This window comes from Triticum urartu, chromosome 6 (genome assembly GCF_003073215.2).
Source record: "Triticum urartu cultivar G1812 chromosome 6, Tu2.1, whole genome shotgun sequence".
Lineage (NCBI taxonomy): Eukaryota > Viridiplantae > Streptophyta > Magnoliopsida > Poales > Poaceae > Triticum > Triticum urartu.
In genome coordinates, this window is record NC_053027.1 from 136,808,798 (window position 1) to 136,952,976 (window position 144,179).

The 144,179-nt window shown below is 44.0% G+C and overlaps 1 protein-coding gene and 1 long non-coding RNA gene across 3 annotated transcripts; both read left to right on the forward strand.

Moving 5' to 3' along the window:
- The first annotated feature begins 23,599 nt into the window (after positions 1-23,599).
- LOC125515823 lies at positions 23,600-25,819 on the forward strand. Its single transcript, XR_007287137.1, has 3 exons — positions 23,600-24,203; positions 24,318-24,843; positions 24,929-25,819. It is a non-coding gene; the product is annotated as an uncharacterized LOC125515823 (long non-coding RNA).
- A 2,254-nt stretch (positions 25,820-28,073) lies between these two features.
- On the forward strand, positions 28,074-45,021 carry LOC125517286 (calcium-transporting ATPase 5, plasma membrane-type-like). 2 transcript variants are annotated; one of them, XM_048682468.1, is made up of 35 exons: positions 28,074-28,214; positions 31,014-31,265; positions 33,160-33,276; positions 33,364-33,421; positions 33,619-33,710; positions 33,796-33,927; positions 34,029-34,118; positions 34,297-34,366; positions 34,809-34,879; positions 34,968-35,051; positions 35,145-35,222; positions 35,298-35,369; positions 35,602-35,685; positions 35,802-35,884; positions 36,174-36,282; positions 36,361-36,416; positions 36,488-36,530; positions 36,601-36,684; positions 36,779-36,916; positions 37,881-37,946; positions 38,025-38,123; positions 39,063-39,173; positions 39,240-39,407; positions 39,538-39,597; positions 39,849-40,010; positions 40,875-40,991; positions 41,137-41,235; positions 41,317-41,454; positions 42,041-42,141; positions 42,981-43,026; positions 43,121-43,255; positions 43,686-43,793; positions 43,883-43,974; positions 44,157-44,251; positions 44,454-45,021. In XM_048682468.1, exons 2-35 carry the CDS (start codon positions 31,071-31,073, stop codon positions 44,483-44,485), a joined length of 3,285 nt encoding a protein of 1,094 aa, XP_048538425.1. In that variant the 5' UTR covers positions 28,074-28,214; positions 31,014-31,070; the 3' UTR covers positions 44,486-45,021. The 2 variants fall into 2 exon arrangements, with proteins under 2 accessions (XP_048538425.1, XP_048538424.1); XM_048682467.1 differs by lacking the exon at positions 28,074-28,214 and adding an exon at positions 30,569-30,882.
- The last annotated feature ends 99,158 nt before the right edge of the window (positions 45,022-144,179 follow it).

Genomic DNA, 144,179 nt, shown 5'->3' on the forward strand with positions numbered 1-144,179 from the left:
AACGAAGGAAACGGCCTTGTGTTCGACCGGCCACGGTCGAAACGGGAACCTGTTCATTGGGAGGGGTCTGGCGTACCGCAAAATGGAGGAAACGGACTTGTGTTGGAGCGCTACGGTCGAAAAGAGGGTCATGTTCATCGGGAGGGGTGTGGCATATGATGTCTACTACACAACCTTCTTCTTGTAGACGTTGTTGGGCCTCCAAGTGCAGAGGTTTGTAGGACAGTAGCAAATTTCCCTCAAGTGGATGACCTAAGGTTTATCAATCCGTAGGAGGCGTAGGATGAAGATGGTCTCTCTCAAGCAACCCTGCAACCAAATAACAAAGAGTCTCTTGTGTCCCCAACACACCCAATACAATGGTAAATTGTATAGGTGCACTAGTTCGGCGAAGAGATGGTGATACAAGTGCAATATGGATAGTAGATAATAGTATTTGTAATCTGAAATTATAAAAACAGCAAGGTAACTAATGATAAAAGTGAGCGTAAACGGTATTGCAATGCGTGGAAATAAGGCCTAGGGTTCATACTTTCGCTAGTGTAAGTTCCCTCAACAATGATAACATAATTGGATCACATAACTATCCCTCAACATGCAACAAAGAGTCACTCCAAAGTCGCTAATAGCGGAGAACGAACGAAGAGATTATGGTAGGGTACGAAACCACCTCAAAGTTATTCTTTCCAATCAATCCATTGGGCTATTCCTGTAAGTGTCACAAACAGCCCTAGAGTTCGTACTAGGATAACACCTTAAGACACAAATCAACCAAAATCCTAATGTCACCTAGATACTCCATTGTCACCTCAAGTATCCGTGGGTATGATTATACGATATGCATCACACAATCTCAGATTCATCTATTCAACGAACACAAAGGTCCTCAAAGAGTGCCCCAAAGTTCCTACCAGAGAATCACGACGAAAACGTGTGCCAACCCCTATGCATAGGTTCATGGGCGGAACCCGCAAGTTGGTCACCAAAACATACATCAAGTGGCACGTGGTATCCCATTGTCACCACAGATACCCACGGCAAGACATACATCAAGTGTTCTCAAATCTTTAAAGACTCAATCCGATAAGATTACTTCAAAAAGGTAAACTCAATTCATTACAAGAGAGAAGAGGGGGATGAGAAACACAAGATCCAACTATAATAGCAAAGCTCGCGATACATCAAGATCGTGCCAAATCAAGAACACGAGAGAGAGAGAGAGATCAAACACATAGCTACTGGTACATACCCTTAGCCCCGAGGGAGAACTACTCCCTCCTCGTCATGGAGAGCGCCGGGATGATAAAGATGGACACCGGTGAGGGTTCCCCCCTCCGGCAGGGTGCCAAAACAGGGTCCCGATTGACTTTTGGTGGCTAAGGAGGCTTCTGGCGGCGGAACTCCCGATCTATTCTGCGTTCTGGAAGTTTTAGCGTACGTGGAGTTATATAGGCGGAAGAAGTACGTCAGGGGAGCCACGAGGGCCCCACGAGACAGGGGGCGCGCCCTAGGGGGGGTGCGCCCCCCCACCCTCGTGAGAACCTCGTTCCTTCCTTGACGTGGGGTCCAAGTCCATCAGTTGTGTTTCCTTCCAAAAATAACTTCTCCAGTTGATTTCGTTTCGTTTCGACTCCGTCTGATATTCCTTTTCTTCAAAACACTGAAATAGGCATAAAACAGCAAATCTAGGCTGGGCCTCCAGTTAATAGGTTAGTCCCAAAAGTAATATAAAAGTGGAAAATAAAGCCCAATATTTCCCAAAACAGTAGATAATATAGCATGGAGCAATAAAAAATTATAGATACGTTGGAGACGTATCAAGCATCCCCAAGCTTAATTCCTGCTCGTCCTCGAGTAGGTAAATGATAAAAAGATAATTTTTGATGTGGAATGCTAGTTGGCATAATTTCAATATAATTCTTATTAATTGTGGTATGAATATTCAGATCCATAAGATTCAAGACAAAAGTTTAATATTGACATAAAAATAATAATACTTCAAGCATACTAACAAAGCAATCATGTCTTCTCAAAATAACATGGCCAAAGAAAGCTATCCCTACAAAATCATATAGTCTGGCTATGCTCCATCTTCACCACACAAAATATTTAAATCATGCACAACCCCGATGACAAGCCAAGCAATTGTTTCATACTTTTGATGTTCTCAAACTTTTTCAATCTTCACGCAATACATGAGCGTGAGCCATGGACATAGCACTATAGGTGGAATAGAATGGTGGTTGTGGAGAAGACAAAAAGGAGAAGATAGTCTCACATCAACTAGGCGTATCAACGGGCTATGGAGATGCACATCAATAGATATCAATGTGAGTGAGTAGGGATTGCCATGCAATGGATGCACTAGAGCTATAAATGTATGAAAGCTCAACAAAAGAAACTAGTGGGTGTGCATCCAACTTGCTTGCTCATGAAGACCTAGGGCATTTTGAGGAAGCCCATCATTGGAATATACAAGCCAAGTTCTATAATGAAAGATTCCCACTAGTATATGAAAGTGATAACATGAGAGACTCTCTACTATGAAGATCATGGTGCTACTTTGAAGCACAAGTGTGGTAAAAGGATAGTAGCATTGTCACTTTTTATTTATTTTCTTTTTTTGGCCTTTTTTGGCCTATATTTTTTTTATTTTGGGACAATGCTCTATTAATGATGATCATCACACTTTTATTTACTTACAACTCAAGAATTACAACTCGATTCTTAGAACAAAATATGACTCTATATGAATGCCTCCGGCGGTGTACCGGGATGTGCAATGATGCATGAGTGACATGTATGAAAGAATTATGAACGGTGGCTTTGCCACAAATACTATGTCAACTACATGATCATGCTAAGCAATATGACAATGATGGAGTGTGTCATAATAAGCGGAATGGTGGAAAGTTGCATGGCAATATATCTTGGAATGGCTATGGAAATGCCATAATAGGTAGGTATGGTGGCTGTTTTGAGGAAGGTAAATGGTGGGTTTATGGTACCGGCGAAAGTTGCGCGGTACTAGAGAGGCTAGCAATGGTGGAAGGGTGAGAGTGCGTATAATCCATGGACTCAACATTAGTCATAAAGAACTCACATACTTATTGCAAAAATCTATTAGTTATCAAAACAAAGTACTACGTGCATGCTCCTAGGGGGATAGATTGGTAGGAAAAGACCATCGCTCGTCCCCGACCGCCACTCATAAGGAAGACAATCAATAAATAAATCATGCTCCGACTTCGTCACATAACGGTTCACCATACGTGCATGCTACGGGAATCACAAACTTCAACACAAGTATTTCTCAAATTCACAACTACTCAACTAGCATGAGTCTAATATCACCATCTCCATATCTCAAAACAATTATCAAGTATCAAACTTCTCATAGTATTCAACACACTCATAAGAGAATTTTATTATTCTTGAATACCTAGCATATTAGGACTTTAAACCATTACCATGCTATTTAATACTCTCAAAATAATATAAGTGAAGCATGAGAGTTCATATATTTCTTCAAAATAAAACTACCACCATGCTCTAAAAGGATATAAGTGAAGCACTAGAGCAAATGACAAACTACTCCGAAAGATATAAGTGAAGATCAATGAGTAGTCGTATAATTATGCAACTATGTGAAGACTCTCTAACATTTAATAATTTCAGATCTTGGTATTCTATTCAAACAGCAAGCAAAGAAAAATAAAATGACATTCTAATAATGGCAAACATCATGTGAACAAGCAAAAACTTAGGATCAACCGATACTAACCGATAGTTGTTGAAGAAGAAAGGTGGGATGCCAACCGGGGCATCCCCAAGCTTAGATGCTTGAGACTTCTTGAAATATTATATTGGGGTGCCTTGGGAATCCCCAAGCTTGAGCTTTTGTGTCTCCTTAATTCCTCTCATATCAAGGTCTCCCTAAATCTCAAAAGCTTCATCCACACAAAACTCAACAAAGACTCGTGAGATAAGTTAGTATAAACCATTGCCAAAACCTTATCATACTCTACTGTAGAAAATCACTAAAATTATTATTCAACATTGCATACTAAATGCCTATGCATATTTAATAGTCCTATCCTCAAATAGAATCATTAAAGAAGCAAACATATGCAAACAATGCAAACATAACAGCAATCTGCCTAAACAGGATAGTCTGTAAAGAATGCTGAAACATCCATACTTCCCTAGCTCCAAAAATTATGAAAGAAAATTCCCACTGTAGTAAATTTATCAGAGCTTAATATGCAAAAGGTTTCAACATTTATCAGATTCTGACTTTTCTAGGGAATTATTGCAACAGCATTAAACTTTCTGTTTTCAAACAGCAACATGTATACTTGTAACATAGGCATAGTAAAGGCTATCAATGCCACTTTTATTGAAATAAAAGATGCAAAACATTGTTCTAAATAACAGCAAGAAAATTCTAACAAAATAAATTGACGCTCCAAGCAAAACACATATCATGTGGCGAATAAAAATATAGCTCCAAGTAAAGTTACCGATGAACGAAGACGAAGGAGGGGATGCCTTCCGGGGCATCCCCAAGCTTAGGCTCTTGGTTGTCCTTGAATATTACCTTGGGGTTCCTTGGGCATCCCCAAGCTTAGGCTATTTCCACTCCTTATTCCATAGTCCATCGAATCCTTACCCAAAACTTGAAAACTTCACAACACAAAACTTAACAGAAAACTCGTAAGCTTCGTTAGTATAAGAAAACAAAAGACCACTTCAAGGTACTGTAATGAACTTATTCTTTATTTATATTGGTGTTAAACCTACTGTATTACAACTTCTCTATGGTTTATAAACTATTTTACTAGCCATAGATTCATCAAAATAAGCAAACAACACATCGAAAACAGAATCTGTCAAAAACAGAACAGTCTGTAGTAATCTGAATCAAACGTATATTTCTGGAACTCATAAAATTCTCAGATAAATTTCTGGACCTGAGGAATTTATCTATTAATCATCTGCAAAATTAATTAACTAAATATCACTCTCCAAATAAAAATTGCAGCAATTCTCGTGAGCGCTAAAGTTTCTGTTTTTTACAGCATGATCAACAAGACTTTCCCAAAGTCTTCCCAAAGGTTCTACTTGGCACAAACACTAATTAAAAGCATATAACCACATCTAAACAGAGGCTAGATGAATTATTTATTACTAAACAGGAACAAAAAGCAAGGAACAAAAATAAATTTGGGTTGCCTCCCAACAAGCGCTATCGTTTAACGCCCCTAGCTAGGCATGATGATTTCAATGATGCTCACATAAAGGATAAGAATTGTAACATAAAGAGAGCATCATGAAGAATATGACTAGCACATTTAAGTATAACATACTTCCTATGCATGGGGATTTTGTGAGAAAAAAACTTATGGGAACAAGAATCAACTTGCATAGGAAAGGAAAACATGCATAACTTCAAAACTTTAAGCACATAGAGAGGAAACTTGATATTATTGCAATTCCTACAAGCATATATTCCTCCCTCATAATAATTTTCAGTGGCATCATGAATGAATTCAACAATATAACCAGCACCTAAAGCATTCTTTTCATGATCTACTTGCATAGAAATTTTATTACTCTCCACATAAGCAAAATTCTTCTCATTCGGGATAGTGGGAGTATCATAAGAGACTTGGATACTATAAATTGTTTCCACATTAAAAGAGTAATGTTCAGAAAAGGGGTAACCATAATCATGACAAGTTTTATAAATATAATCCTCACTACTTTTTATAGCATATGTATCATCACAATAATCATCATAAGTAGGAGGCATGTTATCATCATTATAACTTTGCATATCAAAACTTGGGAGACTAAAAATATCATCTTCATTAAACGTAGCATCCCCAAGCTTGGGACAAACATTAATTGCAGCAAATATATTCTCAAAAACATCATCTTCATCAAACATAGCATCCCCAAGCTTGGGCCTTTTCATATCATAAGTATAATCACTCTCATCATTAATAGTATAGATAGCACCAATAGTATAGCAGTTATCATATTCTTCCAAGCAACTGCCAAAAAGATTTTCAAGATCATAAGAAGTATCATTATCTTCCCAATCATAATCATCACAACAAGCAATAGGCATAACGAGATCATCATAAAGTGTATCATCTTCATTTTCATGAGGCACAACAATAATAGGAGCAATTTTATTTGGGAGAGATACCGTTTTACCTCTCTTCCTTTTTCTTTTCTTCCTCTTCACCACATCATGTGGGGGTTCAATCCTCTTTTTGGAGCTCCTTATTAATGAGATTGGTTGAGTAGAAGGCTCCTCCTTGTTACCTGATTCATCATAAGAAATAATAGGAGGATATTGGGAAGTCTCTTCCCTTTCATTAGTATTCTCTTCATCTTCTATTTGTTTTCTTTTCTTTATGTAATTGGCAATATAAGGATTTTCAATGCAATTCACCGCACAATACATATAAATCTCTTCCAGATCAATATCGAGGAATTTCTTGAGGTTATATTCTGGAATATGCTTAGTTTGACGCTTCAATTCTTCATAACCCAAAAGCAAACTTAGTTCATTATAATGTTCAAGGGAAATCAAGTCATCACAATTTTTGGACACTATTCGGTCATGAAACAATTTGCATTTGATATTTAAATGACCATGTTCATTGCAAAGTTCACAAGTACGGTAAAGATATTTTAAATTTTCAGCACTCACATCAAGACTTTCTTGCAACAATTTAGTTTCTAAATACTTATGCCTCTCGCAATATCTATCTTCCCTATTTGGTGTGTACTTGCAAACCCAATGCACTCCACAAAAATTGACATGTTTATAGGAGGCATTTTCATCATAACTAGTGCAATCATCATTAGCATCATGGATATTCAAAGAATTCGTACTAACAACATTGCAATCATGCTCATCATTCACATATTTAGTGCCAAACAATTTAATGCATTCTTCTTCTAACACTTTGGCACACTTTTCCTTTCCATCATACTCACGAAAGATATTAAAAAGATGAAGCGTATGAGACAAACTCAATTCCATTTTTTATAGTTTTCTTTTATAAAATAAACTAGTGATAAAACAAGAAACTAGAAGACTCGATTGCAAGATCTAAAGATATACCTTCAAGCACTCACCTCCCCGGCAACGGCGCCAGAAAAGAGCTTGATGTCTACTACACAACCTTCTTCTTGTAGACGTTGTTGGGCCTCCAAGTGCAGAGGTTTGTAGGACAGTAGCAAATTTCCCTCAAGTGGATGACTTTATCAATCCGTACGAGGCGTAGGATGAAGATGGTCTCTCTCAAGCAACCCTGCAACCAAATAACAAAGAGTCTCTTGTGTCCCCAACACACCCAATACAATGGTAAATTGTATAGGTGCACTAGTTCGGCGAAGAGATGGTGATACAAGTGCAATATGGATAGTAGATAATAGTATTTGTAATCTGAAATTATAAAAATAGCAAGGTAAATAATGATAAAAGTGAGCGTAAACGGTATTGCAATGCGTGGAAATAAGGCCTAGGGTTCATACTTTCGCTAGTGTAAGTTCCCTCAACAATGATAACATAATTGAATCACATAACTATCCCTCAACATGCAACAAAGAGTCACTCCAAAGTCGCTAATAGCGGAGAACGAACGAAGAGATTATGGTAGGGTACGAAACCACCTCAAAGTTATTCTTTCCAATCAATCCGTTGGGCTATTCCTATAAGTGTCACAAACAGCCCTAGAGTTCGTACTAGAATAACATCTTAAGACACAAATCAACCAAAACCCTAATGTCACCTAGATACTCCATTGTCACCTCAAGTATCCGTGGGTATGATTATACGATATGCATCACACAATCTCAGATTCATCTATTCAACCAACACAAAGGTCCTTAAAGAGTGCCCCAAAGTTCCTACCGGAGAATCACGACGAAAACGTGTGTCAACCCCTATGCATAGGTTCATGGGCGGAACCCGCAAGTTGGTCACCAAAACATACATCAAGTGGCACATGGTATCCCATTGTCACCACAAATATCCACGGCAAGACATACATCAAGTGTTCTCAAATCTTTAAAGACTCAATCCGATAAGATTACTTCAAAAAGGGAAACTCAATTCATTACAAGAGAGAAGAGGGTGAGGAGAAACATAAGATCCAACTATAATAGCAAAGCTCACGATACATCAAGATCGTGCCAAATCAAGAACACGAGAGAGAGAGAGATCAAACACATAGCTATTGGTACATACCCTCAGCCCCGAGGGAGAACTACTCCCTCCTCGTCATGGAGAGCGCCGGGATGATGAAGATGGCCACCGGTGAGGGTTCCCCCCTCCGACAGGGTGCCGGAACAGGGTTCTAATTGACTTTTGGTGGCTACGGACGCTTCTGGCGGTGGAACTCCCGATCTATTCTGCGTTCTGGAAGTTTTAGGGTACGTGGAGTTATATAGGCGGATGAAGTACATCAGGGGAGCCACGAGGGCCCCACGAGACAGGGGGGCGCGCCCCCCACCCTCATGAGCACCTCGTTCCTTCCTTGACATGTGGTCCAAGTCCATCAGGTGTGTTTCCTTCCAAAAATAACTTCTCCAGTTGATTTCGTTCCGTTTCGACTCCGTCTGATATTCCTTTTCTTCAAAACACTGAAATAAGCATAAAACAGCAAATCTGGGCTGGGCCTCCAGTTAATAGGTTAGTCCCAAAAGTAATATAAAAGTGGAAAATAAAGCCCAATATTGCCCAAAACAGTAGATAATATAGCATGGAGCAATCAAAAATTATAGATACGTTGGAGACGTATTAGCGTACCGCAAAACGGTACTCCACGGGATACCGTTCATCTCCACCATCGACCCCCTCCAGCCTCCACGGGCTACTGTTCATCCACCGTCGACCTCCTCCACCCTCCACCTGCGACTATTCATCCATGGGCTCCTGTTCATCTAGCCTCCACCGTGCGCTACTCCATCGGCTACTGTTCAACCAGCCCTCTCCACGAGCTACTGTTCATCCAGCCCTCCACCGTCTACTGTTCATCCAGCCCTCCACGGTGTGGTCCTGTTCATCCAGCCCTCCACGGGGTCCTGTTCATCCAACCCCAACCGGCTCGATCGATCGGGGTCCTGTTCTTCCAGAGGCAACACCACGGGGTCCTGTTCATCCACCCCCCCCAGCAACGCTCACTGTTCATCCAGAAGCAGCATCGATCGGCTTCAGTTAGAAGCATTAGCGAAAGAATCGCTTGACCGGGTTCAGTTAACAGCCATCGGTCGATCGCTCGGGTTCAGTAACGCGTAGCCTGCAATGCAATCGCTCGGGTTCAGTAACGCGTAGCCTGCAGTGCAATCGCTTGGGTTCAGTTAGAACCCCAACGCATCGCACCCATGCGCGTGCGTGTACGAGAGAAACACGCAAACCTCCGTGCATCGCTCGGTCCCGAACACCCACCGTAACCGGGAACACCCCGATATTTTCCTCGCCCTCGCTTCTACCACGGTTTTTTCCGTCATGCACGGCCCAAAGAATGTGATGCAGCTGCGTCTCCGGCCTGCCCAGGACAAAAGGCCCATTTTCTGTCATGATTTTTTGTCATAGAAGTAGGAGCCCACCACATCTATGATGATACCGGGTTTTGTCACAATTATCGTCATAGAAGTGTCATAAGTATGACAAAAAAATTTGTTCGGCCCAAAATGTCACGGATGTGTCTTTTTTGGTAGTGTCTACCTTACAATGTGCTTCATACTGTGCCTTCTCACATTGAATCATCTTCCGGTTTCCATCCCATGTGAAACCACTTTTGGATAACATTACTTCAAGAGCACCAAATTTTGTCCTAAAGTGCCTCACTCTTGACTCAATGTGCGGAATTGCAGAGATACCACAACCAGGGCACTTTTCAGCAAGGTGCTTCTCCAATATCACCAGCTATCCATTTTCGAAGCTACCATCTGCCTTCCACCTTGGGTCCAAAGACAGCTCATACAAGGCTTTAATAAGTTCATCATCCTCATCTGAAGTCCAGTTCCTTTTATTCTTGCCTCTTCCACGAGACGTACTTGAGGTGTCCACATCCATATTTGTACAAAGCAACAACAAATATATATGAAATGGGACAAATGCAAATGAGATGCAATTGAAGCTTATTTAAACAAAAAGAAAGCTAGCAACAAAGTGAACAAATAGAAACGGTTTATACCTCAATGACCCCTAGCAGCCCTATGTCTATTATACATGTCCTGCGCAAGAACATTCCAGAAATTTGTCCACTCGTTCCAAGTTGAGATAGAAGTAATGAATTCTGGTTGGCCTAATTCTCCCTCCATGCCTTCCAATGTTTCTTGCATTATTGGCTCGTCATTATCAAGTGGGTCAAGTGGCATATTTTGCAAGATCAAATTGTGCAAGAGTGCACATGCCATGATGATTCGACATTGGGTCTTCATAGGAAAAAAGGACGGGGACCTCAAAATCGCCCACTGACCCTTGAGTGTTCCGAAAGACCTTTCTACAATATTTTGGGCTCTAGCGTGCCGCATGTTTTAATACTCCTCTGCACTACGAGGTGGGTTATGTGGTGTCCAACCACCCAAGTGATACCTTTGACCATGGTATGGAGCTAAAAATCCTCTCGCATTTGTGTAACCAACATCAACAAGATAATATTGATCTTCAGGGACACGGAGCCCATTTGGCCTCGAGATGGCATCTCTAAGAACACGACCATCATGTGCAGAACCCTCCCAACCAGGTAGTATTTAAATGAACTGCATGTCAGGTGCACACACACCTAACACATTTGTATCTATATCACCCAACCTTGATCGGTATCTTCCTTTAATAGTAGCCGGGACGGTTACCCCTATGTGTGTGCCATCTAACGCTCCAAGACAATTCTACAACATAAACAACAAGGTGCAAACATTAGCATCTTTACCACTATTGAGTTCATCTAGTAATTTTTCTTTCTTAGTAGCTATTTACCTTGAAATATTTCCATTTAGCATCTGTGCAGTCCTCGGGTATAGGTTCTGGCTTCTTAAGTAGCAATGGATGAAGCTTCAAAACAGCTAGAAGACAAGCATTGAAGTTCCTACTAACTGGCTCCGGGCTTCGGTAAAAGAATTTCCCTATTGTCCTATTTTTGAAATGGTGAGCTAATACATAAAGGAATGATGCCACTATCTCCTCCAATGATGTATTCCTTGTATTAGGCCACCAACATCTCTCACCATCTCACATAATATATGAAATGTTCTCCTATCCATACGAAGTTGACTTATAAACGTTGTGTCACTCTCACCAATTAGTTTATGCAAAATCTCTCCTCTTAGCTCTCTAATTCTAAGCCTCCTTTCTATTTGCCAACACTTTCTTCTATAAACTAATCCAAAGATTAACCACACATAATAGTATACGAGCATAATGGCACTCATCAGACTAATAAATGCTACATTTCTTCTTCGACGTCTCACGCTTAAGGGAAGACGGGCCATAACTGAAAAGATATACAAAATATAGGGTAATTCCAGGAGATGTGTGGTTGCTTGCTAAAAGAAATTAATGTCTACTCAAGTGTATGGGTGAAGTAAATATATGATAGCATGCATTCTTATCATTGCTTGTTGTTGCATTGGAAAGATTCATACCACTATAAGAAGAAAATATTGTTAAGAACATATCAACATTAGGGGAAGAACTCACCAACCGATCGGGGGAGAGGAATTAGCAGGACAACCGATGAACCGCTGTTGGGAAAAAGAATGTTAAAGTGAAAATACGGTACACTTCAGATCCTGCACACGAAAACAAAACAAAATATTAGAAATTGCTATCATTTACAAGCCAGCAAAATAGTATACAAACAAAATAATAGTTTTCCTAAAGAGAACAGATCAAAGAGTGTAAATAAGTGGCACCGTCGTCATCATAGTGTGCACACGGTCACATATTATTAGCGTCTAGAGATCATAAGACTAAATTAGAAACAAAATTCTCAGGTTGAAATCTCAAGGCAGCAACATATATAAACAGGACACAAAGAAAATCTAGATACCACTATAAATAAGAACACATCAAAATGTTCAGTTAACTCAATCTGGTTCACAGCAATATGTTCAGTTAAGTCATCCTTGCAATTGTAGGATGACCGTCATCTTGAGTGACGCTCGGGCTTAATCTCCATAGAATTTGTTTCTCACCATGGCTATCTTTATAGATCCCATTTTCAGGTCATGATTAATCACATGTAGTTTACTTCTATCTACAATCCACAAGTGCTTGAACCAAATAGTACAGGAAAAGATGATCAAGAACAGATCAATATTTTTCTAGTGTCTCATCGAATCAAGAAGAAATCAAGAAAAAAATTTAAATGATGTTTACCCCTAACCTAATCCGGTAGCATGGCCGGTGCTGCTTCTCGACGGCAAGAACGAGGACGACTAGATGGCTCTGGCACTGAACAGTGAGGCGCTGGATCTGACACACACACGTCCTCTTTGAACCATCACGCATGCCAACATGATGTGGACGTCCAGGCTCGAGATCTTGCGCAAGGACCTGGGAAACTGAAAGGAGGAGAGATGTCCGGTGAAAAACCACAAGATCTGGTCGATTCGCCGGCGTACGCGTGGGGAAGAAGGAGCGGACGGTCAAGTGACCTACCTACAACCCTGAAGCTTGAGGTGTCGGGGAAGGAGCAGGCGGGCTTCTTCTTGACGCCGGGTGAGGGAGTCCTGGATTAGGGGGTGTTCGGATAGCCGGACTATACCATCAGCCGGACTCCTGGACTATGAAGATACAAGATTGAAGACTTCGTCCCATGTCCGGAAGGGACTTTCCTTGGCGTGGAAGGCAAGCTTGGCGATACGGATATGCAGATCTCCTACCATTGTAACCGAATTTGTGTAACCCTAACCCTCTCCGGTATCTATATAAACCGGAGGGTTTTAGTCCGTAGGACAAAACACAACAACAATCATACCATAGGCTAGCTTCTAGGGTTTAGCCTCTACGATCTCATGGTAGATCTACTCTTGTACTACCCATATCATCAATATTAATCAAGCAGGACGTAGGGTTTTACCTCCATCGAGAGGGCCCGAACCTGGGTAAAACTTCGTGTCCCTTGCCTCCTGTTACCATCCGGCCTAGACGCACAGTTCAGGACCCCCTACCCGAGATCCGCCGGTTTTGACACCGACATTGGTGCTCTCGTTGAGAGTTCCTCTGTGTCGTCGCCGTCAGGCTTGATGGCTCCTATGATCATCGATAGTGATGCGGTCCAGGGTGAAACTTGTCTCCCCGGATAGATCTCTGTCTTCAGCGGCTTTGCACTGCGGGCCAATTCACTTGGCCATCTGGAGCAGATCGAAGGCTATGCCCCTGGCCGTCAGGTCAGATTTGGAAGTTTAAACTACACGGCTAACATCCGCGGGGACTTGATCTTCGACGGATTCGAGCCACTGCCGAGCACGCCGCACTGCCACGACGAGCATGATCTAGCTCTGCCGCCTAACAGTGCCCTGAAGGCCGCACCCGCATCGGCTTCGACCCTTAATTCGGAGCCAACCGCGCCGACCAAGGATGGGTGGTTGGACGCCGCCTCGGGGGCTGCGATCCTAATGGCGATCGAGCCGAACACCAGCCCCGCACTCCGCAAGACTCATGATCCCAAGGAGCCGGACTCCTCTCCGGACTCCGAACCATTCGCGCCTCTGCCGATCGAATCCGATTGGGCGCCGATCATGGAGTTTACTGCCGCGGACATCTTTCAGCACTCGCCCTTTAGCGAGATTATAAAATTACTAAAGTCTCTCTCTTTATCAGGAGAGCCCTGGCCGGACTACGGTCAGCGAGATTGGGATGCGGATGATGAAGAAACTCAAAGCCCACCCACCACCCACTTTGTAGCCACTGTCGACGATTTAACCGACATGCTCGACCTCGACTCTGAAGACATCGACGGTATGGACGCTGATGAAGGAGACAATGAAGAACCAGCGCCTATTGGGCCCTGGAACGCCACCTCGTCATATGACGTATACATGGTGGACACACCAAAAGATGACGACGAGGAGCGGAAGGACGCATTGAAGGCTTGTTCCCTCGAAAAGTAGTCAAAGCGGCGACGCAAGCGCCGCCCCAAATCCCGCCTCGACAGAAATAGCGATCACACAGACCCAGCGTTGGAGCAGGGCAAACCGCTGCCAGACAACAGCAATCTGGATAATCAAACTGAACAAGCAAATCCTATCAAGGATAATGGTCCGGACGACATAACGCCGGACAGACACCCGGAGCAGCAGACTGCCCGTAAAAGGCTTGTTGCCACCGCGAGGCGTTTGAAAAAGCAGAAGCAAAGGCTCAAGGCCGTGCAAGACACACTCCAAATCAGATGGAGTAAAATACTCAACACTGCAGCAAGGTACGGCGACAATCGCCCCTCCAAGAGCTACCCAAAGCGGAAGCTGCTACCCAAATTCGATGAGGAGGCCTCAGAACCCCCACAACCAAATATCAAAGCAGCCACCTGGTCGGATAGACGACCCCTCTACCAACACAGAGCAGCATACAACGCCGCTCACAATACAATACGCGACCCATGCGAGGGCTCGCACCCAAAGGACGATGCAACAAGATCCATCTATGGACCACGCAAGCGCGCCCCAGCATACAATGCAACACAACAAACATCCGAACAACGCGGTACACCCAGCTATAGGGGTGCCGCACACCCCCTATGTTTCACCGATGAGGTGCTGGACCACGAATTTCTAGAGGGATTCAAGCCCGTAAACATAGAGGCATACCACGGAACAACAGACCCTAGGGTCTGGATTGAGGACTACATCCTTCATATCCATACGGCTCGAGGAGATGATCTCCACGCCATCAAGTACCTACCCCTCAAGCTCAAAGGGCCAGCTCGTCACTGGCTCAAAGGCCTCCCCGAAAGCTCCATTGGAAGTTGGGAAGAGCTCGAAGACGCCTTTCGGGCAAATTTTCAAGGGACTTATGTCCGACCTCCGGATGCGGACAATTTGAGTCATATAACTCAACAGCCCGGAGAGTCAGCCCGAAAGCTTTGGAACATGTTTCTTACTAAAAAGAACCAGATTGTCGACTGTCCGGACGCCGAAGCCTTGGCAGCTTTCAAGCATAGCGTCCGTGACGAATGGCTCGCCAGACACCTCGGCCAAAATAAGCCGAGAACGATGGCCGCATTAACAAACCTCATGACTCGCTTTTGCGCGGGTGAGGACAGTTGGCTAGCCAGATGCAGCACTAGCGACCCTAGTACATCTGAAGTTAGAGATGGAAACGGGAAATCACGGCGCAACAGCAATAACAAACGCCGGAATAAAGAAGACATCACGAAGGGCACGGCAGTAAATGCCGGATTCAAAAGCTCTCGGCCAGGTCAAAAGCCGCCCCCTAAAGGCACTAGGGATGAATTGTCCAGCCTCAACAAAATTCTGGACCAAGTATGTCAGATTCATAGTACCCCTGGTAAACCTGCTAATCATACCCACAGAGAATGTTGGGTCTTCAAGCAGTCCGGCAAGCTCAACGCCGTACACAAGGGGGAGGATACACCAAGTGAAGACGAGGACGAGCCCCCCAAGCAAGACACGGGGGAACAAAAGAAATTTCCACCAGAAGTCAAAACAGTAAACGTGTTACACGTAATCAAGGGAAAAAACAACGCGGCACTCCCAGGAAAATATACCCAAGTGCCTGTCACCACGAAGTCCTGCCACTGGTCATCTCAACCAATCACTTTCGACCATCGCGATTACTCAACAAGTATCTGACACGCAGGATGGACTGCACTGGTATTAGACCCAGTAATTGGTGGATATCACTTCACAAGAGTCTTGATGGACGGCGGCAGTAGCCTAAACCTAATATATCAGGATACAATCCACGGGATGGGGTTAGACCCAACACAAATTCGCCATAGCAATACTACCTTTAAAGGAGTAACGCCAGGCCCAGGGGCTCGTTGTACGGGCTCCCTCCTACTACAAGTTATATTTGGCTCCCCCGATAACTTCCGTCGCGAGCATTTAACTTTCCACATCGCTCTGTTTCAAAGTGGCTATCAAGCACTGCTCGGACGCGAAGCTTTCGCTCGCTTTAATGCAATACCACACTACGCCTCCCTCACACTCAAGATGCCCGGTCCACGTGGCATCATTACAGTGCACGGAAATATCAAGTGATCTCTGCGCGCCGAAGAGAGTGAGGCTGCCTTGGCAACCGCACACTAAAGGCGCCTGGACAAGCGAAAGCATCCAATAGGTCGTCAAGACCTCAGATACAACTAATCGAGTCCGGCACCGCTACTTATACCGAATAAATGGTCACACCCCTATTTGTCAATACAAGGGGCTCAACACGCGCAGACGAGTGGCAATTTCTTCTCATCTTGAATTATACACGGTTTCTTTAACAAACTATCTTTCTGCATGACAACTTTTTCACCTAAATTCCTCTCTTTTACAGACGATCATCATGCCACACCCGTCCAGGATACGGCACAACAGAGACACAGGTGCAGACGTGCAGCAGGGACCCGCTCCAAGGATTCTTTTTAGATTAAGACCCTGTGTAAACCTTTCTTACTATCTCTTGTTGATACATATCCACCGTTGAGAAGGATGCTGACGTCTTGGCATGTGGCCACGCCAGAACAATGCACGTACCTGGACACAAGGGGCTTCTTACAAAGGTCAGTATTTAGGCCCGATTTATACCACAAAGACCGAATACCTTAGGGAGTGTTCGGCGTCGCGAGTTTGGCCCTATATGCATCAGCTCCGAATCATTGTCTTTGGTCAAATGTTGGGTTTGCCCGGCTCCTGTGTTTTGGTGCCTTACGTTCCGCTTTACCGGCTAAGGTAGCACCAGGAGAACTACTACGATTGTGCCCTGGTTCATCCGGACGAGCACCTCAGTAGAGAAAGCCGAAAACTGACTGTCATGATATAGCGTGAGACTGGTCAACCACTCTATGACCTATTGGAATGTCAGAATTCCTCCGCCTTAACGAAGGGCCGTTTTCCGGCCAGGCATGTACGCACCCCGGGATCGGGAAAGTGCGGAGCCACTAGGGGCTATTTAGTAGCCCCACTGTCAAACTCCTATGACTAAGTGAAAGTGCTAAAGCATTATAGTTCGGTTGCCTCGCTCGCTCCGCTATCACCTCCTTAATAGGACCAAGATGTTGGGTTAAGTGTGAACGCGTGTTTTTGCGAGCACCTCCGCATTATATGTGTGAGGGTTGAAGCCGACGGCTGCAATCTTTCAGGTTATACACATGTATACATAAACGGCCGCCCAGGAGGCATCATATTACTTTCAGGCAAAAGTATAAAAATAGCCTGATAAAAATTTATAAAAGCATTTCGCTTACAATGAGATTACATATCACTCAAACATAATATTTTTTTGAGCACTGGTTCTCTATCAAACGAGCACCCTCAAGAACTTCTTCAAAGTAGTGCTCAGCAGCCCTTCGACCTATGGCCGAATCTCGCGCTGCAACAGTGGTAGCATCCATCTCCGCCCAGTATGCTTTAACACGGGCAAAGGCCATCCGTGCGCCCTCTATGCACGTCGACCTCTTCATCGCATTAATGCGCGGCACCATGTCAAGGAACTGCTGCACCAAGCTGAAATAGCTGTTCGGTTTTGACCTTTCCGGCCATAGCTGATCTACAACAGACCTCATGAAGAGTCCGGATAACCTATTTAGTTCGGCCCATTCGGCTAATTGGTCAGTCAATGAAAGCGGACACTCGGGAGAATGGAATTGTCTCCAAAACAGCTGGTCTACTTCACGATCCGTCTGACCCTGGAAATACTTGGCCGCATCGGCAGTGCTCGCCGCCAAATCCATATATACATCCTCCGAACTCCACAGTCGATCCAGAGGGGCATACTGTGGATCTCCGAACTTCCTCCGCAACATAAAGGATTTCCCAGCTACAATATCCCCGGCTTCCCGCAGCTCCTCCTTCTTTGCCCTCATAGCAGAGCGGAGGTCCTTTTTCGTCGCAGCAGCCTTCTCAAGGTCCGATGCCTTCGCTTGGTTTTCCTTTTCAAGAACCCGGCAACGGTCGGCGGCGGCTTTTAATTCTATGGCCATCGTGGCCATCTTGTCTTGGCTCTCGCCATGCGCGGCCTTCTCGGCTTGCAACTCTTCGGCCGCTTTCAAAGCAGCCGCATTACCCAACCTCGCTTGTTCCTTGGCTCGGGCAAGTTCTGCCCGCAAGGCTTCAACAGTGGCAGCTCCATCTGCAGTCACAACATATTAAAGATACTGGCATCATGCTGCTCTTCCTATGTGGCGTTTACCAGATAATGACACTTACCATGTGCCTCGTCAAGCCTTTTGTTAACAAGCTCGATGTCGGCGTCTGCCGCATCCAACTGCTGTTCTAAATTGGGCAAACTCGCTAGTCCGGCTAGCCACCGGAGCTTCCATCACCTGCACATAGAGGCAGTATGGTTATTACCTGGGAATATGATCCTCTGTTCGTCATCGTTTCCGACAACAACCAGAGTCTCAGGGGCTACTATCTACACAGGGCACACCTAGCATGTGCAGGACTATCATACATTCTTTTACGTACCTCAAAGCCTGTCAGTAGACTCATAAAAGCTTCATGCAATCTGCTTTCGGCGGATGATATTCTCTCCATCACCGTATTCATCAGCACACGGTGTTCATCTGAGATGGCCGCTCGCCCCACCAACTCCCTCAGAACATCCGATTGCACACTAGACGGTGCCGGACTCTTTTGTCTACTCTCTTCGGGAGCCGGACACTGGGAGCTTCAGGGGTCAATGGGATTATCTTCTGGACTCACCGGACTCGGAGAGGCCCTCGGCGACAACACTTCAGGGTCGCCCGCTTCCGGAGCGGAGGAGTCCGAAGGAGGCGTTTCGCTCTCCATCATCTCTAGAAGAAGATCCCCCGAAGACGAGCTCATTTGAGAGGGGCTAAGGCCCGAACTGCAAAGACATATGCAGTGGTTATTTTCTCAGAAGAAAAAGATGCCATATTTGTACTATTAAAGTATTTCGGGTCACTTACGACTCGCGGGAGAATTGATCCCCCCGCGGACTTTGTGCGGCAACAGCGCCCCCCAAGGTAGGACCCTCTATGGGAGACTTCTTCTCCCGTTTGGAAGCTTCAGCTTCCGAATCCCCGGGTACAGTCCTTTTCCTCTTCTGGTCGTCTTCCTTCATGGAGACGCTCGCTCCCTCGGTTAGAATGGGCAGCGTTGGGGGCCCGCGTCCGCCCGTATTATCCTCCACAGTATCTTCCTCCAAGGGCTCCAGGCAAGGTGCGGTCTGGAGCATCTTTTCCAATACCGGATTTTCCAAACCCTCAGGGAGGGGGGCCGAACACCGAATCAACTTCGCCTTTGTTAGCCAGTCCTGGTCAAAAAGCGAACCCTCAGAAATAACTTCGTAACAAAGGAGAGATAGTATCTTCGGCCGAAAGATGCCTTACCTGTTCGGCGGCGCGGTTACTACTCAGGCCCACGTCCTCGGTGATTTTCGGACACTCCACCTGAGGTCCGAAGAATGACTTGTACATCTCCTCGTATGTCAGGCCGAGAAAATTTTGAATGACACGCGGTCCCTCGGGATTGAACTCCCACAGGCGAAGAGGTCGGCGTTTGCAAGGCTGGACTTGACGAACCAGCATAACTTGTATTACCGCAACCAAACTGAAATCTCCATTAAAGAGATCTCGAATGCGGCTTTGCAGTATAGGCACGTCCTTGGCTGGACCCCAGCTCAGACCTCTACTGATCCATGACATCAGTTGTGGTGGAGGGCCCGAGCGGAAAACAGGGGCGGCCGCCCACTTGGCACTTCTAGGAGCCGTGATGTAGAACCACTCCTGTTGCCACAATTCAGACACCTCTAGGATGGAACCTTTGGGCCACGGAGCTCCCGTCAGCTTGCGTATTGAGGCACCTCCACACGCTGCATGTTGCCCCTCGATCATCTTCGGCTTTACTTCAAAGGTCTTGAGCCATAGGCCAAAGTGAGGGGTAACCCGGAGGAAGGCCTCGCACACGACAATGAATGTCGTGATATGAAGAAAGGAGTCCGGAGCTAGATCATGGAAGTCTAGCCCGTAATAAAACATCAAACCCCTGACGAAAGGATCCAGAGCAAGGCCTAGACCTCGGAGGAAGTGGGAAACGAACACGACGTTTTTGTTGGGTTCGGGGGTGGGGACGGCCTGCCCTCGGGGAGGCAGCCGATGCAAGATCTCGGCGGTCAGATATCTGGCCTCCCTCAACATTTTGATGTCTTCCTCCGTGACGGAGGAAGGCACCCATCGGCCTTGAAGGCTAGATCCGGACATGACTGAAGGTTCGGAGCACCTGACCTGAACTTTGGGCGTTTGAGCTTGAGGTGGGGGAAGGATTCGATTGAGCACGGGAGGGAAAAATAAAAGCCTTGTCCCTTTATAAAGAGGGTGAATATCAAGCGTCCTCTCCGTGTCTGTTTGGACTTGCCTATAATTAGGAGTCCTAGAAGCGGTTGGGTTACCCATGCCCGTATTGATGAGAATCCCGGAATAAGGGGACACGATCTCTGCTTTAACAAGACGTGCCAAGGAAACCGCCTCGCATGACGCGCTGAGGTGGGATAATGAAACGACTCGGATAAAGGCTTGGTTGTGGTGTGTCACACTACGGAATACGTCAGCAGATTAGATTTGTGTAAATATTATTCTCTCTATGGCAATATGTGGAAACTTATTTTGCAGAGCCGGACACTATCTTTGTGTTCAAAATCTTCTATGAAGTACTTGGAGGAGGAACCCGCCTTGCAATGCTGAAGACAATCTGCGCGCCGGACTCGTCGTCATTGAAGCCTGGTTCAGGGGCTACTGAGGGAGTCCTGGATTAGAGGGTGTTCGGATAGCCGGACTATACCATCAGCCGGACTCCTGGACTATGAAGATACAAGTTTGAAGACTTTGTCCCGTGTCCGGAAGGGACTTTCCTTGGCGTGGAAGGCAAGCTTGGCGATACGGATATGCAGATCTCCTGCCATTGTAACCGACTTTGTGTAACCCTAACCTGTTGGGGAACGTAGCAGAAATTCAAAAATTTCCTACGTGTCACCAAGATCTATCTATGGAGAGACCAGCAACGAGGGGAAGGAGAGTGCATCTACATACCCTTGTAGATCGCTAAGCGGAAGCGTTCAAGAGAACGGGGTTGATGGAGTCGTACTCGTCGTGATCCAAATCACCGGAGATCCTAGTGCCGAACGGACGGCACCTCCGCGTTCAACACACGTACAGCCCGACGATGTCTCCCACACCTTGATCCAGCAAGGAGAGAGGGAGAGGTTGAGGAAGACTCCATCCAGCAGCAGCACAACGGCGTGGTGGTAATGGAGGAGCGTGGCAATCCTGCAGGGCTTCGCCAAGCACCGCGAGATATGAGGAGAAAGAGAGGGAGGGCTGCACCAATAGGCAGAGATCAGATCGCGTGTTATGGGCAGCCCTAGGCCTCACTATATATAGGGGAGAGGGAGGAGGGTGCGCCCCCTCTAGGGTTCCCACCCCTAGAGGGGCGGCAGCCCTAGATGGGTCTTGGGGTGGCAGCCAAGGGAGGATTCCCTCCCCCCCAAGGCACCTAGGAGGTGCCTTCCCCTCCTAGGACTCTTCCTTTAGGGTTTCCCCCACCCTAGGCGCATGGGCCCTAGGGGGAAGTGGCGCCCCAACCCACTTTGGGCTGGATCCCTTCCCACTTCAGCCCATGGGGCCCTCCGGGATAGGTGGCCCCACCCGGTGGACCCCCGGGACCCTTCCGGTGGTCCCGGTACAATACCGATGACTCCGAAACTTGTCCCGATGGCCGAAATAGGACTTCCTATATATAAATCTTTACCTCCGGACCATTCCGGAACTCCTCGTGACGTCCGGGATCTCATCCGGGACTCCGAACAACATTCGGTAACCACATACAAACTTCCTTTATAACCCTAGCGTCATCGAACCTTAAGTGTGTAGACCCTACGGGTTCGGGAGACATGCAGACATGACCGAGACATTCTTCGGTCAATAACCAACAGCGGGATCTGGATACCCATGTTGGCTCCCACATGTTCCACGATGATCTCATCGGATGAACCACGATGTCAAGGACTTAATCAATCTCGTATACAATTCCCTTTGTCTATCGGTACAATACTTGACCGAGATTCGATTGTCGGTATCCCGATACCTTGTTCAATCTCGTTACCGGCAAGTCTCTTTACTCGTTCTGTAACACATCATCCCGTGATCAACTCCTTGATCACATTGTGCACATTATGATGATGTCCTACCGAGTGGGCCCAGAGATACCTCTCCGTCACACGGAGTGACAAATCCCAGTCTCGATTCGTGCCAACCCAACAGACACTTTCGGAGATACCTGTAGTGTACCTTTATAGCCACCCAGTTACGTTGTGACGTTTGGCACACCCAAAGCACTCCTACGGTATCCGGGAGTTGCACAATCTCATGGTCTAAGGAAATGATACTTGACATTAGAAAAGCTTTAGCATACGAACTACACGATCTTGTGCTATGCTTAGGATTGGGTCTTGTCCATCACATCATTCTCCTAATGATGTGATCCCGTTATCAATGACATCCAATGTCCATGGTCAGGAAACCGTAACCATCTATTGATCAACGAGCTAGTCAACTAGAGGCTTACTAGGGACATGGTGTTGTCTATGTATCCACACATGTATCTGAGTTTCCTATCAATATAATTCTAGCATGGATAATAAACGATTATCATGAACAAGGAAATATAATAATAATCAATTTATTATTGCCTCTAGGGCATATTTCCAACATAACCCTCTCCGGTGTCTATATAAACCGGAGGGTTTTAGTCCGTAGGACAACACACAACAACAATCATACCATAGGCTAGCTTCTAGGGTTTAGCCTCTCCGATCTCGTGGTAGATCTACTCTTGTACTACCCATATCATCAATATTAATCAAGCAGGACGTAGGGTTTTACCTCCATCGAGAGGGCCCGAACCTGGATAAAACTTCGTGTCCCTTGCCTCCTGTTACCATCCGGCCTAGACGCACAGTTCGGGACCCCCTACCCGAGATCCGCCGGTTTTGACACCGACACCGGGGTAGTCGGCCTCGACGCCTCCGACGCCGACGGGGGTGGCCAGAGAAGGAGATCAGCGAAGGCCAGTAGAGGGTTGGAGGCGGAGGAGGGGAAGGGTTGGAGGCTCGCGGACTCGAGGAAGGGATCTGTTTGCGGTTAGGTTCGGGCGTAATCGGACCGAGACTTGGGTGGGATCTGTTTACACCATAACCAATAACAGAGCTACCTAAACAAACAACTATTAACGCAATCTGTTACCATCATTATCAGGTTGCGTTACAATTCGCCGAACCAAACAGCTCCTAAGTCTTCTTAGAGATTCCAATATTGACTATATACACACATATATATATAGACTTTTAAAAAAAATGTAGGTTCACTCATGTTAATTTAGATCACGGGCCCAATGTTCAATCTAGCTTAAAATTCCCCTTCTGAGAGCATCTACAGCCGGGCGCCCTCCCCCGCCTCAAACGCCCGGGCGAATGGCCCGGTCACAAAAATCCCACCTAGATGGGCTGCTTAAACGGGCCTCAAACGCTCGGCCTGACCAGCACCCCTCATATCCAACCCAAATATGGGACGGGTATGGGGGCGCCCACCACGTCGAACCCGACAACCCTACCTCACCAAAAATTGCACAAAATGCACTAAATTCTTCCTCCTCCTGCCGCCGCCTCCTACATTTCCCACGCCTGAGCCCTCGCCGTCCGCCACCCTTGCTTCCCATCCTCACCACCAGTCCCGATCTGCCGTCCTAGATGTCGTTCAACCCATCCCCGACCGCCACGACGGAGACTGCGTCTACCTCGTCCATCGGCGTCCCTTCCGAGGATCCGACGGCTGGTTGGGCCATTTTGGAGAGCCTTCCGCCCATGCAAATGTCGGTGGTGGACATATGTCACTCACCGCAACTCGTTCGGGGCGCGGATGAGCACGGGCACCGACGGCGCCAGGGCTGCCCATGACCTGTTCGACAGAATGGCACAATAAGAATAGGTATGCTTTTGTTGCTCATGTCCGATCAAAGTTTCATATGGCATGTTCAGTGTTTTGCATAGACCGCTAGTTCATTTCAGACATGATGAATTCTTGCAAACCATGATCATCTAGGAGGCGTTCATGTCGAGCATGATCAATGACAATGAAGGTTTGACCCAAATGGAGTACAAATTTGGGGGCACGCATTTGAAGTATTCCCCTGTCTTCATCGTATGTCCTCAAAATTTGAACATGATCATGATCATCTAGAAGATAGGGGAATACGATGAAGGCAAATTGGATCAACATATGTCCTCAAAATTCCCAATCCGAGCAAGAAGAAAAAGACAGGGGAATACGATGAAGGCAAAAGGTCCACATTCTCAACTTTTGAGGACATCTTGTTGGTCAAAAATTGGTTGGCCACAACAATTGATCCAATTTGCGGCATCGAAAAGGGGAACAAGTATTGGAGGCGATTTGAAAGAAGTATCACAGACAAAAGGGATATGTGGAGCCGCATCATATCATGACCAACCACAATGTGGCATCTCTCTGACATTGATGGGGGATTATTCAAGGGGAAGTGAACAAGTACGTCATCTACTACTCACAAGTGACCAAACACCCTCAAAGTGGAATGGGAGTGGCAACTCACGTAAGCTCAATTGCTTCATCTTGTCATCATTTGCATATGCTTCTTGTGTTTGCATTCTCGTGCTCATACATATGTTGTTTGCTAGATGGCGATGGCGGCCACTTTGTATCACGAGACGGGGAAGAAGCTGTATGCTTTTAGACACTGTTGGATCATATTAAATGGAGTGCCAAAGTGGACACAACATGTGGCCCATCTCAAGGCCGACAAGAAGAGGAATGGTGGCTCGAGCTCCCACCAATCAACTGGGTTGGACGATGAAGAGAACGACATTGTTGTCGAGAATGGAAGAGCCGCCGTGTCAAAGGATAACCAATAAGTCATGGAAAAACAAGTAGGAGAAGGCAAGGGCCTCCCATGACGCCGCAAAATTGTCTTCCACATGGACGGGCATTTTTTCGGCAAGGGAGAACAAGAAAGTGGAGAGGTACAAACTCATGTTGGATGTGCAAAAGAACATGATGGATGAGACTGGAAGAGGGCGAAGGAGAAACTGGAAATTGAGAGGGAGAAGATTGAGTTGGATAAGCAAGGGGCGGCTATCAAATGGGAACTCGAGAAGGCCAAGACATTTGGAGAATGAACTTGAGAAGGAGCGGTTACAACTCGCACGGGTTGCAGAGGATCCAAAGATCATGTTGGCCGACGAAACCCTCTTGAATGAGCATGCAAAGAAGTGGCTTGTGAATAAAAAGAAGGGGATCAACGAGCGTAGTGAGTACGAGGCGGTGAGGACAGCTGCGACGGAGCAGGATGCAAACATGGCCTCATGGCCTCGGAGCAGGTGGCATGGATGGCGAGCGGCTAGTGATCCGGCAAGCAAGCGAGAGGCATCCGTACGCTCGGACATGGATTTCATTTTGGCATGTCTGGTTCTGTTGAACTATAATTTCCTTTGCTTTGTTTTGAACTGTTGAATTCGAACAATTTGTATTATATGATCGACGTGCATGGATTGTATGAATTTGAGAATCCGTATTTGAGGTTTGTGACTATGCGGCACTAGAAATAAGGGGTCAGAGCAACTCCAAAGGGGCGACCCATTTCGTTCGCCTGCGTCCGTTTGGGTCGGCGCGGACAAAAGTGGCGGCCCAATGCGCCAACCCAAACCCAAATCACGTCCGCTTCGCGTCTGTGCCGACGCATTTGCGGTCCGAATTTGCGCCCCAAATGCGTCGGTGCGGACGCCACGCGCACCTTCTCGGCGTCCGCCGCGTCCTCACCTGGCGGCCGTCCAACGACCCGCTGCCCACGCGATCAGCTTAATTTATGACCACGGGCCCACGCGTCAGCGACGGTGGTCGTTCTTTTTTAAGCCGACCGTGCGGCGTGGCCGTTCTCATCCAAACTCGCTGTCCACATCTAGCCAGCTCTGCTACCCAGTCATCGGCAAACCCTAGCCACCACCACCACAGCGAGATGGCGCTCTTCTCCGGCGCCGGCAGCAGCAAGGCCCCCGCCATCCCTTTCCCATCGGAGCTCCTCCCGCCTCCGCCAGCACCGGCAGAGACAGCGCGTGAACATGCCAGTGCACCAAGCGGAGTGGCACTGGCACCACTGCGTGCCTCTGCCGTACCCTCGTAGTTTAGGTTGTTTTTATTTTTCTTAAATGTTAATGTGGACGCGTGGACTCTCGCCGGCCTTCATGGCCGGTTGTAATGTTTAATTAATGTTGTTTTTTTAAATATGCATGTGTTTTTTTCTAGCGCCGTCAAAATGGATCGAGTCAGCGTTGGGCGCACGCGCCGACCCAAATGCGGAAGCGGACGTCCGTTTTCGCCTGGCCGACCCAAACAGATAAAAAGCGGACAAAATCGCCGTCCGTTTGGGTCGACCCGTTGGAATTGCTCTCAGCGGGCGCTGTTCGTGGACACGCCCGGACGTGGCTGTAAATGCTCTGAATACATGATAATCTCTGTCTCTGCTTGCCTCACAATGGTTTACGCGAGATTTAGGGGGTGTTTGTTTCCAGGGACTTTTTTGTGTAGGGACTAGAAAAAGTCCCTCTTAGAGACTTTTTTATCAAACGAGAGGGACTTTTTAGGTACTAAACTAGGAGTCTTTTTGGGACTTTTTGAGACTTTTCCAACAATGCCCCTTCATACATTCATTGGCCCGCCACCCCATGGTGTTGTTTGATTGTTATTTTTCTATATACTAGGGACAACATAATCATTTAATAACCTTTATGAAGGGACTAGAGACTTTTTAGTCTCTAAAAACAAATATGGAGGGACTTTTTAGGGACTATGGACTTTTTAGTTGGGATTAGAAAAAGTCCTAGGACTAGAGAATCAAACACCACCTTACTTTCGCTCCTTGGGTTCCGTGACGACGATTCATGCAGTTGCATGGCAATTCCTCAATGCCATACCGTCTGGTAGTGCATCAGCGTCACACGGACACAACCCATGAGTGATGCTTGATTCGTCGTCGTCGCCAAGTCGTGATGCAGGCATGAGCATTTATCCGCGCCCACAAGCGCGAAGAAACGCGGAAATTTCCTGCCCAAAACGACTCCAACTCAGGCTGCGTGTCAGTAGTACCTTCAATTCAGGCTGTGCCCCGGCACCAGTGTTTCAGAGGTAAACTATATTGCCAGTAGCGTAAACCAACCGTAAAGCGATCGTGTTTGCCTCAGTTTTCATCAAAAATAAAAATAAAGCACGATCACGCAAATCGGCCACCGTCCCCAGTGTTGAAACGTCGTGTCGCTCTCTCACGATGATCTTATCGGCGCGCGTCATCCTGCCGACGCTTCGATCCATGCCGGGCAAAACAGGGAAAACCGGTCGCCGCCGACGCAGATTGGCACGCACGCGCGACTGATGATATGAACTCCTTGCTAGCCCTAGCTAGTTGCTTGACTTGCTGTTGCACATACGCCACACGGCGCGTGTGATTGGCGTGTCAGTGTGATTTACCGTGCCAATAAGCGCCTCCGATTATCCTGAATAAAAAAAGAAGAGAGGAAGCACCTCGGATGCACATCTCACGGTCTATAAAAAGGAGACGAGCCCAGCCGGCCAGCGCCGCACAAGTCTAAAGCCAAAAAGCACACTGAACGCCTCGCTTCCTTGCTCACTGCCGGACGCAAAGGTGCGGCCAGCTTCCCGGCCAAGCCCGCACGTACGGAGTACATATGCTGCCCCGTGTCTGTGTGTCAGACGCGCTTGCTCCCTGCACCAACTGGCTACCTACAAGCTAGCTAGCTAGGCTCCATCGGAAGCAATAGCCAGCCAGCCAGCCTGCATTCACCCAAGGTACTCATTCCGCGCGCCACCTTTCTTCCCTCGGAGCCCGGCCGGCGCCGTCTCCCTCCCTCCGCCCTGCCCCGTCGCCGTCGATCTCCGCCGGAGAAGCTGCCCGAGGTACGTGCGTACCGGCCGTCGGCCGAGCGGATCCGGCTTGCAGTCAAGCGTGTTCGATTCCCTTCGCGTGGGTTCTCGACCGGTAGCGCGGCTTCATTTTCTTTTCCTCTCTCACGTCAACAATGTCAGGAACCTGACCTTGGGCAACGCCAGTGACTTTAGTCCCATCTCGGATATGGAAGGAGGCTAGGAGCTCCTTATAAAGGAGAGTGCCACACTCCCTTCAGGTCGGTCTTTTGGTATGTTGTGAGCTTTCTGCTTATAGTGGAGTGTTCGATGCGCACCGGAAACGGCCGAGCATATATCGATGGACCGGGAGCTGGACCTGGGTTACTAACAAACAAGCGTCGTCATCACCGACACGTACCGTTTTCCTATTGCCATAAACACACCGGCTCCCATACAAGGCCATAAATTATCGTACGTATATACTCCTTCCAAACAACTTTCGGCCGGCGTGTCTTGTCGGATCATGTGTCACGGGACGATTAAACTCCCAAGAAATTAACACCGACTTTCGACATAGACAGCGCTCTCTCTGTGTCCTGTGGTCTTCATCTGCTTTTCGTTTAGCGTGTGTGAGGTTAACTGCGTACACGTTTATTTAGCCGTAGTCGTACGTTTGTTCCACACGAGAGGGTTAATTAGATTGGTCTTCATCTGCTTTTCGTTTAGCGTGTGTGAGGTTAACTGCGTACACGTTTATTTAGCCGTACTCGTACGTTTGTTCCACACGAGAGGGTTAATTAGATTGGAAAATGAGCACAAGGCGAAGAGAAAAAGGAGGGTAACCGCGTCCGTACGTGCGCGCTGAGGGAACCCATGCAACTCCTGTGACGGCCGGGCACCCCACTGGAGACGCACGGGATGGTGATCCCCACGGCACGCACCAAAGCACACGACGGGAGTAGATCAAGGGAGCAGCCGTCTCGGTGCGAGTCGGTACACCGGAGTCGGGTCGGTCATACGGAGCTCGGAGCAGGTGCGGGCGTGAGGTCACCCACGACGGGTCGACGGCGACTCGACTACATGTCTCAAACTATAGTCAGTCCCACCGACCCACCCCGACGCAGTTGTTTTAGACCCCTTAAATGCCGTCCATGGGTCGTTTTTAAGAAAATATGCCGTCCATGTGCCATGTTATCTATAGAACTTTCATGAAAAATAAAATACTCACTCCCTTCGTCTCATAATACAAGAATGTAGTGTTAAAAACATTCTTTTATTATGACATGGAGGGTAGTGTTAAAAACGCTCTTGTATTATGAAACAGAATGTAATGTCAAAAACGCTTTTGTATTATGAGACGGAGGGAATAATAAATTGGCTATGAAGCATTAATGCTTGCATATGTGAAGCATGTGATTGAAAATGAGTTACATGCATATCATTTTTTTCCTTTTCGAAAAAAATGCATATCATTTTTGTTGGTCCATATGCTATACTATACGTGGGCTGTAGATGGAGATGCCACTTCACTCTCTTCACCCCTCACTCCTCCGTGAACAATTTTGCTGACACAAAGGACTTATTATACTTGCTCTTAGCCCGAGCGACCCTGAATCCATGATCCTACTTTAATATGTTTATTAATTGCTTCCATAATCGGAAAAAAATTTCAATATTGATAGCCCTAATTCCTTAGTAACATATTTGTTAGGAATTAGCCTCGTTTTCTAAAAGCACAATCAACACCAAGTCTGGTAGTGAGATGGTTTGTTCCCGCCTGACGGTGCATACCGATGTTAACATACGGAGTTGGGAGAGCACCGTTCGATGCCAGGCGTATCAAAGTTGCGGAGTGAAGCCACCAACGATGTGCCATTTGCGGTGACAACATTGGAACCGGACCTCTTCGGACTTGGGTATTGTTTGGGTCGTGATGTGAAGCGACTTACAATGCGTTGTGAGGTTTAGATGGAAGGTCTGCTTCGACGATGATGCCAATTTGACCGGGATGTGGTGGCGGCTCGAGAGAAATATCCGGAGAAAGAAGATGAGTTACAGCGCGTTTGTTTGGGGCAAGTTGGAGGTGGGGATTGGGAGTTGGAGGCCCGTGGGACTTAACTTCCCTTGATGTATTAGATCTACGGGCTTGCACAAACCAGTTGTATTTTCTTAATGAAAAAACTCTTAAATAATTTCTTTGTCTGAAAATACTTGTCGGAAATGGACACCGTGCTATGGAAAAAGAGACAATAATATACTGTATCACGATGTGCCTTTTGTGTTGCACATATACACCGGATAGATGCAAAGAGCTGGCTTTCCTATCACAAGAGACAATCCTGTTCGCTCAACTTTAGCTATAGACGACGCGTTTTCTGTTGAAGTTCGGATCCGCCCATCAATCCGTTGCCCTCAGCCCACGCAACAGAAAGCGAAAAGGAAGGAAGGAAGGAAGGAAGAAGGCGGAAGAAATCCAAGTGCGTGAAGCGGGAAAAAGGCACGGAGGAAGGAAGCAACGCGGAAGCAGCAGACAAACGAAACCAGGCCAAGCCCCCGAATTCGGCCGCCGCACACTCGCTCGCTTCGTTTCCTCCGCCGCACGCCTCATCCGCTAGCCCCCATCCCCACCCCCCCCCCTCGCCTCGCCGCCGCGACGACGGCCCGCTCCGCCTCCGCCGCCGTCTGGGTCTCTCCGGCGTGCGGCGGCGCCCGCCTCGAGGTGGTGGCCGCACTGCCGGATACGTTCGCTTGGTTTTTTTGGGGGGCTTAGGGCTTGGAATTGGATTTGCGCTCCGTTTTCGGGTTTTTTGGTCTCTACTGACGCGGTGCTGCTGCTGAATGTGCGCGCAGATCGGGGGCGCGGCGGCCGCGTTCGTGCGGTGTCATCTCTCCTGAGGAAGCGGCGCGATGCCGGCCGGGGGCGTCGGCGTGCAGGCGCCCGAGGCGTCGCCGGGGCGCTACGTGCGGCGGGTCGACGAGGTGCCGCCCGACGACGACGGCTGCGACGGCGTCTTCGGGGTCGACGTGCGGGGCCCCGGGGACGGCGACCCCTTCGACATCCCCGCCAAGCGCGCGCCCGTCGAGCGGCTACGCCGGTGGAGGGTGAGTCGCCATTCCTTACTCAACTTGCTGCATTGGGCTCGACTTGCTGGGGGTTTCAGGCAGTGTGCTTTGGTTGGCGGCCATGCTTGGCACCGCAATGCGGTTTCGTTTCGTGTAGATTGTCCCCTTTTAGACGGGTTTAGAGTGTCTCCTTTGTTTTTGGTTGGTATTGCCACCCAAATGTGTTGGTGCCTGGTCTGGTGGAGCATGTGTTGTCGAACTTATTCGTTGCAACCAACTAGTTCCATTTTATTTATGCACTTGTAGACAACTTGAGTAGTCCCCAAAACTGCGGTGTGAAAAGCTCCAGAATGGTTGGAGGAAGAATCGTGGACCTCACTTTAGGAAAAATGCGAGAGACATGGTCATATCCCCCAAAATTGATGAGGCTTTGATGTTTTTCTATCACAATGGGTTGCTGCATCCACAACCTAGAGGTTGGTGAGATGATTAGATGAATTAGTTATTTTAAGCTTAAAATGTCTGGTGTTCTTTGGGTAGATATGGGCTCATACATGATCACTGGCTGCAACTGAGTTTTGAGCGAGACAATGAATTGCACTGAACCTAGCCATGGACATCTACGTCTGTTATCATGCCATCATCTCTTGGTTGATGAGTTGGAATAATCTCATAGGGGCAATAAGAGCTCAGGATTTTATGTTACTTGGCCATGCATTTGAGTGTGCTGAGCGGTACACATAATATGAGGTAACATTACAATTTATTAAAGCATGGATAGTTGGACAGAATGAAGGGATCAGGTTTAGCGGAGAGTGATGGTGGACTTGCTTAGTTCTTGGCTTGCCCTTGAAAGCAGAAATAATTTGGGATCATTATTGCAGGAAATCTTTTTATTTAGTTGATTGGTTTACTCTGTTGGATGGATTTAACAAGTGGAGTAGACACTTCATACTTGGGTGTTGACATCAAAGATGAGTGTTTAGATTGGATACATGCTGGGACAGAGAAGATAGAGTAGTTGGCAGAGAAAATTCTCCTTAGTGAACCTTTTACTACTTGGCCGTCTAAGTCACGTCGCTAGCAGCAAGATATACACATTTTGGTCGTCTAAGGCGAGCTGTTTTGTCTAGGATATATTTCTCCAAGTAGTTGCAAGACTTAATTCACAACATGGTGATTCCACTTTCTGATATGTATCCTTATCCAAACTCAAACCTAACACTCGATTTCATCTGTATCCGAGCCTCTTAACTGGAACGTACTCAAACTAAACAAGTTATTTCCTGCCTCGCCGAATATTCTAATCTTGTGCTGTAGCAGGAGTGTGGACTCCTTTCCTCTGATGTCCGCAAGCCTTATTGAGTCTGAAACACATTCTCCCCGTCTCCTTCCAAACCCTCACACGTCCTACTCTTGTCATGCAATTCTACAGCATTGCTGGAAACATATTATGGCTGGACTGCATACTAAAAGTTGCATTGAAACAGCCCAAAAGTAATAGTTGTTTTCTTTTGTGGGCTGCAGTTATCTTCCATGATTTACATTTAGTTCCACCCCTATAGCAGGGCTCAGTAAGTTAACATTATTTGTTCTTTCCTGTGTAGAGCTTTTGTTGTGGATGAAGCATATGATTGACATAGTATTAGAAAAGATGGATTGCTCTGAATTCTACTCCTCCAATTCTACTTTGTTGTTGTATTGCGTATTTTTTTGTTCATGCATGTTTGCATGCACATGCGCTCGCATTGGAAGTAAAATTCTTTATATGTTCATGCATCATTTAAATATTTCTTAGGGCATGTTGGAGCTGTATGCTCACACCAAATTTGCACTATTACTTTTACTAGCGCTACGGCACATTCAATCATAACTTTTTTGTAATCAGTTTATTAACTCTACACATTACTATTATGGTTTGTTTTATTTGCAGCAAGCTGCACTTGTGCTCAATGCATCTCGGCGATTCAGATATACACTCGACTTGAAAAAGGAGGAAGAAAAAGAACAAATAAGGAGGAAGATTAGGGCTCATGCTCAAGTCATACGGGTATGCATTCAAGCTTTTGTTTCTGCAGTATATATGTTTTATTATCACACTTTTCCTCTTTGATGCTTTAGTTTTGAATTCAATCAGGCTGCACTACTGTTCAAGGAAGCAGGAGAAAAGCAGAATGGTGATACGGAATTACCAGGTAACTGCCATGGGCTCATTTTGTTGTTGTACACATAAGATGCTGTCAGCGTCTTGATTATGTTCTCTGTTATTTTGCCCTGTGAGGATTGTGTCAAGAAATAATCGTGTACTCAGTGGAGGACGATCCTGCACCTTGTTAATAGTAGTTCAAACTGTTAATTCTTTTTTAATTACTTTGATGTTTCTTGCATGCAGAAATTCTCCCACGGGGGTTTGGAATTGGAGAGGATCAACTTACATCGATGACAAGGGATCATAACTATTCTGCTCTGCAAGAATATGGAGGGGTATGCACCATTCCTACATGCAAATTAGCTGGAATTTTCAGCTTCCGGATCATTAGTTAATGTGGTATCCTTCTTTGGCCATTAGGTTAAAGGGCTCACAAATTTACTGAAAACAAACCCAGAGAAGGGGATCCATGGTGATGAAGCAGATCTGTCATGTAGGGCGAATGCTTTTGGGGCTAACAGATATCCTCGCAAGAAAGGAAAAGGCTTCTGGGTAAGTTTCTTCAATTTTTAAAGGTATTGCAGTACCAGTGATTAATCCTTCTTACTGTGTTCTGTGTTGTGACAACACTGTGTTCTGTGTTGTGACAACAGGTTTTTCTCTGGGAGGCCTGCCAGGACTTGACATTGGTTATCCTTATTGTAGCTGCAGCCATTTCTCTTGTATTGGGCATCGCAACAGAGGTGGACTCCTTGTCCACCTAACCTTTTCCTATTTCTTTTGTTTTATATTTTGTCTAAGTGTCTTAATGGTTGTGTACATTTTCTCCCTTGTGAGTTATAGTTCTGGAGCATTTCCTTATGGATCAACCCTTTGAACATTATGTTTTTATTTTGGTTCTAACTTTAACAATTTCGTTAGGGCATCAAGGAAGGATGGTATGATGGTGCAAGTATAGCATTTGCTGTCTTTCTTGTGATACTTGTTACTGGTATGCTGTTTTCTTTCACACATCCAACACCTAAGTAATTCAATATTTTCTGATATTAAAGATGGATACAATAGTATCATTATTGTACTTTAGCAAGATGGACATAATGGTTTTTGAACTTGAACTTTTCTTAACTTGGGATTCTGCTGTAAATTTGGAAGACAAACACTAGACCTTATTTTCTTGGGTTTATTCTTCAGTAGTATGCTTGGGTCCATAATACATTGTACCTGGAAGATAGAGCAATGTTATTTTGGTTTTGTGCCTCAACTAATATCAAACATGCGCTTTAAGTATATGTTTCCATCGTTTTCTCATGCACTTCATTTGTTTTAACTTCACTTTCTCTCCTTCTGCTCACTACGCCCATGAAAGGGTGTCCAGTTTGAACAATCCAGTTGTACCTTTCTAAAGACTCCTTTTTTTTGTCTTATTGTCTTAGCTGTCAGTGATTACAAACAGTCCCTTCAGTTCCAACACCTCAATGAGGAGAAACAAAACATTCAAGTCGAGGTTGTGAGCTAAACCTAACATAAGATTTGACCATTTACTTGCTACTTTTGGTCCTCTGATGGCATTGTAATTGTGGTGTGGTGACCAGGTTATTAGGGGTGGTAGAAGGATTCAAGTGTCAATCTTTGATATTGTGGTCGGTGATGTAGTAGCTTTAAAAATTGGTGATCAGGTAAGATGCAGCAAACAAATATGGTCTGCGTGGCTTATGTTTGCGTTGTTTACATTTCTAATATATCATAACAAAACCAAAACCACCTTTTAGGTTCCAGCAGATGGCATTTTAATCAGTGGCCATTCTCTTGCCATTGATGAATCCAGTATGACCGGCGAAAGCAAAATTGTAAGTTATCCCTTGTTTTTAGACTCCTACGTAGAATCAATTTGCTAATGAGTAGTAAATGGGGTCCTTGATTAGGTTTTGAAGGATCAGAAGTCACCTTTTCTAATGGGAGGATGCAAAGTAGCTGATGGTTATGGTACCATGTTGGTGAGTGATCATATCTTGTTATCTCCTCGTTCTTTTTTGCTTTCTGTTTTGAGAATCACATGTCTACGAACAAAAAGAGGCAATTGGGGCTCATTTACTTATTCGTCCCTTGGACTTGAGTATTCCTTACCTGCCAGCTAGATTAATCAAAGAGGGGAGTGGAATTGACCTTTTAATGTTAATATTAATGATTTGATATGATTCCACTTGCAATTGTGCTACTCAAATGCAGGTAACTGCGGTTGGTCTAAACACTGAATGGGGTCTATTAATGGCCAGCATTTCAGAAGATAATAATGAAGAGACTCCGTTGCAGGTTTTTTTTTTCTGTTTATCCTTTTGCTGATGGTCTGAATGGAATTTTTTTGAACAATCTGTGTGCAATGTGAGTTCTGATATGGTTTATTCACGGCCTTCTCTTTTCTGTTTAAGGTGCGGTTGAATGGAGTAGCAACATTCATAGGCATTGTGGGGCTTGTTGTTGCAGCAATGGTCCTTGTAGTTCTCTTTGCAAGGTAAGACTCGTTCATGTAATTACCCCATTATTTGAACATTGTACCTTCAGCATGATGTATGGTTCGTACAAGGGAAATAAAGTCACAAACGTATAAACCTGTAACTCTTATGCCTATCCTATGTTCATAAGGGCAGTGATCTGTTGCTTTTGTATCCATAATATATGTACATACTTGAACTTTTCCTTTGCTCCCAGATATTTTCAGCTTTTAGGACATGCTTAGGAACTTTTTTTTTGTTTCCGTGTATCTTACAGAACATACTAATAGTTTTTTCCCTTACTCACAGATATTTTACAGGACATACTACAAACCCAGATGGTACTGTTCAGTTTGTTAAGGGGCACACAGGTGTGAAATCTACAATATTTGGAGTAATAAAGATACTAACTGTCGCGGTATGTAATGATTTAATATTTGGTGTACCTGAAGCATCTTTTTCTTTTCTAATTCTTACATTGCTAAATGCAATTTAGGTGACTATTGTCGTCGTTGCTGTACCTGAGGGACTACCGCTGGCTGTGACACTAACGTGAGTCAATATAAGCGAAAATTTTCCTTCATCATTTTGAATTTTAGTTTTCTGACCTATATTTTTTTCAGCCTGGCTTATTCAATGCGGAAAATGATGGCAGATAAAGCTCTGGTACATATTTTTGCTATCTGTTTATTTTGTATTCTGTCTGTCATCACATAAATCTACATGTCAATTTCAGGTGAGGAGGCTTTCAGCTTGTGAAACGATGGGTTCTGCTACAACAATTTGTAGTGACAAGACTGGTACATTAACGCTCAATCAGGTTAGTTATTTTTAGCATCATAATGGATCTTCACTTCATTCTATACTATCCTTTATATGACCATTTAACTATGTGTGACTTTTTGTTGCTTAAGATGACTGTGGTGCGATCAATAGTTGGGGCGATAGAGCTGCAACCTCAGGCTACTATTGAGAAGTTGTCACCTACAGTGACCTCTCTTGTACTTGAAGCAATTGCACAGAATACTTCAGGCAGTGTGTTTGAGCCAGAGGTGATGCCACATGTATCCACTACTCAATGCCTTTTACTGCTGCATTTAAACCGCATACTGATAACACGGACGCTGGTCGCAATCATCTTTGTATTTTTCTGAAAACCTATTTTCCTGCTATAAGTTTGTCTATTGAAGTAGTACTAGGATTTCGAGGTTGGGATTATTTTCCGAGACGTTCCTCTCTGCTATTCTCAAAAGAGATCAACCTTAATTGCACATTAAATGCACTTTTTTTGTATGTGTAGAGGAGTCTGTGTCTATGCTGAAATGTCATCTATTTCATAAAATACGGGGCATTTTCTGCTTTTGGCAATGAGTATCAACCACTTGACACTTTTTACTGCTGCACTTAAACAACATACATGATAAAATGAATGCTGGTCACTATCATCTTTGTAATATTTTTCTTAAACACATTTTGGCGCTCTGAATTTGGCTGTTGAAGTAGTGTTAGAATTTCAGGTTGGGATTATTCTCTGAGACGTTCTTCTATGTTATTCCCAGAAGAGAACAGCCTTAATCGAACACTAAATGCATTTTCATAGATGTTGCAGTGGAGGCTGTGCCTATGCCAAAATGACACATACTCCCTCCGTTCCTAAATATAAGTCTTTTTATAGGTTTCAATAAGGACTCCACACGGATGTATATAGACATATTTTAGAGTGTAGCTTCACTCATTTTGTTCCGTATGTAGTCCGCATTGGAATCTCTAGAAAGACTTATGTTTAGGAACAGAGGGAGTATTTCATAAAATACGGGGTATCTTCTGCTTTTGGCAATGAGTATTAGCCGTTAACAGTCAATACTGTCATCATTACAATGCCGTTTCTTTAGGGTCCCTGCTATTCTTTGGCCAAAAAAGGCCCCCTTCTATCAATACTGCTAGTTACAGTTGTCCATTTTTCATTTGATGTAATTGGTATCCTGTCCTACATCGCCCTGATTCTTGACTCATCAGGATGGTAGCACTGTCGAGGTAACAGGCTCACCAACTGAAAAGGCAATTCTTTCTTGGGGTCTTGAGGTAAGATTTCCTGAGCATTAAAACTTTCTTCTGCTTTGGGTGGCTATATTCTTGCTTATCCAGTTGCTGCCTTTTTAGCTTCATATGAAATTTGCCTTGGAGAGATCAAAATCCGCTATCATTCATGTTTCTCCATTCAACTCAGAAAAAAAACGCGGAGGCGTTGCAGTGATTGGGGTAATTTCTTATTTCACTTTCAGCTGTATCTATAATATTCTAAAATACTACTCCATCCCAAAATAAGTGTCTCAACTTTGTACTAACTTCAGTACAAAGTTGTACTAGAGTTGAGACACTTATTTTGGGACGGAGGGAGTAGTTTATTACTACTTTGTTATAGCACATTTTTCATTGAATGATCATATTTGCCCAAAAACGAGTTTTCACTAGATGTGTCTAGCGCCTGGTTTGCAAAGATGTACTATATTATGGGACGGAGGGAGTACTTTGATAAAGAGGAACTGGTCTTAGGGCTTGACCCTTATATTGCTCCATGGGGCTTAAAGATGATTATGGGCTTAAATGATTTATTTAGGAGTGCTTGACGTCCAAATTTCCTTTTTTTTTCTATACATATCTGATATATCAGTTGAGTTCAGTAGTTCACCATGTCAATCTAGGATGCATGGTGTCATTCATATCTTCAGATCATTTGCCTTTTCTAAGCCATCCTCCTTGCCTATTCTCTGTCGGTCCTTAACCTATTGCTATGATTTTGGGACAGCAGAACAAAATAATGACCACCAGACTCGCAAAATTCTTTGCTCAACACATATCTTTAATTCTAACATATATCCAAGAATAATTTAGAAGTTCTGTTATGTGCTAATATTCTGCTATGCCTTGCAAGTCACGAAAGTGGCTCCTGCGGTCTTCATGGTCTAATTTAACTTGGTTTGTGGCATACATATACTTCATCTGATGCTTGGGAGACTTCAATTAATAACAGTCTGTCACGTGTTCATCATTGTGTTGAATTTGTTATGATTGTGTTGTTAATTTGGTTTAGCTAGAGTGCCATTCTTTTGCATGATTGCCAAGTGTTGTTTACTGTTGTGCAGTACATACCTCTACATACCTCAACCATATACTGAACTCAGTCATGTGTTTATTCAGAGAGATTCAAATGTTCATGTGCATTGGAAAGGAGCTGCGGAAATAGTTCTCGCGTTATGTACAAATTGGCTTGATGTAGACGGCTCAACTCATGAAATGACACCTGATAAGGTAAATGACTTACACACCTTTTTCGGATTTAATTTCATAATTCCCTGTCTCAATCTGGTCTTTCAGGCTAATCACTTCAGGAAATACATAGAAGATATGGCGGAGCAAAGTCTTCGTTGTGTTGCTTTTGCTTATAGAAATCTTGATCCGAAGGACATTCCATATGAGGAACAAAGAATTAATTGGGAGTTGCCTGATAATGACCTGACTCTTATTGGAATTGTGGGGATGAAGGTACATGGACAAGACATGCAAATCCTGAATTACAATATTGCATATAAGGATGCGCTTCCTTACCTCTATTTTTGTCATAACTTTTGATAGCCTTTTGGTTTGTAGCTGAGTCATCCATGTTCTTTTGCAGGATCCTTGCCGTCCTGGAGTGAGAGATGCTGTTGAGCTGTGCACCAATTCTGGTGTTAAGGTTTGTGTTTCTAATTCATGTGTTGCCGAGGGACACTAAGAACTGTTAGAAACAGTACAAGTTATATTTGCCTCCGATGACTGTATTTGTATGTCCTGTGTAATTTATATATTACCGCTGCATGTAATTATCATTGCTACCTTTAAATTTGTCAACTATATTGACACCGTTAAATGTTGGCATAGTAGGAGTGCATTATTGGAGTTCTTGTCATCACTATAAGCTAACTTCTGCAGTTTTTGAATGGATAGGTACGGATGGTAACTGGAGATAATCTGCAGACAGCTAGAGCAATAGCACTTGAGTGTGGAATACTCACTGACCCCCAGGCTTCTGCACCAGTTATAATAGAGGGAAAAGTTTTCCGTGCATACAGTGACGCCGAAAGAGAGGCGGTTGCCGACAAGATATCTGTAAGACCATAACTCGTTTGTGCTTGCCAAAATATTAAATGTGTCCTAAGTTTACCGAGCTAACCTAATGAGAGTATTTTGGGTTGACTTATGCTCTAGAAGGTTATTGTCATGCATCTTGTCTTGTAACGTATTTGGTTTGGCAAGATTGACCATAAACCCAGGCTGATATATTTGAAATCATGTACATTTTATGAGGATCAATCGCTCTTTATGTTATCTGCTGTTCTGTATAATGCTTCTACCTTCCCATCTGATACTTGCTTTACAAGTATTTGAAATTTTGAATGCAGCTAAAATGGCTGGCTTGCAAATTCTAGTCAAATAACTCTTTGCTTTAGGAATATAGGGAAAGAAGCTGGGAATATATATATATATATATATATATATAGAACCTTCTAAACATGGAAATTCCATGCAAGATATAGGGAGCACAGTATTGTACTGTTGTCTGCCTTATTCGGTTCTTGTAATTGGTGATGATTACTTGTCTGGTTTGACATATAATTTCCCTTTCTCAGTTATCAAGGCACAAAAAAGGTCTCTTATGCCACTTTGTGTAGTATATATATCATTATATCTATGTTCAGTGATAGTCGCATGCTTAACTTTTACCTTTGTACAAATACGAAAAATAATGAACAGCTGAATTTGTCTTCCACTAACCTATAGATACGGGAAATATCATGATTACACTTTGAGCTTGGTAGCTAATTTTGTCACGGCATTTCTGGTGCTCTATTTCATGTGATAGGGTAGATATTCCTCCTCCCGTTTGAGTCCATATGTTATCTTGTGCAATACTTGCTCCTGCTGTTAACATCATCATTGCTGGTTAGCCTGATTCTCAAAATCGCATTGCAGGTGATGGGAAGATCCTCTCCGAATGATAAGCTTCTTCTTGTAAAGGCACTGAAGAAGAATGGCCATGTTGTGGCTGTTACTGGAGATGGGACAAACGATGCCCCTGCATTGCATGAGGTACATGCATGAGTTTGTATTTTGAATGGGTAAAAGGACATTGGCTGTTTATTTTTGAATGTATACAAAGAAGGATTATAAATGTATTGAGTTGAATAGTTGATGCTAGTGTTTCTAATTTCAGTCTCTCATCCCTCCTATTCAGGCAGATATTGGTCTTTCTATGGGCATTCAAGGAACAGAAGTAGCTAAAGAGAGCTCAGACATAATTATTCTGGATGATAATTTTGCTTCAGTCGTGAAGGTTAGGCCTGTTTGTAACTTAATGATCTTCTCATCCACAGTTGATTAGTGTCATTAAGTCTGTTCACATTTAATGTTCTAGGTGGTCCGCTGGGGTCGTTCTGTTTATGCAAATATCCAAAAGTTCATTCAATTCCAGCTTACTGTAAATGTTGCGGCTCTTATAATCAATGTGGTTGCTGCTATTTCCTCGGGCAATGTTCCTCTAAATGCTGTTCAGGTTTGTCACAACATTCTTATTTACGTTTCTTAGAATTGTTGCCAGATTAAAATCATTTTCCATATTGATAGTTTCAATGCTAGCCGTGTCTGAATATTCATAGTTAATTGGATCTATATGCCATGCGCTTCTTCCACCACTTAAGAGTCTATTGAATCATTGTGCCAGCTAATATAGTTAATTAGAGACCGCATTAGAGCAGTGTTAGTCTAATTACTCCTTTTTGCTACTATTCTGGACTAAATCCTGCTTGTTGAATGCACAAAATTAACCATATCAACTAAGCGACAGTTTCACATGGAAATCAAAATTTACATCTGATGGGAAAATTCCATAGTAGTTTATCGAAAGAGTATGCACCAGTGATGGGATATCTGTCAGGATGAGTATTTTCTGCTGAGAGTAACATCTTGTGAAAATCATCATATTTGTGTCATAAATTGTTGAAGATCAACTATGAAAATAATCTTGTCATGTTCCGTAAGGAAACTCTGAATGAATAGACATGAATTATCAACTTAAGTACGTATTAAACTTGTATAGATTTGCTACAGCCAGATGTTTACTTGTTCTACTGTTGAGACAGCTTCTCTGGGTTAATCTCATAATGGACACACTCGGCGCACTTGCATTGGCTACTGAACCACCAACGGACCAGCTTATGAAAAGGACACCTGTTGGACGGAGGTTAGTCCTTTTCCTTTTGAAACTGTTATCTAACGTATGTGCATTAAGCTTCTATCTGTATTTCTTGCTGTGCTAACTTTCAGTCTTTTATAAATATTTAAATCATCAACCTATCCTAAGCGCAACTTTGAATCTCATAGTCATAGTTCTCTTCCTCAAATCAAGGTTTTTGAGTACACCCTTTATCTTTTTATTAGGGTCCCACAGATTTGAAGAACAGGGAAGTTTGGCCAACAATTACTCCCATAATATATAGGATTAGTGATGCAAAAATGGTATCATCATATAAGCATATCTAGTAGTATTTATAGAATTTTGTGGTTCCTAAGAATTACTCCAACAATGTATTTATGAGGGCCCACAGATTTGAAAAACTGGAAAGTTTGGCCAACAATTACTCCAATAATATATAGGTAAAAATGGTACCATCATATAAGTGTATTTGAATTTTGTGGTTGCTAATAATATACCGCAAAAGAGACATGAGTCCAGGGACTTCGACAAAGAGAAATAATTTGGTGATTGTGTTTTTTTTGGGGGTATGCTTATGTTTATTGCCGCAAGGGCTTCTTCATAGTTTATTGCTATTTAATCTTAGTTGATTAATTAAGCCTTATCCTAATCTGTTATTTATACTGTGTAAACCTTCTTGATACTGTGTCATTCGAAATATGTTTGCTGGTGAGAACCAAGAAAAAGTGTTACTTATACTCAATGATTCCAAATCGACTTTAAGCATGCAAAAACATCCTGTAACAATATTTCATATAATTCTTGATTGGCATTAGTGTTGTGTGTACACTTAAAACAATTCTAACATTAGTCTGCATATCATGCAGAGAACCTCTTGTGACTAATATTATGTGGAGAAACTTGTTCATTCAGGTATTGGTCTTTTCAGATGTTAACTGTCAACTAATTATTTTACCGGCATATTTTTGAGTCAGTTACTAAGGTCTTAACTCTTGTGCAAGCACAGGCTGTCTATCAAGTGGCTGTTCTTTTGACGCTTAACTTTAGGGGCCGAGATCTTCTGCATTTGACTCAAGATACCCTCGAACACTCCAGTAAATTGAAAAATTCATTTATATTCAACACATTTGTCCTGTGTCAGGTAACTTCCTGCCTTGTTTAAGCACTTTTACTTTATTCGGAAGCATGTTTCCAGCCTTATGGTTGAGTCTGAATATACTACTTTTCTCTCTGGGCCACTATGCGCATCACCCACAGCTTTACAGTAGCATGTTTCTTTATTATACGGTACAGTTACACACGCCTCAGTAGCTCCCACAGCTGGCTTAGAAAGAGTTTAGTAAGATTGGATTTTGATTAGCATCAAGTAATATAGGGATAAGTTCATTTTGTTCAGATTGCCTTCTCCCTATTTGTTCAAGTTTGTTACTGTTCAAACTCTATAAGCAAGTCTTTTTGAAATGTGTAATCCCTGTCTATGGTCTCATCTTTCTCCTAATCCCTTCCATTCAGCATATGCATATACCATCTTGCTGCTTGACAAAGCTCTACTTTTTCATTTTTCCCAATAGGTGTTTAACGAGTTCAATGCACGGAAACCAGAAGAGCTGAACATATTTGAAGGAGTTTCAAGAAACCACCTCTTTTTGGCCGTTGTGAGCGTAACCGTCGTGCTGCAGGTAAAATGAGAGAAAACACAAATGTATGAGCGGAAACAGACAACCTTTGACTATCTAGAATTTCACTTTTGTCCATAATTTATTCTCAGGTGATAATTATTGAGTTCCTTGGGAAATTTACATCAACAGTGAGACTCAGTTGGCAGCTCTGGCTTGTTTCTCTTGCTATTGCTTTTATCAGGTGAGATCCCTGTCCCCGTTATGAACCTACTTGTGTTGTACAGATGAGTAATGCTTTTGAAAATATTTTATTTATCAAAATTGCGTTTCAGTTATTAATTTGCTAATGTAGCAGTTTGAATGAACATATCAGACTTTTGACTGTGGCTTGCTTGCTTGTATACTATTTCTGTGTTCATGTAGCTGGCCGTTGGCTCTTGTTGGAAAGTTCATTCCAGTTCCCCAGACCCCATTGAAGAATTTGATCCTGAAGTGTTGGCCAAAAAAGAAGAAGCAAGGTACCCATGGTGTCTCAGTTTTGAAAAATAGCTGCTGTATTTTTTTATGTGTGAAAATACTTGTTGTATCCTCAACCATTATCCTGTCTGAACCTGTGATCTAGTAACTATGTAGAAGCTACATTTTGTTTCCTTTCTGGCCGTTTTGTTGAAACATCCATTTTTCCCCTTCTCAATATCATCTCGGTGTCTCAATGTACAGGTGACGAAGGAGCAGCTCCTCCACCGGTGTGACACTGAACGTCTCTCCCAAGTGGCAGAAATCATCAGCTGCCAAAATTCCAGTTCTGGTGCATATAGATGCTTGGATAAATTTGAATGCTGATTTCTTCTAACTACGCTAGCTAGCTTTTACCTGACTAAATACTCGGGAGGTTGAAGCCAACACTAATGAGACGCTTCGTCCTCGCTTACTCGTAAGCTGGGGGTCTGAAGCCGACCTGAACTAAAGACCATTTTAGTAGCCTAACAAAGGTCAGGAACTCCGTCGGCTACACACCTGTACAAATGGTGCAGCATGTCTAGAATGTTCTTGCAGTTGGGAAGATCGCTAGTAAACAAATTTCCTTTTGGATACGATTGATGTGTATATCGTTTCGTCTAGGTTCCCTCATTTCCTCTAGGATTTTGTTCTAGTGAACTAGTGAGTCCTGTGGAGAGAACTCTGGGCTTTCTTTTGAGTGGTAATGTTTGTGTGGTCGAATCATGAACTTGCATAATGTGCATTAAATTGGTACTGACTTCAGTAAAGCTACCTTCTGTATGCCAAACCTTGTGAACGTTTATGTTTACCTAAAAATGGTACAAAGCGCACGTGCCTGATTTTGGCTCTCCTTTACCTAAATGCTAGTACAAAGCTCTCTGGCTCCCCGATCGGCCGCACGTGAGACGTGATGCGATGAGCAAAACAGATCGCTAAAAATATCTTGCCTCCGTTTTTCTCTCTTTCCTCGCCTTGATCCTGTCTCATGTCTCTCTTGCGTGTGGCTGTATCAACCACATCCGCCAATGCATTGTGTGGGGACTTGGTATTCTTTTATAGCTCAGAATGCGAGCAATACCAAGGAAGAGGGAGAAGTCTCGACACTTAGGATTCAACTGATCACTGGGCAGTCTGCTGAAAATCTTCAAATGGGTTTGACATTTCAGTTTCCTTGTGGGAGAGAGTGGACTGTTACCCCAAAGGACAACGAGTTCTTGGTACAATTTCCCAATAATGAGAAGTTGGAGATGCCAATAGGAGTGGATGAGTTCAAACTAAAAGGGACCAATTCTTACATTAAAGTTACCAGAGTTGTGTCAGATGAGATACCCGTGGGTAGAATGTGGTCTGTTTGGGCAATTGCAAGAGGAATCCCAAAAGAGATGAGACACTTCAAAGGGATTTGTGAGATTGGGGCCATGATAGGTGCTGTGGATAATGTTAATATGTAGTTATTGAATGACAAGGGGATTGTTAGGTTCTTGGTGGATGTTAGAACTCTTAGACCATTCCCTCTGGCTCTGGAGTACTACATTAAACCCCATCTGTACGGAGTAGTGATATCTATTCAAAGTGTGGTGGAGGCAGGGAATCTACGTGAGCCTGGAGAAGAAGGAGGCAATGCTAAAAGTGGACTTGAGGATTTCTCTCAGAAAGGAAGAGATGAGAGGGAAGGGAATGAAAAAAAAGAAGGCTGATGGACATGGGTGTTGGGAAACGTAGTAGAAAACAAAATTTTCGCACCTATGATCACCCAAGAACAATATGAAGATGCATAACGGGTTGTGATCAATGATCGTTACCGACTCCGAAGTGCAGCGGAAGTAGACGAGTTAGTGTAGATCGTACTTGAAGTCCCTCGAATGATGATGATGATCCCACGAATCGCCCTCGAACGATCCCTCAAATTGAAGACCGAAAGCACGGCCTCTCTACTTGGTTGCAAGCATACAGTCTTCACTATCCGACAACGCTTTGCCGTCCAGAGCTAATCGTCCCCGGAGAATTAGAGAGAGGAGATTAGAACCACACATGGCTTCTAATTATGAGGATTAGAGGTGGCTAGGGCTAGCTCTAATTAGTCAACTAGGACCAACAAGAACTAGAACTAGATCAATTAGAGGAGGCTCCAAAACTTGTCTTGTTCAATTGGGCACCAAACCTCCACTATATATAGGTTAGAGGGGGGAGGGAGGGAAACCCTCCTTGGGGCGCCTGCTACTTCTTTGAGCCTGCGTTGATTTTTCCCTTGAAGAGGAAAGGGTGATGCAGCACAGTAGAGATAAGTATTTCCCTCAGTTAAGAACCAAGGTATCAATCCAGTAGGATAAACGTGCAAGTCCCCAATAGATGCACCTGCACAAACAATCAAACACTTACACCCAACGCGATAAAGGGGTTGTCAATCCCTTCACGGTCACTTGCAAAGGTGAGATCTGATAGAGATACATAAAACTAAACAATTTTTTTTGGTTTTTTGGTTTATAGATCTGAAAATAAAAGATTGCAAAATAGTAGATTGGAAACTAATATGATGGAAAATAGACCCAGGGGCCATATGTTTCACTAGAGGCTTCTCTCTTGAAGGCAAATAATACGGTGGGTGAACAAATTACTGTCGAGCAATTGATAGAAAAACGCAAAGTTATGATGATATCCAAGACAATGATTATGCAATATAGGCATCACGCCCGTGTCAAGTAGACCTTTGGGGTAACAGTCCAGCATGCATCTACTACTATTACTCCACAGAAGTTATGATGATGTCCTCCCTGCATCTACTACTATTACTCCACACATCAATCGTTATCCAGCATGCATCTAGAGTATTAAGTTCATAAAGAACGAAGTAACGCCTTAGGTAAGATGACATGATGTAGAGGAATAAACTCAAGCAATATGATGAAAACCCCATCTTTTTTATCCTCGATGGCAACAATTCAATACGTGTCTCGCTACCCCTACTTTGTCACTGGGTGAAATCACGCAAGATTGAACCCAAAGCTAAGCACCTCTTCCATTGTAAGAAAAACCAATCTAGTTGGCCAAACCAAACCGATAATTTGAAGAGAAATACAAAGATATCAAATCATGCATATAAGAATTCAGAGAAGATTCAAATAATATTCATAGATAAGTTGACCATAAATCCACAATTCATCAGATCTCGACAAACAAACCGCAAAAGAAGATTACATTGGATAGATCTCCAAGAATATCGAGGAGAACATGGTATTGAGAATCAAAGAGAGAGAAGAAGCCATCTAGCTACTAGCTATGGACCCGTAGGTCTGTGGTAAACTACTCACGCTACATCGGAAGGGCAATAGAGTTGATGTAGATGCCCTCTGTGATCGAATCCCCTTCCGCTAGGATGTCGGAAAAGGCCCCAAGATAGGTCTCACGGGAATAGAAGGTTGCGACGGTGGAAAAGTGTCTTTGTGGATGCTTCTGAGGGTTTTGGAATGTATGTGAATATATAGGACGAAGATCTAGGTCAGGGAGTCACCGAGGGGCCCACAAGGTAGGGGGCGTGCCCTCCACCCTTGCCGTCGCCTCGTGGCTCTTCTGACTTTCACTCCAAGTCCCCTGGGTGTCTTCTGGTCCAAGAAAAATCATCGTGAAGTTTTATTCCGTTTGGACTCCTTTAGTATTCCTTTTCTGCGAAGCTCAAAAACAAGGAAAAAACAGAAACCGACATTGGGCTCTAGGTTAACAGGTTAGTCCCAAAAATAATATAAAATAGCATATTAATGCATATAAAACATCCAAAACAGATAATATAATAGCATGGAACAATAAAAAATTATAGATACGTTGGAGACGTATCAGCGCCCAACTAAGGGGAGGAGGAGTAGGACTCCTCTCCTATTCCTATTCGCCCCCCACAAGGAAAGGGGGGCGCCTTCCCCCTTGGGCCCTTGCGGCCCAAGTTTCATTCCACCTCTTGGCCTTATTAGGCCCATTGATATTAAATTAAATATATATTTGTTCTAAACATTTTCAAAGCATTATATATATAATTTAACATCCTCGAAAACATTTTTCATTTATATATATTAATCGGTAATACCCGGTATTACCCGATATTCACCGAAACCCTTCCGATGACCCCGAAACGCTTCTGGAACCTCTCGGAACTATTCCAGATATTAATGAAACAGTTCCACAAATATATTCTCATCACTCTCGTCCTACTAACACTCAGCATATCACGATTATCTTAAGCTTGTGACCCCATAGGTTCGGTAACCATAGATGTGAACGAAACCCCTTCGCAATGACTGATAGCGGAACCGTGGACATCCATATTGGTCCCTATGATTACACGAATGATATTCGTTTGAGCCTTTGATTATCATGTGATGTTCCTTTTTCTTTGCAATACTTTACAAAACCCGGTGTGCATCGGTATCCTCTTGAGTCATCACCATGCTCACTATACCGTTGCTCCCGTTATCGGTTTTGTTCTTCTTTCTCGTTGACGTGTTCTGGCATCCCCGTGACGTAGTCATCTGTGTCTGGCCAGACGATGATGGATGCCTTCTCATAGAGAGGGCCCTAAGAATATCTCTCCATCGTCGGAGAAGCAAATCCCACTCTCGAGCTGTCCGGTCACTTGTCAAACTTTCCGGTGAGCTTGAAAGTTGTCGCTATGATCACCTTGTTACATATGACGTTTGAGCAACCCCAAAGCCCACCGTCTGGTAGGAAGTGACCGAGAAACTCTCATGGTCCAAGGAACTAAAACACATGCTAACAATCCGTGTTATATCAGATGATTTCAGACGATGTGATCACATAGTATAACAGACAAGTATTGGGTCGATTCAATATGATCGTTCTTCTAACGTCATACCCTCAATGTTGTTTTAGGACTATTGTTACACTTAACGACATCCTAAGATCCAGAAAACATGATCACCAACAACACATGAGCTGGTCTTAGAGGCGAGACCGGGAACCTATTGTTTCGTTTATCATTTCACACATGCATATGAATTTTCCACTGAATCGCATATTCCAGGATCATAGCAGTTCTAGCATGAAATATAAACTCTTAGCTATGAATATGGAAATATAATAATACAATATTATTGCCTCTAGGGCATATTTCCAACAAGGGGACCAAGTACTCAAAGAGCTTAGGATAAAAAAGTGCAAGATTCTTCAGGTACCTTTGCAGTAGAGGACAGTGAGGTTAGGAGTGTGGAACAGGGCAATCAAATAGCTGTGAATGTTATATGTACTGCACAAAGGAAGATAAGACAAGTGGGTGCTCTTGAAAACCACCTGCAAAATGAGAAGATGGCGGAACAAAAAGATAAAGGGGGTGTGATTACCGAGGAAGAGAAGAAGGATAAGAACAATGATGTCGAGATATTGGGGGAAGATGATGAAGAGGAAGAGGAGTTATTTGATTATGGTTCTCGGGAGAGAGTGCACTTCTCACAGGAGGGGCAGGTGCTGGAATCTCAAGAATCCTTTGGCTCAAAAATGGAGAAAGCAAAAAAAGGGAAACTCAAGGTTGGAAAGAAAGGGAAAGATAAAACAACTTTAGTTGATATAAGAAGGTGTGGGAGACTTGCAGGGCAGGAAGACATGGACATGACTGAGCTGTCCATGAAGAGGGCAACTGCAAAGAATGATATATCAGGCAAAGCCAGTAAAACCTTGCAAACAACCTTAAATACTAATGATGGAGTGTTAGTTGACATCACTAATAAATTGGGTGTGGTGTGTGATGAGAAGAATAGTTTGAATTTGATAAAAACCATAAAACTTTAGAGTTGTCTAGGAAAAATGTTTTTGAGGCTTGAAAGCAAGATAAGAACTTGGTTCCTCCCATTCAAATTGACGAGGATGAAGACAATGATTATCTTTTGTCTAAGAGCGATGATGAGAGAACCCCTGGGGTATATATTAGCATGAGAAAAGCTAAGCTATTACACTCAGGTGGTAAAATCGTGAAGTTGTGCTTCCCTATTTTAAGGGTTGAGCTAGGTAAGAAGAGGGGTAGACCTCCAATAAATAAGGTTTCCCGATGGAAGGAATTTTTTGCAATTGCAGTGGTCTGCCTCCCTGACCTTGATAAACAAAGGTTCATAAGAGATTCTTTTTTTACTTTGGAGTTTAATTCATTGGTCTGACAAAGACAATGTTGCATGGTTTGAATTTATCCTGGATAAGAAAAATTTCCGGGGAGGGGGGATTTTAGTTGGGCACATCTTGACCCTATAGGCAGATCTGGAGGTATCTTGCTTGGGGTGGATGGTGACTTGCATGAATTGGTTAGTTCTGAGGTTGGAAAGCAATATGTGAGTATGCAGGTCAAGGAAAAAAAACCTTGATGGAATGGTAGCTGACAGTGTTTTATGGGCTAGCTCAGAAGGATGATAAGGACGAATTCCTTGATGAGTTTGTTGATGAATGTACTAGAAGTAAAGGTGCAGTGGTTATGGGTGGTGATTTTAATATCATCAGAAAACTAGTGAGAAGAACAAACCATGTATCTTACCCAGATGGATCCACACTTTCATTTCCATCATAGATATGTATGGTCTTCAGGAAGTGCAGATTAAGGGAGATTATATACATGGGTTAATAATCTGGATCCTCCCACATATGAGAAATTAGACAGGGTGTTGATTGCAGGAAATATGCCCTAGAGGCAATAATAAAGTTATTATTTATTTCCTTATATCATGATAAATGTTTATTATTCATGCTAGAATTGTATTAACTGGAAACATAATACATGTGTGAATACATAGACAAATAGAGTGTCACTAGTATGCCTCTACTTGACTAGCTCGTTGATCAAAGATGGTTATATTTCCTAACCATAGACATGAGTTGTCATTTGATAAACAGGACCACATCATTAGGAGAATGATGTGATTTACTTGACCCATTTCGTCAGCTTAGCACTTGATCGTTTTTAGTTTACTGCTATTGCTTTCTTCATGACTTATACATGTTCCTATGACTATGAGATTATGCAACTCCCGATTACTGGAGGAACACTTTGTGTGCTACCAAACGTCACAACGTAACTGGGTGATTATAAAGGTGCTCTACAGGTGTCTCCGATGGTACTTGTTGAGTTGACATAGATCAAGATTAGGATTTGTCACTCCGATTGTCGGAGAGGTATCTCTGGGCCCACTCGGTAATGCACATCACTATAAGCCTTGCAAGCATTGTATCTAATGAGTTAGTTGCGGTATGATGCATTACAGAACGAGCAAAGAGACTTTCCGGTAACGAGATTGAACTAGGTATTGAGATATCGACGATCGAATCTCGGGCAAGTAACATACCGATGACAAAGGGAACAACGTATGCTGTTATGCGGTTTGACCGATAAAGATCTTCATAGAATATGTGGGAGCCAATATGAACATCCAGGTTCCGTTATTGGTTATTGACCGGAGACGTGTCTCGGTCATGTCTACATAGTTCTCGAACCCGTAGGGTCCGCACGCTTAAAGTTCGTTGACAATCGGTATTATGAGTTTTTGTGTTTTGATGTACCGAAGGTAGTTCGGAGTCCCGAATATGATCACGGACATGACGAGGAGTCTCAAAATGGTCGAGACGTGAAGAAAGATCGATATATTGGATGACTATATTCGGACACCGAAAGTGTTCCGGGTGATTTCAGAGAAAACCGGAGTGACAGAGGGTTACTGGAACCCCGCCGGAAGAAATAATGGGCCTTAGTGGAGAGAGAGGGCTGGCCACGCGCCCCTCCCCTTCGGTCCGAATTGGACTAGGAGAGGGGGAAGGTCCTAGTCGGCGCCTTAAGCACCCGCGAAGCCAACCGCGCTCACAGGAGAACCTTAGTGGGCCGGCCCATAAACACGTACTGCAATACTGTAGCGCGAAAATACCACAAAAAAGGCATCGTGGGGAATCGAACTCAGGCCACGACTATACTCCAACAGACTGGCTACCGCTAAACCACCGAGCTACTAGTGACTGGATGCAGCGCGCACCCTTTAAGAACTACTCTAGCTGCGCTATTTGAATTAGAACAAGTTCACTAATTTGAGGAAAAAACTTCACCAATTGACCGGGCTGACCAGTTGACGATTGAATGTTCAAAAATATGTGTATCTTTTCTGAAAAATCAGGAATTAAAAAAATGTTCACAGGTTAAAAAAAAGCTGAACGAATTGAGAACAAAAAACTCATAAAAATAGAAAAAGTTCATCAATCTTCAAAACTAGTTCATCGATTTTGAAAAAAGTTCACTCGATTTGAAAAAAGTTCATTCGATTTGAAAAAAGTTCATCGATTTTGAAAAAAGTTCACTCGATTTGAAAAAAGTTCATCGATTTTGGAAAAAAGTCCATTCGATTTGAAAAAAGTTCATCGATTTGAGAAAAAAGTTCATCGATTTTGAGAAAAAGTTCGTCGAATTTGAAAAAAAGTTCATCCAATTTGGGAAAAGTCAATGATTTTGAAAAAAGTTCATTAGAATTGGAAAAAAGTTCATCAGATTTGAAAAAAGTTCATAAATTTTCAAAAAAGTTTATAGATTTTCAAAAAAGTTCACCGAATTTTAAAAATAGTCCATTGATTTAGGAAAAAGTTGATAAATGTCAAAAAAGTTCGTCGAATTTCAAAAGAAATCATAAATTTAAAAGAAAACTTTCAGGTATTTGCAAACAATTGGACGAACCAGGAAGAAAAAACAGAAAACAAAAAAGGAAAAAAAGGAAAACGAAAAATGAAAAAGGAAAAAAGAAAAGGGAAACGAGAAACGCGAAACGGGAGAAGATATATTAAAATAAAGAGAAAGTTCCCTTTAAACAGATCCCACCGCGGCGGCGCAGTGGTTGTTCTACCAGAACTTGGTCTTGGGGTCGCGGGTTCGATTCAGCACCAGCGCTCTTTCTTTTTGCAAAATTAAGACAGAGAGAAGAAACCCCTAGATGGGCCGGCCCATTGCGGGAGCGCTGCAGGCGCCCGTTTGCGAAAACACTACTAACGGGCGCCTGCAGTGCCAAATAGGAAATGCCAGGAGAGAGGGGGGGGGCTTTCCTTCTCCCTCTCCCTCTTCCTTTCCCCTCCTAGTAGGAGTAGGAAAGAGGGGAGTCCTACTCCTACTAGGAGGAGGACTTGTCCTCCTGGCGCGCTATAGAGGGCCGGCCGACCTCCCCCTTGCTCCTTTATATACGGGGGTAGGGGGGCACCTCTAGACACACAAGTTGATCATTGATCCCTTAGCCGTGTGCGGTGTCCCCCTCCACCATAATCCACCTCGATCATATCATAGCGGTTCTTAGGCGAAGCCCTGCGTCAGTAGCAACATCATCACCGTCAATATGCCGTCGTGCTGACGGAACTCTCCCGTGAAGCTCTGCTGGATCGGAGTTCGTGGGACGTCATCAAGCTGAACGTGTGCTGAACTTGGAGGTGCCGTGCGTTCGGTACTTGGATCGGTCGGATCGTGAAGACGTTCGACTACATCAACCGCGTTCTCATAACGCTTCCTGTTGGGGATATAGCTACTAGGTATGACCCGCCCAGGAGGGGCTGGGTCAACCCTAATGGCGTGTTACAAAAGAAGCCCAATAAATATTCAAGGTGATAGTTTGTTGACTTATAGAAGGCCTAAGCCCAGAGGTGGCTTAAGGCCCAATACTGTAAACCGCCGTATGTAAGGAAAGACTTGTAAAGAAAGACATATAAAAGAAGTCACCGAGCCAGACACGTTTATGAGCCGGCCGGGACTCTGTAGGCCGACAGGCTTCAACCCATGTATATAAGGGGACGACGCAGCGGCGGCTTAGGACAAGAAACAACAACTCGAAGCCAGGCAAAGCGGATTCGCTCCTTGGTCATTGAAACCTCAGCAATTCCAACACAACTAGACGTAGGCTTTTACCTTCATCGTAAGGGGCCGAACTAGTATAAACCTCTCGTGTCCTTTGTCCCGATTAACCCCTTCAAGCTTCCTAGTTGCGATGGCCCTATTACTAAGTCCTTTTGCTAGGAAATCTGCCGTGACAATTCCACGACAGTTGGCGTCCACCGTGGGGCCAGCGCATGGTGGATTTGAGTTCTTGAAGGGCAACTTCGAAGGGCTCAAGGGATACGCTGTGGGTCAGATGACCAAGAGTCGTCGCGGCAAGCTCTACATCGACGATGAAGGCCGGGGCCCCGAGGCCGGCTCAATTGAGTACGGGTACCGGGTCCCCTTTGGCGGAATCCATGTCTTCATTGTCCGGATCGGCGAGTCAGGCCCTGAGCCGGACGTCTGCACCAACCTCATCGAGACGGCTCAGCGCACGAGATCTGCTCGGGCCCAACCTGCTGTGAAGCATGCCTTCGTGGGTTGCATCCATGGGGGTGAGTTCTCTGTAGGATTAGTGGATGGCGGTGAGATGGCCGTCTGTTCCGATGGTGAATCGTCCTCAGGCGAGACAGATTCTTTGTATCAGCTACAAGATGGCGTGCTTGGGGGCTGTTCCGATGGCAGCAGTATTTCGGACCTCTCTGGGCCGCCGAATCAAGCCAGAGTTTTCATGGCTGGCACTCAACCCGGGTAGAACTCTACGATTGCGGCAACAGTAACCACCGGGTCGACAGCAGCCGGGTCAGGAGACCCCGCCCCCCGGCTCAGATACTAATGGACCTCATGGATAAGTTGACGGCTCTGTTGACTGCTGTGGTGGAGCTGGCGGATAAGGCTCAGCATGACGCAGAGGTGGCGCGGGTACGCGAAGAGATGGCACAAGCCAAGAAAAATTTAGCAGCAGAGGAGGTCAGGATGGCCGCGGAGCGTGCGGCTTTGGATGCTCGTGCTCATCAGCTTCAAGCGGAGACTTTCTGGCTCTCGGTGGATCTGAATGTGTCAAACGAGGTCATGAGGAGAAGGCACCAGAAAACTCAGTCACGTCTGCCTATGACATACGATCCTAGGAACCTTTTCCACACACCCGGGGCTGGTCCAAGTAACCCGCCGGAGGCAAACCAGATCACAACACCCGGGGCCGGGGCGCCGGTTCAGCCGCGGGCCATGGAACCACCTCGTATGAATACCGCTCCGCCTCATTATACATCAGTACCACCGAGTCACTTTTGCAATCCTCTGGAGAATCTCATTGCTGCGTCGGCTCGTTTGGCGGCTCTCCTGATGGAAGCGACTCTCCGACAACAATCAAAACACGAAGGGTGAGAGAACTTCTTCAGACGGCTCTGGCGCAGCAGGATGCGTACTCTTACAGTCGAGACAGAATCCATTCAACCCCTCGCCCAAGCCGGAGCCCGAGCTATAGCAGACATATGGACTCAGCCGCTATGTCGAGCAACGCTCAACGTCGTAACCAACCGCGCATGCATGAGCCGACGCAGGGTGGAGCCCTTAACTTGGCGGATCAGGAGAGGATCCGTCAAGAGGCTGAGCGGGCGGTTCAACTGGCAGCTGAGCAGGCGACTCATCAGGCTTTTCCGGCTTATCCGGCAACCTCTGTTGAGGCAGGAGTAGCCACAAGAACAGGAGGTGTCCCTTGCCTGGTGCTGGCTATACGTAATGAGCACTTGCCAAAAGACTTTAAAGGGCCTCGTAAAGTGCCTAATTACACGGCCGACTTGCAGCCTGGGGCATGGATTGAAAGTTATGAGATGGCGATAGAGCTGTTGGAGGTCAGCGATGCAGCGATGGCTAAGTATTTCACTATGATGTTGGATGGAACGGCTCGCACTTGGTTGAAAGGGTTGCCACCCAATTCCATCGGCTCATGGGCGGAGTTGAAGGCCCGGTTCATTCAGAACTTCAAGGACACATGTAAACAACCTATGTCAATCGTGGACCTGACTAATTGTAAGCAAGAGGAAGGTGAGTCCACGACCCATTGGGTGCCGGGTCAAGGAGATAATACATTCATCTGATAAGATAGATGCCGGCTTAGCGGTCTTATGTTGGAGAAAAATTACCGTTTTGAACCTCTGAAACAGAAGCTGGGGCGGCTCAAGCATGACTATAATGACATGGGCCAGTTGATGGCGGCCCTGGTCAAATATGCTGATTCTGACAGTACCAAGGATCCCGTTTCTGATGAAGAGAAAACAGGGAAGGGAAAGAAGAATGACAATGACAAGGGTCACCAGCATAACCTGGAAAATCAAGGAGGTAATAAATGTAAGGCTGACGAGTTTGTGGCTAAAGCCAATACGCAGGGCAACAACCAACGGCGCAAGGATAGGCCACCTCCTCGGCCAGGCGGGTCAGGTCCCACCCTCGAACAACTATTGAATGAACCTTGTCCAAGACACGGCACCCGGGAGAAGCCAGCTACCCATCTGTGGAAGGACTGTATGATCATGAAGGCATTTAAAATTCCAACATGTTTGATGGTAGTCACGGGCCTGGCGGCGGTTTTCACGACCAGGGCCATCTGGGTAACCAGGGTGGCTATAATCAGCAACCTGGCCAAGGTAATCAGCAACAACAACAGCAACAGTCCGGGTATCAGAGCAACCCAAAACAGTTGAATAGTGGGCAGTACCATGTATTTACCACTAGTTTATGCAAGAGGGACCAACAGCTTCATAAGAGGGCTGTCAATGCCGTTGAGCCGGCGATTCCACGTTATTTGAGGTGGTCAGAACAGCCTATTGTGTGGAGCAAGGAAGATCACCCTCCCCGGGTTGATAATCCGGGTCACTTGGCCTTGGTGGTGGCACCTCAGGTTGGTGGATATAAATTCACTAAGGTGCTCATGGATGGAGGCAGTAGCATCAACATCCTCTATTACGAGACGTTTCGTCGGATGGGGTTGACTGATAAGAGTCTTAAACAATCCAACACTGTTTTTCATGGTGTTGTGCCTGGTAAGTCGGCATACCCAGTTGGTAAGATTAAACTAGAAGTAGCCTTTGGGGATGAATATGATTCCAGGGCTGAGAAGTTAACTTTTGAGGTGGTTAAGATCAAAAGCCCATATCATGCTCTGTTTGGACGGCTGGCTTATGCCAAGTTTATGGCTCGGCCGTGTTATGTATATCTATAGCTCAAGATGCCGGGTTATAAAGGCACCATCACAGTACATGGAAGCCAGAAAATAGCCCTGGAATGTGAAGAAGGGGATGCTGCTTACGCTGAGTCTGTCTGTGCGACAGAGGAGTTAAAGTTTTATAAAGATAATGTTGACCCGGCGGACATGACGTCTTCGAAGAAGCCAACTACGGAGCATGAGCCGGTGTTGAAATTCAAGTCAGCTGATGACACCAAGATAGTTGATTTTGTGCCTGGCGATTCATCCAAACAGTTCATCATCAGTGCCAACTTGGACCCAAAAATAGGAAAGCGCGCTCATTGAGTTCATCCGTGAGAACCGGGACATCTTTGCATGGAAGCCTTCTGACATGCCGGGTGTCCCGAGAGAACTCACTGAGCACACTCTGAACATTGACCCGAAGTTTAAGCTGGTTAGGCAGTTCCTTCGGCGGTTTAACGAGGAAAGACGCAAGGCCATTGGAGAAGAGGTGGCCCGGATCTTAGCGGCCAGGTTCATTATTGAAGTTTTTCACCCAGAATGGTTGGCTAACCCGGTGCTTGTACTCAAGAAGAACGACACCTAGCATATGTGTGTGGATTACACCGATTTGAACAAAGCTTGTCCGGCTGACCCTTTTGCTTTCCCTCGTATTGATCAGATCAAGATGGCAGTTAAGGACCAGGAGAAGACAACTTTCATCACTCCGTTTGGAGCCTTCTGCTATGTGTCTATGCCTTTTGGACTTAAGAGTGCCCAGGTGACTTATCAACGGTGTGTGCAGAATTGCCTTCACAATCAGATTGGGCGTAATGTTCATGCTTATGTGGATGATATAGTGGTGAAGTCCAGAAAAGAGGAAACCTTGGTAACAGATCTGAAGGAGACCTTTGATAACCTCCGGGTCTATAAGATGATGCTTAACCCGGCCAAGTGTGTTTTTGGAGTCCCAGCTGGTAAACTTTTGGGTTTTTTGGTGTCTAATAGAGGTATTGAAGCCAACCCGGAGAAAATTAAAGCAATCACATCTCTGGCCAAACCGGTGTGCATCAATGACGTTCAACGGCTGGCAGGTCACGTCGCTGCCTTAAGCCGGTTCATAAGCCGGTTAGGGGAGAAGGCGATGCCTTTGTATCAAATGATGAAAAAAGCGGATGACTTTGTCTGGAGTGACGCTGCTAACTCTGCTTTTGAGGATCTGAAGAAACAGCTCGCCGAGCCGCCGGTTCTTGCTGCTCCAGTTGAGAAGGAGCCGTTGTTGCTGTACGTGGTTGCTAACTCACGTGCTGTCAGCGCGACCATTGTTGTAGAGTGCAAGGAGGCTGGCAAGGAACATCCGGTTCAACGGCCGGTTTACTACGTCAGTGAGGTGCTCATTGAGTCCAAACAGAGATATCCACATTGGCAAAAACTGGTTTACAGGGTGTTCATGGCAAGCCAGAAGCTCAAGCATTACTTTCAGGGTCACCCAATTACTATGGTTAGCTCTGCCCCTCTAGGAGACATCATACAGAATAGTGAAGCCACCGGACGAGTCGCCAAGTGGGCCATTGAACTTGGATCTCATGGTTTAAAATATGTGCCATGCACCGCGATCAAGTCTCAAGCACTAGTTGATTTCATTAATGACTGGACAGAATTGCAGATATCGGAGGAGAAGCCAGACAACACATATTGGATAATTCATTTTGACGGGTCCAGACAATTGGAAGGCTCGGGGGCTGAAGTTGTTTTAACCTCTCCTCGAGGTAACAAATTTTGTTATGTGTTGCGATTGATGTTTTCGTGCACTAACAACGCAGCTGAATATGAAGCCTTGCTCCATGGTCTTCGGATGGCTAAAGAAATGAGTCTGAGCCGGGTCCGGTGCCTTGGAGATTCAGATTTGGTGGCCCAACAGGTGTCAGGCAAGTGGGATTCTAAAGATCCTCTCATGGCGGCTGATCGCCGTGAAGTTGACGCTGTTGCATGACATTTTAAGGGTTATCAAGTGGAACACATCGACCGTAGGAAGAACGAAGCGGCTGATGCCTTAAGCTGGTTGGGATCTCAGCGTAAGCCGGTGCCACCTAACACCTTTTTAGATGTTTTGCATAACCCGTCTGTTAAGTTACCTACAGAGGAAGATTTGACTATTCCTGACCCGGAGGCACATTTGGTGGCGGCTCCTCACGTCATTCCAGATTGGACAGTACCGTTTTTGGCTTACATGACCCGGGGTGAGTTGCCAGAGGATGAGACCCTGGACCGACAGATAACCCGGTGGTCCAAGTCAATGACGATTTCTGACGGAGAGTTGTACCATCGCAGTGTCACTGGAGCGTTTCAGCGTTGTGTTTCTCCTGAAGAAGGCCAGGAAATACTTCGTGAGATCCATGAAGGGGATTGTGGTCATCACGCTGGGTCAAAGTCTCTTGTGGCTAAAGCTTTTCGTCATGGTTTTTATTGGTTAACGGCTCACGCTGATGCAGAGGATCTGGTCAGTAGGTGTGATGGATGTCAAAAATTTGCACGACGAGCGCATGTGCTGGCTCAAGAGCGCATGTGTCTGGGGGCTTGACATGGTTGGACCTTTCACATCTTTTAGTGGCAGTTGACAAATTCACAAAATGGGTTGAGGCAGAGCCAGTGAGTAAGTGTGATGCAGCCACGGCGGTTCAGTTCATGAAAAAGGTGATTTTTCGCTTTGGTTTTCCACACAACATTATCACTGACAATGGCACTAATTTGTCCCAAGGTGCTATGGAGGAGTTTTGTCAACGAGAGCATATCCGGCTTGATGTTTCTTCAGTAGCTCACCCTCAATCCAATGGTCAAGCTGAGAGAGCAAATCAGGAAATCTTAAAAGGTCTCAAGCCCCGGCTTATGGTTCCTTTACAACGGACGCCGGGTTGTTGGGTAGAGGAATTACCCTCGGTGCTGTGGAGTATCAACACCACTCCTAACAGGTCTACAGGTTATACACCTTTCTTCATGGTTTATGGAGCGAAAGCGGTGCTGCCTAGTGACATCCGTCATGATTCGCCCTGAGTGGCGGCTTACGTTGATGCTAATAATGAACAAGCCCGATAGGATGCACTTGACTTGTTAGACGAGGAGAGAGATTTGGCGGCGGCTTGATCAACAATTTATCAACAGGACCTGTGCCGTTATCACAGCCGCCGGGTTAAGTCCAGGACTTCTCAAGAAGGTGACCTGGTGCTCCGGCTCATTCAGGATCTGTCAGATGCACACAAACTATCCCCGCCTTGGGAAGGACCTTTTGTGGTCAGTAAGAATTTAAACAATGGGTCATATTACCTCATTGACGTTCGAGAGCACAAAGACTCACGTAAGTCGGAGGAGGAGACCCGCCGGCCGTGGAACATTGCTCAACTTCGGCCATACTACACCTGAGCTACCGGCTCTCGTCATGTACATACTTTGACGTTATATATATTATGATAAGTAATAAAGCAGGACCTCTGCCTTTTTCCTCTCCAAAGATCATATATCCTTACTATTTTCATTAATTAAATGACTATTAAGGAGATGATCATATCTGAATCTAGTTTAACCTTTTTGGTCCGGCTTATGATCGTATTCGAATCTAGCTGTAAACCTCATGATCACTTGGGGGCTTCCTGTTCAAACATAGGTCGTATTCGAACCAAAGAGAACATAGCTGTCGTAACCCTCTTGATCGGCTCAAAGCCAAACTCACTAGGGGGCTTCTTGATCATATCCGAATCATAGCTTAACCCCTTTTGGGTCCGACTTGGATCGTATTCGAATCAGGGTCGTTAAAAACCTCTCAAGGTCATTTGGGGGCTTCCTGTTCAAACATAGGTCGTATTCGAACCAAAGAGAACATAGCTGTCGGCACCCTCTTGATCGGCACAACGCCAAAGCCACTGGGGGCTATATGATCGTATTCGAATCTTAGCTTAACCCCTTTGGTCCGGTTTATTGATCGTATTCGAATCAGAAACCCCCAATTTCTAGTTAAATAGTTAATTTATATTGTTTGAAATCTGCTATTTTGTCTTACTGGTCCTTGTTGTCTCAAATTTAATCGATCATCAGTTTTTTTACCGGCTTGACTATTTGACAATAAGCCGCCAATGAATGATAGTCATCAGGCATATAGAAGCGTCGACTTCTCAAAAAAGGCCTGGGTCATCAACCTCATCACCCGGGTCATATAAACCGGTGGTCCAGATACAAAGGATACAGGTATGACTGTTATTTATAGACAGTTATTTCTGTATCTTTTCGTTACTCCAAGGTTGTTTCAACCTTGTTTATTTTCACGTCTGTTTCTGTTTTTTCTACTATGATAAAACCATTGGTCAGGTACCGGGTGTTCTGACCCGTTCGGTGCTAAACCGCCAAGCCAGTTTTTTCCTTTTCTACAGGAACAGAGCTGAAATATTATAGATATAACCATAGATGTGACGCATATATTGACATCAGGAAGCAAAGAGTCACACACAACATCTTATGCACGATGGCATAGGCAAAATATGCAATTTTTAAACTAACCTATTACAAGGCATTAAGAGCCCAAAAGGTTACTGTTTCTCTCTCTTAAGATAGGTCCTAAGCTAAAAGCAGGATTGTTCAGATGGTTACGACTCCCCCCTGGCCGGTTCATCTCCCTCCACTGGTTGAAAGCCGGAATTAGACCAGTCAAAGCCGTTCAGAGCAATGAACTCAGCCTCATCATCAATTAAGCCGTCCGGGTCAATCTCTGGGGCAAATGTATGTTGGCGAACCAGCGGGATAAGATCCGTCACTTTATAAGAGGGAGTCGCCATCTTCTTATTCTCTAAATCAAAACCCGGCTGATATTTATCAACGTTGGTCTCATCTCCAAGAACGGTGGCTTGAAGTCGAACTCCCCTCACGCAGGCAATGAAGTCATCCTGCTCAAATAGAGTCCCGTCTTCCTTCATAGTGGGGTACCCCTTAGCCACATCCGCCGGGTCTAGATCTGGCACCCAGGCTTTGGAGCGGCTCAGGGCAGTCAGGGCTCCAGCTCTGGCACAGGATCGTTTGACCTCCTGAAACTTGGCGGGTAAGATTGACAATTTCTTCAAGACATCGCTCAGCCGATTGGGTCCTTGGTTGGCAGGAGAGATAGCCGCAAGTGCTCGTTGAGCACCAGTATACAACTGCTCCACTAAGGTGTAAACCGCCTTCAGTTTGGTCACACTATCTTGGCTCAGATTTTTGCTTCACGGACCTGCGAATATTTTTTAAACAAGGGGTTAGTAGGCGGTTTATATCCCGGGTCACAAGAAGGCATAAGTGATTAACACAGATGACTTACCAAAGATGGTGGAGACCATTTGAGACACCCGTTTCTTTAAGCCGGTGAGTTCCTTGGTAACCTCCTCAAGAGCCGCTTCAGCCTTTTCAGCATGTTGTATCAGCAGTGTCTTTTCTTCGGCCCAGGATTTCTTTTTGGCAATCAGGCTAGTTTTCAATTTTTCCGTCTCAGAAAGACTCAATTGGAGTTTAGAGTCAGCAACCTTGATTTCGGCCTCCTGATCAGCCAGCGGGGTCTTTGCCTCAGTCAATTGGGAGCTTAATTCAGATAGGGTGTTCTACAAAACTTACACAGGTGTGTCAAGGCTTAAACTAAAAGTTATAAAGATTCAAGTCTCAAGTACTTTGCACTGCAATACCACTTGACACTTGGGGGCTAATGTTTGCCAAAACAATCTTTTATGACTCTTATATGTTTCAAGTCCCAAGTGTTTTACAAAGTAATAACACTTGGCACTTGGGGGCTAATGCATGACATTCAGAAAGTTTATCAAGATTGAACTGGGTTGCAATAGACTAGTAAAGGACAGTTATGAAGTTAAGTAACGGTTCATTTTATGATAAATTGAGCCAGTCCTTAGGGACTATAGGTGAAGTTTATGCTACTTTGTGGGAATTAGAGACAAATTATTAACTTATATCATAAAATCTACAGATCATTTAGGTTCATCATCTGAAGATTTGGGGGCTGGCAGAGTATAAGTGAACCAGAGAACATACCTCATACTTTAGCTGCAATTGCTTGACCATCTCAATTTCTGACTCACGGCTGGAATGAACATGACTGAGATAGCCAGAAAGTATATCACTAGCATTCAGATGAGTGTAGTGAGAGATATCAAAACACACTTTCTGCCTCTCCAAGGCTTCTTGTTTAGCAGTGTGCCGAGCTAACATAGTGGGAGTCCCCGGTTCAACAAAACAGCTACCAGTGATCAGAACATCATGATCAGAAGATGATCACGGGTTAGCTGAACTGGATGGTCTGGCGGTAGAGGGATTAACAATGGTATCATCAGCTGACAGCTCAGGAGGATCCAATTGAGTATCAACAGCCGGGTCTTCTGGCACTTCAGTTCGAGGGGGAGAAGTTGGCATGGCCGGTTCAGGTGCAAGAACTGACGGGTCTTCCGCCGGTTTAATCACCTTGGCCTTCTTGGACTTGGCTTGACCACTAAGAAAGATTTTATGAGACATTTATTACAATGATGGAATTTTAAAGATGCAGAGGAAAGATGATTTTTTCCTTACCCAGGGGCAGTCTTGAAAGCCGGAAATTGAGTCTGCGATGAGTCGCCAGAAGAGTGAGAAACCTCCTGCAAAAGGTAAAATAACGTCAGTAATATAAGAGAATAGACTCATTAATGAAAGCAAAAGATGAAGATAAAAGATACCTCATTCTGGCGTTTTCGAGGAGTTTGTTGTACAATAGAAGGCGGTTCATCGTCGTTCCGAGCCTCGCGGCGGCTCTCATGTTGCTGCTTTTTCAAAATAAAATGAGGGTCCAAATAAGCTAAAGGGTGCGAAAACCTTACTTTCTGGGTTACCATTCGAAGTTTCTGTCTTGGCAAATGGACTGAGTTAGAGGAAATAGTTACCTCTTCTTCTACGGCCTGACTGGCCCTCGTGTCGTCCTGGCAATAGTCAGTGTCAATAAGGTTATTAAAAAACTGGCCAAGGGAGTCAAGGGCTACCTCCGACTCAGAATCATCATCAAGCTTTAATAGGTCCTCATCGGTGCTCCTTTTCTTCTTGGACCTCCGGGTCGTCTTCCTGGTGGCTATGGCGGCGGCTCTAGCCTTCTTGGCAGCTTCATGGTCGTACTTGGCTTTCCAAAAGTCAGATTTGGCCTGTAAACAAATAAACAAGATAAAAGGTCATGCAAGTATTTAAAACTGCTGAGGAAAACACAAAGAGAAAGAGGTCAGGGTTTTTTACCTCTGGCGCCGGGTTAAGTTTGCAGAAGGGGTTTAACCCGACTTTACTGCAGTCTTCATATTTGCCGTTCACCAGGAGAGTTGACATTGAAACAATATCTTCTTCAGTTAGTTGAACGGAGCTGTGACGAAGAGAGTCATTTGGGCCTCCACCATATTCATACATCAATTTGGATCGGCGGCTTAGAGGGATGACCCACCACGAGATCCAGCAACGAGTCAAGTCAACTCTGATTAAGCCATTCCCCAATAAGGCATTAATCCTTTTAATTGATGGAATAAGCTTCTTGCGTTCGGCGGCAGTGAGCTTGTCATGGAGCGCAAACTTGGAACCTAGACGCTCCGCGCGATAACCCGACAGTGGTTTTTCATTGGCTGGTGAAGTGTCTTGGCAATAGAACCAGGTCTGATTCCAGTCTTTGGGATGACTCGGCAAGACTATTAGGGGAAAGACGGCGCCCTGTCGGCGCTGAATTGAGATTCCACCAAGTTCTAGGCTAGGGCCATTGGTACATTCATTCTGGCGGTTCAGATAAAAGTACTCTCTGAAGAGTTCTACAGTTGGCTCTTCTTGAATATACACCTCAGAGAATTTGGAAATTGCAGATATTGGATATGGAATTGGGTCCAAGATCTTGAGGGTGAAGTTTGAAAAAATGAAGAACATCTCTGAAGAACTTTGAGCCAGGTGGTGAAAAACCCCGATTCATGTGGTCAGAGAAGACAATGACTTCACCGTCTTTGGGATTGGGCCGCTCCTCGTCCGGATCAGGTGCATGGTAAGACATAACATTTTTCCCTAGCAACAATCCTATGGTGAAGAATTCTTTCAAGTTATCTTCGGTGACTGTGGAAGGGACCCAGTTGTAAACAGTCGGTGCCTTTGACGGCATGATGATCAGAGGACTAACTGAAAGGATAGATACGTGCCGGTTCAATTCAATGGTGAAATTCAAAGTTAAATGATGGTGGTGCAAATAAGTAATGGAGGCTTAAGTAAGGGCTAATGTCATATAAGGGAAAAGTAAGCCGGCGTCATAAGCCGCCATGACTAAAGACATTTGAAGGAAACCAGAAACATAACTGACTAAGTGTTGAGGCAAACAAGATTCCTAATTTCTTGATATTTTTCTGGATCAAATGGTCGTTCAAAATGGAAAATATTCTAGACCTAAAAGTCTAGCACAGATGAGTTCGTGAGTTCTAATGAGGCCTTTTGTACCATAAGAAGGAATCTACTAGTATCAAGGATGGGCACAAAACAACTACTGCAGGAGTATATGTTCTTTTTGGATCAAGAAGAAGCTGTAGTGGAAGAACTACGAAGAAACTGAGATGAACTGTGAAGAACACGCAGAAAACCTAGAAATCCTAATACGGATATGAGGAACAGGAAGGTGAACACTTACAACCACGGATCTTCTGCGGAGGTTGCCGCCGTTTCTCTGGACCGATTCAGGTTGATGCAGCGGCCAAGGTCGACGAAGATGAGGTGCTTCTGCGACGACGGCGGAGCTCGAGCAGCGGTAGGGTTGCGAGAGGAAGAAGACGAAGAAGGAGAAGAATGAGAAAGACCGGGGTGTGCCTATTTATAAGGGGATAAGCAAGCAGGCAGGCACGAAAATTGAGGAAGGCCCAAATAATGATTATCCAACTAAACGGACGCCTCGATTTTTAGAATACATTAAAAGATAAAGATCCGTTGAGGATGACGTCATAGCAGTTTTTCGTGTTTTCAGAAGATGACATCATGGCGGGTTATAGATTTTCTACGAAGAGAGGAAGATGGATTTCATCTAAGTATTGAAGATAGACAAAGAACAAAGTTCAAGTCAACCTGGGGCCTAATGTTGGGGATATAGCTACTAGGTATGACCCGCCCCGGAGGGTCCGGGTCAACCCTAATGGCGTGTTACAAAAGAAGCCCAGTAAATATTCAAGGTGATAGTTTGTTGAGACTTATAGAAGTCCTAAGCCCAGAGGCGGCTTAAGGCCCAATATTGTAAACCACCGTATGTAAGGAAAGACTTGTAAAGAAAGACATATAAAATAAGTCACTGAGCCGGACACGTTTATGAGCCGGCCGGGACTCTATAGGCCGCCAGGCATCAACCCATGTATATAAGGGGACGACCCGGCGGCGGCTTAGGACAAGAAACAACAACTCGAAGCCAGGCAAAGCGGATTCGCTCCCTGGTCATGGAAACCTCAGCAATTCCAACACAACTAGACGTAGCCTTTTACCTTCGTCGTAAGGGGCCGAACTAGTATAAACCTCTCGTGTCCTTTGTCCCGATTAACCCCTTTAAGCTTCCTAGTTGCGATAGCCCTACGACTAAGTCCTTGTGCTAGGACATCTGCCGTGACAATTCCACGACACTTCCGCTTACGGTCTACGAGGGTATGTGGACGATACTCTTCCCTCTCATTGCTATGCATCACCATGATCTTGCGTGTGCGTAGGAATTTTTTTGAAATTACCACGTTCCCTAACAGTGGCATCCGAGCCAGGTTTATGCGTAGATGTTATATGCATGAGTAGAACAAAAGTGAGTTGTGGGTGATACAAGTCATACTGCTTACCAACATGTCATACTTTGGTTTGGTGGTATTGTTGGATGAAGCGGCCCGGACCGACATTACGCGTACGCTTATGTGAGACTGGTTCTACCGACGTGCTTTGCACACAGGTGGCTGGCGGGTGTCAGTTTCTCCAACTTTAGTTGAACTGAGTGTGGCTACGCCCGGTCCTTCAGAAGGTTAAAACATCACTAACTTGACAAACTATCGTTGTGGTTTTGATGCGTAGGTAAGAACAGTTCTTGCTCAGCCCATAGCAGCCACGTAAAACTTGCAACAACAAAGTAGAGGACGTCTAACTTGTTTTTGCAGGGCATGTTGTGATGTGATATGGTCAAGACATGATGCTATATTTTTTTGTATGAGATGATCATGCTTTGTAACCGAGTTATCGGCAACTGGCAGGAGCCATATGGTTGTCGCTTTATTGTATGCAATGCAATCGCCCTGTAATTGCTTTACTTTGTCACTAAGCGGCAGCGATAGTCATAGAAGCAATAGTTGGCGAGACGACAATGATGCTACGATGGAGATCAAGGTGTCGCGCTGGTGACAATGGTGATCATGACGGTGCTTCGGAGATGGAGATCACAATCACAAGATGATGATGGCCATATCATATCACTTATATTGATTGCATGTGATGTTTATCTTTTATGCATCTTATTTTGCTTAGATCGACGGTACCATTATAAGATGATCTCTCACTAAATTTCAAGGTACAAGTGTTCTCCCTGAGTATGCACCGTTGCGAAAGTTTGTCATGCCGAGACACCACGTGATGATCGGGTGTGATAAGCTCTACGTTCACATACAACGGGTGCAAGCCAGTTTTGCACATGCAGAATACTCGGGTTAAACTTGACGAGCCTAGCATATGCAGATATGGCCTCGGAACACTGGAGACCGAAAGGTCGAGCATGAATCATATAGAAGATATGATCAACATATTGATGTTCACCATTGTAAACTACTCCATCTCATGTGATGACCGGACATGGTTTAGTTGATATGGATCACGTGATCACTTAGATGATTAGAGGGATGTCTATCTAAGTGGGAGTGCTTTAATAATTTGATTAACTAAACCTTAATTTATCATGAACTTAGTACCTGATAGTATTTTGCATGTCTATGTTGTTGTAGATAGATGGACCGTGCTGTTGTTCTGTTGAATTTTAATGCGTTCCTTGAGAAAGCAAAGTTGAAAGATGATGGTAGCAATTACACGGACTGGGTCCATAACTTGAGGATTATCCTCATTGCCGCACAGAAGAATTACGTCCTGGAAGCACCGCTAAGTGCCAAACCTGCTGTAGGAGCAACACCAGATGTTATGAACGTTTGGCAGAGCAAAGCTGATGACTACTCAATAGTTCAGTGTGCCATGCTTTACGACTTAGAACCGAGACTTCAACGATGTTTTGAACGTCATGGAGCATATGAGATGTTCCAGGAGTTGAAGTTAATATTTCAAGCAAATGCCCGAATTGAGAGATATGAAGTCTCCAATAAGTTCTACAACTACAAGATGGTGGAGAATAGTTCTGTCAGCGAACATATACTCAGAATGTCTGGGTACCATAACCACTTGACTCAACTGGGAGTTAATCTTCCTTTTGATAGTGTCATTGATAGAGTTCTTCAATCACCTCCACCAAGCTACAAGAGCTTTGTGATGAACTATAACATGCAAGGGATGAATAAAACAATTCCCGAGCTCTTCGCAATGCTAAAGGCTGCGGAGGTAGAAATCAAGAAGGAGCATCAAGTGTTGATGGTTAACAAGACCACCAGTTTCAAGAAAAAGGGTAAAGGGAAGAAGAAAGGGAACTTCAAGAAGAACGACAAACAAGTTGCTGCTCAAGAGAAGAAACCCAAGTCTGGACCTAAGCCTGAGACTGAGTGCTTCTACTGCAAACAGACTGGTCACTGGAAGCGGAACTGCCCCAAGTATTTGGCGGATAAGAAGGATGGCAAGGTGAACAAAGGTATATGTGATATACATGTTATTGATGTGTACCTTACTAATTCTCGCAGTAGTGCCTGGGTATTTGATACTGATTCTGTTGCTAATATTTGCAACTTGAAACAGGGACTACGAATTAAGATAAGATTGGCAAAGGACGAGGTGACGATGCGCGTGGGAAATGGTTCCAAAGTCGATGTGATCGCAGTCGGCACGCTACCTGTACATCTACCTTTGGGGTTAGTATTAGACCTGAATAATTGTTATTTGGTGCCAGCGTTAAGCATGAACATTATATCTGGATCTTGTTTGATGCGAGACGGTTATTCATTTAAATCAGAGAATAATGGTTGTTCTATTTATATGAGTAATATCTTTTATGGTCATGCACCCTTAAAGAGTGGTCTATTTTTTTTGAATCTCGATAGTGGAGATACACATATTCATAGTATTGAAGCTAAAAGATGCAGAGTTGATAATGATTGTGCAACTTATTTGTGGCACTGCCGTTTAGGTCATATTGGTATAAAGCGCATGAAGAAACTCCATTCTGATGGACTTTTGGAATCACTTGATTATGAATCACTTGGTACTTGCGAACCGTGCCTCATGGGCAAGATGACTAAAACGCCGTTCTCCGGAACTATGGAGCGAGCAACATATTTGTTGGAAATCATACATACTGATGTATGTGGTCCGATGAATATTGAGGCTCGCGGCGGGTATCGTTATTTTCTCACCTTCACAGATGATTTGAACAGATATGGGTATATCTACTTGATGAAACATAAGTCTGAAACATTTGAAAAGTTCAAAGAATTTCAGAGTGAAGTGGAAAATCATCGTAACAAGAAAATAAAGTTTCTACGATCTGATCATGGAGGAGAATATTTGAGTTGCGAGTTTGGTCTTCATTTGAAACAATGCGGAATAGTTTCACAACTCACGCCACCCAGAACACCACAGCGTAATGGTGTGTCCGAACGTCGTAATCGTACTTTACTAGATATGGTGCGATCTATGATGTCTCTTACTGATTTACCGCTATCGTTTTGGGGTTATGCTTTAGAGACGGCTGCATTCATGTTAAATAGGGCACCATCTAAATCCGTTGAGACGACTCCTTGTGAACTGTGGTTTGGCAAGAAACCAAAGTTGCTGTTTCTTAAAGTTTGGGGCTGCGATGCTTATGTGAAAAAGCTTCAACCTGATAAGCTCAAACCCAAATCGGAGAAATGTGTCTTCATAGGATACCCAAAAGAGACAGTTGGGTACACCTTCTATCACAGATCCGAAGGCAAGACTTTTGTTGCTAAGAATGGATCCTTTCTAGAGAAGGAGTTTCTCTCGAAAGAAGTGAGTGGGAGGAAAGTAGAACTTGATGAGGTAACTGTACCTACTCCCTTATTGGAAAGTAGTTCATCACAAAAACCGATTTCTGTGACACCTACACCTATTAGTGAGGAAGCTAATGATGATGATCATGAAACTTCAGATCAAGTTACTACCGAACCTCGTAGGTCAACCAGAGCAAGATCCGCACCAGAGTGGTACGGTGATCTTGTTCTGGAAGTCATGTTACTATACCATGACGAACCTACGAACTATGAGAAAGTGATGATGAGCCCAGATTCTGCAAAATGGCTTGAGGCCATGAAATCTGAGATGGGATCCATGTATGAGAACAAAGTGTGGACTTTGGTTGACTTGCCCGATGATCGGCAAGCCATCGAGAATAAATGGATCTTCAAGAAGAAGACAAACGTTGATGGTAATGTTACTGTCTACAAAGCTCGACTTGTTGCGAAAGGTTTTCGACAAGTTCAAGGAGTTGACTACGATGAGACATTCTCACCCGTAGCGATGCTTAAGTCCGTCCGAATCATGTTAGCTATTACCGCATTTTATGATTATGAAATTTGGCAAATGTATGTAAAGACTACATTCCTGAATGGATTTCTGGAAGAAGAGTTGTATATGATGCAACCCGAAGGTTTCATCAACCCAAAGGGTGCTAACAAAGTTTGCAAGCTCCAGCGATCCATTTATGGACTGGTGCAAGCCTCTCGGAGTTGGAATAAACGTTTTGATAGTGTGATCAAAGCATATGGTTTAATACAGACTTTTGGAGAAGTCTGTATTTACAAGAAAGTGAGTGGGAGCTCTGTAGCATTTCTAATATTATATGTGGATGACATATTGTTGATTGGAAATGATATATAATTTATGGATAGCATAAAAGGATACTTGAACAAGAGTTTTTCAATGAAAGACCTTGGTGAAGCTGCTTACATATTGGGCATCAAGATCTATAGAGATAGATCAAGACGCTTAATTGGACTTTCACAAAGCACATACCTTGACAAAGTTTTGAAGAAGTTCAAAATGGATCAGGCAAAGAAAGGATTCTTGCCTGTGTTACAAGGTGTGAAGTTGAGTAAGACTCAATGCCCGACCACTGCAGAAGATAGAGAGAAAATGAAATATGTTCCCTATGCTTCAGCCATAGGCTCTATCATGTATGCAATGATGTGTACCAGACCTGATGTGTGCCTTGCTATTAGTTTAGCAGGGAGGTACCAAAGTAATCCAGGAGTGGATCACTGGACAACGGCCAAGAACATCCTGAAATACCTGAAAATGACTAATGATATGTTTCTCATTTATGGAGGTGACAAAGAGCTCATCGTAAATGGTTACGTTGATGCAAGCATTGACACTGATCTGAACAATTCTAAATCACAAACCGGATACGTGTTTATATTGAACGGTGGATCTATCAGTTGGAGCAGTTCTAAACAAAGCATCGTGGCGGGATCTACGTGTGAAGCGGAGTACATTGCTGCTTCGGAAGCAACAAATGAAGGAGTCTGGATGAAGGAGTTCATATCCGATCTAGGTGTCATACCTAGTGCATCGGGTCCAATGAAAATCTTTTGTGACAATACTGGTGCAATTGCCTTGGCAAAGGAATCCAGTTTCCACAAGAGAACCAAGCACATCAAGAGATGCTTCAATTCCATCCGCGATCAAGTCCAGGTGGGAGAGATAGAGATTTGCAAGATACATACGGATCTGAATGTTGCAGACCTGTTGACTAAGCCTCTCTCACGAGCAAAACATGATCAGCACCAAGACTCCATGGGTGTTAGAATCATTACTATGTAATCTAGATTATTGACTCTAGTGCAAGTGGGAGACTGAAGAAAATATGCCCTAGAGGCAATAATAAAGTTATTATTTATTTCCTTATATCATGATAAATGTTTATTATTCATGCTATAATTGTATTAACTCGAAACATAATACATGTGTGAATACATAGACAAACAGAGTGTCACTAGTATGCCTCTACTTGACTAGCTCGCTGATCAAAGATGGTTATGTTTCGTAACCATAGACATGAGTTGTCATTTGATAAACGGGATCACATAATTAGGAGAATGATGTGATTGACTTGACCCATTCCGTCAGCTTAGCACTTGATCATTTTGAGTTTACTGCTATTGCTTTCTTCATGACTTATACATGTTCCTATGACTATGAGATTATGTAACTCCCGATTACTGGAGGAACACTTTGTGTGCTACCAAACGTCACAACATAACTGGGTGATTATAAAGGTGCTCTACAGGTGTCTCCAATGGTACTTGTTGAGTTGACATAGATCAAGATTAGGATTTGTCACTCCGATTGTCAGAGAGGTATCTCTGGGCCCACTCGGTAATGCACATCACTGTAAGCCTTGCAAGCATTTTAACTAATGAGTTAGTTGTGGTATGATGCATTACAAAACGAGTAAAGAGACTTGGCGGTAACAAGATTGAACTAGGTATTAAGATACCTACGATCGAATCTCGGGCAAGTAACATACCGATGACAAAAGGAACAACGTATGCTGTTATGCGGTTTGACCGATAAAGATCTTCGTAGAATATGTGGGAGCCAATATGAACATCTAGGTTCCTCTATTGGTTATTGACCGGAGATGTGTCTCGGTCATGTCTACATAGTTCTCGAACCCGTAGGGTCCGCACGCTTCAAGTTCGGTGACGATCGATATTATGAGTTTTTGTGTTTTGATGTAACGAAGGTAGTTCGGAGTCCCGGATATGATCACGGACATGACGAGGAGTCTCAAAATGGTCGAGATGTAAAGATCGATATATTGGATGACTATATTCGGACACCGGAAGTGTTCCGGGTGATTTCGGAGAAAACCGGAGTGCCGGAGGGTTACCGGAACCCCCCGGGAGAAATAATGGGCCTTATGGGCCTTAGTGGAGAGAGAGAGGGCTGGCCGCACCCCCCTTTCCTTCTCCCTCTCCCCCTTCCTTTCCCCCTCCTAGTAGGAGTAGGAAAGAGGGGAGTCCTACTCCTACTAGGAGGACTCCTCCTCCTGGCGCGCCATAGAGGGCCGGCCGGCCTCCTCGCCTTGCTCCTTTATATACGGGGGCAGGGGGCACCTCTAGACACACAAGTTGATCATTGACCCCTTAGCCGTGTGCGGTGCCCCCCTCCACCATAATCCACCTCGATCATATCGTAGCGGTGCTTAGGCGAAGCCCTGCGTCGGTAGCAACATCATCACCGTCAACACGCCGTCGTGCTGACGGAACTCTCCCGTGAAGCTCTGCTGGATCGGAGTTCGTGGGATGTCATCGAGCTGAACGTGTGCTGAACTCGGAGGTGCCGTGCGTTCGGTACTTGGATCGATTAGATCGTGAAGACGTTCAACTACATCAACCGCGTTCTCATAACGCTTCCGCTTACGGTCTATGAGGGTACGTGGACGATACTCTTCCCTCTCGTTGCTATGCATCACCATGATCTTGCGTGTGCGTAGGATTTTTTTTGAAATTACTACGTTCCCCAACATTTATTTCTTCAGAATGGGATGTTGCTTACCCATTAGCAACAGTGACAGGATTAAACAGAAAGTTGTCTGATCATGTCTCACTTCAGTTGCATCTTGGTATTTCTCCCCCTCATAGCAACATTTTCAGGTTTGAATTATGTTGGTTTGAGAGGGAGGGCTTTGAAGATGTAGTAAAAATAAGTTGGCATTCTCAAAGATTTTGCAAATATGATTTGGACAAATGGTAGGAAAAAGCTATGAGATTCAGAAGACATGTGAAAGGGTGGCATATCAACATGTAAGGAATGTATAAAAATGAAAACAAGAATATTTTATCTAGATTGGATGAATTATATAAGAAAAGGGAGGCAAGTATTTTGTCCCATGGAGATAGAGAGGCCAAGTGTATACTGGAGGCTGAGTTGAAGAGACTTGAGGGATGAGTAGCTCAAATGGAGACATACATCCAGTGAGAGAGACTTATTGGAAGGAGATGGAAACACCAAGTACTTCCAGTTGAAAGACAGTGGTAGAAAAAATCATATTGCTATTTCGCTAAGAGATGGTGAGGAGATCAGAGGGGATGAAGACCTGGTCAGACACATAACTGATTTCTACAAGGATCTCTTTGGTCCACCTGAAGTTTCTTCCATCAGCTTGGAAGGGATAGAGTGCGAGAAATTGTGTGTGGAAGATAGACATTTTCTGATTAGGGAGTTTAGTATGGAGGAGATAAAGAGTGTGGTCTTTGGCATGAAGCACAATAAGGCTACTGGTCTGGATGGACTTCCCATAGAGTTCTACTAGGAATTTGGGACGTTGTGAAAGAGGATTTGAAGGAATTATTTGATGTTTTCCATAGAGTAACTTTAGATGTGGAATGTATTATTGCCTTGATACCTAAAGCTTCCAATGCAAAAACTATTCATCAATTCAGACTAATATGCCTGCTAAATGTTAGTTATAAAATACTAAAAAAAGTTTTAGAAGTAATATTGGGCTTGTGGTTGATGGGCTGATTGCTAAGACTCAGACTACATTTATTAAAGATAGACACATCATGTGAGGAGTGTTGTTGTTGCACGAGACAATCCATGAGTTGCAGAGTAGGAAGAAACCTAGGGTGTTGCTGAAAATAGACTTTGAGAAAGCATATGATAAGGTGAAGTGGAGTTTTCTATATCAAATATTGTAGGCTAAAGGTTTTGGGGATAAATGGTGTGACTGGATGATGAAGATGGTGAGCGCGGGTGATGACCCACAAGTATAGGGGATCTATCGTAGTCCTTCCGATAAGTAAGAGTGTCAAACCCAACGAGGAGAAGAAGGAAATGTTAAGCATATTTTAGTAAGGTATTCTCTGCAAGCACTGAAATTATCGGTAACAGATAGTTTTGTGATAAGGTAATTTGTAACGGGTAACAAGTAATGAAGTAAATAAGGTGCAGCAAGATGGCCCAATCCTTTTTGTAGCAAAGGACAAGCCTGGCAAACTCTTATATAAAGGAAAGCGCTCTTGAGGACACATGGGAATTATCGTCAAGCTAGTTTTCATCACGCTCATATGATTCGCATTCGGTACTTTGATAATTTGATATGTGGGTGGACCGGTGCTTGGGTACTGCCCTTCCTTGGACAAGCATCCCACTTATGATTAACCCCTCTTGCAAGCATCCACAACTACAAAAGAAGTATTAAGGTAAACCTAACCACAACATGATGTTGGGAAACGTAGTAATTTCAAAAAAAATCCTACGCACACGCAAGATCATGGTGATGCATAGCAACGAGAGGGGAGAGTGTTGTCCACGTACCCTCGTAGACTGAAAGCGGAAGCGTTAGCACAACACGGTTGATGTAGTCGTACGTCTTCACGATCCAACCGATCAAGTACTGAACACACGACACCTCCGAGTTCAGCACATGTTCAGCCCGATGATGTCCCTCTAACTCCGATCTAGCCGAGTGTTGAGGGAGAGTTTTGTTAGCACGACGGCGTGGTGATGATGTTGATGTTCTACCGACGCAGGGCTTCGCCTAAGCACCGCTACAGTATTATCGAGGTGGACTATGGTGGAGGGGGGCACCGCACACGGCTAAGAGACAATCAACTTGTGTGTCAAGAGGTGCCCCCCTGCCCCTGTATATAAAGGAGCAAGGGAGGGTGCGGCCGGCCAAGGGGAGAGGCGCGCCGGAGGAGTCCTACTCCCATCGGGAGTAGGACTCCCCCCTTTTCCTAGTTGGATTAGGACTAGGGAGGGGGGAAGAAGGAAAGAGGGGGGGGGGGCCCTTTGCCCTAAACCAATTCGGTTTGGGCCTTGGGGGCGCGCGCCCCACACTTCCCTTGTTTCCCTCCTTTTACCACTAAGGCCCATGTAGGCCCATTAAGCCCCCGGGGGGTTCCGGTAACCCCCCGGTACTCCGGTAAAATCCCGATTTCACCCGGAACACTTCCGATATCCAAGCATAGGCTTCCAATATATCAATCTTCATGTCTTGACCATTTCGAGACTCCTCGTCATGTCCGTGATCACATCCGGGACTCCCAACAACCTTTGGTACATCAAAACATAAAACTCATAATATAACTGTCATCATAGCGTTAAGCGTGCGGACCCTACGGGTTCGAGAACTATGTAGACATGACCGAGACACGTCTCCGGTCAATAATCAATAGCGGAACCTGGATGCTCATATTGGCTCCTACATATTCTATGAAGATCTTTATCGGTCATACCGCATAACAACATACGTTGTTCCCTTTGTCATCGGTATGTTACTTGCCCGAGATTCGATCGTCGGTATCTCAATACCTAGTTCAATCTCGTTACCAACAAGTCTCTTTACTCGTTCTGTAATACATTATCCCGCAACTAACTCATTAGTTGCAATGCTTGCAAGGCTTAAGTGATGTGCATTACCGAGAGGGCCCAGAGATACCTCTCCGACAATCGGAGTGACAAATCCTAATCTCGAAATACGCCAACCCAACAAGTACCTTTGGAGAGACCTGTAGAGCACCTTTATAATCACCCAATTACGTTGTGACGTTTGGTATCACACAAAGTGTTCCTCCGGTAAACGGGAGTTGCATAATCTCATAGTCATAGGAACATGTATAAGTCATGAAGAAAGCAATAGCAACATACTTAAACGATCGTGTGCTAAGCTAACGGAATGGGTCATGTCAATCACATCATTCTCCTAATGATGTGATCCCATTAATAAAATGACAACCCATGTCAATGGCTAGGAAACTTAACCATCTTTGATCAACGAGCTAGTTAAGTAGAGGCGTACTAGTGACACTCTGTTTGTCTATGTATTCACACATGTATTATGTTTCCGGTTAATACAATTCTAGCATGAATAATAAACATTTATCATGATATAAGGAAATAAATAATAACTTTATTATTGCCTCTAGGGCATATTTCCTTCACATGAAACATATGGATCCAAACCAGCCCCTTACGAAGCAACGCATAAACTAGGGTTTAAGCTTCTATCACTCTAGCAACCCATCATCTACTTATTACTTCCCAATGCCTTCCTCTAGGCCCAATCAATGGTGAAGTGTCATGTAGTCGACATTCACATGACACCACTAGAGGAGAGACAACATACATCTCATCAAAATATCGAACGAATACCAAATTCACATGACTACTTATAGCAAGACCTCTCCCATGTCCTCAGGAACAAACGTAACTACTCACAAATCATATTCATGTTCATAATCAGAGGGGTATTAATATGCATAAAGGATTTGAACATATGATCTTCCAAAGAATAAACCAACTAGCATCAACTATAAGGAGTAATCAACACTACTAGTAACCCACAGGTACCAATCTGAAGCTTTGAGACAAAGATTGGATACAAGAGATGAACTAGGGTTTGAGAGGAGATGGTGCTGGTGAAGATGTTGATGGAGATTGACCCCCGCCCGATGAGAGGATCGATGATGATGACGATGGTGATGATTTCCCCCTCTCGGAGGGATGTTTCCCCGGCAGAACAGCTCCGCCGGAGCCCTAGATTGGTTCCGCCAAGGTTCCGCCTCGTGGCGGCGGTGTTTCGTCCCGAAAGCTTTCTTATGATTTTTTCTCGGATGAAAGACTTCATATAGCAGAAGATGGGCACCGGAGGCCTGCCAGGGGGCCCATGAGACAGGGGGCGCGCCCCCCCACCCTCATGGCCAGGGTGTGGGCCCCCTCTGGTTAATTCTTTCACCAGTATTTTTTATATATTCCAAAACATGCTCCTGCGAAGTTTCAAGACTTTTGGAGTTGTGCAGAATAGGTCTCTAATATTTGCTCCTTTTCCAGCCCAGAATTCCAGCTGCCGACATTCTCCCTCTTCATGTAAACCTTGTAAAATAAGAGAGAAAAGGCATAACTATTGTGACATAATGTGTAGTAACAGCCCATAATGCAATAAATATCGATATAAAAGCATGATGCAAAATGGACGTATCAACTCCCCCAAGCTTAGACCTCGCTTGTCCTCAAGCGGAAGCCGATAACGAAAAATATGTCCACATGTTTAGAGATAGAGGTGTCGATAAAATAAAATACGGACATGAGGGCATCATGATCATTCTTATAACATCAACATATATAAATATTGTCATATGATTTCTTATGCTCAAGTAATAATCTATTCACAATGTAAAATATGAATCAGAAACTTCATTGAAAACCAACAAACTATAATCTTGGTCATTGAAGCAATTGCAATTTATCATAACATCGGAAAGAGTCAATATAAGAGCTTTTCAGCAAGTCCACATACTCAACTATCATTAGTCTTCCACAATTGATAAAACTCACGCAATACTTGTGGGTATGGAGTTTAACCGGACATAGAGAAAGATAGGGGCTTATAGTGTTGCCTCCCAACCTTTTACCTCAAGGGTAATGTCAACAATAATAGTTCATGCTAACTTACATCCAATTGGATATACGTATCAGGATCTTTCCAACACAATGTTCTTGCCAAAGGATAAAATGTAAAAAGGAAAGGTGAAGATCACCATGACTCTTGTATAAGGTGTAAGACAAAAGTAAAAGATAGGCCCTTCGCAGAAGGAAGCAGAGGTTGTCATGTGTTTTTGCGGTTAGATGCACAAGATCTTAATGCGAAAGAATGTCACTTTATATTACCACTTGTGATATGGACCTTTATTATGCACTCCGTCGCTTTTATTTCTTCCACATCACAAGATCGTATAAAGCTTATTTTCTCCACACTAATAAATCATACATATTTAGAGAGCAATTTTTATTGCGTGCAACAATGACAACTTACTTGAAGGATCTTACTCAATCCATAGGTAGATATGGTGGACTCTCACGACAAAACTGGGTTTAAGGATGTTCGGAAGCACAAGCAGTATCCCTACTTGGTGCAAAGAATTTGGCTAGCATGAGGGGGAAAGGCAAGCTCAACATGTTGGATGATCCATGACAATATACTTTATTTCAGATATAAGAAAACATAACCCATTACGTTGTCTTCCTTGTCAACATCAACTCTTTAGCATGTCATATTTTAATGAGTGCTCACAATCATAAAAGATGTCCAAGATAGTATATTTATATGTGAAAACCTCTCTTTATTTATTACTTCTTATTAATTGCAACGATGACCAAAACTATGTTTGTCAAATCTCAACAACTTTTATTCATCATACTCTTTATATGTGAAGTCATTACTCTCCATAAGATCAATATGATCTCTTTAATTCTTTTTATTCTTTTTTTTATTCCCTCAAGATCATAGTAAGATAATCAAAGCCCTTGACTCGAAACTAATCTTTATTATATATAACTCACGAACTCGATTACATAGAAGGATCATAAAGTAAAACACAAAACTAAATCATACCAAAACTTTATTCTACTAGATCAAAATATTACTAAAAGGATCGAACTAAGAAAAATGGTAAAGATAGGAGTGTGATGGTGATATGATACCGGGGCACCTCCCCCAAGCTTGGCAGTTGCCAAGGGGAGTGCCCATACTAGATACTCAGTTCTCTTTTGCTGGTGAAGAAGATGGTGGTGATGATGGATAGTCACATATCGAGCGTAGGAGATCCTCCAATTTGCGGACAATGCCCTTGAGTGCGGTGATATGCTCCTTCAAAAAAATATTTTCACGTGTGAGATACTTGTTTTGTATGCGAGCTAACTCAATCATCTTGAAAGCTTCAATCTCCGTTGGGGTAAGAAGATCATGATGAGGTTGAAGGATGTCTTGGTCTTCTGCTGCCGGAACTTGATCCTCCATGGCCTTCTTGATCCCATCATCCTTGTTGATCTCCCCGGGTTCTTCTCTCTGAAGCTCTATCTTCATTAGCCAAGCATCGTTTCCCTCATTGTTGGAGGAGGGGGACGACATGATGCCTGGCCTTGACAACTCTGGCAGAAAACAGCTCGAAACAAAAACAGAGGATATTTGCATGGTACGGTGATCAAAACCTTTGGGAGATTACATAATGAATTTTTTACCGACCAAAAGAAGTATCATGCAAGAAAATGGAGTCCGGAGAGCACACGAGGTGCCCACGAGGCAGGGGGGCATGCCTAGTGGGGTAGGGCGCGCCCTCCATCCTCGTGGACGCCTCGTGTCCTTCTCGGACTACTTATTTTCCTATTTTCTTAAATATTCCAAAACGGAGAAAAATTTCTATTAGAACTGTTCTGGAGTCGGTTTACTTACCGTACCACATACCTATTCCTTTTCGGAGTCTGAAACATTCTGGAAAGTGTCCCTTATATATTCCTCCGGGGTTACGGTTTCAATAACATTAGTTTCAATATTTATTGGATTACCTGAGATATAATGTTTGATTCTTTGACCGTTCACCACCTTCGGATTTGTGCCTTCAAAGTTGTTGATTTTTATGGCACCGGAACGATAGACCTCCTCGATATCGTAAGGCCCTTCCCATTTAGAGAGGAGTTTTCCTGCAAAAAATCTTAAATGAGAGTTGTATAGCAAAACATAATCACCTACATTAAACTCATGCTTTTGTATCCTTTTGTCATGCCATCTTTTAACTTTTTCTTTAAATAGTTTAGCATTTTCATAAACCTGGGTTCTCCATTCATCAAGTGAGATAATGTCAAAAAGCCTCTTCTCACCGGAAAGTTTGAAATCATAATTGAGCTCTTTAATGGCCCAATATGCCTTATGTTCTAGTTCGAGGGGTAAGTGACATGCTTTTCCATAAACCATTTTATACTAAGACATACCCATAGGATTTTTATATGCAGTTCTATAAGCCCATAATGCATCATCAAGTTTCTTGGACCAATTCTTTCTAGATATGGTAATGGTCTTTTGCAAAATTAATTCGAGCTCTCTATTACTCAGTTCTACTTGACCACTAGACTATGGGTGGTATGGAGATGCAATTCTATGATTAACATCATACTTAGCAAGCATTTTACGAAAAGCACCATGAATAAAATGTGAACCACCATCAGTCATTAAGTATCTAGGGACTCCAAACCTCGGAAAAATAACTTCTTTAAGAATCTTAATAGAGGTGTTGTGATCAGCACTACCAGTTGGAATAGCTTCTACCCACATAGTAACGTAATCAATAGCAACTAAAATATGTGTATACCCATTAGAGGAAGGAAACGGTCCCATATAATCAAAGCCCCAATCATCAAATGGTTCGATAACAAGTGAATAATTCATAGGCATTTCTTAACGTCTACTAATATTACCAAATCTCTGACATCCATCACAAGACAAGACAAACTTACGGGCATCTTTAGAAAGAGTAGGCCAATAAAAACTGGATTGCAATACCTTATGCGCAGTTCTATCTCCAGCATGGTGTCCTCCATAAGCCTCGGAGTGACACTTACGCAGGATCTGTTCCTGTTTATTCTCAGGAACACAACGTCTAATAACACCATCTACTCCTTCTTTATAAAGGTGTTGGTCATCCCAGAAGTAATGTCTTAAATCATAGAAAACCTTTTTCTTTTACTGGTATGTGAAACTAGATGGTATAAATTTAGCAACAATATAATTAGCATAATCAGCATACCATGGAGCAGTACGAGAAGCATTTATGACAACTAATTGTTCATCAGGAAAGCTATCATCAATAGGTAGTGGGTCATCAAGAACATTCTTTAACCTAGACAAATTGTCTGCAACGGGGTTCTCAGCTCCCTTTCTATCAATAATATGCAAATCAAATTCTTGTAGCAAGAGAACCCATCTAATAAGTCTAGGTTTAGCATCTTTCTTTTCTATAAGATACTAAATAGCAGCATGATCAGTGTGAATAGTTACATTAGAATCAACAATATAAGGTCTGAACTTAGCACAAGCAAATACAACTGCTAAAAATTCTTTTTCAGTAGTAGCATAACTTCTCTGGGAACTGTCTAGAGTTTTACTAGCATATTGGATAACATTTAATTTCTTATCAACTCTTTGTCCTAGAATAGCACCTACAGCATAATCACTAGCATCACACATAATTTCAAAGGGTAAATTCCAATCAGGTGGCTGAACAATAGGTGTAGAAATCAAGGCTTTCTTAAGTATTTCAAATGCTTCTACACAATAATCATCAAAGACAAAAGGAACATCTTTTGTAAGAGATTAGTCAGAGGCCTAGAAATTTTAGAGAAGTCTTTAATGAACCTCCTATAAAAACCAGCATGACTGAGGAAACTTACTGATGTGGCTGATGATATGAACAAGATGCCATGCACATTAACCAAAAGAGATACAAGGATTGTCTTTGACCTTCATCTATGCTTGTTTTGTTGACATGGTAATACATTAGTGTGGTGAAGCTCCCCGCATTATGAACAATGCCAAATTATGCTATTGATATTTTGAACTTACTCTTTAGTTTCTAATTTGAAATTGGATGGAATTGATAGCACAGTTACCATCTTTGTTTATACACGTGCAAAACCTATCATTTCTCTGCTTGTTTCAGGGTGATATGCCTGATGGCATGCACAAGTCTGCTGAAGGCTGTGAGACAAACCCAACATATATTGCAGCAAAGAAGGCAAAACATCTTGAAGATAGCGAGACAACCCCAAAGTCATGTCTTGATGCAGTGTTCAAGTTACTTGAGACTAGCAGTCAGACAAGCTCACCTAATTTGCTATCTAAATCAATTCGACTTCTTCAGTCCCAAGTTCTAGCAGAAAGGCATTCTACAACTCAACTTCGACTTGAAGTCCTATCTCTAAGAAAGATCGCGGAGAACACAAATGAGAACCTCATTGCTAAACATCTACACCTGGAAGCTATGACCGACATTCTAGGCCGGTCTCACAGCCTTGCTCAGCATCTTGCGCAACAGTTACCATGCAAGGCTAACCTTTCTTGAACTGTCTTGGAAGCGGTCTTGGTTCAGTATTATTTTATTACGCTGCAATGGTGCCCAGTTTTTGTAATCTGCTTCTTCGTTGCGCTAAATGATCACTAGTGGCGAACTTCGATGCCCAGTTGAAAGTGCGTTATATCGACTAGGGGGGGGGGGTGAATAGGCGATTTTTATGGAAGTCTTCAAAACGTGGAAGTTATGAAGACAAACAGTAGAGATATGCCTATTACTATGCAGCGGAAGTTAGACTACACTAGGCAAGCCATGGTCAAGTATCAACAGAGTGAAAGCACAGTGACAAATAGCTGTAGTGTAATTAGGATCAGGTAGGAAGATACTATGAAGCCAAACAGATCATACACTCATGTTGTGAAGACAAAAGATAGAACAGACACGCAATGACTTCATAATGAGTGATTAGTAAGTAAAAGGAAGTGAAGATGAAACCAGTGACTCGTTGAAGACAATGATGTGTTGGACCAGTTCCAGTTGCTGTGACAATTGTACGTCTGGTTGGAGCGGCTAGGTATTTAAACCTTAGGACACACAGTCCCGGACACCTACTGAACACGCAGCTCAGGACACCAAGTCCTCACCGTATTCTCCTTGAGCTGAGGTCACATAGTCCTCGCCCAATCACTCTGGTAAGTCTTCAAGGTAGACTCCCAAACCTTCACAGACTTCGTTCACTGGCAATCCACAATGTCTCTTGGATGCTCTGAACGTGACGCCTAACCGTCTGGGGATGCACAGTCCTCAAGTGTAATAAGTCTTCAGATCACACAGACAAGAAGACTTAAGTGATGCCCAATGTTCTCTGGCTCTGGGTGGTTAGGGCTTTTCTCCTCGCTAGGAATTTTCTCTCAAAGGCTTCGAGGTGGGTTTCTCTCAAACGACAAAAGCCGTGCACTGAAATCTGAGCAGCCAGCCGTTTATGGTTGTAGGGGGTGGGCTATTTATAGCCACTTGGCAACCCGACCTGATTTGTCCGAAATGACCCTGGGTCACTAAGGAACTGACACGTGTCTCAACGGTCAGATTTCAAACTCTCATGGCAACTTTACTTGGGCTACAAGCAAAGCTGACTTGTCCGGCTCTGGACAAGATTCGCTCTCATTGTCTTCACTCGAAGACATAGGTTTTTGGTTTAGGCATCACTTTAGTCATTCTGTCTGGTTCTCCTGGACCCCACTTAACAGTACGGTGGTTCCTATGACTCAACACAAAAGAAAAAGAACTACGAAAGATCTAAGTCTTCGAGCTCCATAGGCTTCATAACGTGTCTTCTTTTGTCATAGTCTTCAATGTGAATATCTTCATATACCACCTTTGACTTCAGTGTCTTCATACATTTTTAGGGGTCATCTCTGGTAGTAAAACCGAATCAATGAGGGACTTCTACCTGTGTTATCCTGCAATTCTCACAAACACATTAGTCCCTCAACTAGGTTTGTCGTCAATACTCCAAAACCAACTAGGGGTGGCACTAGATGCACTTACAATCTCCCCCTTTTTGGTGATTGATGACAAACTAGTTGAAGTTTTCAACAGGGAATATAGTCTGTGAAATTGTAAAGGATAAGGAATTGTCTTCATAAGTTGCAAGGGCTCCCCCTGAAGATGTGCATATAAGTTAATTTGCTTTTGGAATGCAAATGCACATGGCAGGTTGTACTTGTGGAGATCCACTTCAGCTTATGATGACAATCCACTATGCATGTGAAAGTATATGAAGATAATGACATGCATAATGGAAAATGGACGTCTGCAGAATGAGATAAGTGCGGAATTTATCGTCGCACATGCGGAATTTATCTTCGCATACAAGTAGCAGACGACCATCTGGTTTAAGTGTTACAACTCATAAGAACCAAATGTAGCAAAAAAACGAGAGTTGTAAGCACGAAGCAAAATATAAGGCACCCGCCCATATGAACCCGCTTGAAGACTATCAATCTCATATGCTTCTCCCCCTTTTGTCAGTAATGACCAAAAAGGTTTGAAGACATAGAGCCTCTACTCGTTCCCATGAGGAGTAGATGAAGTAGCAGGGTTGTTGGCGTTGTTTGGCGGTGAAGAAGAGCTTGGAGGTGCTGAAGCAGGTGGCGGTGAGGTAGCATCATCTTCTTCCTCAATGATTCTGGCAGTGACTGTGACAGCAGAGGAAGAAAACTCAGAGTCTTCAAGAGATGGAGTCCCCAGCAGCACAGCTCTTCGAGGAGGTGTGGAGTCAAATTTGAATCTCTCAGTGAAGCCATCCTCTTGAAGATCAGCTTCAGAAAGCATCATCGTTAGCCCTTTCCATGTGCGACGACAGGTTTCATGGGCAACGAAAGCGTTCTTGGTGGCAAGATTTCGGATGTGATTTACATCCACCAAGAGGCTTTTCATCTGTCTCTTCAACCAGTCATGATGCCTATCCTGCTTTTGATGAAGGGCCACAAGAAGCTCTCGATCATTGAGAACACGAGTGCGCTTCTTGGGTCTTGAAGCAGTGGCACTATCAGTGGCTTCAGTTGACGCAGGGTGTGGTGCACGTGTAGTGCCAGCCAAAGGATACACCCTGGAGATGGCTTCAACACCTTCAACGTTTTGAGTGAAGCTCTGGTGTTCTGCATTCTGAAGACTCAGAGGTTGCTTGGCAGGTTCAGGATAGATGGCTTCAGCAGAGGTATCCTGTAAGTGCATCTAGTGCCACCCCTAGTTGGTTTTGGAGTATTGACGACAAACCTAATTGAGGGACTAATGTGTTTGTGAGAATTGCAGGATAACATAGGTAGAAGTCCCTCATTGATTCGATTTTACTACCAGAGATGACCCCTAAAAATGTATGAAGACATTGAAGACAAAGGTGGTATATGAAGATATTCACATTGAAGACTATGACAAAAGAAGACACGTTATGAAGCCTATGGAGCTCGAAGACTTAGATCTTTCGTAGTTCTTGTTCTTTTGTGTTGAGTCATAGGAACCACCGTACTGTTAAGTGGGGTACAGGAGAACTAGTCAGAATGACTGAAGTGATGCCTAAATCAAAAACCTATGTCTTCGAGTGAAGACAATGAGAGCGAATCTTGTCCAGAGCCGGACAAGTCAGCTTTGCTTGTAGCCCAAGTAAAGTTGCCATGAGAGTTTGAAATCTGACCGTTGAGACACGTGTCAATTCCTTAGTGACCCAGGGTCATTTCGGACAAATCAGGTCGGGTTGCCAAGTGGCTATAAATAGCCCACCCCCTACAACCATAAACAGGTGGCTGCTCAGATTTCAGTGCACGGCTTTTGTCGTTTGAGAGCAACCCACCTCGAAGCCTTTGAGAGAAAATTCCTAGCGAGGAGAAAATCCCTAACCACCCAGAGCCAGAGAACATTGGGCATCACTTAAGTCTTCTTGTCTGTGTGATCTGAAGACTTATTACACTTGAGGACTGTGAATCCTCCAGACGGTTAGGCATCGCGTTCAGAGCATCCAAGAGACATTGTGGATTGCCAGTGAACGAAGTCTGTGAAGGTTTGGGAGTCTACCTTGAAGACTTACCAGAGTGATTGGGCGAGGACTAAGTGACCTTAGCTCAAGGAGAATACGGTGAGGACTTGGTGTCCTGAATTGCGTGTTCAGGACTGGGTGTCCGGGACTGTGTGTCCTAAGGTTTAAATACCTAGCCGCTCCAACCAGACGTACAGTTGTCACAGGAACTGGAACTGGTCCAACATATCATTGTCTTCAACGAGTCACTGGTTTCATCTTCACTTCCTTTTTCTTACTGTTACTCATTGTGAAGCCATTGCATGCTTGCTCTATCTTTTGTCTTCACAACGTGAATGTATGATCTGTTTGGCTTCATAACTTCTTCCTACCTGATCCTTATTACACTGCAGCTGTTTGTCATTGTGCTTTCACTCTATTGAATACTTGATCATGGCTGGCCTAGTGTAATCTAACTTCTGCTGCATAGTAATAGGCATAATCTTTGCTGTTTGTCTTCATAACTCCCACGTTTTGAAGACTTTCATAAAAATCGCCTATTCACCCCCCTCTAGTCGATATAATGCACTTTCATATCCACATCAGGCAAGAAGATCCGATGGTTGCGGGCTGAGGGCTGATACGAGATGGCAGAGTGAAGTTTGATCAGCCTCATTACCCAAGGAGCATAGAACTTTAGACCAAACAGATCTGAGCCTGATGCAGCTAGTTGGCGTATGAAGAAATCCTGTGCGTTGAAGCATTTGCCATGAAGGATACATAATATCAGAGTCTTCATTGCACCCTCGATCTTGGCATTTGGAGAGTGTCCCTTAATGGGCCAGAGAGTCCGCCGGATGATGTGATAGATGGTCCTGGGCAGGTACTCAAGGTCTTCAACGAAGAACTCTGTGGGATAAGGAGCATCGTGAGGCAATGGCTTCATCATGGAGAGCATCTGACTCATATTCGGTTCAGGCCTCTGAAATATGCTCTCATTAGCTTCAGTGTGTAGCCGACAGCCTTGCTCGAAGAATTCGCCTAGAGTGGGCAGGCCAGTGAGCTCAATGATATCAAATGCATTGGCTTCATGATGAACGTTGCCGGTCATCCACTCCAGGACCCAAGTCTTCGGATCTCTGTTGTATCCTTTTATGTGCAGTGTGGCATAGAATTGTAGCAGGAGCTCTTCGTTCCAATGCTCTTCATCAGTAATGAACTGTAACAGACCCACTTGTTTGAAGCAATCCAACGCTTCCTCTAGATAGGGCAGACCAGCAATAGCTTCAACATCAAGGCGCTTGTGCGGGAAAATGCGACCTTGGTTGTACAGTATGCAAGAGTAGTAGCTGCGTTGAGGATAGATCCAGAACCTATCTGATGAAATCCTTTCCCTTGAATAGGGGTTCTTGGAGCTATTGAAGAAAGTATTATCTGCCCTAAAGCCATTGATGTTGAAGGAGCCAGGTGCTGATGCAGGACCTGGAAACCTTGGCAGTCTGGGGATGGGCTTCTGGACCTAAGGCCTGTGCTCAACATGATAGTTGAATTGGGGACCTGCAGCAGACTCAGGAACAGAAGTTGTGGGTTCAGTGGCTTCGCTGTCTTCTGAAGCTTTTGCTGGGGAGGGCTCCACATTAGCTTCATTGTTGGTTGTGGCAGCCTCAAGATTTTCATCCTCTGCTTGACTAGCTGGAGGGTCGGTCACAAGCACGTTCTCCTGGAGAACTGCTTCTTGGTGGAGCAGAGGAGTGGGCTCTTGTGGCGCTTCTTCTGCGGCTGATGCAGCCGGAATGTCTTCAGCATAGACTTGAGGCCTTGGACCTTTGCGAAGCCTGCGGAACGCAGACGACGCCTGTGGGGTTGGAGTGGGCTGGGCCTCATAGTCTTCTTCCTCTTGAGGGTGATCCGCCCATGAAGCATCCTGTGCAATTGGCGTCAGTGGACGACCAATGCTGATGAGTTCGCTGTGTTCTAATTGAGGAAGGGCTGCATCATCTTCTACATTGTCACGATGACCAATGTCTTCAGCAGCGATGGGATCAGCTGTTGGAATGTCTTCAGCTTCAGGAGCCTCTATGGTAGCAGGCTCATGAACCGTCAGTTGACGTTCTGCGTCAGGGTGAACCATAGAAATAGGTTCAACTATCAAGGGCTCTGTGGGAGCAGCCCGAGATTTCTTGGTCTTTCTCTTTTTCTTGCTGGGGGCAGTAGGAGAGGCTTCAGAGCTTTTCTCTCTTCCTGGATTCAGCCTCAACAGTTCTTGTCTTCTTGAGCTCTGAAGCTGTTGACCAGCTCTTTGGCTTCGAGCCAGTCGTTGCAGTTGGGAAGACAAGCGAAACTGCTTCCTGCCTTGGTGCCTCTGGTTCAGCTGGAACAGTCTTCTTCTTTTTCTTTGCGGCCATCTTGGGGTCGATGCCAGGACGCCCAAGTGCCTTGCGCTTCTTAGCCTCATTGTAGGCTTGCACACATCTGTCAGCCAGAGACTTCATCCGCTCATGTGAACCCTGAGCTTCTGCACGCTTCTTCAGAAAGTTTTCCTTTAGCTCATGCAACATGATCTTGAAGCTCTTCACTTCTTGCACGCTGAGCTTGGCCATATTCTTCTTGAACTGAGCCTTTTCATGATCAATTTTCTGCTTCAGTTCAACAATGCGCTGGGAAATGGAAAGTTCTGAAGCAATAGCACCTTGGAAGGTGACGCTTAGGCCAACGGGCAGCTGTAGATCTTCAAAGCTGATGATTGGTGTGGCAAACCACTCATCAATGAAGTTGTGGATGATGGCGACATCAAAGAGAGGCAGATTGTTGAAGATTTCTGCTTCTTCTTTGCTCTTGATGAGTTGCTCAAGAGCGTCATCTCCAAGATCTTCATCACTTGACAGATCAATGGCTTCACTGCGCAGGATGGCAGCAGCTGTGAGCTCTTTGCTAGTGTGAGACTGAGGCATCTTGTCCTTCTGGTGCCTTGAGACGCGTGATAAGTCTTCAGACTGCACACTGTCTTCAGGAGGTGCAGTCGCCAATGGCTTCGCCTTTGAGATTTTTGGTGAAGGGGCTGGCTTTGAAGCTTTTGGCTTTTTCAACTGCTTAGGCTTCGGCACTGCAGGCACTGCTGGTGCTTCATCAGACTCAGTGTCAGCTGCAGGCTCATTCACTGCAGTCCCTTGAACCAAGATGTAGGTGATGAGGCCTTCAAGGTTGGCATACGGACCAGTGACATTGGGTTCTGCTTCTCGTGTGCCATCTGCCCTTGGTGCTGAGGGACCAGGGTTGAAGTCTAACCCAAATTTCTTCTTGTTCTGCTTCGCCGAGTTTTGGGCAAACTGGAAGTTGCGCTTGAACAGATTGTCGTCACGACACCAGAGTAGTGACGACGGATGTGCATCATCAGGCTGTGGCCCACGAACCATGCATGGATAGAAGCTTTGGGCAATAGCTTCATCTCTGGACCTGGGTACAAGGTTCTTGTATAAGATGTCTCCCCACGGTCTTTTGATGGCACTTTTCTCAGCATCCTCTTGGGTTGTGAAGCGGTATTTGAACCATTGTTTTGCCCAATAGCGTCGAATCCATTGGATTCGGGTCTTGCGCTGACCATAATTCTCTTCAGGATCTGTTTTATACATTTCTGCCAGTTCATCAGGCAGATCTTTGGATGTTCCTCCACGTCGCTGTCTGCCCCCCTTCCTTGCTGCTGTTTCTGAAGCCATAAACCTTAACTTGGAAGGCTTCAAGACGTTCAGAGGCTTCAAAGGCTTTCTTTTGCTGGACCAACAGGAACTGGCTTCAGGAGAATTTATGTGATGCTGTAGGAATTCTGCAAATGAATGCAGACTATGAGAACCAAAGGATTCTCCCATCGACATGTACCTGTGACAGCATTAAGGTGCAAGGGAAGGGGAAGAGGTCATATGCATTCTCAGAATATTTTGAAGATAAATCAGTTTAGAAGACATTGACCTCATCGTGCAAAGACATTCACTCATAGATAAGAAGTTGGTTCCAGATTTGTACGAATCCACAGATCAGTACAAGTGAGGAATCTAACTACTTTTTGAAGCACAAGTGAATATTCTAGGCATGTTATGAGATGCAGTTTGAGAGAGATTTAGTTTGTGTGAGCATAAACTGCTTGTGGTAGAAAGTGACAGATCAATAGGATCAACGGTGCTGTAAAAAGGCAGTTTTATTTACCACACTAAGAACTGCTAGACGGAGCGAGAGATGAGGCCGAGCAGTTCACTCGTCCGTGCCCTAACTTGGCGACGGAGGAGACCTACGGCGACGGCAGAGAGGATGATGTCCGCGGTCGGCGTGAAGACGGCGTCGGAGAGGTTGCGGCAGCGAAGCGCTTCATCGCCGGCGTCGTCGAGAGCTAGCGGTGGCGCTAGGGTTCGTGCGAGGGTGGAAGAAGAGATAGTTACCGCTGTGAGTGTGTATTTATAGGCACAAGGGCGGCACTGTGCTATTACACAGGTGCCCCTGGCGTTTCGCATCTGAGGAACGCGTGGCCAGTTTGCGGAAGTTTGGGGTTTGTTCCACGTCCCACGCACACCTGGATTGTCGGGTGGTCGTTCCTGCTTCTCCGGATTTTATGTGGAGGAATGAGCATTGAAAATGGACTTTATGGTTGTCTCTATATCTTCAGCTGACAAGGACGCAGTGAAGACATTCGACAGTTTCAATAGAATGCATATGACTTAGAGAGATAGAGTTTGAGATAGAAAGCATAGAGAAGTTGGGGTCCGATCACATTCACTTAGTTCAAAAAAAAAATTCAACATGAAGATATAGCTATAAGTGAATGCTGTAGAGGACAGAACACTAGCATATATATATATATATATATATATCTATAATCAACATAGTGAAGATAATCATGAAAATATGTTGAGTTCTAAGCCAAACCAAATGTGAAGACATTGCAAGGTAACGCCATGAGTGAAACACTTCAAAATAGAACGTTTGGTGGTGGCGTTACCCATCGTATAGGAAGTATTAGACCCAGACACGACGCACAATTATCGTGGCGTTCCGAAGTCAAATTCACATTAATGTATTCACACTTAGAATGTATGTCTTCATTGATTGAAGATATACTTTACTTTGTGTGTTGCACATCTAAGTCATCATATGCATAAGTGTTAGGATGTGTGCCTGATCACAGGACATTTGAGGATTCCAGGATATTTAGCTCACACCGTAACTTGCAAAACCTCTTCTCATCCAAGGGCTTGGTGAAGATATCTGCCAATTGCTCTTCAGTGTTGACGTGTATGATATCAATGTCTTCCTTCACAACATGATCTCTGAGAAAGTGATGACGAATTTCAATGTGCTTTGTCTTCGAGTGCTGAACTGGGTTGTTGGCAATCTTGATGGCGCTTTCGTTGTCGCAGTAAAGTGGCACTTGCTTCAGATGAATGCCATAGTCCTTGAGTGTTTGCTTCATCCACAGAAGCTGAGCGCAGCAAGATCCAGCAGCAATGTATTCAGATTCAGCAGTGGAGAGAGATACACAGTTCTGCTTCTTTGAAGACCAACATACAAGTGATCATCCCAGAAAGCGACATGTGCCTGATGTAGACTTGCGATCAACTTTGTCACCAGCATAATCAGCATCCGAGAATCCAACCAAATCAAACTCTGAGCCCTTTGGATACCATAATCCTAGAGTTGGGGTGTGAGCCAAATATCGAAGAATTCGCTTCACAGCTAAGTGATGCGACTCCTTTGGTGCCGCTTGAAATCGAGCACACATGCAAACACTAAGCATAATATCTGGCCTAGATGCACATAGATAAAGTAAAGAACCAATCATGGAGCGGTATACCTTTTGATCGAACTCTTTACCATTGTCGTCAGGACCTAGATGATGTTTGGCTGGCATTGGTGTTGTGAAGCCTTTGCAGTCTTGCATTCCGAACTTCTTCAGGCAATCTTTGAGATACTTCTCTTAAGATATGAAGATGCCATTGCGTTGTTGTCGTATTTGAAGACCAAGGAAGAACTTCAGCTGCCCCATCATGGACATCTAATATTGCTCTTGCATCATATATCCAAACTCTTCACTGTATTTCTGATTGGTGCAGCCGAAGATAATGTCATCCACATATATTTGGCACACAAACAGTTCACCATCATATGTCTTCGTGAAAAGAGTGGGATCTAGGGAACCAGGTATGAAGCCTTTGCTCTTCAGGAAGTATTTGAGTGTGTCATACCAGGCCCTAGGGGCTTGTTTGAGGCCATACAGTGCCTTGTTGAGCTTGTATACCATGTCAGGATGTTTTGGATTTTCAAAGCCAGGCGGTTGTGCAACATACACTTCTTCTTCAATTTTGCCATTAAGAAAGGCACTCTTCACATCCATTTGATATAGAAGTATGTTATGATGATTTGCATAGGCCAGCAGTATGCGTATGGCTTCAAGCCTAGCCACAGGAGCAAATGTTTCATCGAAGTCAATGCCTTCCACTTGAGTATATCCTTGAGCAACGAGACGAGCTTTGTTTCTGACAACTTGACCATGCTCATCTTGCTTGTTGCGGTATATCCATTTGGTGCCTATTATGTTGTGCTTCCGTGGATCAGGACGCTTAACCAGTTCCCATACATTATTCAGCTCAAACTATTGAAGCTCTTCTTGCATAGCTTGAATCCATTCAGGTTCCATGAAGGCTTCTTCAACTTTCTTGGGTTCTGATATTGAGATGAATGCGAAGTGCCCATAGAAATTTGCCAGCTGAGTTGCCCTTGAACGAGTGAGTGGACCAGGTGCATTGATGCTGTCAATTATTCTGTCAATCTGCACTTCATTGGCAACACGAGGATGTACCGGGCGAAGACTTTGCTCTTGCTGATCTGTGTTGTTGTTGGGAGGAATGTCTTCAGGCTGAGCATTGTCTTCATGGTGATCAGGTGCTGAGATGATAAGTTCTTCTTCAGGATGAGCTTCAGAAGGTATAATCTCTCCAGTTCCCATTAGCTTGATTGATTCACTAGCTGGAACTTCATCTAGCACATTTGGCAGTTGCTCTCTTTGTGAACCATTTGTCTCATCGAACCACACATCCACTGTTTCAACCACTTTGTAATGAAAGAGATTGAAGACTCTGTAGGAGTGTGAATCCTTTCCATATCCAAGCATAAACCCTCATGTGCTTTTGGTGCAAACTTTGAGGTTGTGTGTGGGTCCTTGATCCAGCACCTTGCGCCAAATACTCTGAAGTAACTGACATTTGGCTTCTTGCCAGTTAGGAGTTCATAAGATGTCTTGTTCAGAAGCTTGTGAAGATAAACACGATTGATTGTATGGCATGCAGTGTCAATGGCTTCAGGCCAGAATTTTCTTGGAGTCTTGTATTCATCTAGCATTGTTCTGGCCATCTCAATGAGTGTTCTGTTCTTGCGTTCGACGACGCCATTCTGCTGTGGCGTGTACGGAGCTGAGAATTCATGTGTGATGCCCAAGGTATCAAGATATGTATCAAGGCCAGTGTTCTTGAATTCAGTGCCATTGTCACTTCTGATGTGCTTTATCTTGGCGTCAAAATTGTTCATAACACGATTGGCGAAGCGTCTGAAGACATCCTATACTTTAGTCTTGTAAAGAATTATGTGCACCCAAGTATATCTAGAATAATCATCAACAATAACGAATCCATAGAGGCAAGCAGTAGTAGTAAAAGTTGAGTAGTGAGTGGGACCAAAAAGATCCATGTGAAGCAGTTCGAAGGGTCGAGTAGTGGTCATGATTGTCTTCGAGGGATGTTTTGCCCTTGTCATCTTCCCTGCTTCACAGGCACCGCATAAGTGATCTTTCTTGAACTTGACGCCCTCGATGCCTATGACATGTTTCTTCTTCGCAAGGGTGTGGAGGTTCCTCATGCCAGCATGCCCAAGCCTCCGATGCCAAAGCCAGCATTCTGAGGCTTTTGAAAGAAGACATACTGCAAGTTGTGGCCCTGCTGAGAAATCTACCACATACAAATCATCTTTCTGATACCCTTCAAACACTAGAGACTTGTCAGATTCCATTAGTACCAGGCAACGATATTTTCCAAATATTACGACCATGTTCAAATCGCAAAGCATTGAGACAGACATTAAGTTGAAACCAAGGGATTCAACAAGCATGACTTTATCCATGTGTTGATCCTTTGAGATTGCAACTCTACCTAGACCCAATACCTTACTTTTACCAGTGTCAGCAAATGTGATGTGGCTCTTGTCGGATGGAAGTAAGGTTGAGTCCATAAGAAGGCTTCTTTTGCCAGTCATGTGATTTGTACACCCACTGTCAATAATCCATTCTAAAGAGTTTGAAGACGCTGGTGTCGTACCATACAGTGCATTTAGGGGGATAGGCTTCACGAAGAGAATTCTGAAGCAAAAACATTTGACGAACCAGTGGGTTATGAAAACTTAGATCCAGATTTGGACTGATAGGGAGAGTAGCGTGCGATTCAGGAACGAAGTACATAATGATGCCATTCGGGCATTTTATCTTGCGCCCTACAAGATTTTTAAGGTCTCCAGCAATAGCGTCAGAAGATTTTGTTTTTCTGCTGGAGACCTTTCCTTGCAAAAGAGAGTTAAGCTTTCTTAACCACCCACATCAAGGGTGGCTTAGAAGCAATAAGTCTAAGTGCAGCATCTGAGAATTTTGGTTTTGGAGCCCTAGCAAATAGTCTAGCAGGCGGACAATAGTACTCATAAGAATAGGCAGAATAATTTTTGGTCATATGAACATGACGGTTTGATGAAACGCTCTCATATTCATATGCCTGAGTATGGTTTCCCTGCAAAACATTTGTGTTAGTGTGACTTAGGTGAGTCCTCTGTCTGCATGAAGCCTTTGGACTGAGGTTTGTCTTCTTCATGTGAGGTGTCATGAAGACATTCACAGGAAGATTTTCCAGACACTTTTTCGGAACCCAGATCTTCTTCATAGGCGGTCCATTCCTGCAGTTAGTACCAATGTACCTGGCAAACACTACACCATTCTGATTTTTAAACAGTACATAGTTTGCATCAAAGGATTCATCAATGATAATGGGGTTAGCACAGGTGAAGCCAGATAAATTGGATGGATCTGCTGAAGGTTCCCTTGCAGCAACCCACTTGTTTTTGGGGTACTGCTCAGGTTTCCAGTAAGAGCCATCTGCATTTATTTTCCTTACGAACCCTATACCCTCTTTCCTAGGGTTTCGGTTCAGAATCTGCTTTTTCAGGACATCACATAGCGTCTGATGCCCTTTAAGGCTTTTGTACATCCCTGTTTCAAGCAATGTCTTCAACCTAGCATTCTCATCAGCAATAGCAGTGGTATCCTCAGCAGAGGGGTTAGTTACCACATCAATAGTTGAAGATATTGCAACAGCAGTAGCAGTGGAACATTCAGCAACAGAAGTAGCATTTTCACGCTCAATGCATTTAAGACATGGTGGTTCAAATCCTTCCTGAGCGGAACTGATCTGTTCGACGCGAAGTGACTCATTTTCCTTTTGAAGATCTTCATGAGCCGCTCTCAATTTCTCAAGTTCTTGCTTCCTTTGAAGATAATCATAGGAAAGCTTTTCGTGAGTTGTTGAGAGAGTATCATGACGATCTTCAAGTTCCTGATACTTAACGTGAAGATTTTTTATGTCTTCAATTAAGGATTTAGATCAAGTCATTTCAGCACCCAATAGATCATCGCTTTTGTCTAACAGTTTTTGAATATGTTCCATGGCTTTCTGTTGTTCAGTTGCAATTTTAGCAAGTGTTTTGTAACTGGGTTTTGAATCACAATCAGAGTAATCGTCACTAGATGTTTGATAGTGAGTAGTGCGTTTGTTTACCTTGACACCGCGTGCCATGAAGTAGTAGGTAGGAGTGGAGTAGTCCTTGTCATTTGCATCGGTGTCGGTGATGAAATCATTATCTTCAGTGTTGAAGATGGACTTGGCGACGTATGCTGTAGCCAGACTTGCAATGCCAGAATCAGACTCCTCCTCAGACTCCACCTCTGCCTCCTCAGAAGCGGATTCCTCCTCTGAATCCATTTCCTTGCCAACAAACGCACGTGCCTTGCCAGATGAGCTCTTCTTGTGTGATGAAGACTTTGAGGAAGACTTGGAAGAACACTTTGTGTATTTCTTCTTCTTCTTGTTGTCTGAGTCATATTCCTTGCTCTTCTTCTTCTTTCTGTTCTCATTGTCCCACTGTGGACACTCAGAGATGAAGTGTCCAGTTTTCTTGCACTTGTGGCATGTTTTCTTCTTGTAGTCATGAGCAGAAGCTTCATCATTCCTTGAGCTTGATCGTGAAGACTTTCTGAAGCCTTTCTTCTTGGTGAATTTTTGGAACTTCTTCACTAGCATTGCAAGTTCCCTTCCAATGTCTTTAGGATCATCAGAACTGCTGTCAGATTCTTCTTTAGATGAGGAAACAACTTTTGCCTTCAAGGCACGAGTTCGCCCATAGTTTGGACCGTAGATATCTCTTTTCTCAGAAAGCTGAAACTCATGTGTGTTGAGCCTCTCAAGTATGTCAGATGGATCGAGTGTCTTGAAATCAGGACGTTCTTGAATTATCAGGGCTAGGATGTCAAACGAACTATCAAGTGATCTCAGCAGCGTCTTGACGACTTCATGTTTGGTGATCTCAGTAGCGCCGAGGGCTTGAAGCTCATTTGTGATGTCAGTGAGTTGATCAAATGTGTGCTGGACATTCTCATTGTCATTTCGCTTGAAGCGGTTGAAGAGGTTGCGAAGGACACTGATTCACTGATCTCTCTGGGTTGAGATGCCTTCATTGACTTTGGAGAGCCAGTCCCAGACCAGCTTGGATGTCTTCAAAGCACTCACACGGCCATACTGTCCTTTGGTCAGATGTCCACGGATGATATTCTTGGCAGTAGAGTCCAGTTGAACGAATTTCTTGACATCAGCAGCAGTGACACCTTCTCTAGCCTTGGGAACGCCATTCTCGATGACATACCATAGGTCGACGACAATGGCTTCAAGATGCATACACATCTTATTCTTCCAGTAGGGATATTCAGTTCCATCGAAGACGGGGCACGCAGCGGAGACTTTAATTATCCCTGCAGTCGACATAGCTAAAACTCCAGGTGGTTAAACCGAATCACACAGAACAAGGGAGCACCTCGCTCTGATACCAATTGAAAGTGCGTTATATCGACTAGAGGGGGGCTGAATAGGCGATTTTTATGAAAGTCTTCAAAACGTGGAAGCTATGAAGACAAACAGTAGAGATATGCCTATTACTATGCAGCGGAAGTTAGACTACACTAGGCAAGCCATGGTCAAGTATCAACAGAGTGAAAGCACAGTGACAAATAGCTGTAGTGTAATTAGGATCAGGTAGGAAGATACTATGAAGCCAAACAGATCATACACTCATGTTGTGAAGACAAAAGATAGAACAGACACGCAATTACTTCACAATGAGTGATCAATAAGTAAAAGGAAGTGAAGATGAAACCAGTGACTCGTTGAAGACAATGATGTGTTGGACCAGTTCCAGTTGTTGTGACAACTGTACGTCTGGTTGGAGCGGCTAGGTATTTAAACCTTAGGACACACAGTCCCGGACACCTAGTCCTGAACACGCAGCTCAGGACACCAAGTCCTCACCGTATTCTCCTTGAGCTGAGGTCACATAGTCCTTGCCCAATCACTCTGGAAGTCTTCAAGGTAGACTCCCAAACCTTCACAGACTTCGTTCACTGGCAATCCACAATGTCTCTTGGATGCTCTGAACGCGACGCCTAACCGTCTGGGGATGCACAGTCCTCAAGCGTAATAAGTCTTCAGATCACACAGACAAGAAGACTTAAGTGATGCCCAATGTTCTCTGGCTCTGGGTGGTTAGGGCTTTATCCTCGCAAGGAATTCTCTCTCTCAAAGGCTTCGAGGTGGGTTGCTCTCAAACGACAAAAGCCGTACTCTCAATCTAAGCAGCCAACCGTTTATGGTTGTAGGGGGTGGGCTATTTATAGCCACTTGGCAACCCGACCTGATTTGTCCGAAATGACCCTGGGTCACTAAGGAATTGACATGTGTCTCAACGGTCAGATTTCAAACTCTCATGGTAACTTTACTTGGGCTACAAGCAAAGCTGACTTGTCCGGCTCTGGACAAGATTCGCTCTCATTGTCTTCACTCGAAGACATAGGTTTTTGGTTTAGGCATCACTTTAGTCATTCTGACTGGTTCTCCTGGACCCCACTTAACAGTACGGTGGTTCCTATGACTCAACACAAAAGAAAAAGAACTACGAAAGATCTAAGTCTTCGAGCTCCATAGGCTTCATAATGTGTCTTCTTTTGTCATAGTCTTCAATGTGAATATCTTCATATACCACCTTTGACTTCAGTGTCTTCATACATTTTTAGGGGTCATCTCTGGTAGTAAAACCGAATCAATGAGGGACTTCTACCTGTGTTATCCTGCAATTCTCACAAACACATTAGTCCCTCAACTAGGTTTGTCGTCAATACTCCAAAACCAACTAGGGGTGGCACTAGATGCACTTACACCAGTGGATGTAACATACCATAAATCCTTTATTGTATGGTGTAGGTTTATTCTAAGTTACTATGCCATAATTTCTTTATTGTATAGAGTAGGTTTGTTCTTAATTCGTACTAGTTACCATATATGCCATCATCCACTATCTGGAAAAAAGGCGAAAATCTGATGTAGTCGACCGGGCTGAAACATTCGCCTCTAACGGGCCTGCATTTTAGCAGGCCACAATTGGGCTGGCATGTAACTTTCTTATGCATGAAAGGCCATTGGGGCCTTCACACTTTACGCCAGGCCCACAACTTACACAGACCTATATTCGGCCCAAAGTTTAGTTGTGCCTTTAGTGGACCCAACACTTAGTTGGGCCCATGTAGCTTCAGGCCATTAACAGGCCGAATATTCTACTAGCCTGTTACAACCCAGAAGAAACCATGGGCCTTTAGCAGGCCGAAATGCATGTTGGGCCTCAATTGTCACTAGTCGTTGACGGGCCTTCAGCAGGCTGAAATGTAGACCGGGCCATTATTGGTCCAATTGTATGACGGGCCATTACTAGGCCGAAACATATCTCGGGCCTTAGTTGGCCCACTGATATCATGGGCCTTTAAGAGGACGAAAGCTTAGTAGAAGCATCAACGGGTTGAATTATACGACAGGACTTTAACAGGCCCAAAGTCATGTTGGGCTGAATTGTTGTCACCTTGATCACGGGCCGTTAGTGGGCCAGATGTTGCGTCGGACCATATATGGCCCATGGGCAGTACGAGCTATTCCCAAGCCGAAAGACACATCGGGCTGAAATGGGCCCATGTCTACATCGGGCCTCTAACAGGCCGAAAAGTCACTGGGCCGTAATTGGGCCCAAATATTCGGCGAACAATTAACGAGCCAGATCTGGCTTCGGGCTGTAAATGGGCCATGTTTAAATAGGGCATTAGTGGGCAGGCCCACTAGTACGTGAGTAAATACTACAGGCCTTTGACTGGGCCGACCTTTTAACCTATATGGGCCTCTGTTGGGCCCTGCCACGTGTCGATGTATCATAGGCACGTCTCCTCCATTGGACGGACGACATCTGGCCCACCGAGGAGCCGACACGTGTTTCCTCTAGCCAATGATGATTTTGCATGTGGAAAATCCCTGTTGGTCCGGGCTATCAACGGGTTATCGGATCCAAACAGAAACCTGATAGCTTAACGATGACCCGTTATGGTGGATGCCACATGTCGGTTACCCTTGACGAAGGCACTTCCATGACGTGCCATTTATCGTCATGGGAGTGGAAACTTCCGTGATGATAATTTTGGTATTATCACGGAACACTTCTATGACATCACATGTATGACTATCTTGATGCTGTCATAAAATCATGTATCATCACGATAGAAAACGTGACCTACTGTGACAAACACGTATCATCACGGAAGTGGTTTTTTTTTTGTAGTGTAAGGGTAAGTCGCCCTGAGGCTTAAGTCATCTCTGGGCTTAAGTCGCCCTGACGTTAAGTCGTCTCTGGGAATAAGTCGCCCTGAAGCTAAGTCATCTCTGGGCATAAGCATCCATGTTAAGTCCTTTCTGAACTTAAGCATTCATGTCAAGTCCTTTCTAGACTTAAGCAGCCATGCTAAGTCATCTCTGGGATTAAGTCGCCCTGAGGCTTAAGTCATCTCTGGGCTTAAGAAATCATGCTCGTCATTCAAAATTTTTTTGTCAAACATTTTATAGAATTCTTCTTCTATCAATTGAGCTCAATTTTCCTTTCCATCATTTTCACGAAAGACATTATAAATATGAATAATATGATGCAACCTCAATTCCATTTTTTTGTAGTTTTCTTTTATAAACCAAACTAGTGATGAAATGAGAAACTGAAAGATTCAATTGCAATATCTAAAGATATACCTTCAAGCACTCACCTCCCCGACAACGGCGCCAGAAAAGAGCTTGATGTCTACTACGCAACTTTATTCTTGTAGACTCGTGTTGAGCCTCCAAGCGCAGAGTTTTGTAGGACAGTAGCAATTTTCCCTCAAGTGGATGACCTAAGGTTTATCAATCTGTGGGAGGCGCAGGGTGAAGATAGTCTCTCTCAAACAACCCTGCAACCAAATAATAAAAAGTCTCTTGTGTCCCCAACACACCAAATACAATGGTAAATTGTGTAGGTGCACTAGTCCGGCAAAGAGATGGTGATACAAGTGTAGTAATGATAGTAGATATTGATTTCTGTAATAGTAACAATGAAAAACAACAAGGTAACAAGTAACAAAAGTGAGCACAAACGATATTGCAATGCTTGAAAATGAGGCCTAGGGTCCGTACTTTCGTGTGTGCAATCTCTCAACCATGCTAATCTAATTGGATCATATAACCATCCCTCAACGTGTGATGAAGAATCACTCCAAAGTTCTTATCTAGCGGAGAACATAAGAAGAAATCATTTGTAGGGTACGAAACCACCTAAACGTTATTCTTTTTGTTTGATCTATTCAAGACTTCGTACTAAAATAACACAAATGTATTCTTTCCGTTTGATCTATCCAAGAGTTCGTACTAAAATAACACCATATGATACGCATAAACCAACTCTAATGTCACCTAGATACTCCAATGTCACCACAAGTATCCATGAGTTAGTTATATGATACGCATCAAACAATTTCAGATTCACACAAAGAACCTCAAAAGTGCCCCAAGATTTCTACCGGAGAAACAAGGACGAGAACGTGCATCAACCCCTATGCATAGATTACCTCAATGTCACCTCGGGAATCCACGAGTTGAGTGCCAAAACACATATCAAGTGAATCAATATGATACCCCATTGTCACCACGGGTATTCATAGCAAGACATACATCAAGTGTTCTCAAATCCATAAAAGTATTCAATCCGATAAACCAAAATCTCAATGGGAAAACTCAATTCACAACAACATAGAGAGGGGGAACACCATATGATCCAACTATATTAACAAAGCCCGTGATACATCAAGATCGTGACATCTCAAGAACACGAGACAGAGAGATTAAACACATAGCTACTAGTACAAACCCTCAGCCGCGAGGGTGGACTACTCCCTCCTCATCATGGTGGCGGCCGGCATGATGAAGATGACCACCGGTGATGATTTCTCCCTCCAGCAAGGTGCCAGAAAGGGGTCTAGATTGGTTTTTCGTGGCTACAAAGGCTTGCGGCGGTAGAACTTCTAATCTATCGTGTGACGACCGGATAATTAAGCTACAGTAATTCCCTGCTAATGATGCCATGTCACCACGGTTACTATTGTCGATCTCGCGATGGTTCGAAACTGATTCAAATTCAAATTCAAAATCAAGCAAACAATAAAACTTTTCAAATACTAAAACTAAAATGTTCAGGTTGTGCCAAATAATGCGTAGGTAATTATGGTGAAGAAACCACACTTCTATAAATTATTCAAATGCACTAAAATAAATAAAACAACAGTTAAACCTATTATAAATGCCCTTTTGAAATTTATAAAAATGCGAACTAAATATTTTAAAAATACCAAAATATATTATGGAAGTGGGCTAATTTACAACCTCCATTTAGGTATTGGTCTTATAATTTTACAAAACTAAAAACTATTAAAAACTATAATAGAAAACAGAAAAGTAAAATTAAATAAAAACAGAAAAGAATATACAAAAAGAGAAAACAAAAGAAGGACCCCCCCACTAGGCCTCGGCCCAGTTGGCCATCGGGCCAACCAGGCCGGCCCACCGCGCCTATAACCTCCCCCCACTACCAAAAACCCAAATCCCCTCCCCCATGATCCCCTTCTCCCGATCCCACCCTCTCCGCTTGTTCTGGATCGGGGCACGAACCCGCCTCCACCGACCGCGCCGCTCCACGCTCAGACGTCGGCGCCCACTCTGGTGCCGCCCCTCACCGGACGCCTCACCCTCCTACCCGGAGCCCCCCTCACCGCGACGCTCTTCCCCGCCTCTGCGCCGACCCCCGTGAACGCCGCCAGCGTCGTGCCGTCGCCGCTGTCCTCCTCCGCACGGGTCGCCCCTGAGCCCGCTGCCATGTCCCTCCCTCTCTCCTGTGAGCACCGCACCTACCTCCCTCTTCCTCCCTTCCTCCTCTGTGCGCACACGCCGCCGTCACCGCGCGCCCCGGCACCCCTGGCCGTCGCCCCGTACGCGCACCGACCGCGCTCACCGCGCCCTGCCTCATGCATAGGCTGCCTCTGGCCGTGCCCCGGATGCGCCTCGCGCACGCCAGTGCGCGTGCCCGTCCGTTCCGCTGCTCCCCGTGCGACCCAGGCTACCAGCGCCCGTCGCGCCTGCTCCCCCCTTGCGTGCTGCACGCTGCCGCTACCGCCTCTGGCCACCCTGCTGGCTGCTGGCGCCCCGCCGCCCGCGCGCCCAGCTCACCTTGCCGATGCACGCACTTCGCCACTCGCCCCGGCCTCCTGCTCCTGCCGCCCAGCTGATGCCCCGCCCGCCGCCGCCCCCTAGCGCCCACGCGTCGTCGCCCTATGCCCGCCTTCGCCTGCTACGACCGACCGGCGAGCCTCACTGAGGCCACGGCCTTGCCCCGCCGCACTGGGCTTCGGCCCTGACGGGTGCCCACGCTCGCCCGCGCCCGCTAACCAGCGCGCCCGTCGCCCAGACCCGACAAGTGGGGCCCCGTCCTGGCATGTTTAAAAAAAGATAATTGAAAATAAAATAAATCACATTTAAAATAATAATAATTAATAATCAATTAATTAACTTAATTAATTAACCTAATCACTTAATTAAATTAACTAATCCGGTTTAGTTAACCTAATTCAATGACAGCCGGGACCCACCTGTCAGTTAGACTAGTCAACGCCCCTGTTGACTGCTGATGTCATGCCGATGTCAGCATGCACTGTTCTGGATAACGTTCAATTAAAACAATTATATAAATGCTAAAAATGTTTTAAATCTTTTAAAATCAATATAAAATAAACCATAGCTCGGATGAAAAAACTTTGTACATGAAAGTTACTCAGAACGATGAGACGAATTCGGATACACAGCCCGTTCGTCCGCCACGCATCCCTAGCATAGCAAACACGCAAATTTCCCCCTCCAATTCATTTGTCTGAAAACGCGAAACGCCGGGGATCTTTCCCCGGATGTTTCCCCCCTTCACCGGTACCACCTCATACCGCGTTAGGGCACCCCTAGCACGCTACTGGTCATGTCATGCATCGCTATGCATCTTTTTGATTAATATTTATTGTTTCTCCCCCCTCTTCTCTCGCTAGACACGAGACGGATGCCGCTGCTACCTAGTACGACTACGGTGTTGACGAACCCTCTCTCTTGCCAGAGCTAGCATGTTATTGCTTTTCGTTAATCCTATCCTCATGCATAGCCCGTCCTTGCTACTACTGTTGTTACCTTTACCTGCAATCCTAATGCTTAGTATAGGATGTTAGTTTATCATCCGTGGCCCTACATTCTTGTCCGTCTGCCATGCTATACTATCGGGCCGTGATCACTCGGGAGGTGATCACGGGTATATGCTATATACTTTATACATGATACATGTGATGACTAAAGTCGGGTTGGCTCAAGGAGTACCCGCGGTTGATTCACGAATTGGGGGCTGGAAGGACATACTTTCCCGACGGCCCTCTGTGTGGATCTTTGTGGCGAAGCGACAGGGCAGGTTGATACCACCTAGGAGAGAGGTGGGCCTGGCCCTGGTCAGCGTTCACAGTTATTTTAAGATAACACGTTTAACGAGATCTTGGTATTTGACCTGAGTCTGGCCACTGGCCTATATGCACTAACCATCTACGCGGGGACAGTTATGGGCACTCGACGTCGTGGTATCAGCCGAAGCCTTCGTGACGTCAGCGACTGAGCGGCGCGCGCCGGATTGGACTGGAACGCCTGCTAGGCTAGGTCTGCTTCCGGCCGCCCTCGCAACATGTGGGTGTGCAATGGGCGATGGGCCCAGACCCCTGCGCCATAGGATTTAGACCGGTATCCTGACCTCTCTGTTGTGCCTAGGTAGGGCTGCGACGTGTTGATCTTGCGAGGCCGGGCATGACACAGAAAAGTGTGTCCGGACAAAGGGGATCAAGCGTGTTGGGAAATATGGTGCACCCTTGCAGGGAAGTTAATCTATTCGAATAGCCGTGATCTTCGGTAACAGGATGACTTGGAGTTGTACCTTGACCTTATGACAACTAGAACCGGGTACTTAATAAAACACACCCTTCCAAGTGCCAGATACAACCCGGTGGTCGCTCTCTAACAGGGCGACGAGGAGAGGATCGCCAGGTAGGATTATGCTACACGATGCTGCTTGGTGGACTTACCTTCTGCTCTCTTCTACATTCTTCAAGATGGAGGTGGCCAGAAGCGTAGTCTTCGATAAGGACTAGCTATCCCCCTCTTATTCCGGCATTCTGCAGTTCAGTCCACATATGATACCCTCATTCCATTTGATACCAATGCATACATATGTAGTGTTGCTCCTTGCATGTGAGTACTTTGGATGAGTACTCACGGTTGCTTTGCTCCCCCCTTTTCCCCTTTCCTATACCCGATTGCTACGACCAGACGTTGGAGTCCAGGAGCCAGACGCCACTGTCGATGACGACTGCTACTACTCGGGAGGTGCCTACTACTACGTGCAGGCCGCTGACGACGACCAGGAGTAGTTTAGGAGGATCCCAGGCAGGAGGCCTGCGCCTCTTTCGATCTGTATCCCAATTTGTGCTAGCCTTCTTAAGGCAGACTTGTTTAACTTATGTCTGTACTCAGATATTGTTGCTTCCGCTGACTCGTCTATGATCGAGCTCTTGTATTTGAGCCCTCGAGGCCACTAGCTTGTAATATGATGCTTGTATGACTTATTTTATTGTTAGAGTTGTGTTGCGATATCTTCCCGTGAGTCCCTGATCTTGATCGTACATGTTTGCGTGTATGATTAGTGTACGACTGAATTGGGGGCGTCACAGGTTGGTATCAGAGCCGACTGCCTGCAGGAATCCCCCTTCCACGCTCCTTGGACGAAGTCGAGTCTAGTCATTGAAAAACTTTTACTAACATGGCTGTGTGGCTTACGGGCCCACGTCGCCATTGGGTGGTATTAGGATCTTTTACTCCTTGTCTATACTCTGGGACTCTGATCTCTCTTCTATTCGGGCTAAATGAATTTTGCTAAATCTAACATTAGGATCTCGTTGTCACTTTCACCCGGAGAGCCCCTTATTACTGATGATCGTCTGCTGCACGTGAAGACCCTGAAGATACTCTCCACTGTTAACCCGAGAACTTGTGTTCATCGCGTTTGCAATTCCCCTTCCACCGTCAACCCTTATGGATAACTACTTGCAGTTGTTATTCTTACTTTCATCCCCAGTTGGTCTTGTTATTACAAGATACCCGAAATACTCGTCGTTGTTTCGATAATCCTTTAAGCTTACTGCCTTGCTGTTCTTTGTCACCTGAATACCCCCATGGATAATTCTCGCACTTATCGAGTATCTGCTCATCCCCCAGTTGTTCATGTCTTTCACAATGGTCTTCGAAATACTATTCGATCCTCCAAAAATCCTTAGTAGCTTATTGCTCTGCAATACTTGTCTGCTTGCATTATGGATGCTTTCCATATGTCTGGCAATATTCGTCAGTATCCTTAGACATCGTAATTTTGATCCTATTGATTCAACATGAGTGCGAATGCACGCAATCATCAGTTGATCCTTTCAAATTATCTTTCTGGCTCAGACGTCATTTTTGAACATGAGCTTGTTCTCAACCAATCTGTTTGCCGTCAATTGTACCCTTAGGTCTATTGAACTTATCCACCCTTGATCAGAGCGTCTGCTTCTGATCCTTCTATTTGGAAATAATAATTCCTTTGATATCTAAGCATCGAATCATTCAGGTGTTCTATAATCTGATGCCCTTGCATCCTTTCTTCAACTGATTGTGTGCCGATGCTCACATCAGCTCCGCTATGGACCGTCAGATCCTTTATTGGATTATTATTCGATAGTGTCCTCCTTATTCAATAACCTCGTGAGCCTTTCCTCTGATACATAATGCTTTTGGTAAATTGTATCCTCTGTTTTCTCAACCATGCTCTGTTTTCGAGCTGGTGGTATTTACGATTGAAGCTTGTGGTATATGTTTCCATGATACCCTGACGGGTTGAACCTATGCCTTTCTTAATCTGTGTGAACCCGAAAGTTTTCATGGGTCATACTCCTCTGGTAATTCACCAGGTAGGTTTTTACACTAAAATCATTTTTATCTAGAGCAGTGAATGAAAGGTTATGCATTGAATAAGTGGGAGTCGACCTTGAACTTTGTGTTCATGCCCATGGACACGATGTAGATCTTATCATTAAAGCTTCTCTTAAATTATTTTTTCCCTTGGTATAAGTTCTTATATCTGGGATCCGGCCTTTTGCAATCGTGGTTTCGACCATATGTTCTTCTTTGACGCCATTTCACGGGCAACTTTAAGCACTTGTCTTCTGTGGATCAATACACCAGTCCAACCTTTACTTTGATCTTCCGTCGAGTATTACACCATGGTACCTCGATAATATCAAGTACTACATAACCTCTTATGAGTTCCTCATCAAGTACTACATTCTCACTGATTACAATTTTTCACTGGCTCTGAGTTATTAAACACTCAAAAACCGATAACTGAACCGAGTCCACACTACGGTTCAACAACTATTATAAATCTTCTTTGCTTACGAGTTTGTACCCGATCACATCCTTCCTACCCTATTTGGCTATATCATTACTGTGATGATTTTAACTGTGCTACCTGGTCCTTATTCCCGGAGCACAACTTTCGATGATGAGCTAAGCTTACGTCGATCTTCCTCATCATACCACTTTGCCTTAAACAACAAGCTTGGTTTTGAGTTTGTGTCATACCCTTGGGTTCAATAACCTTTCGCTTCATCATTCCTTTGGCTTGATGTCATCGCCGACCGATTACATCTTCATGAAATCTCTCAACAATTGTGTCGTGATCATCATCGGCATTCTGAGCTCTTCCAGGATGTCAATTGAGTTCATTATGAGAAATACCATCCTTGCCCTCGATGATCTGTGTTATCATCGACCACTTTATTGACTTCCCTCCAACACAAACTTATTCGTGTTTTGTGTTATACTTTGAGATCCTTGCTATCCAGCAATTATTCTTCTTTACCTTGTAGTATTACTATCTTATATGTCAAGAAGGTCGTGAGAATTGCTCCACCTCTTTAGAATTATTGGTATAGTGATACTTCTCGCCATCACCATTCTTCTTGGTTCCCGTGTTGATTCTAGCCGGGATACCAACAGATGAATGGTGCTGCTTGGATTATGCACTTCTAGCAACCATATTGCTTTGAAGTTAATGGTCGACATTTCATTCTTAGACCATTGGTTATAGAATCACCATTCTTACATCGGTCATGCTACCTAAGCCCATATTTCGGGTGCACCTTTCAACCAATGTTTAATTGGGTATGTTTTCCTCGAGCATACCTCATTATATCATTTGATCTGACAAATGTTATCTCCCTGTTCACATAATTGTGGAAATCCATCTTTTGGAAATCTCGATGAATTGTTGCTAAATTCATCAGCTACCTCCTCACCCTCTCCTTGTTTAATGATGAACCCTTGTTTTGGAACTCGCTTCCATAGTTCGTTTTCCCGAGAATCTTACAATGTCATCTCATCAAATTGTGCCGCACCTTTTCTTCTCAGGCATCCTAAGTCTGAGGTACCGTGACACCAATCAGATCTGAATCTCAGTCAAATATGATGGTTAGAACATTTTTCCAAGAGTCATAACATTGGTCCTTACATGGCCCGGTAAGGTGATGTCATCCTAGTACACTTGGCCGGAGGACCTATTGTTATAGTTTCCATTTTAGCAAGGTTAACCATTCTTCCATGAGGAAATTGTAAGACTTATTCTATAAGTTGTTCCTGATGAATCCTTTGTATATCCAAGTCCAACCTTTGCTTGAAGACCATGTCAATGATATCTCGAAGCATGCCTGCGGTACTCCGATTTTTTTAACAAGAACATTTGAAGCCCAATGCTAAATGATTCTTGCTCAATTATCCAAACACCGTTGTATGGGTAATGTCATGAAATTTCTCTCCCCTGCCTAAAGAGTTTTCTACCTTATATCCTGTCATGGATATCATGCTTTGCTTGTCCTTGGAAAGGATATACCCTTGAATATGTGTTTAAACACATTTTCCTTTCCATTGTTTTGTTTAAACTTCTTGAGGTTTATATGATCTAAGAAGTAATAAGTCACTGCTTTTGTAAGCACCTCGGTGTACAACTATGTCAGCAAGACCCTGTTACTATTGTTGATGACATTTCGGTTGCCACCGATGGACGAGAACTTTGCCTATAGGTCCGCCTCGTTCAACGAGCAGGAAAATGGTTCTCTTCGTCCCTCGCCCTTGGTACCAATGTTGTTGCCAACATAACTGGCAGACTACCCTCTGACATGCCTTGCTATCGTGACCGTGCAAGATGTCAGCCCCCTTTCTACTTTTAACCCACATGGTGGGCCCATAACCCACAGTTTCACAGGATCGAAACCTAACTCTCCTGTACACCCCCTGTTCGCAAGGTTGTGCCTCGTGCGTGGCCTCGTATATAATTCATGGACCACCTTCCTAGTGCTCTATTCTGGTATCAGACGCAATACTTACTCTTGCTACTCTGAACCCCTTTCTCACTCTGGTTCAGACTTCGAGCAACTATCTATCCGCTTGGAACCTCTTATTGTACCTTCGTACCTTACTCTCGATGTATTTCATATGTTCAACTCGGGAGATAATCTTATACTCATTCATGGGTTAACCCCAGATTGTTTCCCTCAAAGGCATTCTGTCGTAGCTGAGCTGCCCCTTATCCTTTCGTAAGTACGATGGAGTTCCCGAAGAAATGATGACAAGTTTATCATGGTGCATTGGAATAAAGAATTGAAGACATCAACGAAAGGGATTAACTTCTTCAAGAAGATCCGTTGGAATATCGTAACCGGAACTTTCCCCCTTACTCCCCTCTTAAATCTCGGGACAAGATTTCCTGTAGTGGAGGAGAATTGTGACGCCCGGATAATTAAGCTACAATAATTCCCTGCTAATGATGCCACGTCACCACGGTTACTATTGTCGATCTCGCGATGGTTCGAAACCGATTCAAATTCAAATTCAAAATCAAGCAAACAATAAAACTTTTCAAATATTAAAACTAAAATGTTCGGGTTGTGCCAAATAATGCGTAGGTAATTATGGTGAAGAAACCACACTTCTGTAAATTATTCAAATGCACTAAAATAAATAAAACAGCAGCTAAACCTATTATAAATGCCCTTTTGAAATTTATAAAAATACGAACTAAATATTTTAAAAATACCAAAATATATTATGGAAGTGGGCTAATTTACAACCTCCATTTAGGTACTGGTCTTATAATTTTACAAAACTAAAAACTATTAAAAACTATAATAGAAAACAGAAAAGTAAAATAAAATAAAAACAGAAAAGAATATACAAACAAAAGAAGGACCCCCCACTAGGCCTCGGCCCAGTTGGCCATCGGGCCAACCAGGCCGGCCCACCGCGCCTATAACCTTCCCCACTACCAGAAACCCTAATCCCCTCCCCCACGATCCCCTTCCCCCGATCCCCCCCTCTCCGCTCGTTCTGGATCGGGGCACGAACCCGCCTCCACTGACCGCGCCGCTCCGCGCTAAGACGCCGGCGCCCACTTCGGCGCCGCCCCTCACCGGACGCCTCGCCCTCCTACCCGGAGCCCCCCTCACCGCGACGCCCTTCCCCGCCTATGCACCGACCCCCGTAAACGCCGCCAGCGTCGTGCCGTCGCCGCCGTCCTCCTCCCCATGGGTCGCCCCTAAGCCTGCTGCCATGTCCTTCCCTCTCTCCTGTGAGCACCGCACCTACCTCCCTCTTCCTCCCTTCCTCCTCTGTGCGCACACGCCGCCGTCACCGCGTGCCCCAGCACCCCTGGCCGTCGCCCCGTACGCGCGTCGACCGCGCTTACCGCGCCCTGCCTCACGCATAGGCTGCCTCTGGCCGTGCCCCGGACGCGCCTCGCGCATGCCAGTGCGCGTGCCCGTCCGTCCCGCTGCTCCCCGTGCGACCCACGGCTGCCCGCGCCCATCGCGCCTGCTCCCCCCTGCGTGCTGCACGCTACCGCTACCGCCTTTGGCCACCCTGCTGGCTGCGGGCGCCCCGCCGCCCGCACGCCCAGCTCACCTTGCTGGCGCGCGCACTCCGCCGCTCGCCCCGGCCTCCTACTCCTGCCGCCCAGCTGATGCCCCGCCTGCCGCCGCCCCCTAGCGCCCGCACGTCGTCGCCCTACGCCCGCCTTCGCCTGCTGCGACCGGCCGGTGAGCCTCGCCGAGGCCACGGCCTCGCCCCGCCGCGCCGGGCTTCGGCCCCAACGGGCGCCCACGCTCGCCCGCGCCCGCTAACCAGCGCGCCCGTCGCCCATACCCGATAGGCCCCCAGGGCCAATGACAAGTGGGGCCCCGCCCTGTCATGTTTAAAAAAAGATAATTGAAAATAAAATAAATCACATTTAAAATAATAATAATTAATAATTAATTAATTAACTTAATTAAGCTTAATTAATTAACCTAACCACTTAATTAAATTAACTAATCCTGTTTAGTTAACCTAATTCAATGACAACCGGGACCCACCTGTCAGTTTGACCAGTCAATGCCCCCGTTGACTGCTGACGTCATGCTGACGTCAGCATGCATTGTTTTGGATAATGTTCAATTAAAATAGTTAAATAAATGCTAAAAATGTTTTAAATCTTTTAAAATCAATATAATAAACCGTAGCTCAGATGAAAAAACTTTGTACATGAAAGTTACTCAAAACGACGAGACGAATCTGGATACGCAGCCCGTTCGTCCGCCACGCATCCCTAGCATAGCAAACATGTAACTTTCCCCCTCCAATTAATTTTTCTGAAAACGCGAAACGCCGGGGATCTTTCCCCGATGTTTCCCCCCTTCACTGGTACCACCTCATACCGTGTTAGGGCACCCCTAGCACGCTACTGGTCATGTCATGCATTGCTATGCATCTGTTTGCTTAATATTTATTGTTTCTTCCCCCTCTTCTCTCGCTCGACACGGAGACCGACGCCGCTGCTACCAAGTACGACTACGGTGTTGACGAACCCTCTCTGTTGCCAGAGCAACCAGGCAACCCCCCCTTTGATCACCAGATATCGCCTATTCTTCTCTCTACTGCTTGCATTAGAGTAGTGTAGCATGTTACTGCTTTTCGTTAATCCTATCCTGATGCATAGCCTGTCCTTGCTACTACTGTTGTTACCTTTACCTGCAATCCTAATGCTTAGTATAGGATGCTAGTTTATCATCAGTGGCCCTACATTCTTGTCCGTCTGCCATGCTATACTATCGGGCCGTGATCACTCGGGAGGTGATCACGGGTATATGCTATATACTTTATACATGATACATGTGATGACTAAAGTCGGGTTGGCTCGAGGAGTACCCGTGGTTGATTCACGAATTGGGGGCTCGAAGGACATACTTTCCCGACGGCCCTTTGTGTGGATCTTTGTGGCGAAGCGACATGGCAGGTTGATACCACCTAGGAGAGAGGTGGGCCTGGCCCTGGTCAGCGTTCACAGTTATTTTAAGATAACACGTTTAACGAGATCTTGGTATTTGATCTCAGTCTGGCCACTGGCCTATACGCACTAACCATCTATGCGGGGACAGTTATGGGCACTCGACGTCGTGGTACAGCCGAAGCCTTCGTGACGTCAGCGACTGAGCGGCGCGCGCCGGATTGGACTGGAACGCCTGCTAGGCTAGGTCTGCTTCCGGCCGCCCTCGCAACGTGCGGGTGTGCAATGGGCGATGGGCCCAGACCCCTGCGCCATAGGATTTAGACCGGTATCCTGACCTCTCTGTTATGCCTAGGTAGGGCCGCGACGTGTTGATCTTCCGAGGCCGGGCATGACCCAGAAAAGTGTGTCCGGACAAAGGGGATCAAGCGTGTTGGGAAATGTGGTGCACCCTTGCAGGGAAGTTAATCTATTCGAATAGCCGTGATCTTCGGTAACAGGATGACTTGGAGTTGTACCTTGACCTTATGACAACTAGAACCGGATACTTAATAAAACACACCCTTCCAAGTGCCAGATACAACCCGGTGGTCGCTCTCTAACAGGGCGACGAGGAGAGGACCGCCGGGTAGGATTATGTTACACGATGCTGCTTGGTGGAGTTACCTTCTGCTCTCTTCTACATGCTGCAAGATGGAGGTGGCCAGAAGCGTAGTCTTCGATAAGGACTAGCTATCCCCCTCTTATTCCGGCATTCTGCAGTTCAGTCCACATATGATACCCTCATTCCATTTGATACCAATGCATACATATGTAGTGTAGCTCATTGCTTGTGAGTACTTTGGATGAGTACTCATGGTTGCTTTGCTCCCCCCTTTTCCCCTTTCCTATACCCGATTGCTGCGACCAGACGTTGGAGTCCAGGAGCCAGACGCCACTGTCGATGACGACTGCTACTACTCGGGAGGTGCCTACTACTACGTGCAGGCCGCTGACGACGACCAGGAGTAGTTTAGGAGGATCCCAGGCAGGAGGCCTGCGCCTCTTTCGATCTGTATCCTAGTTTGTGCTAGCCTTCTTAAGGCAGACTTGTTTAACTTATGTCTGTACTCAGATATTGTTGCTTCCGCTGACTCGTCTATGATCGAGCTCTTGTATTCGAGTCCTCGAGGCCACTAGCTTGTAATATGATGCTTGTATGACTTATTTTATTGTTAGAGTTGTGTTGTGATATCTTCCCGTGAGTCCCTGATCTTGATCGTACACGTTTGCATGTATGATTAGTGTACGATTGAATCGGGGGCGTCACATATCGACTCCCTAGGGTTTTGGAATATTTGGGAATTTATAGGGCGAAGAGGCAGTGCGAGAGGTCACCGAGGTGGGCACAGCCCACCTGGGCGCGCCTGGGCCTCCAGGCACGCCCTGGTGGGTTGTACCCACCTCGGAGCTCCCCTGTAGTACTTCTTTGTCCCATTGGATGTCTTCTGGACCAAAAAAATTCTCCAAAAAGTTTTGTTGCGGTTGGACTCCGTTCGGTATTGATTTTACGCGAAGTAAAAAACAAGCAAAAATCAGCAACTGGCACTGGGCATTATGTCAATAGGTTAGTCCCAAAAAATGAGATAAAGTTGCTATAAAATGATTGTAAAACATCTAAGAATGATAATATAACATCATGGAACAATAAAAAATTATAGATATGTCGGAGATGTATCAGGACGGATCAGTGGGTGCTCAAGAAGGCTAGTGGTGAAGAGATTTGGGAGAGGGAGGGCCGGACGGTGTCGGAACCATCTGAACAGTGGCGGCGGCAGTATTTGCTAGAATTGGAGAAGACGACCACCTCGGGTCGCTCAGCTGCTATGGGAGGATCAGCGAGGGAGAGGGAGTGAGGTGGTGCCGGTTGCAGGACTGGGGTGACTTTTATAGTCCGTCGAGGTCGTTTCCCACGTTTCCTGAAGATAGGCATGGTGGCGATCACCACTGATGGCAAAGTGTGAGTGGTGGCGAGGTAGGCGTGGCCGGCGCGGTTAGGTATGGACGATGGTCACCTGTAGTTATGCCTGGGAGGAGCTGAGTGGCTCGGGGCACACCACGCGGGTTGGGCGGAGACGTGGCCGAGCGGGACTCGTCGGGCGGCGCTCCTGGTCGTCGTGGACGGCGGTGGATGGTGCTAGGGGCCAACGGAGGTTTTCGGCGAGCTTCTAGGTGGTCGGGCTGATCTAGAGGAAGATCGGGACGAGAGGGGGAGGCGGTAGAGTGGCGGCAGGAGCTCGGTGTCGACGCGTGCAAACCGCACACTCTGGCCGTGCCCAGAGCATGTGCATAGAGTGCTCGACAAAATTTCAGGGCCACCTAGGGGTTTCTGATGACAGTGAAAATCGGCAGGGTTGTGAGTCTGGTTAGGAGAGAGTTAATGGTCATGTTATTTTGGCCAAAAGATCTAGTGCAACACATGGTTCAGAGAGTTGCAAAGTTTCAGCCATGTCCACAAGGTGTTTGTTGAAATGCTAGGGCTAACTAGGGAACTTTGTTGGATTTGAAACTTGGTAGGATGGGGTCTCTTTAGATGATAGAGATTATGGTGGAGTTGGTTTGGCAGAAAGAAAAGCTTGTTAGTGCAAGTTTTACCAGAATTCAATTCTGGACAGAAACTTCAGAGACATGTTTACTGGACTTCCAAGATGAAAATAGGGCTGATCTTCCGGACTGAAGGTTTTGGTTGGAAGGACTACAAGGTGGAAAAGTTTCAGAATTATTGGAGCTAGGAAAATTAGGGTTGCAATTGTAACTAAAAAATGGGACATAATTGAAAAGAGGGCGTTTCACTCAAATTTTTTAAAAGGCCAAGTTAGGTTTTTGCATAAAAGTGGTCTATAGTCATCACATGACTTCTCATAATTTTTGTGGGAATTTGAAAGAATTATTTAAAAGGGCGTTAAAACTACTGCAGGATGCTGCTAACGCGACACTATGATCAGAGACCCTTCCAGAAACTGTGTGCGATGCAATAATCGCAAACGGTGTTGTATGAAAACCGTCAGAAATTTGTAAAACGTTTGCGATGACGGATGCATCAAGCACGGTTCAGGTTTTATTTGCATGTGCGATGAAGGGCATACGGTTCAGTTCAATGAACTGTTTGCGATGAGGAGGAACAAAAGAAACGGGCAACCAGATGAAGGCGTGTGCGATACACAACATACGGTTCACCGGATGAACTGTTTGCGATTAGGCAACACAAAATAAAGGGTCAGCCAGATCAAAGGTGTGTACGATATACGACATGCGGTTCACTCGGATGAACTGTTTGCGCTGAGACATGAGAACAGAAACGGTTCAAATGAACAAGATGTGTGTGATACGAGGCAAACAGGTCTGTAATCGGAGACATGTGCGAAGATCGATAACAACACAGATGATTATTGCTAACAAGCCGTGTGTGCTGTGAGCAAACGATTGCTGGTATACAATTGTGAGTGATTGATGAAAACATCACCGACGGGTTCCATTGTTTAGTCCATGTGCGATGTGATTTTCTTTGTCCGCACAACATCTACGCTCTGTCTACAGCATCAACATATATACTTAAAAAGACAGCATTGCATAACCAAATGAAGCATACAATTACACAAGTGACTACACATATAACATTTCCACACACCAAAGAAAGCAATTACATCCATACTAAAGTAGGAGAAACAAGGATATAATCATCTACTTATTGTTGCGACGACGCTTGCTATTGCTCTACTTCGGGTTGGATCCCTGGCCATTTTGGACACGGAGGGACTTCCTCATGTCAATGATCCGCCTGTACATGTCATAGCTCGTGTACGCCTCCTTGGCCGCGTACACGACGTGAGCTTTGTCGAGTTTCTCCATCCAGGCCGAGTGCCAAGCACGCTTGTCCTTGTTGCACGAATCCTTCATGTCTCTGTAGTAGGGGTCGATGATGGCCTCGGCGAGGTGAACCAGCGAGTCCTTCTCATGCTCCTTGCTGCCCCTGATCTTGTATTGGCCCTGGATGTTGACAAGATTTTGGCAGGCGATGCCCGAATTCTCGAGCGCCTTTACATCGTTGGTGATGTACACCGTAGTGAACATGTAGTGGGGGCTGTTGACAAACCTGGCGAAACACTCGCAAGGCCTTGTGGCCAGGTAGTAGTGGTAGACAAGGACGTGGTGGCGCACGCACATCTGGGCGACGACGATCTTGGGACGAGACCCGACACGAGCACGGGTGTACTCGAGGTCGAACCCGACCACCTTGTACTTCACCTCGACAAGCAACAACTCCATGATGTGGATGGAGTGCTCCGCCCAGACTGGGTCGTTGGTGTACACACCGAGAGGTCCATGAACCTTCTGTGGGTGTCCACCACGGCACGCATGGTGAACTGCTGCTCGTCGCCGGCAGCCGCTCGAAGCGCCATTGCAGCCGCGCAGGATACCCTCTAAGAATTTCTCGTGGTGGGTGTGCTTTTTGCAACGGTGGGGCACGATCGAAAGGTTGAAGAGACACAAGGATAGGCTAAATGACCGCTGTAATAAATGGGGGCCGGCTGGCCTATAATCATCACATCTTGTCATGGCGTTCATAGCGGAGGATTCCAGAATCCAGTGCATGCTTGACAACACCGCACCCCAGGCGTGGGCTCGAAGAGCCTGTTCCCGCGCTACCGTGCTGTTTACCGTGCAAGCTTCCCACCCGGCTAGTTTGGCCACGCGTCGGCTAGAAAAGGGACAAATCGTGGGCGTTTATTGGCAAAAAGCTTTGTAAAAACGAAGTGTGTGGAATGACTTCGGTCATAAGTTTACCCTTGGGTGATGAGGTCAAAGTTACACAAAAGGGTGATGATGGACACTCGAGTGCGATAATTAATTCTGCGCTCTAAAGTGCACACGGTGGAAGAAACCAACTATGTGCAATATTGTCGAAGATCACAGTTGAGTTAGCTATACAGATCGTGTGCTGTGGGATCGACAAGGTAAACTGATTCGAGAATGGTTAATAAAATCTAAGACCATTGCATATTAAGGGTAAAATAGTGCTAGCAATATACGAGTCTCATACAATGCCATTTCAACGATTGTACCACAAAAGCTCGAAATGTTACAAGGTTCAAATTCCAGAGTTATATGGCTCAAATTCGAAGATTACAAGGTTCAAACTGATATTAGAAGTGAAATTCATCTCATCAGCTGCAAATGCTCGCGCTGATGCACTGAACATGGATATCAGAGAGGTTCAAACTAATATCATCGCTTCTAAGTCTGGCTTCGAAACCTCACAATTTTTGCGAAGGGGTCAGCCACTGAGAAGTCATGTATGGGGTTGACCCGACGACTTCCGGTTACTCTGTCATCTGAAGTTCCAAAATGAAATTCAGCATTTTTGGAGCCTACTCCATTCTGCCACAGGCGCCGGCGCTGATCAACAGACCATTTATTTTTGTGAAATAAATGTAGGGCAAACCTCATTTCCTTCAGCACCCTTGCTCTGAGAACAAAGAACTTGGCGAATATAATCTCCGGTAAGGTCCCTCGGTAGGAGTTCAAAGTAATTTCTAAGAGATGCAGATCTAGGCATTCGACGTGATTGTTATATTGTATCACATTATCCACCACTGGGCCTAATCTTATCTGCAAAAAGAAGAAAACGTGTTAGTGCCTACATGCAGTTTTGAACATTACTACATGCCTAGCTATTTGGTTTGCATGATTTGTAAAATGCACTAACATGCCATCTTTGATCTGACATGATTAACATGGGCATTTGATTACATTCTAGAAAAATGTAGCCTTCTTCACAATAGGTTGGAGCGGATGAAAAGTTCCCTAAGAAAACTAGTGCAGATGAATCCAAAGGAGAAATGCTTATTGAATGTAACCATATGGATCAAGCAAGCAATATGGGGGGCATGTATGTACTGAAATCCTCCAAAAGAACCTTCAGAAATTGTAGTACATTGTCATTGTAAACTTGGAAAAAGGTGTCACAAATTGAACTCCCTTATGGTTGACATTTTACAGAAAAGGAACATCACCTCAATATATAGCTTCTCTAGGCACGGAAAGCATCTCAGGAAACTAATAACTTGCTCCAGGTCGGGCCTGATAGATTCTAGTGCCAAGACCTTCACTGTGCGCAGTTTCAGGGTCAAGCTTGTCGGAATCATTTTCTGAATGACAGACGAACAAACATCTTCAAAATTAGAAATAATGTTAATTTGTAGAAGGAGAGGTAGAAGGCGGCTGTTGTACCTGAACGGGTGTGGATCCAATAGCAAGTTCGGAGTATTTGTCAGACGAGTAGCCCACCACTTTCAATTTCGGCGTAGAAATGACATTCATTCTTGTTGGACCTTCTTGATCAACTACAAGTAATCTCTCAAATGCAGGTGTGTCCTGGATGACCATACTGTGGTCCACCTTTTGTGATGTCTTCCTGCCGCACTAGCAACACACATAAATAGTCCGAAGAGTCATGGAGGTGATGTGGAAGGTACTCAACCCATTGATCGCCTGAAGACGAAGGTACCCGAGTGCAGTACAGCCACGGAGCAGGCATTCCATGTCACCCTTTGAGAGGCAGACGACGACGAGCTCGAGGTGCTTCAGTCATGGTAGAATAAGAGCGGGTGCGTCATTAAGGGGCGGAACATGGCAGTTCCTGAACTTGGCGACGCGCAGCGTGGGCGCGAGGCGGAGTGCGGACGTTGGCAGCGACCACATATGCCCATCATCAAAAGTGAGCTCCTCGAGCTGATCTACCTCTTAAGCATGCGTTGGTTCTCCCTTGAAGCAGAAAGGCTGATGCAGCAAAGTAGCGTAAGTATTTCCCTCAGTTTTTGAGAACCAAGGTATCAATCCAGTAGGATACTACACGCAAGTCACTCGTACCTGCACAAACAATCAAGAACCTTGCAACCAACGTGATAAAGGGGTTATTAGTCCCTTCACAGCCACTTGCAAAAGTGAGATATTATAAAGATAATAAGATAAATATTTTTGGTATTTTTGTTGTATAGATTGAAAAGTAAAGATTGCAAAATCAACGGTGACAGAAATAGCTAGTTGACGGGAAAATAATATAATGGAGAATAGACCCGGGGGCCATAGGTTTCACTAGTGGCTTCTCTCAAGATAGCATGATCTACGATGGGTGAACAAATTACTGTCGAGCAATTGATAGAAATGCGCATAGTTATGAGAATATCTAGGCATGATCATGTATATAGGCATCACGTCCGTGACAAGTAGACCAAAACGATTCTGCATCTACTACTATTACTCCACACATCGACCGCTATCCAGGATGCATCTAGAGTATTAAGTTCATAAGAAGAGAGTAACGCATTAGACAAGATGACATGATGTAGAGGGATAAACTCAAGCAATATGATATAAACCCCATCTTTTTATCCTCGATGGAACAATACAATACGTGTCGGTTCCCTTTCTATCACTGGGATCGAGCACCGCAAGATTGAACCCAAAGCTAAGCACTTCTCCCATTGCAAGAAAGATCAATCTAGTAGGCCAAACCAAACTGATAATTCGAAGAGACTTGCAAAGATATCAAATCATGCATATAAGAATTCAGAGAAGAATCAAATATTGTTCATAGATAATCTTGATCATAAACCCACAATTCATTGAATCTCGACAAACACACCGCAAAAAGAATTACATCGAATAGATCTCCAAGAGAATCGAGGAGAACTTTGTATTGAGATCCAAAGAGAGAGAAGAAGCCATCTAGATAATAACTATGGACCCGAAGGTCTGTGGTAAACTACTCACACATCATCGGAGAGGCTATGGTGTTGATGTAGAAGCCCTCCGTGATCGATTCCCCCTCCGGCGGAGCGCCAGAAAAGGCCCCAAGATGGGATCTCACGGGTACAGAAGGTTGCGGCGGTGGAAATAGGGTTTCTTGGTGCTCATGGATGTTTCCAGGGTATATGGGTATATATAGGCGAAAGAAGTAGGCCGGTGGAGCTGCGAGGGGCCCACGAGGGTGGGGGCGCGCCCTCCTGCCTCGTGGCCTCCTCGCAGCTTCCTTGACGTCCACTCCAAGTCTCCTAGATTGCGTTTGTTACAAAAACGATCCTCGCGAAGGTTTTATTCTATTTGGATTCCATTTGATTTTCCTTTTCTGCGAAACACTAAAATAGGCAAAAAAAATAGCAATTTGCACTGGGCCTTCGGTTAATAGGTTAGTCCCAAAAATAATATAAAAGTGCATAATAAAGCCCATTAAACATCCAAAACAGATAATATAATAGCATGGAACAATAAAAAATTATAGATATGTTGAAGACGTATCAAGCATCCCCAACCTTAATTCATGCTCGTCCTCGAGTAGGTAAATGATAAAAACAGAATTTTTGATGTGGAATGCCACCTAACATAATTTTCAAAGTAATTCTCTTTTTTGTGGCATGAATGTTCGGATCCGAAAGATTCAAGATAAAAGTTTAATATTGACATAAAAATAATAATACTTCAAGCATACTAACTAAGCAATTATGTCTTCTCAAAATAACATGGCCAAAGAAATCTTATCCCTATAAAATCATATAGTTTGGCTATGCTTCATTTTCGTCACACAAAAATGCTCTCATCATGCACAACCCCAGTGACAAGACAAGCAATTGTTTCATACTTTAGTAATCTCAAACTTTTTTCAACTTTCACGCAATACATGAGCGTGAGCCATGGACATAGCACTATGGGTGGAATAGAATATGGTAATGGAGGTTGTGTGGAGAAGACAAAAAAGAGAAAGTCTCACATTGACGCGGCTAATCAACGGGCTAGGGAGATGCCCATCAATTGATGTCCATGCAAGGAGTAGGGATTGTCATGCAACGGATGCACTAGAGCTATAAATGTATGAAAGCTCAACAAAAGAAACTAAGTGGGTGTGCATCCAACTTGCTTGCTCACGAAGACCTAGGGCATTTGAGGAAGCCCATTGTTGGAATATACAAGCCAAGTTCTATAATGAATAATTCCCACTAGTTTATGAAAGTGATTAAATAAGAGACTCTCTATCATAAAGATCATTGTTTTTGGTATTTTGTAGTGATGATAGCAATAGCAACAGAAAAGTAAATAAGCGAAGAACAATATATGGAAAGTTCGTAGGCAATGGATCGGTGATAGAGAATTAGGCCGGATGTGGTTCATCATGTAACAGTCATAACCTAGGGTGACACAGAACTATCTCCAGTTCATTGATATAATGTAGACATGTATTCCGAATATAGTCATACGTGCTTATGGAAAAGAACTTGCATGCCATCTTTTGTCCTACCCTCCCGTGACAGTGGGGTCCTTACGGAAACTAAGGGATATTAAGGCCTCCTTTTAATAGAGAACCGGAACAAAGCATTAACACATAGTGAATACATGAACTCCTCAAACTACGGTCATCACCGGTAAGTATCCCGATTATTGTCACTTCAGGGTTAACGGATCATAACACATAATAGGTGACTATAGACTTGCAAGATAGGATCAAGAACACTCATATATTGATGAAAACATAATAGGTTCAGATCTGAAATCATGGCACTCGGGCCCTAGTGACAAGCATTAAGCAGAGCAAAGTCATAGCAACATCAATCTCAGAACATAGTGGACACTAGGGATCAAACCCTAACAAAACTAACTCGATTACATGATAGATCCCATCCAACCCATCACCGTCCAGCAAGCCTACGATGGAATTACTCACGCACGGCGGTGAGCATCATGAAATTGGTGATGGAGGATGGTTGATGATGACGATGGCGACGGATTCCCCCCTCTGGAGCCCTGAATGGACTCCAGATCAGCCCTCCCGAGAGGTTTTAGGGCTTGGCGGCAGCTCCGTATCGTAAAACGCAATGATTTCTTCTCTCTGAATTTTTTCTCCCCGAAACTCAATATATGGAAGTGGAGTTGGAGTCGGAGAGGTAACAGGGGCCCACGAGGTAGGTGGGCGCGCCCCCACCCTCGTGGCAAGACGGTGGGCCCCCTGGCCTTCATCTTTGGCAGGTATTTTTCTTATTTTCTGAAAAGTGTCTCCGTGAAGTTTCAGGTCATTCCGAGAACGTTTGCTCCTGCACATAAATAACACCATGGTAATTCTGCTAAAAACAACGTCAGTTCGGGTTAGTTCCATTCAAATCATGCAAGTTAGAGTCCAAAACAAGGGCAAAAGTGTTTGGAAAAGTAGATACATTGGAGACGTATCAATCATCGTGCTACTTTGAAGCACAATTGTGGAAAAAAGGATAGTAGCATTGTCCCTTTTATTTCTTTTATTTCTTTTTTCTTTTTTTGGGGGGGGGTACAATGCTCTATTAATGATGATCATTACACTTCTATTTATTTACAACTCAATGATTACAACTCGATACTAGAACAAAATATGACTCTATATGAGTGCCTCCGGCGGTGTACCGGGATGGGCAATGAATCAAGAGTGACATGTATGATAAATTATGCATGGTGGCTTTGCCACAAATACGATCTCAACTACATGATCATGCAAGGCAATATGACAACGCTGAAGCGTGTCATAATAAGTGAAATGGTGGAAAGTTGCATGGCAATATATCTCGGAATGGCTATGGAAATGCCATAATAGGTAGGTATGGTGGGTTTTTTTGAGGAAGATATAAGGAGGTTTATGTGTGATAGATCATATCATATCATGGGGGTTGGATGCACCGGCGAAGTTTGCACCAACTCTCAAGGTGAGAAAGGGCAATGCACGGCACCGAAGAGGCTAGCAATGATGGAAATGTGAGAGTGCGTATAATCCATGGACTCAACATTAGTCATAAAGAACTCACATACTTATTGCAAAAATCTACAAGTCATAAAAACCAAGCATTACGCGCATGCTCCTAGGGGGATAGATTGGTAGGAAAAGACCATCGCTCGTCCCCGACCGCCACTCATAAGGATGAAAATCAAAGATCTCCTCATGTTTCAAATTTGTCACACAATGGTCACCATACGTGCATGCTACATGACTTGCAAACTTCAACACAAGTATTTCTCAAATTCACAACTACTCAACTAGCACGACTCTAATATTATCATCTTCATATCTCAAAACAATCATCAAGTATCAAACTTCTCGTAGTATTCAATGCACTTTTTATGAAAGTTTTTATTATACTCATCTTGGATGCCTATCATATTAGGACCAATTACCATGCTGTTCTAAAAGACTCTCAAAATGATATAAGTGAAGCATGAGAGATAAATAATTTCTATAAAATAAAACCACCACCGTGCTCTAAAAGATATAAGTGAAGCGCTAGAGCAAAATTAATAAATTCCGATTCATGTGTGTCTCTCCAAAAGGTGTGTACAGCAAGGATGATTGTGGTAAACTAATAAGCAAAGACTCAAATCATACAAGACGCTCCAAGCAAAACACATATCATGTGGTGAATAAAAATATAGCCTCAAGTAAAGTTACTGATGGACGAAGACGAAAGAGGTGATGCCTTCCGGGGCATCCCCAAGCTTAGGATTTTGGTTGTCCTTGAATTTTACCTTGGGGTGCGATGGGCATCCGCAAGCTTAGGCTCTTGCCACTCCTTATTCCAAAATCCATCAAATCTTTACCCAAAACTTGAAAACTTCACAACACAAAACTCAACAGAAAATCTCATGAGCTCCGTTAGTATATAAAAACAAACCACCACTTCAAGGTACTGTAATGAACTCATTATTTATTTATATTGGTGTTAAACCTACTGTACTCCAACTTCTCTATGGTTCATACCCCCCGATACTAGCCATAGATTCATCAAAATAAGCAAACAACACACGAAAAACAGAATCTGTCAAAAATAGAACAATCTATAGCAATCTGTAGGTTTTGAATACTTCTGTAACCCCAAAAATTCTTAAATAAATTGTTTAACGTGAGGAATTTGTCTGGTAATAATCTGAAAAAATAATCAAGCTAATCGCACTCTCCAGTAACAAATGGCAGCTAATCTCGTGAGCTCTAAAATTTCTGTTTTTTACAGCAAGATCGCAAAGATTTCCCCAAGTCTTCCCAAATGTTCTACTTGGCACAAACACTAATTAATAACATAAAACCACATCTAAACAGAAGCTAGATGAATTATTTATCACTAAACAGGAACGAAAAACAAGAAACAAAAATAAAATTGGGTTGCCTCCCAACAAGCGCTATCGTTTAATGCCCCTAGCTAGGCATGAAAGCAAGAATAGATCTAGGTATTGTCATCTTTGGTATGCAATCCATAAGTGTCTCTCACAATAGATTCATAAGGTAATTTAATTTTCTTTCTAGGAAAGTGTTCCATTCCTTTCCTTAACAGAAATTGGAATCTAATATTTCCTTCTTTCATATCAATAATTGCACCAATCGTTCTAAGGAAAGGTCTACCAAGAATAATAGGACATGTTGGATTGCAATCTATATCAAGAACAAGGAAATCTACGGGCACATAATTCCTATTTGCAACAATAAGAACATCATTAATCCTTCCCACAGGTTTCTTAATGGTGGAATCCGCAAGATGCAAATTTAAAGAACAATCATCAAATTCAAGGAAACCTAACACATCACACAAAGTTTTTGGAATCGTGGAAACACTAGAACCCAAGTCACATAAAGCATAACACTAATGATCTTTAATATTAATTTTAATAGTAGTTTCCCAGTCATCATAAAGTTTTCTAGGGATAGAGACTTCTAATTCATGTTTCTCTTCATAAGATTGCATTAAAGCATCAACGATATGTTTAGTGAAAGCTTTGTTTTGATCATAAGCATGAGGAGAATCTAGCACGGATTGCAACAAGGAAATACAATCTATTAAAGAACAATTATCATAATTAAATTCCTTGAAATCCAAAATAGTGGGTTCATTGCTATGTAAAGTTTTGACCTCTTCAATCCCACTTTTACCAATTTTTGCATCAAGATCTAAAAACTTCGAATCATTGGGATGCCTTTTAACTAAAGTTGACTCATCTCCAGTCCCATATTTAACAAGATTCATATTGTAAAACAAAGACTTAATAGGAGACACACCAATCACGTTTAGATCTTCGTCATTATTATCATGAAAACTAGAAGAACACGCTTTCACAAAGCAATCTTTCTTAGCACGCATCCTAGCGGTTCTTTCTTTGCACTCAACAATGGAAATTCTCATGGCTTTGAGGGACTCATTGATATCATGCTTATGTGGAATAGATCTAAGTTTCAAAGAATCAACTTCAAGAGAAATTCTATCCACGTTCCTAGCCAACTCATCAATCTTAGGCAATTTTTCTTCAAGCAAAGCATTGAAATTCTTTTGAGAAATCATAAATTCTTTAACACTAGTCTCAAAATCATAGGGAATCTTATTAAAATTTACATAAGAGTTGTTGTAGGAATTACCATAATTATTAGAGGAATTACTAGGGAACGACCTAGAATTAAAGTTTCCTCTATACGTTGTTACCAAAATTGTTCCTACCAACAAAATTCACATCCATAGATTCATTATTATTCTCAATCAAAGTAGACAAAGGCATATCATTAGGATCATAAGAAACACTATTATTAGCAGACAACTTCATAAGTTCATCCATCTTTCCACTCAAAACATTAATCTCTTCTATCGCATGAACCTTTTTACTAGTAGATCTATCGGTGTGCCATTGAGAATAATTAACCATAATATTATCTAGGAGTGTAGTAGCTTCTCCTAAAGTGATTTCCATAAAAGTGCCTCCCGCGGATGAATCTAAAAGATTTCTAGAAGAAAAATTCAATCCAGCATAAAAATTCTGTATAATCATCCATAAATTCAAACCATGTGTAGGGCAATTACGTATCATTAACTTCATCCTCTCCCAAGCTTGTGCAACATGTTCATGATCAAGTTGCTTAAAATTCATAATATCGTTTCTAAGAGAGATGATCTTAGCGGGAGGGAAATACTTAGAGATAAAAGCATCTTTGCACATATTACAAGAATCAATACTATTTTTAGGCAAAGACAAAAACCAAGCTTTAGCATGATCTCTAAGCGAAAAAGGAAATAGCTTCAATTTAACAATATCATTGTCCACATCTTTCTTCTTTTGCATATCACACAAATCAACGAAGCTATTTAGATGGGTAGCGGCATCTTCACTAGGAAGGCCGGAAAACGGATCTTTCATGACAAGATTCAGCAAGGCAACATTAATTTCACAAGATTCAACATCGGTAAGAGGAGCAATTGGAGTGCTAATAAAATCATTATTATTGGTATTGGAAAAGTCACATAATTTAGTATTGTCTTGAGCCATCGTGACAAACAATCAATCCAACACACAATCACACAAGAGGCAAACGAAAGAAGGCGAACGGAAAAAAGGTGAATGAAAAAGAGGCGAATAAAACGGCAAGGGTGAAGTGGGGGAGAGGAAAACGAGAGGCAAATGGAAAATAATGTAATGTGAGGGAGAAGAGTTTGTGAAGGGTACTTGGTATGTCTTGACTTGTGTGTAGATCTCCTCGGCAACGGTGCAAGAAAAATCCTTCTTGCTACCTCTTGAGCATGCGTTGGTTTTCCCGATGCAGCAAAGCAGCATAAGTATTTCCCTCATTTTTTGAGAACCAAGGTATCAATCCAGTAGGAGACTACACGCAAGTCCCTCATACCTCCACAAACAATCAAGAACCTTACAACCAACGCGATAAAGGGGTTGTCAGTCCCTTCACGGCCACTTGCAAAAGTGAGATCTGATAAAGATAATAAGATAAATATTTTTGGTATTTTGTTGTATCTATTGAAAAGTAAATATTGCAAAATAAATGGTGACAAATATAGCTAGTTGATGGGAAAATAATATAATGGACAATAGACCCGGGGGCCATAGGTATCACTAGTGGCTTCTCTCAAGATAACATGATCTACGGTGGGTGAACAAATTACTGTCGCGGAATTGATAGAAAAGCGCATAGTTATGAGAATATATAGGCATGATCATGTATATAGGCATCACGTCCGTGACAAGTAGACCGAAATGATTCTGCATCTACTACTATTACTCCACACATCGACCGCTATCCAGCATGCATCTAGAGTATTAACTTCATAAGAACAGAGTAACACATTAGGCAAGATGACATGATGTGGAGGGATAAATTCAAGCAATAGGATATAAACCCCATCTTTTTATCCTTGATGGCAACAATACAATACGTGTCGATTCCCTTTCTGTCACTGGGATCGAGCACCGCAAGATTGAACCCAAAGCTAAGCACTTCTCCCATTGTAAGAAAGATCAATCTAGTAGGCCAAACCAAACTGATAATTCGAAGAGACTTGCAAAGATATCAAATCATGCATATAAGAATTCAGAGAAGAATCAGATATTGTTCATAGATAATATTGATCGTAAATGGATAATTCATCGGATCTCGACAAACACACCGCAAAAAGAATTACATCGAATATATCTCCAAGAGAATCGAGGAGAACTTTGTATTGAGATCCAAAGAGAGAGAAGAAGCCATCTAGATAATAACTATGGACCCGAAGGTCTGTGGTAAACTACTCACACATCATCGGAGAGGCTATGATGTTGATGTGGAAGCCCTCTGTGATCGATTCCCCCTCCGGTAGAGCGCCGGAAAAGGCCCCAAGATGGGATCTCCCGGGTACAGAAGGTTGCGGCGGTGGAAATAGGGTTTCGTGGTGCTCCTGGATGTTTTCAGGGTATATGAGTATATATAGGCGAAAGAACTAGGTCGGTGGAGCTGCGAGGGGCCCACGAGGGTGGGGGGCGTGCCCTCCTGCCTCGTGGCCTCCTCACTGCTTCCTTGATGTCCACTCCAAGTCTCCTGGATTGCGTTTGTTTCAAAAACGATCCTCGCGAAGGTTTTATTCCGTTTGGATTCCGTTCTATATTTTTCCCTAAAACACTGAAATAGGCAAAAAACAGCAATTTGCACTGGGCCTTCGGTTAATAGGTTAGTCCCAAAAATAATATAAAAGTGCATAATAAAGCCCATTAAACATCCAAAACAGATAATATAATAGCATGGAACAATAAAAAATTATAGATACATTGGAGACGTATCACCTGACTTCACAGCTCCTAGCTACCCCATGGATGCTATCACAGAGGCTCAACATTGCCAGCATATGACGAAATGCCAAAATCTCACCTTGAAGGTGGTTGTCGGCTCTGTTGCACCTCCTCAACCCGATGGAACTTTTCACTGCCGTCCGATTCCACATGGCTATGTTGTTGTGATGGTGTATGAAGTAATGGAGGGATTTGAGGAGCTCGAGCTTGACCACCCTTTAGGTGAAGGGGAGATTCAACTAGTTCTTGCTCTGAAGACTCCATGTCTATGGCTGAAGGAGTACATCAAGCTTCCGAACTGGACGCCTCCGCCTCCTCCTCTGGCGAGTCAGGGCACTCTGCCTCCTCCTCCTCCTCTTCCTTCTCCGGCGAGTGATCAGGGCACTCTGCCTCCTTCTCCGGCTGCTCCGGCGCGTGAGGTCACTCCGCCTCCTTCGGCGCGCCCGAGCAGTCTGCCTCCTCCTTTGCCTCGTCAGCAATGGCGGAAGACAGACGCCGCCGTTCCGGCTGCTTCGGCGCATCGGAGCACTCCGCCTCCTTCTCCGTCTCGTAAGAAACGGTGGAAGAGAGACGCCGCCGCTCCGGCGGCTAGCAGTACAGCTAGAGGCGGGAGGCAATACAGATACGGTGCATCTCTCAAGACTCCGGAAAAGTTACCATATGAGAGGACCAAGGAGGAAACGCGGAGATCTCACAAGCCCAAGTGAGGGAATTTTTTGCAAAGAAACCTCCACCTCCTAAGGAGACGATAGATCCGGTGCAAGCGAAGCGCGCTATCGATGCCCTGAAGCGACCACCATCGCCTTTGTTGGATGACAACTATGTCCGCGCTCTTAAAAAGACATATGAAGATGCGCGCCGGTCGGGAACTACTTCCAGTGATAAAAGGTTGGCAGAACAAAGAAGTAGGAAAAAAATTCCCCAGCTCGGCAAACAGGTGAACCAATCATGCCCCCCGCTCAAGGTGTCTAGCGATATCATCGCTAATCTGCTGGGGATGGTGCCCGGTACCAATCCTGGTGATTACCTGGGCGATGATGTACATTTTGAAATAATGGAGGTGGACGAATTCATATACCAGTACGGGAAGCCTCTCAACAAAGATGGAAGTCCTCCTCTAACAACGATGATGCGAAGATTCCATGAATTGTACATGGAAACCTGTAGCAAGTCTGGGAAGGATGGTTTGACGATGAGAATTAAAGAGGAGCATGAGTTCATTGGATTGGATCTGACTACTGTTTATTTTGACGAGTTTTTCCAGTTATACAATCAAAAGTGCCTCGACAAATCACTCGTGACTTGCTATTGTCTATAAGTACTACTTCTGTAATTAAGTCTCTATATATAGCTCAGCTCTTTCATTGCATGTATATATAATTATCCTCACTATATTATGCAGATTGAAGATCGTCAAATGCAAAAAAGCACAAATCTATGACATTGGGTTCATTAACCCAAATGTCATACATGAATGGATGGTTCAAAATAATGTCACAAAAATCGAGGACAACTTGCTGCAATCGTTGCTCAAAAATCAAAACAAAGAAAAAATACTCTTTAATTCCTTACAACTTCAAGTGAGTGTTGCTGTCTGGTGCATATTCTGTTTCCCTTATTACTCGAGGTTATAGTAATGTAACTGATGAGTTATGCATGCATGCACATCTTCCACTTTATTCTCCTAGAGATTAAAGCTTGAGCGGGGAGTAGTCACCGTCTTAGACTCGAGACGAAAAGATCCCGAGGACTATGTGTACATGACTCAAATGCTCCAGAAATAAGTTCAATCGATCATTATCGCACCATATCGGCAACTTTGTTCATTTATTGATATCAAGTAATTATTTTCTTTGTCTAGCAGGGTTTGGAAAGAGTTCACCGCAATTACTCCGGGACTACCGACCGAGCTGCGATTTACACACCCGAAAGTAAGTACTACTAGCTAGTTCCGTGCATCTTCCATCGATTCTAGCTAGTTTCATCAATACCATTTAGCATGCTTTATTATTAGTTTGATTGACCTCTATTTCTTGTAAAGTGCTTGTGGCAGGAAGCCGGGAATGATTTATGTGGATACTACGTTTGCGAGTTCATCTACAACACGACGACCTCTAATGAGCGGGGCTACTCTGAAAAACAATATGAAGTGCGTAAGCAAAAATATTCACAATTTTATTTTATTACCATCATTTGTATTGAGTTTCATTCATACACATCTATTGACCCTCTTCTTCAATTTAGATCTGGCAGATGCAGGATGAACTCCTACCACAAGATCGCATACGAGCAATTCAAGCGGAATTGGCGGGATTCTTTCTTGACCACGTCATCAATCCAGTCAGAGAATACCATGTAGAAATTGACTTTAGATGTTAGGGATTGTAAGAGATCTTATATTGTATATATGTAGCTAGTAGTGTCGGATAGATATACGAAATCTTGTTGTTCGACCAATCTCTGGGAGAATGAGAGGTCGATCACTTCTCTGTGTATATGTTCATGATGATCTTGTCTACTTAATGGTTCCTTCATTTGCATACTAGCTAACGTGTCGAGTTCTCTCTATACGTATAGTACCTACCGTCGATCAAGCTAGCTAACACAATATATGAAACCCCTAAATTAACCCTCCAAAACCGCCCAACCCCCCCTTCAAAAAAACCCAGCTCCTGAGCTGCTGACGCATGGATGATTTTGGGGACTAAAGGCCCTCCTGCCTGGGCGCCCCGTAGCAACCACGTGGAGCACCTTCTGTCCTAGTTCGTAAGCGAACCGAGACTAAAGGTTTTGGGCTTTAGTCCCAGTTCCAGAACCAGGACAAATGGGCCTTTTTCTACTAGTGGAGACCGATCAAATATATATCATCTTGTCCCTCTACATGAAGAAAACACGTTGTTTCATCTCAAATGATAAACCATTTCTTTCAAGTAATCATTGGTTTAAGTATGAATATATGCAGTTAATCCTGCAGTAAAGGAGGCTATTATTCCAAAAAAGGGCGAATACAATCAATTATTACTAAGGATTTCATCTTTGGACCAGAAGCAAGCAAGAGGTGGAATACCACAAAGAGAAAGTGTACCCATAAAAAAAGTAGTTCTTGTGATTGGAATGTATTTTCTTAAACCGCCCATAAGAACCATATTCTGACTTTTATCTGGTGAATATCCAACAAGAGGTTCCATTGAATGAATAACGGATCCAGATCCCAAGAACAATAAAGCTTTTGAATAAGCATCCAATGTAATAAAGCACCTTCATAAGAACCCATTGTAGAATAGGCTAAGCTTATTTTTAATAGATCCTAAGAATAGTGTTATTGTACCTACTAAAGTAACAAAAATCATTATCAAAGGTAAATATGTGAAAAGAGGAAGAAGTCGAGCTAGAAGGCGTGTATAAGAGCTGAAATAGGAGTGGGTCCTTCCATAGCATCGGGTAACCATACGTGAAGAGAGAATTGTGTGGATTTCGCAACTGCACCAAGGAATAATAAAAAGCACGCAAAGTAGTAAGTAAAGAGTTAATTCCATTATTAGGAATCCAGTTATTATCTATTTTAAACAAATCCCTAAACTCTAAACTACCTGTTATCCAAGAAAACCTAAAATTCCTAATAATAGACCAAAGTCCCCTACACGATTAGTTACAAAAGCTTTTTACAAGCACTCGCTACGATTGGTCGTGTAAACCAAAAACCTATCAATAAATAAGAACACATTCCCATGAGTTTCCAAAAAAAATTGTATCAAATTGGAGCTAGTAACCAATCCCAACATGGAAGTATTGAAAAAACTTGTATAAACAAAAAAATCTCAAGTATCCTTCATCGTGAGACATATAACCATCACTATAAATAAAACCAGGATTCCTACAATAGTAATTAGTATTAACATAATAGAAATAAGTGGGTCAATCAAGTATCCAAATTCTAAAGAAAAATAATTATTAACGGTCCAAGACCATTGATATTGATAGATCAAACTTCCATTTATTTGTTGAATAGACAGTTGAACTGAGAATACCATAGGAGTAAAACACAAGGAAAAGCCCATATGCGATGAAGATTTTTTGTTGTTGTCGGAATAAGACTAAGGCCAAATTCCATTGACATAATAACTGTAAGTGGGAGAAGACCCGTGCATATCTTTACTTCAATTTTTATCTCTTTACCAAACCAATTCTTATCTCTTTGACATAATAAGAAAAGAAGTTGCAATTTTTTACTTCAATTTTTCTATAAAATTGTTTCCGATTTACCAAACCAATTCTTATCTCTTTCTGGAAGAATAAATAAAAAGAATAAGAAAAAATACTAAAATTCTTAATTTTTCTAAACTTTATCTCATTGGAATAATTAAAAATTAAGAATGGGTTTAGTTGGGTAAATTCAAAAGGTTAATAAAATAACTAGGTAACGAAGTTATTTTATTAAATAAAAAAGATATTTATAAAAATAAAAAAAGTTGAATCAATTTACTCTCTATTCATAATTCATTTTTATATATTTCTTTAAAACAAAAACAAAACAACTCTCTTGTTCCATAATAAACTGATTGAGTGAATTCCAATGAAAACCTATGTTTATAAGAAATTATCGAATAGTCCTTACTACGTATAGAACTAAAATCCTAATGACTATAAATTACCTAAGTTTTATAATGTCTTGTTTAGGAGACTCAGTATTTTCTGTTTTGATTGGAATTCCTTTCCTTTACGAAATACCATTTTGAACTTAATTAACTATTTTATATGGAGTATACTTGATATATAAATAGATTTAAATGACAAACTCTTCTATATATTCTATATTATTAAGAAACAAGTATAAAATATGTAAAGAAAAATGTTAAAAATTTCTTGTCTTATCTGCATTAGACAAAATGAAGTAAAAAATAATCCAAAATTTAAGTATCTTTCAGTATCTAAGTATAAATACTAATAAAAAGAAGAAAGAATGATTGATTTGCAGCAATAGATGTCTTTCACATACAACTAGAAAAAAAGTAATTTCCTTTTTGAATGGCAGTTCCAAGAAAACATACTTCAATATCAAAAAAGTGTATTCGTAAAAATATTTGGAAGAAAAAAACTTATTTTTTCCATAGTACAATCTTATTCTTTAGTAAAATCACAATCATTTTTGAGCGGTAGTGAGCATCCAAAACCAAAGGGTTTTTCTGGGCAACAAACAAATAATAAGATTTTGGAATAATATGAATTGACTTATCAAAAAAAATCCAATTATTTAATAATTTTTATTTTTCTTTGAATGTACTTTTATGTGTCGAATTACTCGGTACAATATTCTTAGAACAAACCCGTCTTATATGAAAGGAAAGAATGAATCTATGGTTTCATCACCAAACCTGGTAGAACGCCACGGACTTTTACTTTTTTTTGATTACATCTATGAATACAATTCATATTGAATTTCACATGTTTTTTAATGCTCATATAATGCTACATTATTGTTGTGGTGTGTTGGCTTGTGTTTGTATCAGGTTGTTGTGGATCTTTGCTTTATATATAAAGCGGGGCGAAAGCCTTTTTTGGTAATGCTACATGACATTGCTTTGTATACAAAGCGGGGGAAACCCTTTTTCGGTAATGCTACATGATTGTTCAAAAGTAGCTAGTCCTCTTAAAGTAACAAGATAATTGTTGTTGCAGGGCACATACTCATACACTAAGCTGTTGCTGTCACATGTCTGGTACAATGTAATCACATCACTCATCTAAAAAAACACTGGCTTCAGTGATGTTCTAGTACAAAATGACACTGCTCAAGTACAAAATGGTACTGGGGTACAAAGAACTTCCGCAAGAGTTCCAACACACAAAAACCAGTAGTAAAATCACCATTGGAATGAATAAAATGTATGAAATCTGTTGCACACAAAGGGATTTATCTCTAAACTATATACGCTAACCATATCTTACAACAGATAATCAATTCAGAAACACAAGAAATGCAAGTTAACATCCAAGAGGAAAATAGAGGGGAAAAGGGCGCCATCTTTAAAAAGGTGCACAACAAAACCATTTATCATGTACAAAAACTAAACACTACATCGGCTAGATTTCAAGTCTTGCATGCACAAAACTAATTAACAAGCTAACCATCTAAGTAAACTAGAATGCCATGAGCTACAAAATTCAGAAGGTGAATATATATAAAATAAAAAGGAGGTAAATGCAGCTCCCTCCACATTTTCACATCCGGGCTTGGGACCGGCAAAGGCAGTGTTAAACCACACCAACACCAATCATTCAGCATAGCATACAGGCCACACCATCAATCAAATGCAACATTCACACAAACACACACACGAGTCACATACACACAAGCAAATGCAACATTCACACACACACACACAGAGTCACACACAGTCAGACATACACACAGTCACACAGTCAGACATACACACAGTCACACAGTCACACAGTCAGAGACACACACAGTGGAGCGCTTGCACACAAGAAACAGAGATAGATAGGAGCACATCACATGCACACGGTCACACACACAATGGAGCGCTTCCACACAAGAAACAGAAAGAAATAGACAGACTGGGACACAAACAGAAAGCTAATACATGCAAGAACAATGTAAATTCAGAAAGCTATAAAAAATTCTAGAATCTGAATGAGTAAACTTATTTCTCTAGAGGGGTGAGGGTGATTCATATCTCCGTTCCTGAAAATAGGAAGCTAGTTAAAGGCTGATTAAGTGATGATCATACCATAAGTAATTATTCATGTGTGTATATCAAAGTTATCAAGGAATCAAGGATTCAGTATAAAACAAGTCAAACAAACTGATCAAAATTCATACTCTTGACCATTTTAAAGGATAGAAACTTACCGATGATTCTGTGTATCTTGCAACTCCAATAATTCACTTGGTTTTTCGTCTTTGACTTTAGCTATAGGTGAGAAGAACTAAGAACAAATAGAAGTTACACAAATACAAGTACACAAATGGAAGTAACCAGTGTGTTAAAACTTAGCAAACATCCCATGTTTCTCTTGAATGGACGGGGAAAATGCATTCAGCAAACCATAAAAATAGAACAATCAGAAGAATACCTCTCTCAACATTGCTTGCCTATACATCCAGGACTTTGAAATTAGACCATTTTGTTGGTCCATACTTGCTTACAAGATCAATAATTTTGTCATCTTCCTGTAGAAAAAATATCATAAATATAACTGTAAAATTTGCAAAAGTATGTTTTTCACGAGCAAAGTCAGGAGTGCAGTGACAAACCTCTTGAGTCCAAGGACCTTTGATGAGAAAGGACCTTTGAACAATCAGAAGAACCTTCTACCATGTATGCAAACATTATATCTCTGTCCTATCCGGAAGAGCTCAGCTACACAGATAGATACCGACATACCAGGATGATGAGCGATCCACGACTTCAGTTCAACCACCAGAAGCACACCATCCGAACAACCATAACGAATCAAATTAGCCATCATGAAAACATCCATCCACCCCTGGATTCTACATATACATCATTCTGAGCACAAACATCATACTTGGCTAAATAAACGCTTTGGGACTACAGGCATCAGCATCGCAAAATTTAAAGAACGTAAATATACCTGCGATATATGCCAACTCAATAGCAACACAATAAAGAGCAAATGTGATATGTCTAGATCCAAATGTCTGTACCTTAAATACTTAGAAAAGTGTTATTCCAATGAGCAGTAATTCAAAAATAGAATATGATATCCACATAAGACATAATCACAAAGAAGTTCAGAAAAAAGAATAGTGCTAGGTCTACCAATACCAAAGTTAGATACCGGTCAACAGACAGTAGTAAATAAATCAACAAACAACAATCAATCAATCAATCAATCTTCACAACCATAAACAACCAACAATCAATCGTGCCATATAAACATATCATAGCTAGTATACTAACACAGAAGTGATCAATATTCCTACCTTCCACATCAGATTTGAATCAGTGAACTACAAAAGGGAATGAAGAATAGTAGAAATGGAGTATTGTCGAACACCATGATAAACATGATTATTGATTAGAAAAATAAGGGAAAACAAATAGGTAAAACATGATAAATAAGATAGGCATTGGATGTCAAATCGGCAACGCAAAGAAGTGGAAATCAAGCAAGTGATTGTTACAAGAGTCAAACTTTTCTTCTTAGCCTATCATCCTAATTTATCAGCAGGAGAGAAGCCTCACATCATGGAACCCACGGCCTACATGGTTTGCACCCTTGAACACACATCACCATATATGGGAACATAAGCAAAGCATGATAACAAGAAACCAATTGAAAAGAACACCATCAGAACAACCATAACAGGCAAGAACAATATTCTATGCCTCTAGGATGGGAGACAGGTGACGGAACAGAGGAACCAATTTGACACTGCTTCAATTTCGAAACCAGAACCTATCGTTCCTACAACCGTCGCCCCGACGCGAACACAAAATGCAGGACCGTCAGATAACAGAAGCGCACGCACAAGTTTCTCAAACAGAAACGCGGGAATCATCGCTCCACCGCAAACACGAAACGCAGGATCGTCGGATAACAGAAGCACACGTGTTTGTCAAACAAACTTGTTAGTTCGCAAACCAGACAGTGACCCAAACGGACCGCTTGCTCGCTTCCTCCCAGAGTCGTGAGACAGAGACCCCTGACGAGACGGACCCAAGACCACGCAAGAGCAGAAATGCGACAGTGAGGACGGCCAACATATCAGAAGCGCTTCTAAACGGGTGACGGCGAGGAAGGGCAAATCAAACCATACACTGACCTTGTACAACTTCGAAAAGGACACACCCGTACCATAACACTGACCTCATACAGCTTCAGAAAGGAATCAGTAATTTTATAGAAAGGAATGATGCATTTTAAAGCTTAAATCACATTCTACCAAATTATGTGAAGATTCACTATTCGATTAGGACAATAAGCTAAACGGTGTAATTTCTATCGACACTCGTAATGCAAACAATACAAAGAAGGTAACTGCCGCGCCCTCCACATTTTCACATCCGGGCTTGGGACCGACAAAGGCAGTGTTAGGCCCTAACAATATAAAACACAAGTTATACAACCAATCATTCAACAAAGCATACAAGCCACACCATCAAGCAAATGCAATATTCACAGAGTCACACACACAGAGAGTCAAGCACGCACATAGTCAAGCCACACACAGTCACACACACGGTCAATACACACAGTCAAGCCACACACAGTCAAGCCACACACAGTCACACACACAGTCACACACAGTCAATACACACAGTCAAGCCACAAACAAAGTGAAGCCACACAGAGTCACACACACATAAAGGAGCGCTTGCACAAAAGAAACATATATAAATAGGGGCACAAACAGAAAGCTAATACATGCAAGACCAAAGTAAACTCAAAAAGCTATAAAGAATTCCAGAACTTGAATGAGTAAACTGATCTCTCTAGAGGGGTGAGGGTGATTCAGATCTTCGTTCCTGAAAATAGGAAGCTGGTTAGAGGCTGATTAAGTGATTATCTTGATCAGCACCCACAAGTTTGTAGGCACACAGACGCATGCTTATTTATATAGAATTTGGTTTGTAATTCAAAATATCATGAGCATACACATATGGACAAAAAAGAAATGTTAAATGTATTCTTATTCTACTTACTAGAGAAAGGAAGGCATGTAACATGAGCAACATTCTTATAGAAATTCTAGATAAGGTAAGAGCAACCTTCAACACTGAATTCATTTGTAGTGCTAGTAGATTCAGCCTGCAGGGCAGAGAAACAATGTCAGTACAAATCACCAGGCAAACTAACATTCTTACTTGTTGGGTCCAAACCAAGGAATTCTAGCTACCAAATAATTCAAGGTGGATGCAAGATGAAACACCTCCAAACATCAGCCTCATTGGTGCACACCAGCTTATAAGCTCACATATTGCGTTTATATTATACAGAATAAACAAACCAGCCTACCACCAGTCAAGTTTGAAATAATGCACTGATTAACCAAGCTTATGATGACTTGCCAACAGTTCAAAAGTGAACATGATGCAAGCAAAAACCCTAAAAGCAGAATTAATTCACCACCCTAGTGTATGTAAAGCATCCATTTTTCACATATTGGGAATATGCACTAACGCCAACTGTCATTATTCCCTTTATGTTCAGAACAAGGACGTAGGTAGTTCCTATTCTTCATACTATACTGTAACGCCCTGAGACCGATGTGCTAGGTGTCTTCCAGTTATTCGTTGTTGTTTGCCTTGTCTTTGTTTGCGTGTCATGCATTGCATATCATGTCATCATGTGCATTTCATTTGCATACATGTTCGTCTCATGCATCCGAGCATTTTCCCCGTTGTCCGTTTTGCAATCTGGCGCTCCTATGTCATTCGGTGCCCCTTTCTACCTCTTTTCGTGTGCGGGTGTTAAATGTTTTCGGATTGAACCGAGAGTTGTCATGTGGCCTTGATTTACTACCGTAGATAGCCTGTCAAGTTTCGTGCCATTTGGACTTCGTTTGATACTCCAACGGTTAACCGAGGGACCGAAAAGGCCTCATGTGTGTTGCAGCTCAACACCCCTCCAAAGTGGCCCAAAACCCACCTAAGACCTCTGCATCATCTCGGTCGTTCGATCATGATCGCGTGGCCAAAAACCGCACCTCATTTGGACTCTCCTAGCTCCCTCTACCTATAAATATGTGTTCCTCCCCGAATTTTCGCGGATGAACCCTAACCCCTCCTCCTCCGCGCGCACCGGACATTTCTTCCACCGACGGACATGTCCAGGCTCCACCTCACTCCGGCGAATCACGTCGCAACACATCATTACACCGCCGCCCTCACCCAATCGGCGCCCGCCACCTCAGCCTCCCTCTGCACCGCGCCCGCCGCGGCCCGCGGAGCCCAGGCGGGGCCCGCATGGCCCGGATCGCTAGCGCCGCCGCCCGGACGCGCCCGCGCCTCGCACGCCTTCGTCGGCCGCCGCCATCTTCTCGCCGGATCTGCGCACTGGTGCCGGATTTCACCGGCGTTCGTCATCACTGCACCCAGCACCGCTTCTCCCGCGCGTTGCCCCGCCGCCTCAGGCCACCGCGCGCCGCCTCCATCGCCGCGTGCGCCGCCGCCCACCACTGCGCTCCGCCTCGCCTTGCTACTTCGCTGGTTGCCACTCCGCTCGCCGCCCAGCTTCGTCGTCGTCGGATCCGGGGGCGCCATGCCCGGATCTGCTTGTCCCCGGCCTCCTCCCGCGCCCCATCGACGCCGGAGGGCGACTCCTCCTTCGCTACCCCGCCGTTGACCTCCTGGAGGTGGAAGACGACCCGACCACGTCGGACGTGTCTGCCCTGGACCGGACATGTCCACCCTCTCTGAGGTCATTTTTCTGTCAAGTCCCAGATATTTTTATGTATTTTCATCGCATCATAACTCATCATCCGTGGCTCCGTTTTGAGCGTGTAGCATATCAAAATGTTCGCCTCGACGAGTACATCGTTTTATCTCATTGCATCATTTTCATTTGAGCTCATATTGATGCCCGAAATGTTGCTGGAAGAGGGCTATGTGAGTAATATGTCAGATCTGTTTCAGCAAATGACATATTGTCATTTTTGCCATGTTTAATGTGTGCATGATATGGTCCTGAGCTCTACATGTGTTTTGTTTTATGCCATGCCATCTTTACAGAGATGCTTGCCATGTATTTTTGTGATATTTGTGGTGACTAGAACAAGCTTGCAAAGTAGCGTAATCGCTAATGCTGATTTCAGGGACTTAGAATTTCACTAAGTCCTTGTCCTGATTTTGTTGTTATGCCATATGTTCATGTTGTTTCCTAGTGATCCGTGCCTCTTTTGAGGATGATCAGTAAGGAGGTTTTGTTAACATTGTGGTGCTCTATCCATCCATGTCTTTGTTTGCAATTATGGAGCACCCTAGCTTGATTCAATCGAGCTCTACTTTTGCTATAAAATGTTCCTGGCAGATCGTTGACATGTTTAGCGATTTTGCCGAGGTTGTTGCTACTGATCCGTGCATGCTATGATGTTGTTCTTGCCATGTCTAGCTTCTATGCCATGTATTCTTGATGGGTGTATGCTTAGTTTTTCATGCCATGCTCTCTAGTGAGTGCATCGAGCTCGTAAACATGCCTACTCGTTAACTGTTTTGCTATGCTCCAGTTTTTCACTAAGTCTGAATCTGTTTATGTTTTTGCTATGTTCACATGCTTGCAATTGTATTTTCTAATCCCTTTTGGCTCAAGGTCACTAATGGACTTCTGTTAAGTGATTTGAGTAGCTTCATGCCATGCCTTGCCTTGCCATGATATGTTCCTGTAGCATGTAGTTTTCATGCTCTAAAGTGTGCTTCCTGATGGTAAATTCCTGACATGTTGTTATTTCACTAAGTCTGAAACCTGTTATCATTTGCACTTTTTCCATGCTTGTTTGAACCTGTTAATGGATGAATTAGCCGTAGCTCAGTGTTCATCTTTTGTCAAGCATCTTGAGTGGACGCCTGCCATGTATTTTGTTGCCATGTTTGAATGTTGTAGCATATTTATCTTGATGCATTTAGATGGTCACTTGCTGTTTATCGCAGACCGGTGCCATATTCGTTTTGCTTGCCATTTCCTAACCGTGCATCCGATTCCGGTGATCTTTATATCGATTTCAACCTAAATCACCTCACCTTTCCAGTGGCACTCTTGGATTTCCAAGTTGAGGCCAGGTTCAATCATTCCTTTCCAAATCATGCATATGCACCGCATACCGCATCCCGCATATCATACCATGGTCATGTGTGGTTTGTTTACTATGTTGTGTGCTTCTTTCCGGTGTTGCTTCTTCGGGTTGGTTCCGGTAACGTCGCATTTGTGAGGACCCGTTCGTCTACGTCCGTTTGTCTTCTTCATGGACTCGTTCTTCTTCCTTGTGGGATTTCAGGCAAGATGACCATACCCTCGAAATCACTTCTATCTTTGCTTGCTAGTTGCTCGCTCTTTTGCTATGCCTATGCTGCGATACCTACCACTTGCTTATCATGCCTCCCATATTGTTGAACCAAGCCTCTAACCCACCTTGTCCTAGCAAACCGTTGTTTGGCTATGTTACCGCTTTGCTCAGCCCCTCTTATAGCGTTGTTAGTTGTAGGTGAAGATTGAAGTTTGTTCCTTGTTGGAACATGGAAATGTTGTTCCTTGTTGGAACATGTTTACTTGTGGGGATATCATAATATCTCTTATTTAATTAATGCATCTATATACTTGGTAAAGGGTGGAAGGCTCGACCTTATGCCTGGTGTTTTGTTCCACTCTTGCCGCCCTAGTTTCCGTCATATCGGTGTTATGTTCCCGGATTTTGCGTTCCTCACGCGGTTGGGTTATAATGGGAACCCCTTGACAGTTTGCTTTGAATAAAACTCCTCCAGCAAGGCCCAACCTTGGTTTTACCATTCGCCACCTAGCCTTTTCTTTTCCCTTGGGAGTCGCGCTTGACAAGGACATGTATTAGGGGTAGGGTAACAGGCCTGACCTAAAGGCCCTACCCATGGACACCGTATACTTTGTACTAGGCCCCTGGGCCAGATCACCGTCCAGATGTACCACAACTTGAAAGTCACTCGGACGGCGACAACCACTCGGAGCACGGCACTTCACTCGACGAGCTCATTCCACTCGACCGTGTAACTCACTCGGATATGCAAAGACCAATAGTCAGCATGACAGTTTTGTAGTGGGCAGGCATTATGGCATTGATGCTCCACTGTGTAACATAATGGGTGAGGGGGTGGCGCACTCTATATAAGCCACCCCACCACTAGACTAGGGGGGCCTTTTCTTCCACCTCTCTCTCTTTCGAACCATTAGTCTCAGGACATAGCTTAGGCATGGAGATCCGCTCTCCCCTCTCTCTCTCAAACACACATTGTAATCTTTGGATACATACTCAGATAAAACAAAGCCTCTCCGGAGCACGAGACGTAGGGTTGTTATCTCCACCGTGAGAGGCCCGAACTCGCTAAAACCACCGTGTCACCCATTTGCATCTCGATAGATCATGCTCCTTTATCCTACCCCTCTCTTATTGTCGGAATCATTCCCACGACAGTTGGTGCCCACCGTGGGGCATGGCGTCTATCGAGCCATGATGCAAATGGTTTTTTCTTCAATCTTCAGCAACGGATCAACGACCATCGCCAGAGCAATTGGCCGCTGGAGTTCTGACCATTGGGCCATTCGTACAGAGCAAAGGATCAGGGACGTATCCATTCAATCTAGTCTTTCTTTGAATTAATTATATGTAACAATGGATTGATCTTTTCCTCCTGTAGGATCTGACATCACCCATGCGTGATCAATCATAAGGAGAAGAAGCAGCGAAAGGGACACCTCACTTCGTTGTGATCATTGGTTCTGCTCCCGGGCAATGAAGCGACGCCGTCCACGCGTTGCCATCTCTGACTCCATCTACGACGCTGACGTTGCGCTTCCATGCATTGTCACCGACGCCGTCCGACCGTCGACATCTCCGGCCTCTATGCCGTCATTTTCCTCTGGACAGCTGCACTGCGGCTGCCCTGCGATGGAAACGTAGATCTATCGATGTGCACATAATGATGGAGGCAGTGCCACACACACACGCGACTCTGGCAGTCGCAACCCAGCCCGGAACGCCATAGTCGGGTACAACGTGCCCGCCGTCGTCGCCGGGTTTGTCGACGTGCTCCTCCGCACCAGGCATGCCCTCGACGGCCGTGACGTCGACGGTCTCCGAGCTGCTCTCCGGAGCCTCCGACGGTCCCATACCCGGCGAGTTCGATGCCTTCCGGGGCCGCGAGATCAAGTCCGGCAAACCCCCACGGCACAGCAATGAACTGCATGTAGTTGATGGCCGTGGGAAAGGGAAACTTCCATTTAAATCCATTACATACACTAACGGCTTTAAGTTTTGCTTAATTAGCGCTAATTAATGCCTCTTACATGCAGATTCTGCGTACATGATTCTGCATTTATGGTCTGGACGTGGGCTACTCCTTCCATGCGTTGGCTAGCCAAGCAA

Coding starts and splice junctions, on each gene's coding strand:
- LOC125517286 (XM_048682468.1), top strand. CDS start 31,071: ATGCCGGCCGGGGGCGTCGGCGTGCAGGCGCCCGAGGCGTCGCCGGGG. Junction 41,236..41,316: donor ATTTTGCTTCAGTCGTGAAG/GTTAGGCCTGTT, acceptor TTAATGTTCTAG/GTGGTCCGCTGGGGTCGTTC. Junction 43,975..44,156: donor CTTGCTATTGCTTTTATCAG/GTGAGATCCCTG, acceptor GTGTTCATGTAG/CTGGCCGTTGGCTCTTGTTG.